The 144179-nt window shown below is 42.2% G+C and overlaps 2 protein-coding genes across 2 annotated transcripts; both read right to left on the bottom strand.

Annotated features, from left to right (window-relative positions):
* Nucleotides 1-39547: 39547 nt before the first annotated feature.
* LOC127184422 (cytochrome b5 reductase 4) lies at nt 39548-92489 on the bottom strand. Its single transcript, XM_051140813.1, has 16 exons — nt 92310-92489; nt 87154-87307; nt 81170-81270; nt 79705-79786; nt 74178-74210; nt 70485-70545; nt 68910-68967; nt 66747-66840; nt 63775-63807; nt 62468-62590; nt 51453-51593; nt 50073-50225; nt 48269-48419; nt 47877-47963; nt 43463-43627; nt 39548-39797 (listed from the first exon to the last, which is right to left on the bottom strand). The coding sequence occupies exons 1-16, from the start codon at nt 92382-92384 to the stop codon at nt 39743-39745; spliced, it is 1566 nt and encodes a 521-aa protein (XP_050996770.1). The 5' UTR covers nt 92385-92489; the 3' UTR covers nt 39548-39742.
* Nucleotides 92490-94672: 2183 nt separating this feature from the next.
* Ripply2 (ripply transcriptional repressor 2) lies at nt 94673-99588 on the bottom strand. Its single transcript, XM_051140811.1, is given in 4 exon segments — nt 94673-94940; nt 98554-98618; nt 98900-99201; nt 99204-99588. Coding segments are annotated over 4 exon segments (780 nt in total). The 5' UTR covers nt 99460-99588; the 3' UTR covers nt 94673-94783.
* Between the last annotated feature and the right edge of the window lie 44591 nt (nt 99589-144179).

The raw sequence follows: 144179 nt of genomic DNA, 5'->3' as shown, positions 1-144179 counted from the left end.
GCGATGTGAAGCGATCTTTATTATTTGGACTGCTTATACTCATCCATAGTCCATACAGGATGTTTTGCAACTGGCAAAGACTATTCCGCGACACGAGGCAGTTCCTGTTCTAGTGGACAAACATCATGTGTCCTCTCACAAGTCTGTTTCACATCCCATCATGGACCAGCATGATCTTGTTGGGGAGAAGAGACTATCATTTCTTTCTGTCATGTCATGCTCTTCTGTATACACAGCTAAGGAAGAGCATCCCTTCCTAACCAGAATTAGCCAAACTAATAGGCAGAGCTGCTACGAGATGTTTACACCTGTTTGGTTAGACCTGTGTTCTGTGTGCTTAGCTTCATGCAGCAGCAAGTTAGTGCTTTGGGGAGAACAGATCTCAATAAGAACATATCTTTCTTTTTATGTTCAGCACTGTGATTTTCCTTCAGGAGAACACCTTGGCTCCATGAAAAATGGCTGTTATGATAGCCCTGAGAATTTCTTAAATTTGTCATTTTATTTTCATGTTCTCTAGATAAAACCATAATGCCTTTTATAAGACAATGTGTTCAAGTATGTATGATAAATGTGCCAGCTGGTATGCTGGGCACCTTAACTAAAGATCCATGCTTGTGGAGGATCCGGGTATGCCACATAGTATGGAAAGACCATCTGGATACAGCTACAAACTTGGGGCCACAAAGGTCTGTTTAAGACAGAGCTTGAGGAGAGGCCCTGGCAGGTGTTCCAGGGTCAATTAAACAAGCCTCTGGAGCAGTGTGGGATGTTAGGTTTGCTGCTCTGGGGTCAGAGCAGCCAGTGGAGAGGGGCAATCTGAACCGTGTTCTGAAGTAATCACTGAGAAATTGCCAGAGTTATGCCAATTCTAAGATGCTCTTGTGAGGAGAACCGAGAAAAACTGTTGAGGTCCAGCCTGATGCACAAGAAACACTAAAGAAAGTTAGCCTTTAACTAAGCACTTGTGATTTAGAAGACCTGCTACTAATAGCTCATGTAGATTATGGATGAAGTGTCCACAATTCTCTGATGTGTCATCAGAGTCCTCTTGGGCTGTAACATTTTTCTACCCTGGAAGAGATGGTAGTGTGTGTGTGTGTGTGTGTTTTATATGTATGTGTGTGTGTCTGTTTGTTCTGTATGTGTGTATGTGTGTGTGTGTTAGTTACTGTTTTTATGCCTCAGGCCTGCATATGTCCCTTTAGAATAGAATGTGAATTCCCCCCCCCCCAAAGAAACAAAAAAGCAAAAATGTCTTCAGGAGTTTTGATGCTGTGATTCAAAGAACTTGTATATCTTTTGAGAGAACCACAAAAATACAAAGTCAAAGATACCTCTCCTGGGCAACAGAGAAAAACATTTTAAAGCAATTATTGAAACTTGAAAATAAGGACTATTGCAGTGATCTCGGTGGCAGCAATTTCTGTCTCTGCTATTGATCAGAGTGACCCTGCTTGTCCTGAGCCATACAGCTTTATAATGTCAGGTTATACCAATTATTTCCTTCTAACTGGCTGGTAATTTGATTTGATGTGGTGAACATCAGGTGACCCTAAAAATCTCATAAAGGTCAAAGACCATTCTCTCATTTTCTGATGTTCTGAAACACAAGTTTCTTGTTCTGTGCACTTCAGAAGAGAAAAATGAAACTGGCAGATCACTTATGGGGGATTTTTATTCTTTCACTTTCCTCCTTTGCCAGGTCAGATTCTAAAGACCCCACCACAGAAATCACAACAAATGGAAGAAAATTCTGTTCCTGGTTCCCCATGATTTCAAAACAGCCTCACGCTTTGTTTCTGTAATGACATGAACTTATGCTTGCTTGATGCTCCCACTCTAAGCTCAAGACCAGGATAATGGGATCTGGGTGAGGAAAAAAAAATGAAAAAGGAAAGAAGCTCATTAAAAAAAAAAATCCAGAAGCAGATGTAATTGTTTGCTCTCTTACAGCGAGGTTCCCCTCTAGCCTTTGCACTCCTCGGAAGAAGCTCTCATGCATGGAGAGGACAAGAATTTCTCAACAAAAGCAGACTTCCTACCCAGAATGCCTTGCTAAGTTTACATTAGTTCCTGTACCTGCCAGTGAATCCTCACCTGTGCTTTTATATTAGTCTTCTAAGGAAAAGTGTGGGTAAAATGGAACTTAATGTATTAAACGTAGAGAATTAACAATGTAATGTTAACTTACCAATGTAATACAAAACATTACCAATGTAATGTAAAACTTAACCAAGTAATTCATGGACTCTATTAGTCAGACTTTGCTTCCCTTTGACAAAATGCCTGCGGGCGGTGTGTATGTGTGTGTGTGTGTGTGTGTGTGTGTGTGTGTGTGTGTGTGTGTGCATGTGTGTGTGTGGAAACCTTGAAGAGAAAAGAGCCTATTTGGATTCATGTTCTCAGAACCCTTCACCCCGGCTCCACCCCTGCATCCCGATTCTGTGTTGAGAAGAAACACAGTGGTGGGGACATGTCCCCGGTGCTATTCACCACGGCAGACAGATCACGAGAAAGGGACCAGGGGCCAGAGAATAAGTGTAACTTTAACAAGCACCCCGACCCCAGGGACCTATTGTTCTATAGGTCAGCCCCCATCTTCTAAAGTTTCTACCATTTCCCAAAAGTGGACACCCAAACCTCAAAACGACAGCGTGGACTCAGCTCAGAGTGGACTCTGACAGAGCGAGCTGAAGGATTGCTGGCAAAGAAGCAAGAGCCTAAAATCAGCATTCCTCTGAAACCTGCCTCACGGGTTTCTGTTTGCCACTTCCCTTACTTCCCACTTCAACTGACTGCCTCCTGTGGAAAAACAGCCTTGAGCAGACTGAGAGGATATGTATACACACACACACACACACACACACACACAAACAAAACAAACAAACAAACAAACAAAAAAAAAAACAGGAGAGGAGACTTTTTTTTTTTGGTTGGGAGGCTTCTAAAGAGAACTGCTCCGGGGAAAGTTTCAAGGCTTTGGACTCCAGCTGAGGCTTGAGGTTCCAGCTGCTGCTCCCTGGTTCCAGCAGCAACTTTGGTAGAATTGCTCGTCTGCTGAAGTCCTGCTGACTACGCCAGGGACTGACATCCTTAAGGTTTCATTGTAGTGTTCTTTAATGTCCTTTTCGGATAGTTTGGGTTAGTTGGGTTGTTAGCAAAGTAGGCTTGTTTAATAAGCTCATAATAAAATATAATTGATAAGAAAATTGAATCTCCTGTAAATGGGGCATCTCATCTCATATTTAGTGTACGCTCCCCAGCTCTTGCTTCCAGGCTGTTCCTGCTTGCAGACTCCCTCCCTGGCAGCAACCAAACTGGCACGGATTTCCATGCTTTCTGTGTTATCTGCGCCGCTGGACAGTTACTCACAGCAGTCCAATTTGTTCTCCTCTCTCTCTCTGCCTCCCAAGAGATAGCCATAGCAGTTGTGTATTATCCAAAGGTAAACCCTTCTTTCTACCCACAGAGTGGTCTAGTTCAGTGGTTTCACTGCGCCCTCACCTAGAGAGACCAAGCACTCCTCCTCTATGTAAGTCTGTAGGACACATTTCATATTCAGGGTGTAATATGTTTTAAAAGAAAATTCATAAATAAAAACCTAGAGGAATTTAAGCAAGCAATGGCAAAGTGACTGAAAGAAATCAGCGACTAGTAGGTACTAGCCAAGAATCCAAAGGAAGAGAAGGCAAAGCTAACATTATGGTGCTACGTGCTTGGAGTCCCAGCACTCAGGAGGCTAGCACGGAAGGACTACCAAAGGTTCAAGGCCATCCTCAGCAGGACAGTGAACTTGAGTCCAATCCGGTGTGTGAGACTCCATTTCAATTCTTCTACAAAACAAACAAAAGCCAAAAAAACAAAAACAAAAAAACCAAAAAAACAAAAACAAACATACTAAATTAAACAATAAAAATAATTAAAAACAACGGAAGGTTTTCCTTCTTTTAGAAGTTGGAAGGAGTTAGAAGGAAGCCATAAAGAGATGAATCCAGCACACAGCTGCCATTACTGAGTGAGGCAAGAGAGAAAAACAAGTTACCACACACATCAGAAACAAAATAGTGGTGATTACACGCCTTAGGCAGTGGAGAGATGAAGGATGCTGTGTGGCTGGCAGTAGCAATTGATTTAACTATCAGAGATTTGAAGAAGGAAGCTGGGGAAATAGAAAAAGAGCAAGGACAATAAACCATACTGTTTCCACATCAAGGATATCGTTAAAGACTGGAACATACATATAAATGGTACAAAGAAAAATACAAAATTCACTGTCTGCCAACACTGAGAGTGTGGGAGAGGGTGAGGGAAGTAGCCTGTTCGTCATTATTCATGGCAGGAAACAGTAGGTTGGAGTCTGATGAAGTGAAGGAGTTAGGGCATTGTGGGTATATTAAACAAATAACCAAGAAACCCAGAAACTTACTAAATATCTGATGAATCGTCCATAATGTAAAACAAAGTAAAGAAAATAGACGGGTCCCACAAGATGGCTCTGTGGGTAATGGTACTTGCTGCCAATCCTGATGACCTGAGTACAATTCCCAGAACCCCCCAGGGTGGAAAGCATGTGGTGGCTTCAAGAAGCTGCCCTGTGATCTCCAGAGAAGTGCCATGGCACATGCATGCTCAAATGCATACGCACATATGTCATACATACATACATACATACATACATACAAATTTTAAAGTAAAAAACCAAAACCAAACAAAACCAAAAATTCCAGAAGATGGCTTTCTGCTTGTCTTCCCTTGTACAGGCCTTATCTTCACTCAGGTTTTGCACAGTTGTTTATTGTTTGGTATTTTATCTTGTAAATAGGCCCCTTAATTCCATCATTTTGTTATGCTGATATTACAGGGGAGAACTTTACATACATGTGTATGCTTCCTAAATATTAATCTTATATTACCTTACAGGAACTCTAGACACATTTCAGTGATGTTTGTCATTTTTGTCTACCAGGAGATTGCGATGACTGCCACAGCATCCCTCGGTCCTGAGGGATATGGTTGTCAGGGGAACCTGGGGAATCCTGCAGATTGGAATCCCTTCATCTACTTCAGGATGCTGGAAGAGAGTGGGTGGGGCTTCTGTTGGTGTGTTTGTTGTCCTCTGTTTTTGCCTCATCTGCACTCATTTAACTCACATTATGTAAACTGCATCCAGGGGAAAGGGAAGCTAGGAAACAATTCTTTCCAGCTTCCAACTCCCATGACAGATGAGAGGCCACAGTCAAGGGTAGGAATGAGTGCTGATTGCCAAAAAACAAAAAACAAAAAACAAAAAAACAAAAACAAAAAACCACACGTACAGCATGAATATAAGATGTATAGGAAGCTCATAAGATGCCAGAAAGACACAGGAGTTTGGACAAAAGTTATACATATTTCATAGAAAAGTAGGTGAATACACAAATACAAAAGTATTAAGCCTTTTTATGGTCTCTTAAATATATAAAAAAATAAGTTCACATTCACACACAGTAAAAAAAAATGCAGATTGAAAGTTTGCCTACATGCCGGACTCATCTTGTGACTGGAAGCAAGTTGTTAGCCCACTCTGCTGGTGAGTGTGTGAGGGGGCTGGAAGTCTGAAAGCATTGCAGAGTAGAATGCATTTGGCATTATCTATCAAAACTACAATTGCACAGATCACTCGAAGCAGAAACTCCTCCTCAAACAATTTAGCTTCCAGATGCATGCACGTGTGTGTGTGTGTGTGTGTGTGTGTGTGTGTGTGTGTGTGTGTGTGTGAGAGAGCTGTAATTGAAAACACCTGTGCACACCCTTAAGCACTCATCAGTGGAGTTCAGAGGTGCGGAGAGTAATTAAACAAATTATTGTTTAATTATTGACAGTGGAATACCGTGCTTCTTAGAAAAGGAGGAGAGGATCCACAGAGAAAGTTCAGTGGTTAAGGGTACTGGCTGCCTTTCTGAAGGCCCCAGGTTACAGTCTTCGCACGATGAGCCACAGCACTGGTGACTACGGTTCTGTGGGATCCAACGCCCTCTTCTGACCTCTGTGGACAGCAGGCATGTGCATGTGTGCAGACATACATGAGGCAAAACACTCACACGTGTTGAGGAAGGAGGAGTAGGAGAAACAACTGCACACGCTTCTTTGAGATACTTTTAGATATTAAGTGGGGAATAAGACAGTATGAAATTTAACATTTGATAGAGAAAACAAAAGTCAGGTGTGTTGGCACATGCCTTTAATCCCAGCACTCAGGAGATAGATGCAGGCTTGATATCAGCCTGATCTACATAGCATATTCCAGGCTAGTCAAGGTTATGTAGTGAGACCACCCATCTCAAGAAAAAAAAAAAAAGTAAAAGAAAAGAAAGAAAGGAAAGGAAAAAAGAGAAAGGAACATAAGTTTAAAGTGCCTTGTGTGTGTAGTGTAGGGGTTACTGCCTGTATGTCCACCCAGGTATATGAAGATGTTTATGTGCATCATGCTCTTGTAGAGACCAAATGTCGACCATGTTTGTATTTCTCTATTGCTATCCATCTCAAGTTTGTGACAGAGTGTCCCTCGCTCAACCTGAAACTTACCATTTTGGCTAGGCTGATTGACCAGTGAGCCTCTGGGAACTGCCTGTCTCTGTCTTCCTAATACTGGGATTCTAAGCTTGTGTGTTGCCTCATTCAGCTTTTGCATGGTGCTGGAGATCCACACTCAGGTCTCACCCACCGAACAATCTCCCCAGGCTCTGGATTGTCTTTTATATGCATAAAATTCTGGAGTAGCAAACAGGAAACCCACAAAAGTTTTCTCTTTGGAAAGGTACGATATGAAAGGGCCAATGGAAGGCTGGGTAGGGTTGATACTACTAGGTTTTATGGTTGAATTATACATGTGTTGCTTAATAAAGAACAAGTGATTTTATTTACAAAAGAACATTTGGGTTGGGGAGTAAACAAAGTTATCAGAACCTCAGTGGTATGCTACAAAGCCGGTATCAAAAGGCTTGAGGCTAAGCTCTGAGAAGAGTGAGAAGAGTCCTTTATGTACCTCAGAAGGAGAGGTGGCAGGTGATTGAAATGTAAATTGTTTTCTGTTTACTCATATATATTAAATTGTTTTGCATTAAACAATACACACTTTCTGCCACTTCCACACAAGGCACTCAAGGCTTGGCCTGGTGTAACTTCCTGTTTTTCAAACCCACTATAAATTTGTTTTGTGCCTCTGAGCCTTTGCCAATGCTGGTCTCACTTCCTGGAACATCCTTTGGTTTGTGTTTCTCGAGAGCTTCTCTTCCCTATTGAAACCCAGCAGGTCATAACCTCTTCAAGACACTGAGATCTGCCTGAAATACGGCTTAATTTCTGTGCCCATCTGAGATTTCTTCTGCCATCTGGCTGTGTCTCTCTCCTATTGGAATAAAGGTTTGGTACATCATTAAATTCTGACAGATGCCAATGTTGTCTTTTTATCTGTTGAAGCCTGTGTGGCGAGGTGACCCATAACCAGCACAGTGCCTGGTCTCCAGCTATGCTTCCTTCTTGTAGAGTGAGGGCCACATACAGAGTTGGGAGTGAGAAAAATCCAGGTGTGTCGAATGCAAGGCTTTTTCTATACCAGCCCTTGCTCTAAATATTGACAGTGAGACTTTTATATTTATTAAAAGCTTTAGGCACTATAGCTAGGCAGATACTTAGCTATTTTAACCTATCAATAGTGGCCTGGCCTACTTCCCAGCCATGTGGCCCTTTTCCTGAGTCTCACCCTGGCACTTCCTTCTTCCTTCACATCCTGATAGAGAATCTTCCCCTTTCTGGTCCCCACCTGCAACCCCTTCACTAGGATCAGAAATCCTACCTTAACTCTCCAACCCAGCTATTAACCGTTCAGCTCTTTATCTGGCCAATCAGAAGGTGATGGAGAACAATATTTGCAAAGCATTGAGGAAGGAGATGCTTCCTCTCTACTTCATGACCCAGCTCTACCACTCCTGGGCATATACCCAAAAGATGCTCTATCACACAGGGACATTTGCTTAACTGTGTTCATAGCAGCTTTATTCATCATAACCAGAATCTGGAAACAACCTAGATGTCCATCAACTGAAAGATAGATAAAGAAACTCTGGTATATTTACACAATGGAATACTACGTAACCATTAAAAACAAAGAAATCATGAAATTTGCAGGCAAATGGATGGAACTAGAAAAGATAATCCTGAGTGAGGTAACCCAGACCCAGAAAGACTCACGTGGTATGTACTCACTTATAAGTGGATTTTAGCCATTTAGTATAGGATAAACATACTACAATGCACAGATAAATAACAAGGAGGACCCAAGGGAGGATGTTTAACTCTCACTTAGAAGGGGAAATAGAATAGACAGAAGCAGTGGCTAACAAGAGGGGGAGGAGCAAAGAGAGAAATAAGGGTGAAGATCAGACCTGGGGAGAGAGGGACAAGAGTACAGAAGGCCTGCAGAGAAAAGAGAAACTGTGGATGGGGATATCTCTGTGACAAGCTGGAGACTTAAGTCAGAATAGGCCTCTGGGAGGATATGAGGGAGACTATAGCTGAGACTCCTAAGTAGCAGGGCCATGGAGACTGAAGATGACACCCTCTAGCTAGACAAGACTCCTAGTGGAGTGGGGAGAACACTAACTGAACAACAAAAACTTTGATCAAAACTCACCCTGCCTTTAAGGCATGCAGTGATAAAGACAGAACAGATGGAACAGAGATTGAGAGAATATCCAACCAATGCCTGGCCCAACCTAAGACCCACCCCATGGGAGAGAGCTAACCCCTGACCTATTAATGATACTCTGCTATGTTTGCAGATGGGAGCCTATCACAGTTGTCCTCTGAGAGGCTCCACCCAGCAGCAGTTCGAAACAGATGCTGTGACTCAAGGCTAAATATTAGGCATAGAGAGTCTAGTGGAAAAGTGTGTGTGTGTGGGGGGGGAGAATAAAAGGACCTAGAAGTGAAAAGAGCTCTACAAGAAGACCAACAAAGCCAACCAAGCAGGGCCCAGAGGGGCCTGCAGAGTCTGAAATACCAACCAAGGACCATACATGGACTGGGCCTAGGTCCTCTACATAAGTGTAGTCAATGAGCAGCCCAGGCTTCATGTGGGTCCCCTAGTAAGGGGAGTGGGGGCTGTTTCTGACACGGACTCTGTTGCCTGCTATCCAATCATTTCCCCCTGATGGGACTGCCTTGCCAGGCCACATGGGGAAAAGGACAAACTCAATCCTGATGTGACTTGATGAATTGGGGTGGGTGGGTAGGGAGCCTCCCCTTTTTCAGAGGAATAGGGGAGAGAAAAGGGGAGGAGGGACTGGAAGGAGAGGAGGGAGGGGGCTATGACTGGGATATAAAGTGAATAAAGAAATAATATAATTAGCAAACCTAAAAAAAAAAAAAAGAAGTGGCAATTGTAGATTGTAATCAAATCTATACCAGCACAGAAATCAGCATTTGAATATACAAGGATAATCTTTACACAGTGCATAAAGACTATTATCCCAATACAGATGCTTTTTCTGTTCTTCTATGTTCCAAACATAGTAAGGAAGCTGAACAATTAGGAGTCTGCTCAACGCAGGGCTGGAGAGATGGCTCAGCCACTCATTGCTCTTGCAGAAGATGCAGGCTCAATTCCCAGCACCCACATGGTGGTTCTCAACCATCTGTACCTCCAGTTCTAGGCGACCCAACAGACATGCACGTGTGACAGTCATACACATAAAATAAATAGATCTAAAGAAAAAAAATGTCTGCTCTACTGTGTTTATGTCTTCAGGAACAGAATCCACTACAAACCCTGGAGTGGACTGACTAGGTTCTGAACACAGAGAACATATGCATTTTAGAGGATGCAGGGGCCTTGCTTTGACAGTACTGCTCCCTCAGCTGTCTGTCATGCTTGCTTGAAGGTGATGGTGGGGGTGTGTTTTCTGATTACACTTATATGCAAAACCTCCAGACTTGCTTCATGGCTCATTTATCATGGCATTTTGGCTCATGTCATTACAAAGTAAAGGGGAAAAGGAAAAGCTTGCAAATGTTCCTACCTCCTCCTCAGCAACACCAACCTATGCATCTACAATCACAAAATAAGTGTAAACAGCATCTCTGTATGAAGCCTTGGTTTAGGACACTGAGTTCCTCACATATCAGAGAAAGATATTTTAATGTATGCTTTGCTTAGAGTTCTCCCCTATCAAACTCAGTCTTGGGTTCCTATTTTATCTCAAACATCTGTCTTGAGACACTGAGTCACCTAGAAACACCTGTGCCACCTTCCCGTCCAGTTGTTTTTGCACCTGCATGAGGGTGGCAGCATGGCACGCCGCCAGAGCCAGGCTGAGCTAGGCTGCACTTGCTATTCAGCCATAACTGTGGCAACACAGGAAAGAACCCCATCCATTAAAGCCTCGCCCCTCAGTCACAGAAGAGGGGAGTTTTAAGCTGTGTAAGAAATTTGCTAACACGTTGTATCTGGAGAATCCCAGAGTACCAAAAGCTGCTTTCATGGATGTTCTGTCTGCTACTCGGTACTCTGCTTCCCTTCCTTGCTGTTTGCTTCCTCCGTTTGGGTTGCCCTGACCCATCACTACTCTCCTCTGTCCTAACTGGGCACTTATCCTGGTCCTTCCTGCTTCCTTCTGACTTCCCCAGCACCGCCCCCCCCCCACACACCTTACACACAAAGTCATGTACACACACACACCACATCATGCCACACCCACATACACACGACACACACACTCCACACATACATATCACACACCACCCACGTACACACACACACACACCACAGCACACATACAAAGACACCTGCATACACACATCACACACCACATACACACACACTCCACACATACATATCACACACCACCCACGTACACACACACACACACCACAGCACACATACAAAGACACCTGCATACACACATCACACACCACATACACACACACTCCACACACCACACGCATACACCACCACTCCTCTCCCCAACTTTCCCCTTAGCATTCCGAGCTCTGATCACCTCAGCGTTCGCCCTTATGCGACATCATGTCACATGCGACATGCGACACCATGTCACTTTACTCTTCCTTTACCAGGACATAAGCTCCCCATGTCAGACAGTTTAAATGAACCAAAATTCTACCTGTCAATGGCATTTGACTACAAATACCGAGAGAATCTTGTTCTGGGCACACAGCCAAGGAAACTGAACTAGGTTCCCAATTTTACAATTGTGCCAACTATTTTAATGATGTGGGGTTCTACTGGGCGTGGTGGTGCATACTTGTAATCCCAGCACTCAGGGAGGCAGAGACAATCAGAACTCTGTGAGTTTGAGACCAGCTTGGTCTACAAAGCAAGTCCAGGACAGCCAAAGCTACACAAAGAAACCCTGTCTCCTGTCTTGAAAAACAAAACAAAACAAAACAAACAAACAAACAAAAAAAAAAAAGAGAGAGAGAGAGAGAGAGAAAGAATGAGAAAAAGAAAGAAAAGAATGAAAGAAAGAAAAAGAAAAGATGTAGAGTCCTAATTGGTGGGTGGGTGTCTCTGTTTATGAAGCCCTGAGCACAAAAGCTATGAGTGTTGTAATCCAGTGTGCAGGTCTCCTCTAAAATTCAGATGTTGAACATCAGTCAAGAGATGGTATTAAGAGACAATCTTTAAGAGTTCGTTAAGCCATGATGGTGGAGCTCCCACAAGCACCATCAGTGACCTCATAAAGGCAGGCAGGAGCGCTGCCTTCCTTTTCTTTCATCTTCTGCCTCTCCAACCACATGAAGACCATGTATTCAGCCACCTGCCTCTGCTTCTCCCGTAGAAGATAGAGCCGTAAGGCAAATCTCGGAAGCAAAGAGCAGTCCTCAGCGGACATCAGAGTTGCTCACATGTCTTTCTTAGCCACTTTACCATCAGAGCTGTGAGAAATGAGTTTCTATTGTTTATAAATACCCAGCCTGTGACCTTTTGTTACTGCAGCTCAAACAGACTAGGACACAGAAACAAACAACCTAAATGGCCACCGACAGATGACAAGTAGAGAAAAGACTGTATGCCCTTCTAGTGAAGTACAACTTCAGCCTGAAAAAGAAGGAAGTCAAGCCCACCACTTGTTCACAGTGTAAGTGAAACTGGAAAACGTTATGCAGAATAAAATAAGACTCAGAAAGCAAGTGCTTTATGATGGGGTGCATAGGACAAATCTACATGACTCATGGAAGTGGAGTAAAATGGTGGCTGCTAACAGGTTCATTAAGGGAAGGAGAAACGGGGAGCTGGCACGTACAGGGCACAAGAGGAGTGGGTCCCAGGGCTCTTCTGTGCACTGAAGCGCCTACAGTGAACACTGCCCTTTTCTATACTTAAAATTGTAGTAAGGGGGTCAGATCTTAATAATTCATGTCCCATGCACAAAAATAATAACAGCATATTAAGTGATGGGAGATAGCAGGTTTATGGGAGACATATAACTATCTCTAAACTAATCAAGTTGTAAACATCACATATGTATACCTTTTTGAAAGCCAATCACAGCTCAATATAAACAAGTTGGGAGGAAAATTCATACTATACCAGAGTATGTTAAAATGTAGCTTCCAGTCTAGCCACTGTCCTTCTTTTAAACACAGTAAAAGGGTGGATCTGTTCTGTTAACCTGAACAGTCTCAGATTCTGAGTCTAATGTTTTTTTTCAATATTTATGGAAATGACCAAAATTCCAACCTGCCAGAGGCATATTCAAACACAGTATGAATAGCAGGGTCTGTCACTTGGATAGTCGGCACCCATAAAGGCCGTGTGTTGAAGCACTGGTTCTCAATCTGTGATGCTACTGGAAGGTGGTATAACTTTCAGGACAAAAGGTCTACTGCAGTGGTTCTCAACCTTCCTAATGCTGTGACCTTTAATACAGTGTCTCATGTTGTGGTGACCCCCAACCATAAAATCATTTTCATTGCTACCTCATAGCCATGGTTTTGCTACTGTCACGAATTGTAATGTAAATGTTTTTGTTGTTATTGTTGTTTTGTTTTTTTTTTGTTTTTGTTTTTTTTTTGGCTTTTTTTTTTTTTTTTTTTTTTTTAAATAGAGGGTTAAAAAATCACTGGCTAGTGGAAGAAAATGAGATTGAAGATGTGCTCTTGAGGAAGATACCGTGACTTCAGCCTTTCCTGTCTCTGTTTTGTGGCCCAAAGGTGAACCTTCCACAGCAACAGAACAACCAACAATGGACTGGGAGCTCCAAGACTGTGAGCCAGAATAGACCTTTCCTCATTATAACTTGTTCATCTCAGAATTTTTGTCACAGTGACGGGAAGCTGACTGATACAATGCCCATAATGAGTACCCATTGCATGTAAAGCCCATAAGAACACATCAATAAGTCTACAGGTGAAAGTAGAACTAAGGAGAGGCTGGATGTTTTAGTGAAAACATCAAGGAGGTTTAATGAGGAGAGTTTACAAGCAGATCCTGTGACAGTGTTTAACTCTCCAACAAACTGTGTTTAAGACAGAGTAGCACTGAGCACAGAAAGCAGGCTGGAAGTATGCAAAAGTCCTCACCATTTCCTCTTCTAAAATATCTCCTTATGCAATGATTTCTCCAGTAATGATTAATTTAATTAGGAAAACAATCTTCCAGTTATACCACTGTGGGATGGAGGAAGGAGTAAGCAATCGCCCTAACGACATGTAATAGAGCTGTACCTAGCAGAGCCCAGAGTCAACCTTGCACAAGATGAGAATGAAGCTTAAGTCTGGAGGAAATCTCACCCTCACCACTTAGGGAACTGGTGTAGAAACTGCGCTCAGGTTTTTTTTCATGGCAGGAATCTGGAGAGGTGCTCCATATTAAAGATCCAGAAAACCTGACTTTAAACCAGGGACGTGCAGAGGCCTGAAATAACTAACTTAAACACACACACACACACACACACACACACACACACACACACACACACACACACACATCCTCCATCATGTAAGAAGGGGGTATCCTGGTAAACGTTTTGTTCATACAACACAAATGGAGCCAGTACCATCTGTAACATGATGAGCTCTGACTGGTCTTTATAGGGACTTCTAAAAGATGGATGCTGTAGAGAGCCCCGGCTGGAGGAGTCTGCATGCCTGCATCTCTGTCTTTCTAAGATGGAGACTTGGGGGGAGTAAGAGCAGAGGGAAGGAGGTTGGAGGGGAGGAGAAGGAAGACTCAGTTGCAGCTATATTTGAGGCCATGGTGTCTATGAGGGATGAGGGTGAGAGGGGGTGAGCTCTGAGCTCTGAACCACCTCACCCACTAAGCATCAGGGAAATGTCCACTTTTCATCAGTGCTTGCTGGGGAGATTTCCTATTGGAAGAATATGTAGACCCTAGAGCTGTGAATGGAGTGAAATGAAAGCTGGCCACAGGACACTGTTAAACCCCAAAGGGAAGCCATTAGTCTTTACCATATACAGAACTCAAGGGAAAAGACGAACTAACCACAACCACCATAGGATGAACACCCTGCAGAGCTTTGCTGTGGATAATGGGTCAGTAACAGCATGGGTACTTGAAGTCAATAATGGACAGACCCTTTAGAAACCTGAAGCTAGAAGGTAACCAGCCGCACTGTTACTATCACAACCACGGTAGCTCCGCTGACAGGGCTGAAAAGATTTCCCTTTGAAATCACAACAGTCCCATGTAGATTGTCTGCACAGTCAAATCCTCCCTCCTGGCTGTAGAAATCGGTTGTTATGGTAACAGAGTTCCCAGCAGCAAGCAGCAGAAAAATCATTTTTCATCCAAGCAAGATGCCTTCCCCCTTTGGGGAAAAAAAAAAAAAGGAATGCTACATTTAGTCAGGCAAAATAACAAAAGATACCTAAGCAAGGACACTCTTGAATCCACAATTTTTTTTCTTTACAAATTGGTCTCTCTCCATCTCAGCACTCAGCCCCATCCACCACCCTTTCTCTTCGAACTGATTCGGACAATGACATCATCAGCTCCTTTTCTTCACAGATGTTCACAGGTAGCCAAATGCCAGGTCAGCCTCAATAATCATCCTTATGATTTGCTCATACACTCGCCAGCTCCAGACGCAAACAATCTCAGTGGGATTCTTACCCCCTAGAAACCAAACATAGTAGCACCTTCCCCTTTGAGCCCACTCTCAAATCCCACACTGTCGATTTCATTTCACAGCAAGGTCATTTTTCCTAAAAAGCTCTGCATTCATAATTTTGGGGGCCTCCCCTTTTTAAAAAGATTTATATTGGTGTATACTTATACACAGTGATTTAAATGGAGACATGGGGTGGGGGGTTGGAGTAGAAGAGAGAGAAAACTCAGCCATGGCTACTATGTAAGACAGGAGGTAAGAGCACCCATGTGGTAGAGACGAGGCTCAGAGCTCTGAGGTATGAATCTTCTCCCTGCCAAGTCTCAGCAAAATGTTCATTTCCCGTCAATAGTGTTGGGTTCATGTAATGTTTGGACACATCCACCCCCTACTATCCTTCCTTTCTCCCCAACTTGTATTTTTCTCATTCATTCCCACAGTCTGGCTTAGACTTTGATGTACATGATTTTATGTATCTACATAAAATATAAGATCAACAACGAGGAGAAAAAAGATGCAATATTTATTTTTCTGAGGCTGAGCTAGTTTTTTTTTTTTTTTTTTTTTTTTATAGAATGGTCTCCTCTTGTATCTGCTTTCCTACAAACAGCAGCGTCTTGTCCTGCTTTGTGGCTGAATGTACCTCCATCTGAGTGTATCACACTGTCACTAGAATCTATTGACAGACAGACTAATTGCACAGCATGTTTATTTTAAACAGTGGCACAGTGAACACCGATGTGCAATTATTTCTGACATATCTCCATAGAGTCGCCCAGGTAAATACACAGGAGTGTTAGAGCTGGGTTATATGGTAATCTTATGTTTAATTTTTGGGGCACACTGATTTTCACAGTGGCTGGACTAAGGTACATTTTTACCAGCAGTGTCTAAGGGTTCCCCTTAACACACAGCTTCACCAAAGTGTGTAGCCGTTATATTTGGGGAGAGATGGACTCTCAATGTTGTTTTATGCTCCATTTTCCTAATAGCTAAGAATGTTGACTTTTTAAATATGCTTATTGGCAATTTGTATCATCTTTTGAGAACTGTTTATCTTACTAGCCCATTTATTGATTGACTGGCTGGCTTCTTGGTAGTTGTTCTTTTAGGTTTTATTTATATATATGACATATATGTCATATATATGATATATATGTATACGTGATACACATATATATCTTAGATAATAGTACTTTTTCAGACATGTAGATTCTATCCAATCTGTAGGCAGTCACTTCACTGAGTCTGTTATTTCTTTTGGCAAATAGGAACTTTTCTGTTCCATGCAATCTCTAAGGGACCCATTTTTCCATTCTGTTCTGCTGTCCCAACAAGTCCTGAATTATTAAGATACAATGATTGATGTTCTCAGACTCAGAAGGAATAAGACATGCTTTATTCTGGAGCCAAATATGACCATCTCTGGATGCTCCAAATGCTATGTGCTTACACAGTAACAGATCCATGAAGTTTTTATGGTTACAGAACAAAAGAACGTTATAAATGTAGGAACTTGCAAATACATTGGTGGACACATCAGATAGATGGGCTACAGCAAAGTTCTGACATCTCGGCTATAGGCTCAGATATATTTGATGACATTCTCAGGTGTTTTGAGGTGGTAGAAGCCAGTCATCTGTTGAAACATTCCAAAAAGTTCCCTGTGATGATCACAAAGATGTTAGGTCAGACCAGAAGTGGACTATAGCTGGGTATTACACAGGAGTCAGAGAAGATACCCCAAGATAATTTGGCTGTAGCTCTATAACATCCAAACTTATAAACTCCTAACAAATCAATTGGTCCTGTAGAATCTTCAGCCTAGGGGTGACATTTGTGCTGGGAACTGCAGCTCACATTCTTTGTGATGTTGTGGCTCTCACCTCCTCTGCCCTCCATAGCAATGTTTAAAGTACAGAAACGTCATGACACACACTTCTGTGCTGGCCTCCTTCCTAGCACCATACCCCATGCTCCAGCTAGTCTCTACACCCTCTTATTTCAATGTCATAATCAAAACATTTTTCTTCTCTAAAACATTGAAAACAGAGAGGCCCGTATAGAATGTAACTTGTTCTTGTTCAGAAAATATTCATATATAATATTATATTCATATATGGATAATGTAACATGAAAATATATATATATATAAGTAGAGATTCACCCAGAGGCCTGAACATGGGTGGAACTGCTATTATCTGCTGGGAGGGGAAGAATTTGTATGTTACTCACAGGAGCTGGGAGGCTGAAAGATAGGTTCTCCAAAACACTGCTGAAGGGAGCAGGGTCATTAAGTACTGGACTTAAGTGTTTTTTTTTTTTTTCATGTATTTTGTGGGTTTTATGTGTGCAAGCAGAGGAAGCATTGTGCCTTTTTTATAAATTGACACAAAGCAGCAGGGGTGAAAAGACTGAGTAAGTTGCAGGTAGAGACACTCCCAATCATAGCCAGCTCTGGAGCCTCATTGCCCATGTGATGAAATGTTTGACCCATGCCTATGTAAATCAGGAAGGAACGGGAGGGCCCAGCTGTTGTCTATCTTACATTTTATTGAATTTATATAATTTAATAGTACCTCTTTGATCCTCTCTGGCCCAGCTGAGAACATAAAAGTAAGTAATTTTAAAGCAATGTGGAAAATGATAGCCTTCAAGCACTGTGATTATAATCATAAAACTATTCAGTAGGGAAAAAAATGACTGGAAGACAATACAACCCCCCCCCCCCCCCGCCCACCACCACCAAATCAACTCTTTGGTAGAGGATTATAGTTAAATTTCTATTTTATATTTTTGGAAAACATTGTATAATGTGGTTACATTAGTTTAATTTCAAACTTATTTATTTTATAATATTGTGATCTGAACATAGGACTCTGCACATGCAAAGCTATAGTCTATCACCCTAGTTAAATTTTTTTTTAAAGGTGATTTTAAAAAAGCTATTTAGCAATGAGAAGAACAGGTCATGAAGGAATGTATCACTCAAGAATTAGAATAAAACTGGCACCTTAATATGTCTGCAATAATGTAAAAATAGAAATATTGCCAGATATGATGGTGTGTGTCCTTAATTCCAGAACATAAGAGGCAGAGGCAAAAGTATCTCTCTGAGTTACAGGCCAGCCTGGTCCATATAGTAAGCTTGAGGCCAGCCAGGGCTACATGGTGAAACAAAATGGCCACAGTCTGATTCAACTGGGATGCAAACTCCAAAAGACTGGAGTCAGGATATCAGGGAGCATCCCTGATGAGGGCCTGTTGGGAGGGTCAGAAATCAATTTGGACCACACAGAGTTATCTCCTATGGGGCTGGAACACCTGGCCATTAACTCTGAGCCCTGGGTGTAGTCACACTGGGAGAGGAGAGGAGGTAGCTGCCCTTCTGTGGAGACTGCCCTCTAGTGGTAAACCTAACAAGACTAGAGGCAGCCAGACCTTTCTTGAAGACAGATCTAAGTCACACATGTCCATATCTGGGATAAATATGCAAATTGCACATATAGAACAACAAGAGAAAATGCCATCCAAAAGATATTTGAAATACTTTTAATTTTTCTACATCTTTTTAGTACTACAAAACGGGAGTTTATAATCTCACAGCGCTGTTGTGAGAAAGAAGACAACAGAAAGAAAGAGTTCTTGTCACAAAGTACTCAATAATAGTACGTATAATAAATTACTCAACAATAGTGTCTTCTCACAAAGTACTCAGTGGTATTGCTGTTGTTTGTTTTCACCCAGTCTTCTAACTTGCACCCCACTAAAGAGCTGAACTGGTCTCTCCATTCCCTGTGCCTAGTTACCTTCCCCCACGCAGACCTTGTATCCCTGCTTGGGGGCATTTGAAGTCAAGTAAGGATGGGATACTGGGATCTGCAGTTTTGTGACAACTAAGAAGTTAACAGACCAGCCCTGCGAGGGAGGGGAAGCACAGAGATGCCAGCGCACCAGGAGCCTTGTTGGTAAGTAAGCAGTAGTGTCTTCCTGATACAGCCTCTTACCTGGGCCCTGCTACTGGCAGCCACAAATGCTGCTGGCTGGCTTAAGGGAGGTCAAGAGAGAGATGGAAGGATGAGAGGGAAGTACCACAGGAAGCAGATACATTAGCTTGCGTCCTCTAGGGTCCAGGGGCAGTGTAATATGAGAACACAGTATCACCTAATGATGAATACAGTCTGATCGTATCTTTCATCAGACTGATTCACAGTTTAATCTTCAGTTTATCTCCCTTCCTGCGAAACAAAGGAAATGAAGCCCTTCTTTGCTCCCATGCCATTTGGAGCAGGACTGCAGGGAAAAGAAGAGGATTCTAATGAGATTTCTTGCTTACTGTGGTCTACCAAGGTGACTGAGGAAAAATGAGCGACAACTAAATAGTTTAGTGACCTATGGCTCCTACAACTGCTACGAGACAACACATGATCTGAAAAAAATCTGCAGTATGCAACTCAAAACGCAAGCTACTTTTCCTCTTCGAGTATTTAGTACGTAGGTTCCTCATGGGGCCATGGAAAGACAAATCCATCTCTGTTTCCAATAAGAGCCTTGTGAATGGGACATACCCACTGACTGGCTCCGGATCGTGGGGACAGAACTGTGGGGACCAGTGTGAACATCGCTCTCCGGGATTCTCCCAGCGAGAACTGGAGGTAGAAGAAAACTTGTAGTGCATCTCAGCTTTTTGTCCTTGATCTTAGTTCTCAGTGACGACACTTGCAGGAGGTAAATCCCAGCTGTCTATTGTCTACCTCATATATAAAAAGCAGTGGTTGCGGGAATGAAAGTTGGCTGAGTTCTCATTGTAGGAGCATTTGGAGAACTACAGGGTTGCTGACATTGGAGCTTTACAAATGCCGATGCCTGGTGTGGCCTCTCAGGATGGGCAGACGCGCGCGTCTGGAAAGCTGGGGCTCCCCCTGCTTGTCCAAACCCAATAACGGACACAGGGTTGGATCTCCAAGGTGTGACAATCCCAGTAGGCATCAAAATTTAGGCAATAGCAGCAAAAATGCTGCCTCCCCTCTCATCTCCTCAGCCATGAGCTTTCACAGGCAGGGCTAAAGGAAGCTTGCCCTAGAGCTCAGCCGCATCCTTTTTCTCAGGTACTCAGCCACATTTTCTGAGACTTGTGATCTCTCTCTCTCTCTCTCTCTCTCTCTCTCTCTCTCTCTCTCTCTCTCTCTCTCTGTGTAGTTTGGATACTTTTTGAGATGCTGAATCAACTTAGCATAAACTGGTATCAACACACATGGCAGGGGAGAGGGTTGTTTATGTTTTCTTCTGATTTTGGCAGGCCTTTGGTTATTGTGAAAATCATGTCTGAATTCAAGGTTCCTTGAAATATCTATCTCTATCAGAGTCTTTGTAAATAACTATTTCAAGGTTCAGCACATCTAAACCCCTATGTGATTTCAAGTACATGTGCATCATCTAAACTTTATGTATTATGCAAAAGTTGTAGAGTTAGAGGCATGTAAGCTCCACACACACGGAGTAACCCGAAGTGCTCTCTTTGATCCAATACGCACTGTATCTGGACTCTTGACATAAAAAATGGCCAAGGAAGTTGTCTTGACATTTCTGCTATCTGTAATCAGCGTCATTCATCACTCAGATGAGAAGCCTGGCGTGTGGGCAGTCCCGCTGTGTGAAACACTGGGTTGCATCTATTGGTTATGATTGAAGAAGCATTTTGCTATGGAGCACATGAGATGTGCTTGTGTCACATCTCTATACGGTAACTGGCACCATATCATAGCTTTGCAGGAGGGCGACCCTTTCTGCTGCTGCTGTTGTTTTCAGAGCTATTGATTCATTACTATATTGAGCTAAAGATACAAATTTCTGAATCAGAAGTAGAAGCTAAGATGCCATGTGAAGGATTTGGGTGCATCTCTTTTGCAGAGTGCTGCTCATAGCTACTGGCTTCTTTATATGTTCAATGCACGTGTGTCCCCCATGTATCGCACAAGCATTCTCCTTAGAGTACCAAGTTGGAGTCATACAAAGTGGAACTGTCAGTGCTGCCAACCTTCCTAAGAGTCAAATCCATGTGATCCTCATTGTCTCATGATGACTCCCTTAAGAAAAGATCATAAGACTTGCCCTAGCGCTGTGCACTCCAAGCCATGCCTGCTAATAATTAAAATGACATTGGACACCAGCTGAGCCTGGCTTGCTAGAGCTGAAGCTCTGACTCCAATAGCTCTACTAATCCAGCTACCATACACCTGTCGGTAAATTCGTTGTTCCTTTGTCTCTCCATAGGGAGAGAATAGGTATGTGTTTACATCTCTCCAGAAGACGGAACGGCACCCTAGAAACCCCTTCTGTCTGCCTCTCAGCAGCACACCCCTCTGTACACAAATTGCCGGACGCCTTCTGTGTAGTTACTGCACCAGGAAGAGGGGTGGTGTCAGTTGCTTAGGTCTGTGGACTGCACCGTACACCATCCATGGCAAATTCAGCAATCCTTTCTCAGTCTTGCTAATATTCACCCATTCTTAGTGACTTTGAGTTAGCAGTACACAAAATACGGTGGGGGAAGAAAAGCATATGAGATTTATTGATCCCCCCCCCACAGTAGCTGGGCCTTATCTCTAGGGCATAATAATTCTGGAGATTTCCTAGGCCTGTGATGCTTATATAAGATGATTGCTCCTTTATCCTTGCTGTGAAGAAGAACATTATCCTCATTATCAGCCCATAAGAAATCAAGCACATCTGCACTCCAGGTTCTGTAGCTTCTAGGGGAAAAGACAAAGGCTTGCAACTAACCCAATTAGAGATGATTCGACGCGTCTGCTGAGATAATGCGACTATTTCAAATGTGCAATAATTACCTGCATCTCTCACACAGACTTCAGCCAAAGATTATAGACTGATAACAGACAGCACAGTCACATGGCCGCCACAGTGTCTGAAGAGCGTGGGCATGAGGCTGCAAGGAGGAATCACTGGCCCCTTTGGGCACAGGAACTCACCCAGCTGGGAGTGATTTAGGCTGTAACTCAGAAATGTTTATTATTCCTGGTATAAACTTATTTTTCTTACCTTTCTCAGTTTTGTTGTTGTAATCACCACCCTTGAGAGGGTGCTTTTTAAGTCTTCCCATTGCCAAGTAGCTGTTTGCAAGGTAGTGGCTTGTTCGTACCGGTGCGGAAGACTCTGCTTTCTAGGTAGGCTGGCTGCATCAGGGAGCAGCCAGATGAGACTTGGTCACGAAGGATGAAACTGAAGTTGGCTTCTCTTAGTTCCAGGGGCTGCTCATTGGCACCATCAGTTCCTGGCAGAGCAGCTACAGCCTTGAGCCTCCCACTTACCCTGCATCTGAAAGGTTTCTAAAGGTCAGCCAGCCATCTGCGCTAATTTATCTTAAATGCAATAGACGTTCATAGGACAATATCACGTGCAGCAGCCATTCCAATCACTCTGCAAAGACTCCTGGCATAGTACAGCCCGTTTGCACCTTCCCTACATCCCCTTGTAGGAGGCAGTAGCCAGGAGCCTCTACCCACTTTCCTCCTGCCCTATGGTGTTTCTGGGAAAAGCCCTCAAGGCATGATGGGCCAGGCTGTGGACCATAGCAGAGTCTGGGATAGTTTTTTGGGTTTTTTTTTGTTTGTTTGTTTGTTTTGTTTTTTTTTTAATATAATACAGTTTCACCATGTTTTCATGTTTTCCTTCTCCACTCCTGACCTCCCTACCCATCAGACTTAATATTATCTCTCCCTCTCTCCCTCCCTTCCCTCTCTCCCCCTTCCCTTCCTAAACAAGAGCTCCCTCTTCTTTCCTCTCTCTACTAAACAAAACAAAACAAGAGCTACCAAAAAAAAAAAAAAAAAAAAAAAAAAAAAAAAAAAAGAAAGAAAGAAAGAAAGAAAGGAAGGAAGGAAGAAACAAGAACAAAATAAAAACAGGCCAATGACCAATAAGAAAGAAAGAAAAAAAAAAGCCAGAAAAAAGCAAAGCAAAATAAAAATATGGTTGAATGTGTTTTGTGTTGGCCAATTACTCCTGGGCATCGGGGTCTTCCCTGGACTAGTTGATATACCCAGTGATACTCCACTGCAGAAAACGGATTTTTCCTTTGCTGATAGGTATCAATTGCAGATAGCATCCAGGGGTGGGAAACTGTGTCCACTTCCCCTCTTTCAGTGCTGCAGCCCTGCTAACAAACTCAAACTGGAGTGATATCCCTAATGAAAGCAGTTCCTTCTCAGTAATCCAGTGAATAATTTTTAATTAGGCTTTGGGATGGTTAGTGTGACTTGTCACCTTCACGGAATCTTGAATCAACTGAGAGAGGCCTCTGGGCACGCTTGAAGGAGATTATGAAGGATATTAATTTTGCTAAGGTAGAAGATGTACCTATTTGTGGGTGGCTTCCTTGACTTCCACCCAGGACTGCATTTGTGAAGAACTTTGCTGCGCAGCAGCATGCACCTATCACTTCCTGCTTCCTGATCGCAGGTGTCATTTGACCAGCTGACTGATTCACTGTTTCTTGCTTCTACCAGCTGGCAAGGCAAGCTGCTTTTCCCTGTGTGGCTTTTGCTCTGTGCAGCAGAAGAGGCGCTGTGATCCTGGAAAGTGCTCTCCAATCCCTCAGGCTTCCTTTCCCCCAGTATGCATTCAACAGCAGCCAACCTTAAAACTGAAATAGGTCTCTCACCGTTTCTGTCTCCACAGTGAAGGCAACACAATGCTACACTGGAGGGTGACTCAGGGCAGGTTCATTTCTAGTTCAAAAAGTTTGTAGCAAGCAATCTTGGACAGTTAGAGATCTCATCAGGTTTTCACTAAAAACATTAAATATTTTCAATTCTTGTTCTTGCAACTCTGACTCATTGCTTTTTAAATTGACCACAGAGCTGGAAAAATGTCTCAATAGGTAAAGATACTTGCTGCAGAAGCCCGGTGATTTGAGTTGGATCTGCAGAACCAATAAAGGTAGGCGTGATGGCTACTCTTGATTGTCAACTTGACTACATCTGGAATCAACTAAAACCCACGTAGCTGGCACACCTGTGTGGGATTTTATTGATGGGATTTTTTGAGTGGGAAAGACGAGCCCTAAATCTAGATCCTTGAGAATGGAAGGCCCACTCTATATCCGAGCCACACCTTCTGGTGGCAGTCCACATAAAAGATCAATAAGGAAGGGCTTCAGTTTTTTGCCAGCTTGCCTTACCTCTTGCAGATAAATGCATCTATCTTGCTACTGAGGTGTTCCTTTACTAGTATTAGAGTCCACTCTTCAGGATTCCAACATAGACCAAAGACCAGCTAAGACATCCATCCATGTGGACTGAACAATGATGGATTCTTGCCTTTCTGTTGGGAGACCAGTCATTTTTGGACTAGACTACAGCCTCTGAGCCACTCTAACAATTCACCTTTTATATTCGTTTTATTAGTTCTGTTCCTCTAGAGAACCTGACTAATACTGATTCCATGAAGTTGTCTTATCATTTCCACACTTGTACCATGGCGTGTGTGCCCCACCCACATGGCCAAAAAAGGCATGAGGAAAATGAATGGTGGTGCCATCACACTCTCTAACCTCAAAGTGTACTATACAACTACTGTACTTAAAACCACACACACACACACACACACACACACACACACACACACATGCTCATACAGTCAAAAATAACACCAGAAATCAGAAATGAACCAACACACATACACATATATAGTCTACTGATTATTGACAAGGGTGCCAAGAACACGCTACAATGAAAGGGCAGCTCCTTCAGTAAATAGTGCTGAAAACTCAATAGTCACACATTGGGACTGAAACTGTAACTTTCTTATCATCGCTATAATAAAAACCATCAACTAGAAGTGGATCAAAGGCTTTACAGGTCAGAAACTGTCATCTCCTATAGGAAATCATAAAGAAAAAGTATTTGACATTGGTCTGGGCAATTCATTTTTGTTGTTGTTGTTGTTGTTGTTTTTTATTTTTAATTGATTGCTAAAGCATAAGAAGGGAAAACTAGGTAAATGGAATTGCATCAGAATACAAAAGCTTCTACTTAGCAAAGGAAGAACAGAGTGGAGACTGAGAGGGGCATTTCTAAGCCATGCATTGTTAACAACCAAAACATCCAAGACACCAGAACAAGCCAATGGCAAGCGTGCTGTCAGTATGCTGGCGTTATAGCAAAGACAATCAGATGACTGCCCCTGTCTTCACAGGTCTCCATCCCTGATTTATTGGCCCCTTTGCTTGGACCTAGGGTCAACAGCACACCATAGTTCTAGTGTTTGGCAGAGCAAAATCTCTCATCTCAGTGGTAGGATCTAAAATAGGAAGGAAAGGGTGTGCCCCACAAGTCCTAGAGAGCAAGACTTCCATGGCATGCACACCTCCCATCAGGTGCCTCCTACAGGTTTTGCTGCCTGTCAGTAGTGCTAGCCTAGAGACCACGCCTCTCACTCCATGCCTTCAGGGGACATTCAAGATCTCAGTGTAAAGAACGGGCAGGACTCTCAGTAGAACATTTTCAGAAGAAGATATACAAATGACCAAGACATAAAAAAATTAAAAAATTGAAAAAGTGGACAACAGAGAAGCACACTGGAAATGCAGGTTCAACTCCGAGGAGTTATTCTCCCATACTTGCCAGAGAGTGAGGGTCTAGAAAGCCCATGTCCTATTAGCTGGGTTGCAGAGTATTTCGGCCACCATGGAAAGTCCTCAAGAAACTAAGACCACATGCTGGCGAGGATGTGGGGAGAGAGGAACACTCCTTCATTGCTGGTGGGAATGCAAACTAGTACAGCCACTTTGGAAAGCTATCTGGTGCTATCTCAGAAAAATGGGAATAGGGCTTCCTCAAGACCCAGCTATTCCACTCCTTGGAATATACCCAGAAGATGCTCCAGCACACAACAAGAAAATTTGCTCAACCATGTTCATAGCAGGCTTATTCATAATAGCCAGAACATGGAAACAGCCTAAGTGTCCCTCAGTAGAAGAGTGGATAAAGAAACTGTGGTACATATACACTATGAAATACTACTCAGCTAAAAAAAAAAACAAGGAATTCCCGAAATTTGTGGATAAATGGATTGAGCTAGAAATGATCATAATGAGTGAGTTAACCCAGAAGCAGAAAGACTCAAATGGTATATACTCACTTATATCTGCATACTAGCCCAAGGGGCATGTCCCACGAAAGCCTTCACTTACCAGGAAACTGGGACAGAGGGGAGGGCATCCTACTGGGACTCTAAATGAGAGACGCATGGGAGAACAGCAAAATAAAAGGATCCAGAGGGTCCTAGAAATCTACAAGTAGAACAATATGATAGGCAGATTTGGGCCCAGAAGTCCCGCTCAAACTAAGGCACCAGCCAAGGACAATACAGGAGGTAAACTTTAAACCCCTTCCTAGATCTAGCCAATGGTCAGAATATTCTCCACAGTTGAGTGGAGAGTGTGATATGACTTTCTCACGTACTATGGTGCCTCACATTTGACCATGTGCCCTGGAGGGAGAGACCTGGTGGCACTCAGAGGAAGGACAGCAGGTTACCAAGAAGAGACTTGATACCCTATGAGCCTATACAGGGGGAGGTAATCCCCTTCAGGAACAGTCATAGGGGAGGGGAATAATGGGAAAATGGGGGGGAGGGAGGAATGGGAGGATACAAGGGATGGGATAAACATTGAGATGTAACAAGAATAAATTAATAAAAAAAATAATAATAATTAAAAAAAAAAGAATAAATCTCCCATAGGGTCCAGTAATCTCACACCTTAGCATTTACCTAAAAGGTCTGACATCTGTTTACTGAAGAGATTTCTTGACTTTCATGTTCATTCATGATGAATGGATAAAATCAATATGGTAGCTATACACATAAGATGAAATCCTGTCATTTGTGACAATATGGAGAGATGCGGAGAACATTATCTTAATAGAAATAAGCCAGGAACACATACATATGCACACACACACACACACACACACACACACGTGCGCGCGCGCGCGCGCGCGACAGAGAGAGAGAGAGAGAGAGAGAGAGAGAGAGAGAGAGAGAGAGAGAGAGACAGAATCTCAAACAAATACATAGGGCAGAGAGTTGAACAGAAAGGAGTGGATGATAGAGCACACATGGCGGGTGGAATGTGTTTGCTTTTAAACCATTGGCCATACAAAGTGGTGGATAAAATTAATGATAGCATTATGCACATTTTGACCCCCAAAATACAACTTTAGAAACAGAACGTGAACCTTCTAGTCTACCTTTTTATGACAGTAATTCCTAAATGTAAGAAGAATAGACCAATGACTCATTGCAGTGAACATTTGCAAGTAAAGATGTGTGGATGAAAGGGCATAATGTGGGACACACTGTGACACACTGCAGCTTCCAAGACATTTTTTTTTCCTTAGAGAGTGGTTTGCCAGGGCAGAGGGAGTATACAAAGGGATGGGGAGATGAGTGGGGTTGGGGCGCATGATATAAAATTCACAAACAATCAGTAAAAAGTTAAGTTAAAAAATATTATTTCCCATTAAAACACTCTAAAATAAATTTAAACAAAAACTTAAAATGACATCCTGTAAATTATAAAAGTATTACATTGTCCATGTTGAAATGCCACATGCAGCAAATCCCGTAACGTTATCCCACAAATTAAATATATATCTAAATATAGAAAACATGTTAGAATTATCACTGGCATCTTAAGCATGATTATCTCTGAATGAAATATTTTTTTATTGATTTCTACTTTTGTGTATTGTGTGGCTTTTATCATCTATTATTGAGAGGATTTAAAGCTATCTTGTTTGCTTATGGCAGGAAGAGAGTCCATTCCTGAGGGTCAGCATGCCACCAGGCAAGCCCCCAATGGCTTGTTGCACTGCAGAGTGCTGTTGTGAGGGTGAGCAGGGCCAGCCAGGCAGCTGCAAGTGCTTAGGAAGGGAGAACTCAGCCATACTAATCAGAACTTGCAAAGGCAGATGTGCATGCCCAAGCACGACTATTTCAATTTAACCTTCTGAAAGAACTATAATAGTCCCCTGGAATATCATCTGATTCTCTTGCAAATCACAAAGACAATTTGAGCGAAGCAATTACAGATGCATAAAAGGCCAGAGCCGAGGCAAGTGTGGCGATAGATTGGATCAGCCCCATCATATCACAGACAGGGAAACCGGGCCCGGCAGTGGGAAGGCCTGCCTCCTAGGGCATGTGGCAATTAAAAAACCGCGAATGTGTTTGTGTGGGGGATGTGTGTCTCTGTGTGAGTATGTGTCTGTATGTCTGTGTGTGGGCATGTGAGTATGTGTGTGTGAGGAGGTGTTGAGGGCCACCTGGAAAACATAGGATGAGGTTGAACTTTTCAGAGTCTTGGTCTGTCACTCCCAGAGAAATGATGACCATCCCTTGCTCTCCAGCTGTCCCTATCACTTCCCCAAACCCTGCAGTGAGCATCTCAGCTCAGGAGCCAGCCCACAGTTACCCTGGCACAAGTTACACCCCTGCTTCCTTCTGAAATGCCACCTCAGTCATATTATAAGGGTCATTCTTTTGGCCATGCCCCCCCACACACACACAGCTCCAAACTGCTCCGCAGACACCCCTCACCCCCCGCCATGCTCCATTGCTTGCCCCCAACTCTTACCATCAACATCCCACATTCTGACAAAGCTCAGCTCGAATATTAAACACATTAGATGTATTTTTCAATGCTCATAACCTAAAGCAACTTCTCTCCCGCTCGTGCTCCCAGTTCCCTTACGACCTTTAAAAGCCCCTGCCTGACAGGAGAGAACGGCTCCCACAGGTGCTCTCTGCCTTCTGGGTGGGAACCCAGGGAGGACACCCTCAGAGCAGGCCACATATGCTCCTTAATGTCACAGTCCAGGATCAGGGAAGCAGGACAGGTACCCAAAGCCATCCAACAGACTGAGAATAAGCTTGACTTTGAAAAACATTTGTCCCTGACAGAGCCCTTTTGGGTAAGTGGGGCAGGCCTTCGAGAGCCTTCCTGCATCTCCCGCCCTCCTAACATTGCAAAGCGAAGTGGGTAGGTTCCCTCAGTTACTCCGAGGTGTGGGAAGCAATGTGGTGCGGGGAGTCCAAACATCTGCTGAGTTCTTTTCTTTTCCTTCACCTGCAAACCACAGCACTGCAGGAAAACAGAAAATCCTTTTTCCTCTTGCTCCTGATAGTGCACAGAAGTTTGTTGTGCAATGAAAAATTAATGTTCCCTTAGGACATTCCTTTAGAACACAGTTTGCAGGGCTTTGCAAACAGCACAAAATAAAGCTGACACACCTTTCCTTGCGGGGTAGGAGAGACGCGAGATGCTCCTGCAGGGGACCTGGGGTTCATCTCCAGCACCCATCTGGCAGCTTGCAACCACCTGCCACTCCAGTCCCAGGGGACCTGACACCCTCTTCTGGCCTCTGTTGACACCATGTGGACACAGTACAGCAAAATACACACAGGCGAGAGACTCATACACAGAAAATAAACTAAAAAGAAAAAAAATTTTTTTTGAAAAATAACGAAACAGTAACAACCGGAAATGAGCTTGAGTCTGGCACTTCTCCAAGGCAACGGCAGCCTCTGTTTTTCTTAGTTTAATCTCAATTCAAAGGTTCTACACGCTCCCTCCCCCTCCCACCTCTCAGGGAGAACAGGCATCCAGCGAGCAGACACAGCTGGTAGATAACAGAAACAGACAGAAACAAAAATGGGAGCGAAACCGAGAAGCACTGACGAAGCCAGAGATTCAGTCTTCATAGAGGAGACGTGTCTCTGATGGCCTCAGCTGCAGGGAAGCAAGACCACAACCAAACACCAACAAACAGGCACGACAGCAGCAACAGCACAGCTGTTTGTTTGTTCCTCTGCCTCTGTGTGTATATGCACATGCGTTTCTGTCGCTCTGGGGGCTGAAACCAGGGCCTTTTGCTTGCTTTGTAGGCAAGAACTCTACCACTGAGTTACACTCTCGGCCCTTAAAAATAAGAAAATACTTTGAATAATTTCCATTAGAAAGGTTAGATGGAGCAAGTTGTTTTCAAAATAAATAATACATTAGTGAAACAAAGTGGAAAACACAAAACCAGAGAGACTTTAAAATTAATCAAGGTTTTAAAAAGTATGCCCACAACATCAGAAAAATATCAACACAATAGCTACTTAAGTGATAAGCACTAGCTACTTAAGTGATATGCACTAGCTACTGAAGGAACACATAGATAGATGTCTTTTGGGTGAACTATAACAGAAATAAACAATTACACACCCGAACACATGCTATGTGGCTGATATGACTTTGGTATCAAAATCAGGTTAGGACGATAAAAGATTGAAAATAACATGCAAACTACTACGTATAGTAAGTAACTCAAATACTTTTTTTAAAAAGTTAATGGTAATATTTGCACCTACCTCAGTTTACCAAAAACAAAATTAACAAACAAACAAAAAACTAGGTATGGGGCAAATTCAGAACTATCCATTTTATCTTTATGTGTTTTACTCATTAGCACATTAGCCTCTTAAAAGAGGAAGATCTCAAGATCTCAGCACACACACACACACACACACACACACACACACACACACACACACAAGTCTCCACATTAAATCCTCCATGGTGGACTGGGGGTGTCATTGAGTTAATAGCACACTTCACCTATCTGTGCCGTTAGACAACTGCTTCCCCAGCCTGCCTGTCTGTCTGCCTGCTGAAGGGTTGTTGAAAACTTTTCCTAATCAAAAAGTATTACATAAATATCAGCCATTCGTATTAAATCTTCCACAGACAAGAGGAAGGGAACAGGGGAGGGGGGGGTTGCCCCAGAGTGGGACAAAGGACTGCCTCTGGGTAGAGAGGAGGCAGACGTGAACCACAGGCAACCGTTTATAAAGGCGAAAGGGGAAATGCAGTGTTAGGATGAGGTGTTTAATTTTAATTGGGCTTGTTAATTAGGAGAACCAAAGGTGGCTTTTAATTGCTCGCTTTCAATATTTTGATAGCTGGACCTCAGTAGTCAGCCTCAGATGGAGGAAGTGGCCAAATGAACAAACAGACCTTGGTGGCTAGCTTTAGGAATGTAATCTTATGGTTTTTGGCAATGCAGACAGAATCGGGGAGAAGGGTAAAGCCTGCCAGAGCCACACGCTCAAGTGGGCCAGTGTCCCTTCAGTGTGCTCCCCCAAACACCCATGAACGCTCTGCCTGGGATGCTTCCTTATCTCTGGCCTAGGCAGGAGCCACTGCGTCTCCTTTTAATGACTTTTATGCAGAGGTCCCACCTCACACACAGCCTGGAATAATAAATCCTAGGTTTTAAATGTAAGTGTATATATTAATAAAACATGAACTATAATGGTGCAAACAAGCCCAGATGCTCTGCTGGGATTTTCTCATTTGTTTCTCAGGACTAGCTTCAAATTGCCTGTTGAAGGTTTGTCCAATAAAATATTAATTTGATCAGAAAGTGGGAAGTCTTTATCATAACAAACACCTGAAAGTGCTTCACTAAAAACTCAGAAAGCTTTTCCTGCAGATCAGAAGGCTTTTCCTGCAGACTCATTTCAACAGCCTTTGTGAATCGCAGATACCTGCTCTCCACAGCATGTTCTAAACGGGAGGAAACAGACGTGGGCAGGGGTCCACACAGGCTGCCTCTGAAGCCATGACACCGAACACGCAATCTTGCTGTCTAATCCCCATGGACTGACACAGCCAATGACAGCATCTGAAATCAGTGTGTAACTCTCTGATTGGGACAAAATTGCCAGCTCTTTCTCAGCCTTACCTTCAAGGCCTAGGTGTTTCAAAATAAAGGACAACTTGATGTAGTTTGTTGCCCTGCACAGCCAAGCACACACAAAGCCGCAGGGTTTTATTTGCCTTAACACTGAGAGTTGTACCTTCTATGATGGTGCCTGAATTTCACTTAACCCCAACTGAAAGTGTCTACCCTTTCATGTCCCTGTTTGTGTCATTAGCCACCTGCCTCTCTTAAGTGTAACCCCTCTAAAATGTCCTTATTAAATGTATAAGGAATATTTGGAATATAAGCTCACAAAACTGAATTATCTGAATGCGTGAAGTTCAATAGTTTGGTTCTTATAATATTAAAATGGTGGGTAGCAATGCCACTCAAGACTCAGTGGTTAAAATTTATGGCTTGGGAAAGCTTCCAATACCAATTGGCCCAGCATTTCAGACTGTCCCACATAGGACTCTAATTAAGCCTGGAATTTCTCAACATTTAGAGAGTGGACCACAAATACTATTCCTAGCTTGTTTAACCATTTCCCCAATTTTATTTGGGCCCCTAAAAAGCTATTATTTGTCCCAAATCAGCTAGAATAACCTTAAGAAAATGATGCCCCATTTCCTTTAAGGGGGTTGGGTAAGTTTTTTGCTTTCTTGGGCTATAGAGGGTTATTATCAATGGGAGTTGGTTACAAGTTATTATTGGTCTTATTTAGAAAGAAAATTAGGTTAGACTCAGTGATGTGTCTCTTTTCCTTTATCTTACATTCTTAGGTTTGGAGATAGGTTGGAGATAGGGGTTGAAAAGAAAGAAGCGGGGAATACAGAAATATAGAGGGAAGATAGAACAAAAAATAGATTAGTGAATCTACTCCTCAACTTATGCCTCCAAAGGTTATTTTTAATTCACTGGTATAGAATTTTTTATCTAGATGCAAAATAAGTTTAATTCTAGATACGATGGTATAGAATTCAAATGTAAGATTATTCTTAACACATTGTATTGTTGTGGTATGAGGCATTGTACCCATATAACTCAATTATAATACAAGGCTTACTTCCAACACTTGGAAAGTGCTATTGCAGGTTGTTTAGGATAAATAAGTTATACAAATTAATTTTTAGTTGATCAACTCATGGTCATGTCAATTACTAGTCTACTTTTATCACATGAATATGTATCTTAGGTGCGGCAGATAGATATGATTCTACAGAAAGATAAGGTAGGACAGTTAGACAAAATCCTCAAAAACTTCAGAGACATATATAATATGGCATTTAAAATGTTTTTATTGTTTTAAAGATTCACTGACAATGAGACAGGTTAACTCCTGGCAACACCCAGCCCACCTCAAAGAGGATGATGAGTATCAAAGAACCTCCTTATGGAGATGGTTTCAAATGTGGCAAACAAGACACTGGGTAAAATGTCCGCGTTTCGACCAGAGACAGAATTCTGCCTAATACCGAGCAAGCTTGGATGCAGGCAGAATTGACAGCCAAACTTTGCCAAGACAAGGTAAGCAAGCCCTCAATAGTTCCTGCTTCACAAATATGTCTGTCAGATATACTAGGCCAGAAGGCTGAAGATGATGTTCCAACATTATAGAGAATTTGGGGGGACTATTTAGGTAGCAACTGTCTATGTCATCTTCTCATTTGGGAAGCTACTAACCTGCACCCCCTGTATACTCAGGTAATCAAGTTTATTCCTTCTCAAGTCTCTGATGGGGTTGAAGAACAGGTAGCTTAGTTTTACAATTAAGTTTAGTTGTGTAGGGGTTAAGATGTTTTTAGGTCTAGATAGATGTTTTAAGTTGATAATGACAAGATGTGATGGAGATTGATTTACATTCAGAATTTTAGACTCACCAAGATAGGAAAGATGTTTTCTTCAGGCTGTCAAATACAAATAGCCAAAACACTAAGAATGTAACATTTATATAATTTCTGATTGTGTCATCGTTCTTCTTGCTATAGGTAGTTTATTGTATATATGTGTAATAATATAAATGTATATGTAAAAATGAAAACTTTAATTAAAAAAGAATTTATGACTTGCCATTTTCTGGGTTTGCTCATAACTACACAGGTATGGGCACGGGCGATGTGCAGGTACACTGTCAGCTGCAAGGAAATACAGAGACATACACAGGCAGCTAGCTCAAAGACTGAGACTGTGGATTTGAATTCTGACAAGCCATGTTTTGTTCTAATTGAATACTAGAAAATTGTATTAAAACCACAAGGCTACCAGGAGCCATGTTAACAAATTCAATTTAAGTCATAGATAGCAGAAATGAATTTGTTATGGAGCTTCTGGTTCATGAGAAACTACACTTTCCTAGTGGGGCACACACCTGTAATCTCAGCGCTCTGGAGACAAAGGTAGGAAGACAGAGCGTTTGAAGGCAGCCTGGGCTACAATGTAAGGGTGTGAAACATTCTGTGCTTGTGTGTACGCATGCATACTTTTTGCACCTCTATATTATTTTGTAGCTTAATTTGCAGAAGTTCTTGTTTTTAAGTCTCATCTCTCACCCTCCGAGGTGGGGACAGCTGTAGTGTTTGCTTCCATTTCTCTCTAAACAATTGTTTCTGCAAAGGTTCTCATGTGCTCTGCTGGGAAGTTTAAGAATGGGCTTGTAGCACCATCTTTAAGAGCTGGATAAACCCAGTATGATGAGCGGATGCAGTTTTCTGAGGCAAGAGTGTGGTTAAAAGGGTGGAGCATGCTACCTGCCATCAAAGTGAGGGCTCACTGTCAGTGCAGCTGTTTAAAGGGCCTGCTGCTCCTGGTTGCATAGTTTTTACTTTAAGACAGCTTAAGGCTTGATCAGTCTTCCTTTCTTTCTAGTCTATCTAAAGGCATTCCTTTTTGGGGTATAGTGCCTATGCCACACAATGCCTTCTTAAATTTGAGCACATGTGCACAAACATGCCAACTTTAAATAACTTAAGTCAAACCCCAAACCAGGCCCTTACCTTTCATCTTTTCTCTTGTACTCCATAAACAACCATAAGCTTTCCATCCTTATAGCTATCTCTTCCTAGGGTTTCATATAAAAGAACCATAAATGTGGCAATGTGTAAAAGCTGGTTTGTTTCCTGCACTCACATGTTTTAAGGCTCATCCAATACTTCATTCCTTTTTATGGCCAAATAGGTTTCATTATACATATATTATCATTTTTCTTACCAATACATCGATAGATGAATATTTAGGTTGTTTCCACCATTTGGTTTTATGAATAATACTGGACTCAAGCTAGAGGCTCCTTTCCATGATGGGGAATGGCCATCGAAAAATAATTTTAAGGGGTTTGGGGAGATGCCTCAGCCAATAAGGTTCTTGCAGTGCAAGTAAGAGGGTCTGAGTTCAGACTGTGGGCATGCGTGTAAAATCTGGGTGTTGGGGGCATTTGTGACCTCAGCGCGGGTGGGAGAGCAGAGGCAGGAGTATCCGCAGGCTTGCTACCCAGTCAGTGAAGTCAACATACTGAGCTCCAGGTTCACTTGGCTCAACAACAACATAAGGTGGTGAGTGCTGGAGGAAGGCACCCAAAGTCAGCTTCCGGCCACCACGTGCACTTGTAAGTGTACCCACCTGTCAGATGTGCTGACACACACATACACAACACAGGAGCCGTCCCAACTCAAAAACTTTAAAGGAATTTTAACCAAGAAACAAAGACATTTTTGCATTTTAGATTATCACTCACATTTTGCTTTGGGGTCTAAAAGACAGCATGAGACTGAAAGATGACATGGTTGAGATACCTCTTTCTTTTATGAACTATCAGCACCAATTCTAACTGTGAAGCACACAGAATCTGGCCCATCTACTCAATGTGGTCTGTACCTACCGATGATCTGGGTGCCATTGGGACATGCTTTTATAGGCTTGTGAGGGCAGGCCACAGAGACAACGGTGGTGTGGTCGGCCTGTATACTAATAAGCAATTATAGTATGCATGTGCCTGTATACAAATAAGCAATTATAGTATATATGTGAGGACCTGTAGTGATAGCTACACAAAGTCTAACCCTCTAATCGTAGACAAATATGCTTCTTTTATAAACTGGTGGACAGGATGGCTCCAAAAGATTTCAACCTTTGGTTATAGCGGGTCACATGGCACAAGAACAGATTACAGATCTTCAAAGAAGAGAGGCCACTTTGTGCATCTAGGTGGGTCTGCTCTAAACACAAGAGCTCTTTCAAAGCAATGGGTCTTCTCTGCTGGGACAAGAAAGCTGTGGTTGAAAGGATTTCAAGCTTTAATATCTAAGGATGCAACCCAGCAGTGCTGGAAGCGGGCCATGTGGGAAACAGGAGGAATGTTTGCATCTTCTAGAAGCAGACCGGCCTCCAAGGGTGGCGGTGGTGGCAGCGGCTTCAAGGAGCAGGCACCCTTCAGAGCAGGGAACAGATGCTCGGATGCCATGCTGAAGCTTGAAGGAGCCGGGAGGACAGGTGTCCTTAGAGCCTCCTCAGAACCCAGTCTGGCTCACAATCCTTACTGTGCTTATGCAGAGGATGCAGATGAGTCATCCTGAACCAGGAACTAACACAAGCACGCCATTTAAAGCCATCGAGCTTGTGATTTTTTTTTTACTGGTGGCAAAAGAAAATTAAAACCAAAATGTATTTTTAAAAAAGAAATCAAGCATCCCAATGACGTTCTTCACAGAAAGAGACATGATAGAGGTTGGCCTAAGGCTAATTACTGCTCCCAAGATCTAGCTGTTGCCTCCCTGCTTGGCTAAATAAAGGCCTACACCTGGGAAAGGAGGAAGGAAGGGGTGGAGTGAAGGTTCCAGAGCTTGGAGGACAGAGAGAATCTAGGGAAGGGGGAAGCAAAGAAAGTATGGGAGGAGAAGAGGACACCACCCACACCACCACTCCCACCCCCACCTTTCTCACCCCACCCCAAGATGGGTTAGGTGGAGAGAGCACGTGGCCCGATCACCGTGGTTGGAGGAGATGGACAACATTAGCATGTATTTTGGGATTATGGATGGAAGGTAGCCCAGCAGAAATTATTAGAAGCAGATGGCATGGGATTTTGGCAGGGAGATATGGAAAGTTGCTTAGGGGATTAATATCTGCCCTGCCCCAGGTGACTCAAGACTATTCTAAATACAACAGATGTCTGTGTCTTTAACTGTGGGTTAGACAATACTGCCATAATAACTAAGCCTAATAATAAACAATTATTAGGCCATACTTATAAATTACCCACAGCAAGACAATACAACCCTAAAACCATAAGGTACCACAACAGGTACCCAATGTATTGGCTACTTTTCTGTTGCTGTGATAACAATATGTCTAGAAGTAATTTATGAAAGAAGGGTTCATTTTGGCTTATGGTTTCAGAGGGCTAGAGTCCATCATGGCAGGGTTGGCATGGCAGTGGGAGGAGGGAGTTCAGCTCACAAATCCTCAACCACAAGCATGAAGCAGAGAATGAACTGGAAGTAGAGTAAGGGTGTATATTCTCATAGCCAGCACCAGTGATGTACTTTGTCCATTAAGGCCACATCTGCTAGACCTCCCCAAGCAGTTCCACCAGCTGGAGCCACGCATCAAATGTTGGAGGCTCTGGAGACATTTCTCACTCAAACCATCACACCCAAATAGCCAAGGATATCTTAGCACCTGACTTAACACTATACTACAACATGTGAGTAACGAGCCCCGCCTGTTACTAGCATGAAAACAGACACGCAAATCAGTGGAAGAGAACAAAGCCCCAGACAGCTATAGGTATCTGATTTATAATAAAGGTGCCACACACACACTCTAGAAGAAAGGTAGCCTCTTGAACAAGTGGCGAAGGAGAAACTGATATCTACATGTAGAAAAAAATGTACAAAATCAATTCTAAAGGGATCACAGGCTTTAACATGCAAAACTACTAGAGGAAACCACTGATGGTACAGGCAATGACTTTCCAGAATAAGAAATCACTGCCAAACGGATTGCATGGAGTTAAAAAGATTCTGCATTGCAAACAAAACAATCAACAGTGATGAGGCAGCCTGCATAATGGAGGGAAATCTTTGCCAGCTACTTAACTGACAGGGGTCAACGTCTAGAATGTACAAGGAATATAAAAAAGAAAAGCACCTGGAGAACAAATTATTTCATCAACAAATGGGCAAAAAAACCCCAACATGGTCATAGAAATCTGACACTGGACTGATTCTGGGACAGGACTGGAGGAGAAAGAGAAAGGTTAGAAAAGATGAAAAATAAAAGAAAGTTAATATATAACCAAAGAATTACTGAATCAAATAAAAAAGATGGCACACACCTCCTTCCAGGGAAAAAAGATGGCAGGGTGACATGGAGCTGAAGTCCCTGTGGGCAGCAGGATTCCTGCCTTGGAAAGGGGAGACACAGGAATGAATAATGGGTGTTCAACCAGCCATTTGCCAGCAGAGGTTTCAGAAGCTGCATGCTGGTCCTTTGGGAAGTGTTAACGCTGTATTACTGTTAGTTGGCCACTCTTTCAGTGATGATAGCTATTCACAAAACCATTCATGGAAACCAGGACTCCTCCCACCATTTGTGTAAACATTGCTGGATTAGGATGGAGTAATCCTGGGATGCTACAGCCACCTATGCTTTTAGCACATCCTCCTGAAAAGCTCTTGATACTGTCTACTAAATTCTAGGCTTAAAGGGGTTTGAAGGCTGCCTACAGCAGAGGCAGGGAGGGCTCCCCACTGATGTGCCAGCTGCTGGGGAAGCAGCCAGCATAGGAAGAAGCCTCGGGACAGAATGTTCCTCTTTTCCCAACCTGTGTGGATGGGCTGCAGGAGGATTAGATTATCTCAGGCTATGGCTGGATGCCACACTTCAGTCTTTGCGGATACCTCTGGTCTGGGCTTAGAGATAGTACTTGGTGTTCTTGTAAGCTCTTTAAACACACACCCAATCCCAAACTGTAAGTGTGAAGCACTTCCATTATTTTTATTGGTATTTAAATTATATTTATTCACTACCCGTATATGTGTTGGTGCATTATCACTGTTTTCTTGTCCCACCATCTGGGTCTTGGAGCTTCAACTCTCCTGGTGTCTTTAAACTCCGCCCTGGTAGCACATACCTGCGATCCCAGCACCTGGAGGCAGAAGCAGGAGGATTGCTGCAAGTTTCAGACCAGGCTGGTACATACAGCATATTTCAGCCTAACCAAAGCTACAAAGTGAGACTCTGAAAAAATAAACAATACATAAATAAATGTCCCCGTAAGACAGCCACTCCATTTGTTACATTCAGCCACATGTCCACCACAGGGACTAAAAGTATAGAGGTATAATTTTATTCTACTGTGAATCAATGCTGTGGACACCCACAGAACCAGATCACCAACAGTTACACCATTCCATGTTTTAAGATTAATAAGGACATACACCATCAATTCCTGAGTAAACAGTGCAGTGTAACATTTAATCTGTATTGCTTGGAAGACATCTTGCAGCATAGAAAGTGATCAAAATGATTGCTTACTTTATCATGTCATAAATTACAAGTGTTTATTGCAGAACAGTGATACCATTTCAGTGGTAAAGAAACTTGCAGTTCATAACAAAGGCTCTTGTATACACCAGAATGACTGACATTCTGGGTCAGGCATCAGTAGTAAATAAGTCATGGTAAATATTAAACCTGTACCAAAGAGACATGATTTCATTCCAGAAACGGAAGCCTGGATTCTGGTTAACCTTTCATACATACAAAAATTCTTTTTTAAAAAACCCTAGGCAATCACAAATATAAACTAGGTGACTAAAAGACAATGGCAGCTCTTCATTATGCAGTAAAACCGTGGATTTCATCATCGGAAAAGCTAAGATCATGCAGCAACCTGAAAAACAAAAAGTGTAGGACTTTTAGGGAAAGTGTTTAGATATAAAGACATGAGATCAGAGCTGGCCAGCACAGCCTCCTCATTCTCTCAAGTCGCGTTAACTTTTTAAAAACACAATGATCACCCCGGAAACTTAACAATTCCTATACAGCACTGGCGATTTATTCAGGGTTCAATTTTAACAATTCTACAATGCCACTAATTTTAAATGATCTGAGTCAAGATTCGATTATAATTCACTCTTTGCAAATGGTAGACAAGCTTCTGGACACGTTAAATGTATCTAGGACGTAATGTAAGAATCTTCTTTCCCTTTGCTCCCACCTCTGCCATGTTCCCCACTTTCCCTGCTGAAAACCACATTTTTACTGTCCTCTCAGCTGCACTCCTACGGCGCTCTCCAGTAGCACGGGCCAGTGTCCTCTCATTCCTCACATGTAACAAGCGGATGGAGCCTAGGGCTTCATCACATACTGGCTCAGTTCTTTTTGTCTACTCCATGCGGAATGTTATTACTCTAAGAGGCATAATACACGGCTGCTTCTTAGTAGATGCTAGCGGCCAGTAGCGGCCTGGGAAACCTAAGATTCTACTTCATCTTTCTTTCTTTCCTGACTTCCCGAAGGTTTCTATAAAAAAAAACCAAAAAACAAAACAAAACAAAAAAAAACAAACAAAACGTGCTCCATGGCCACGTGGCTATCCAGCAACACATCATGCTCACACAGGAAAAGGCAGAATAAATGAATCCACTTCATTTGCAAAGGGCAGAATAAACGCTTTATTTTCCCATCTTTATTCACCAGTTTTCAAGATGAGGAATAGGAAAAAGTGCTGCTCAAATACACGTCAGCTTGGGAAATGGCATGAATAGAGGCTGAGGCCACAGAGCTGGCTGCTTAAAGTGATCGCTATTCAGCACTTTCTGTCCAGAGTGGGGACATGCACACGAAGGGCTCATGAGGCACAGGGCTACCACACAGCAGACAAGCCTCTCACTCCGGGAGACCACATTACTTTTCTAGACATGTATACTGTCTCCCCCAGGGAAGGTCTTCACTGCAACCACAGTCTCATTTGAATACCTTTAACAAATCCACTCTCTGCCCTTCTCCTACTCTTTCTGACTGGGGTGTGTGTGTGTGTGTGTGTGTGTGTGTGTGTGTGTGTGTGTGTGTGTGTGTGTGTGTACACGCATGCATTTGTGATGCTGTGAATGAATCCAGGGTTGTATATGATAGGCAGACGTTCTAAATACTGAGCTACATCTCTACCCCACTTCTGATTTGATTATTATTACAATTTCTTTTTTGAGACAGGGCGTGCTTACATAGCTCAGGCTATCCTGGACCTCCCCATCTTCCTGCCTCTACCACCAGAATACTAGGGTTATAGCTATGCACTCCACGTCACCTACATTCATAACAGGTCTTTATGACCACATGGTTCTGGTCTCCTCAAAATATACACCCGCCTAGGTGACAGAACCTGATATATCTATGGTGCTCCAAGCTGTATTTAAGTGACAGGACAATGTGAGCCTCTGAAGTTGAGTCCACCTATCTATGTCTTCAATACAAGGTAGTGAGTGGATCAAAGGGTTCTGGCAAAGAAACCCTAAGTTGTTTGTTTTTGAAGTACAGGCTCCTAAATATTCATTATACAAATTGGCAAGTGCTCATGAGACGCACAGGGTATACTTGAGAAACAGCTAGTTGTCCAGCTAGTGCCAGGGGCCCAGTTCTAGGCCAGAGTGACATTTACAAAGGGAATTGACATGGTACATGCTGAGACCTGGCCTCAAACAGAAGAAAGACACGTTCTAGTAAGATGCTAAGGACCAGAAGTCAGGAAATGAATCTGAATTGAGTCACAGGGGACACTGGTGGGGGGTTGGTCTGTTGCTGTGTAATGCTAAATCTTGGCCTCCAGGATCTGGTCCCTTCTCAGGTGAGCACAGTGTCACGTACACCTGTTCTTGTGTAAACCTTGCTTCACCTAATTTAAAGTGATTGGTTAATAAAAAGTATTGAAGCTTGGGATTAGGCAGAAGAAAAGGAGTTGGAGTTTGGGGTTCACAGGCTGGGGTTGAAGGACCATGAGGGAGAGGAGAAGGAGGGGATGCTAGACAGGATCAGAGAAAAAAGGGAGGTGGAGCGGCACCGTGGGTTAGTGTAGGGAAGGAGCACATGGCTGGGCCAGCGTGGATGGAGGAGACGGAGAACATTAGCAAGTATTTGGGGATCATGGATGGGAGGCAGCCTGAGATGGGGCTGGGAGGTAAAGTTAATTTAGAAGGTTCATATTTGCCATGCCCCAGGTAAATGCTTGTTCTAAAAAAAAAATACAGCAGCTGTCTGTGTCTTTATTTGATTGATAATGGGTTAGAGAATTCCGCCATAATAATTATAGCCTACGAATAAACATTTATTAGGCATACCATTTAAATTAACCACAACAGGAGACGCTATGACATGCAAATACTGATCTGGCTCAAGTCACCTTGACAGGCAACTCTGGTGTAGCTTGCTCAGTGTTGGCATATCAGCAGCCTGCCTCTGGGTTGCTTAGCAACCTCTGATGTCATCACTTGCCACAGCTGCCAGGGGCCCAGGATAACAAGACAAACCTGCCCCCTTAGTTCTCTCTTGCACTCTTGTATTCTTCCTAAGGGGGACAACATACTCTTTGAAGCACATATCTGGGGCTCTAGTCTGCAAGGGAGTAGCTGTGATGTGTAGAACCAAATGAGTGAAAATGAGGAAGACATGGCCCAAGCTCTAACACACCCCGAATCATGCGTGCGGGGATGGCGTTCTGCTAGGATGCACCGGTGTGCAGATGGCTCTGCAGCCAGGCTCGCCATGCTGAAGGTTTGAGGTTTACATCACCTAACTGCATCCCTGCAGCCTAGAGCGCTCTGCCGACACCAAGCCCACAGGGTGATGCACTTAGCCTCCATTTCCTACACAAGGAAATGCTTCTTTAAAAATCAGAGTCAGGGGCTTTGTAAATAAATTTTACAATACAATTAGACTCAAATTATCTAGAGAATGTTAGGTTCATGCAAAACAAATTTAAGGAGCCAGAACTTAAAACCTAGAAATCCAGTACTGACTGCATTTAACCAAATATTTTAAGGTGTCATTTTACAATTAGATCACATAGATGGTTTTCACTGTGTAGTCTAGCCATGGGTCTTGCTTCGTTATGTTGTACAATATAGTGTCTTCGCTTTGACTTGCTGCCTGGCTTGGGATCACTGTTTTTTTGCGTGTTTGTTTGTTTTACCAACTCCTATAAAGCTAGAGAATAAAGACAGGGCCACACTGAAATGAAATGGCTTGCTCATAACTATTTACGTCAAAGTTGGCAGAAGATGAGATCAAGAGCCCAATGTCCTAAAAAAGGTTGTAGCACTCCCTGGTCTTGTGACTGTTCATCATGACGGCCACAGGTAGATGACACAGCTGCTGTATCTAACACTAAGCATAATGTAGGCCCCCACCTCTACCCCTAGTATGAAGACCAGAACCTCCACTGTTTTCACGGCTGCCGCAGATTTTGAAGTGTATGGCAGCATGGCAGGAAGAGCCACATGGCTTGCCCGGGCTCTATGTGAGCTACTGTTTCAGCTTCCGCCTCACCACACACCCACTCACCGTATCCCCTCATCTGTAAATGGCGGTGGTCCACAGATACAAACGAAGACTCTAGAGTTTTCTAAACTTCTTTGCAAAAATGCAGAGAGAAGAGGTCGTGACACGTGTCCCTGTTTGCCATTCCATTCTGAAGAAGGTGCCGAGAGAACAAATTCAACATCAAATCTAGGACAAGAAAAGAGTTTTCAAAGTCTGCCATTTCAAACCCACTCCTGTCACATTTCAAGGCTGGTAGGGCTCCTTTCCCAAAGGACAGCTTAAGAAGAGTGGATAGGTTCTAAGTAAGCATTCAACAAAGACACATACGTGAGTGCAAACTCACTAAGGCCTGCCTTGCTATGGATAAGGGCAGAGATTTGGCTGTTTTATTTTCTTGAATTCATCAGCAAGACACCTCCATGGATCTCAGAGGCTGTTACACTGTTACTAATAATGCCTGTGTGAGTCACAGAGAAGTTTGATTACCAGAGACTAGTATTTTAATCCCCACTTAAATGTGCACCATGAACTCCAGACCCTGGGACAGTTTAGCTAGGAAGCCTGCTTGACTTCTTAGCCCTGGAGGTTCAAAGTCCACCAGGCAGACCTGTAGTTTCTCTAGTACTGACCCTGTGAGCGGCACTCGTTCACTTGCTTGTTCAAGCCCGAACCTTCGCATGGTCCTCTTTCTGAGCCAGAACCTACGCGTGGTCCTCTTGGAAGCCTCGCCTTCCACCCTTCATATACAGCCTATGAGCAGCTCTGGCTCCTGCCTTCCTCCCTCAGCCATCACAATGTGACAGTGGCTACTCAGTCATGCTTCTGTGATGCTCCTAGGAGGCCCTCTTCCGGTCCTAGCTCAAGCTTCATGTCCATCAGCAAATGCTATGGTCTCACTGGTCTTGGCTCTTTCACTCTCTGTGCTGTAGAAACAGCGGCCTTTGCCTCTTCTTCACAGCCCGTACTTCAGGATGCAAGCATGTAGTCCCCAAGGGAACTTACTCCACTGTCCGCCTTCACCTTCAGACCCCAAACTCCATGAAAGCAGGGATCATGTCAGCTTTGGCTACTGTATCCCTATTCGCCAAAATACAGATGCACCTAAACATTATGGAATCGGATACAGAGAAATGAAAGAAAGGGCATGGAATTTAATGAGACACCAAGTGAACTGTTTGTCAAAAGCTAGAAAACCCAAGTCCTGCCACACCTACTCTGTTTACCACCTGGACAGCACCAGCTCACTGTACTTCTACACAGCCTACTCCTTTCTGAGGAGCAACGGCCGCTGTTCACACATCAGCCTAAGCGTGGGAGGTGGGATGTGCTCTGAGAGGCTTCTTGGGTGAGAGGTCAAGAAACTGAATGTGGAAATAGACTGTGGCTGGCACTGCTGCCTTTAATGTTGCTGTGTTGGCTGGTTCAGACTCCTAAGAACTGACAGGCCAGGTGCAGCTGTAGACTAAGGAAGTGCACAAGCCAGAGGTCAGAGCCCAGTTCTGCACACAGGCCTCGCCTCAAAGGGCTTCCCAGGGCATTCACTAGACACACTGAAGAATCTCCCGATGAATCACAATTCTCAAAACACCTCAGAATCGGTTCTTCCCAGCAAGGTTCCCATTTAGTGTACACAGCAATTCTAACCCATGCTACTGAGAACTGCCTCCCTAAACACAGGGGTGCGCATAGGCACCTGAAAACCCCAATTCAGATGCTCAAACATCACTCTGGAACACTGGGGAGTTCAGATTAGAGACATCCAGTCTATGCAAACACTGGGGAACTCTCAAACTCCGAAACTGCAAGTACTTCTGGGTCCAGGCATTCTGGATAAGGACACTTAACCTGCACCTTGTTTCATTAAATCACTATATAACTACCTTTTATCCAAATGTCTTTCTGCCAGGATGAATTAAAAGCCAAAGATGGCTTTGGATGGCTTTATTTCCAGTGAACCTTTAACTGCTAAGATATCAATTTGAGGTAAATTGACTATAATCTGCAATGGATAGCCATTGATAACCTTCCTTTACTCATATGCTTTTTAAAGAAGGCTAACCAACCAGTGCCGTCATTTCTACAAGCATCTACTTAGACAATGATGAGATAGATACTTAGCTCTCTCTATGTAAACAGCATACATTTTTCATGCCTTTTGTACTTAGTCACATAATGCTTCCCTGCCTGCAGTCTGGTATTCAATGGATCAAATAAAAAGGCAACACAGATCATTTAAAGTCACCATGAAGGCGCTGCTGTCCTGGATGAGAAAAGTGCTTCAACCAGAGTGGGAGCAAGTCCCATGAATGATGTCATGCCTCAAATCACACCCGCATCACCGTGGTGTCTTCTTTGGGAATCTTCTGACACAATTATTGCACTAAGCCACTGGAGACCTGAGAGGTCCATCTTTAAATTCCTCCTTGTTCCATAGAGCCAGAAATGACTAGGATTCTTGAAAGGTTTACTTGAAAACAAATCAGACAACTCCAAACCCAAAGTGACAAGGATAGAAAAGGATGGGGTGGGCAGTTAGACTAGCTCCTTGTGAGTGGGTCTGTGCTATGAGACCAAAACAGGGAAAGTACGCCTTACAGGTCAAGAATTATCTGTGCAGTTAAGAACAAGTTCCTGTTTGACCCATCTGCACTGGCTGTGCTTAAGCGCATGGGGTTGGGAGGTTCATGGGCAGGAAATACATGAGGATGTATGCTTGTTCCTGACTGGACATTATGGGAAATGCAGTGGATTGTGGGTTTGTCTTCATAAGCCCCTGCAAAACATGACATATGGCCATTTTCTGGGACTGCAGAGCTGGACGTAGTCAGAGATCCATCCTCTTGGCCAGTATTTAATTAATGCTTGCTTCAAATGTGGCTTAAGATTGTGGTAGTGGTCTTATTCTTAACCAGGAGGATTAACAGTAGGCTAAAAAGTCACTGGGAATAAATAAGTCTATTGAAAAATTTAAAGTGGGCCAACAGTGTTCACTCTAACGTATATAATCTGTTGATCTAGCAACTTATTTCTCTCTTGCCCAATCAGCTTTCAAAACCTTCCCCTTCCTTCCTATTTCTCACACATGTCCACCGCGCTTTCCCAGGTGGGGCCCTCAGATCTTAGGTCTGTCTGATACACCATACACAGCCATATTAATTCTCCTGAAACCCAGGAGGGTCTCTATTGCTTACAGATTGGCAATTCAGAGTCCTTGCAGTCCCAGCCTTCTAGTTTTTCTAGGTACAGCAAAATAGGAGAGCAAAACTGTTTCTTCATGGAAGTACCAGAACATTCTGGCCTTGGAGAATCCAATTACTCGGGTTTCTTTTCCTGTTCAAAGAAATGCTAATTTGTTTCCTAAAATCCAGGTCAGAATCCCCTTTTTCCAGAAAGCCCTGCCATCCTCTTTTATAAGAATGGGACCACTGGGCTGTGTGCTGGTGCAATCTTCAGACAGCACAGCAATGCAAACCCCCAGTCATTTGTGACCACGCCCAAGCTGCCAGGTGCAGTCTTCAGACAGCCCAGCAATGCAAACCTAGTCATTTGTGACGCATGCCCGAGCTGCCAGGGTCTCTTTTCGTTCTTTCTCTATCCCAATGGAAAACTGAGGACACCAACAATATCGCATGCTGCTGCTGCTGGGTGGGGCAGCGCTCTGTGCTGAGGACTTTCGTCAAAAAGCATGCAGGGCCTGAGAACACTGTCACCTGTGCCTCTTCAGCACTTTAACCCTGAGTAGTTACAGGAGTACAGAAGACCTTCTCACCACATACAGCAGGGGCTGGTTAGATAAATTATGGGAGCAAAGAGCACAGAGCCCTGCAGTATTACCATACCACTGACAATCAAGGTCCTGTGTCCTGAGCCCTAGGGTGGCGGCATCTAAGGGTGGTCAGGCTTCTCAAGGACTGAAAAGTTTATTTTGATGAGACTATATGAACATTAATAATCACTGTAGATACTCTGTGCAACTTAGAACACCATGACAGTCTTAGAAATATTTGACCGCTGAAATGCTCCAGAAAGTATGGTGGCCCATCTAACTCAATGGTCTTGCATTTGTACTGCTTTCAGCTGACTGTTTGTTTGTTTGTTTGTTTGTTTTCCTTTCCTTAATGTCATATGCTCTTACTGTGCTGCTCTTTCTCCCTGAGCTCAGCTCGACAAGATCTAATTTCTATGGATACTATCAGTGGAAGAAGAAAATCAGCGATAGGGCTGTTGATATGCATTAACTCAATCAACTAACAATGAAGACAGTCTGTGTAACAATGTGAATAGTGCCTCTCCCGGTGGGCAGCACACAGATGGGGCTTACTAGAAGCCTGAGAAACCCTCGACATTCAACTGGGCTTCCGCTGGCCTCAATGTGTTTACCGGAACTGCCCCCGGTAAGTACAAACATGTCAATATGAGTTAATAGGTGCAATACCTTTTATCTTTAAGTGCCAATTTCTCTAGTTGGCTTCTCCAAATTATATCATCCTCTGTTTTATTGAAGAACATCAACTTCACCTTCCTTCAAAGGAGACAAAAAAAAAAGGAAACCTCATATTATTTAGGTGACTATTACATTTAAAATACGCACAAGTGGAAATGTCCGAAGTGAGCCTGGTGAATGCTTTTAGGTAACCTAAATTATCAAAACATGAAATGAGATAGAAGCATTAATAATATACTCAGTAGGGGAGGAGCAGGTAGAACAGGAAATGAGTGGGGCAATGAAAGCAAGGCTACTCACATTCAGTGAACTGCCCATGCACAATGAATGCCTTGCATTAAAAAGTGTCCCAACTAACAGTAGCCAGAGACAAGGGACCATACCTGAGACTGGACGTGTAAGTCAAAGCGTATTTCAGGACATTAACCATTGGTGTGAAGCCTGTTCCAGCTGCCAATAAAAAGAGATCTTCTACTTCCTGGAGTTTGGATACTTTAAAATTGCCCTCAGGATTGCTTACAGAAACAAAATCTCCTAAACAAAATAAGTAAATAAACAAAATCAGAAAAAAAAAAAAACCATAAAGCAAGAAACCTAGTAGGGAGCCAGGGACAGAGCACTGGTGAGTGACAGGATGGACCTGTGAATGCCACATCAGTCTCTACAGCATGACGAGTTTTGGAGGTAGTCATCAGATACCCCAACTGTGTTGGGATTCTCTCAGCACAGTCAGAGAACAGTAACTAACACAAGGTAGGTAGAGGTAGACACTATTTACACACAGTGAGTAACCACAGGGTCAAGCTCAGCAGGAGAGAAGCTGGAAACACTGTATTGTAAAGGCTTACATTGGGAAGCATCATTAGCTTCTCCCATATTATCTGAAAAGTCGGATCAACTGCATCAGGAAGAGCCACTGGGAGTTTAATCCTAGGAAAATAGCAAGATCAGAAACCAACTGCACTTGGGCAGTTGCAAAATGAGTGGCTCGTTCTTGTGGTGGCCGGCTGACAGGACAGTACACACCTCTCACATAAGAACACTGCCACCAGGGCCACATTCAGAAATCCAAAACGTAACTTGAAAAATAAAAACCAAAACTGTTCATTATTTTCAAGTTATTTTAAAATGTTTGAGTGCTTGTAATTTCCTGTGTTTTCCACCACAGGATAGTAATGAAGGTCTAAAGGAAAATCGTACTACAGACGAATTTCTAGGTCAACTTTCAGAAGTAACATAAAGACTTCAGTGACAGACTGCCTGTTGCCCAGTGAGCTGATGCTGACACAGAGAGTAAGGACCTTTCTGCCATTAAGGAAAAAAGGATCAAAATGAGATGGAGAAAAATGAGAAAACACAGAGAAAGGATCAGAAACAAGAAGAAAAGCGCTTGCATCTTCAGAGACTATAATTTGTTATCCAGTCTTTCAAGGTCCATTTCCTGGTAAACCAGCATGTGCCAACTGTCATGCTAGGTCCTGGAAATAAGACAAGTAAGGCAGTTTCTACCTGCAAATGCCAATCTTACAAAACAAGCTGTGTGCTTACGCTTGCAACAGGGCACACGCAACTGCTATTAAGTCATTCAGAGGAGAAGCAGGGCTTCATAATGGAAGTGCCATTTGCTGAGTCTTTAGAAGAAGGAATATGGCAAAGGAAGGGCTGATGGATGCTCTAGATAAGGTTCCCATAGGGACCTAAGAACAAGGATAACAAACTGGGCTTGCAAGGAACACAAGAGCCAGAGAGCCCACCAGGCCCTTGTAGTAAGCCTTGTCGGGGAAGTGGACAGTACAGGTAAGGCAGATCCACCAGACACTGCTGAGCTGGGGAGCAACAAGGAGCTTGGAGAAGTGCCTGGAAAATGCAGATGAAGAGAAAGACACCAGCTGAAGTCATGTGTGAGAGATCAGTTAGAGGGGAAAACAGAAAAGATGAAGGCTTGCTTTCAGAGCGCGGGCTGACTTTGTGGCTGACTGGACTGTGGGAATGAGCAAGTCCCCAGAGAAGGGCGGAAGTGAACAGACATGCTGCAAAATGATAAAGATGGAGTACAAGACAAGAGGAGATGACTTCCGCGGCAGACATGCTGAGTGTAAGATGCTCAATGGGCTCCCACATGGAGCTAATAAAGGGCCTCTGACCCAATCCACAGCACAGACACGGCTACCAACCAGCATTACTAACCAATCTGAAGACGATCAAGCTCTGGTGTGAAGAGTCCATCAGGATAGATTTTGATCAAAAAGTAGATGTATTTATTTGGGGGAAGAACTGGTTCTTTAAAATCTGAGAGTAAGGAATCAGACACGGGTGTATATGGCTTTACTATTTCTGCACCTGGAAAAAAATCAAAACAAAGAAAACTATAATATTTAAAAAGCTTTTAATAAAGACACAACAGACAAATCTTATGATGCTATCAGTGTGTACTTAGAATAATGTATATATAGCACTAATGAGATGGTCTACATGCATGTTTTACTTAATTTACATGTATCTTTTAACAAACCAATGCTTAATCATTATATAAAAACAGTCCTTCTATTTATTAAGTATGGTTTATAACAATGAATCTAGATAATCATAAAAGCTTTGTAATGGGCCACAATAAAATGGCACAAAAATTTCTCCATGGAAATGTAATAATAAAGGCAGAACAATTCCAATTATAATCCACACATTTAGCAACAGTAAGTGGTTACCAATGAGATCACTAGGGAAAGAAAGGGAAATATTTCATTTTTGATTTTATATATTTTGAATTATTTTAATGTTCTATTATTTTTGCAGTTGAATGAAGGGATACTCCTCTTATCTCATGGGATGTATTATTTTTGTATATATAGATTTTACCAGATTCCAAAGAGATGTCATCAAATATTTGAAAGACTAAAACTTTAAAAATGGCTAATTACTTTATATGTAACTTAAGGCTCATTGGTTAAAACTATGCTAAGGAAGACAGGGACTCACGAACAGCAATCTGGTATTAGTGATGAAAAAGAGAAAAATCTAACAGCACCATCTACCAAATCTCAGAAGGAAGTCTACAAGATGGACCACTGCAAACGCAGGCTGAAGTAAGGATTCTGCAGCTCCAAGAAACCAAGAAAACATTGGATATCAGTAAGAATAGGGGCAATTTAACAAGTAAATGAAGAGACTTGTGAGGAAATAATGCAAAAGAATTCACACAGCAAGAATACAATTTTGAACTTCTTGTACTAGCACCATACATAAGGAAACCATGTACAATTATTCACTTGTTTTCAATGTTATTGACTCAGTCTCATACGTGGTGGCAGCTCCTTGGAGATGCCGACAACGCATGTCTGTTTCTAGCAGCACTCCCTGTGGTACCACCTGTGGAGGACCACTGTGTGTTCACTTCTTTCCCACTGGAGGCTACTCCATGTGTTCAGTTGCACAGGCATGGTTCGACATACCTCCACGTCCGCAAACCCAGAAGCTTCCTGACATTAAGGCAGGTGCCCACAAAGAGCACCCAGATGGCTGCACAGGAGAGCATGTCCCCCGCCCCACCCCAGTCTCTATTTCCCTTACCTGTGACACTGAGCTTGAGGTAAACATGTTGCCCAACTGGCACCTGAAGGTGAGTACTTGGAGGCAGCATCACACAGAAACGCCTTGTATCATGGGTAACATCTTCCTTGGAAATTAACTGGCACTTTCTGTAGTACAAGCCTGGAAGGCAATACAACTAGGTCACTAAGGAAAAACCCACATTCCACTTCCGCTCTTTAGAATTTAAGCTTCACTAAAATGCCTATACAGTTCTAAAACTCATTAATTTTACAAGGCTATTTTTATTTCATTTTCTAAGTTATTTTATAAACATATCACCACATCTGTAATTTGAAAAAAGAATTAATATTATAATTTAATACGAGTATTATTTCTTCATACCTGCTAAAAACATGTCTCAAGACAATAAATCCCAATTTCTTCTTAAACTTACTTTGTAAGTAACTCTATATTTTAGTCTTTATATCTACAATGATATTAAATGTACATATGAAAAATATTTGATAAAGATGCCCACATTCTAAAGTTTCTTTTTTCCTAATGAAAAAAATTTGAAAGTTGAGTACCAGAATTTAACAATACTACCACTGTTAAACAGACTAAGCAACACACTCTGATAAAAGAAAGGAAAATATGTTATGTCTACGCTTGTATATATGAATAATAAAACATCTTAGCTATCTAGGTGATTAAACAAAAAATAAGCTTTTATGAAGTGACAGGTGAAGGCAATAGGTTTATAACACAGACTGACTTCAGTAAAAGAAATCAAGTATATGGTGCTGGTGATGAGCCGTAAGAATAACATTAGCAACATACAGCAATCAACAACTGGATATGCAGAGACAACCTTCATACAGTGCACCCCAATAGTTGAGAACCAGTGCTCTAGACCTTTCTTGGACCCCAAATAGAGTATACAACCAAAGGCTCAGATGCTGTATGCCTAAATAGTTAAGAATCATACATCAGGAAAATAAAACCTGTCGCATGTAATATGTTGTGTTGCATTTTGAAAACACATGCCTTTGTGGTGTCCAAGAAGGCTGGGCTCCAGGTCAGCTTCTTCAGCTGCTCAGAGCATCACAGTGAGATAGCTGAGGCCTACTGCCCCAGTCTCCCCTCTTCTTTCTTCATCCTCACCTGTCACCAAGTGAGGTTTACACAGAGATGGGTGAACGAATCCATATGCTCAAGCTCATCCAAGTTCTTCCATCAACAGTCCTAGGTACTCCTTGGATACAACTGGATTTGGGGCCATTTACCAGGGCATTTTGAAGTTTCAGATCCTGGGAGAATGGTGTTGAAGAAAGCAAAGCCCAGGTACCCACATCTTAGTCTTAAACATTCCCCTTATGTTAGAAAGGTATGAGTAAATGGAAGACAGCCCTATGGGCTCCCCAAGGAAGGAACCCTGGGGCAGGTGCCTTCCTCTCTTGCTCAGGCCTAAGGGCCACAGTGCTTCCCTCTAATGACATACTGTACATGTCACTTGACTTTACTGCTTGGTGAAAACTCATCTTTGACTTGACAATTTCTACACTTGCCACAGTGGATTTGCCAGAGTAAGTTTACCTTTCTTCAATTCTACTAAACCCACTAGGGAATCTGGGATAGCGTGTCTTACAGACTTGCCATGTTAAGAGCATGGACACAGCATTCTTAGCATTCAACACGATTATGATAACTTCATCCTTTAACCTACAAACAGCAGGCACAATTTCACATGAATGTCCTCAATATAGGTCCTACAGCTTTAAAAAAATTAAGACTCCATCTTGCAGTAGTCCTGTGGGGCCAGACAGGATGAACATGCACTGTAGAGCAGATGGCACAAACTACTGCTGTGGGGACAAAAGCATTTCTCACCTGTCAAGCTCTTGGCTTCATAAGACTAGATGATGACTTAAGAAAATGAGCAGCTAAAATGAATATGAGATGGTAAAACAAAAACTTTGGTTCCAAGTGCCTAACGTCTTTTTATAAATACATATAATAATGGCATACTCAAGGTAACACTAAAATACCAAAGATAAGCTCATAACTGAACTTTTTGTCCCTGAACACTGAGAAGTGTATTCTTCATTCTTAAAAATGGGATTTTGCAAGGCTAAAATGGAAAACACCAGCAAGCCTCCAATATAAGATTATCATCCCAAATCAGCAGGAAGAAGTCTTAAAAAGAGAATGATGTCCCATTTCCCTTAAGAGGAGCTGAGTAGGGCTTTGGGTGTTTTCTTGGGATATGGATGTCTATTTTCATTAGGAGTTGGTTATAAGTTTTTATTGGTCTTATTCAGAGAGAAAAGGAGTTGGACTTAGGGATTTCTCTCTTTTCCTTTATCTTACATTCTTAAGTTTGGAGATAGGATTTGAAAAGAAAGAAGGGGAATATAGAAATATGGGGATGACAGGACAAAAAGTAGATTATTGAACCTACTCCTCAACTTAAGGCCTTAAATATTACTCACAGAACAAGGTTATTTTTAATTCCCTGGTATAGAATTTTGCATATTGATGCAAAATAAGTTTAATTTTGATATACTGGTACAGAATTCAAGTTTAAGATTATTTTTCACACACATTATATGTATTCCTACTCTAACATGAGGTAGTGTACCCATACAACTCAGCTATAATACAAGGTTTACTCCCAATACGTTGAAGGAGCTATTACAGGCTGTTTAGAATAATTAAGTAATACAAGTTAATTGTTAGTTGATCAACTCATGGTCATGCCAATTACTGGTCTATTTTCATCCCAAAAATATACACCCTAGGTGTAACAAATAGATATGATTCTATAGATAGATAAGGTAAAATATTTAGATAAGGTCTTCAAAAACTTCAGAGGCCTATAGAATATGGCATTTAAAGATGTTTTTATGATTTTTAAGGATCCTTTGACAATAAGACAAGTTAACTCCTTGTAACACCCAGACTACCTCAGAGAAGATGATGAGCATGAAAGAACCTCCTTATAGAGATGGCTTCAAATGCACCAAACCAGCTTCTGGGCAAAATGTCTTCATTTCGGCTACAGACAGAATTCTGCCTAAAAGTTGGCAAGCGTGGATACAGGCAGTGTCGACAGCTAACCTCTGCCAAGACAGTATAAGCAAATCCTCAATGGTTCCTGCTTCACACGTATATGTATGCCAGATAAAATGGGGCAGAAGGCTGAAGATGATGCTCCAACACTATAGAGAGTTTTGGGTGACTGTCTAGGCAGCAAACTGCCTCTGTCGTCTTCTCATTGTGGAAGCTGCTAACTTGTACTTCCTGTTTACTCAAATAATTAATTTTATTCCTTCTGGAGTCTCTGATGGGGTTGAACACCAGATAGTTTAGTTTTACAATGAAGCTTAGTTGTTTAAGGGTTAAGTTGTTTTTAGGTCTAGATAGATGTTTTTAGGTTGCTAGAGACGAGATATGATAGATATTGATTTACATTCAGAATTGTAGACTCACTAAGATAGAAAAGATGTTTTCTCCAAGGTTGTCAAATACAAATAGGCAAAACACTATGAATGTAACAATAATATAATTCCTGATTGTTTTATATTCCTTCTTGCTGTATGTAGTTCATTTTATATATGTGTAAGAACATAAATGTATATGTAAAAGTTAAAAAAAATTTAAAAAGAAGAAAAAGAACAGAAGCAACTTTGAACTAAAGGTCTGCACTACATTAGTCAAGGCCAGCCTCTCACCCTTAGCATACTTTTAAACAACAAGGTCTTCTTTTCCCTGGTGGAAATGAAACCCAATAGAAGTTTAAACGTTTGTGTAAGGTCACAGGGCAACTGGGAAGATGGGAAACATGAGACATGACATGAAATTATTAGTTACTTTTCTCCACTTGAAAGGCCTTTGCAAGATGCTTCAGGACCAGAGCAGACGGCTCTTCGTGTCTTGCCACTCAGTTTAACAAGGTACAGATTTCTAGATTGTCTCTTCAACCTTTGCAACTTCATCCTGTTCTGACGACATTGTCCCATAGCGTTCTTTTGTTCAGTTACCTAAATAAATATTTCCTCCTCTCCTAATTTATAATTTTTAATCATTCATTCCTAAAAAGAACTTCCTGAACCAATGTAGGACTTCTAATAGTTATGCATTTAAAAATGAAGTTTATAGAAAATAACTCAAAACATACTAACACAAACTATTTAAAAATATATAGATATAAGTACCCACACATGTCCATGCCCCAAACACCCATATCCTACAGCACTCAGCACAAGACTCTTCTGCTAGAATTTGTCCCATTCTACAGCAGTGGTCAGGCTACCCTCGCCTTGATATGTCTGTGTCTAAGGCAGGGACCATTGAGCTGTGAGCCTGACTGCAGGCAAAGCGTTCTGAGCATATGAGAGTCAACTCCTCACACATGTCACAACTGTTTATTAGAATTTGGAGACTGACAAAATAACTCATTCATGATGTCATTAGCTTATTACTGCATTGAAACCAAGTCTGAAGTCTTTGTATATACTTAAACAAGAATTAAATTACTGAATATATTCAGCCTCTCCACTAATTCTGAAAAGGCTTAATTTAACTTCTCATGGTACAGTGTCATTACTCTAAATCAAATCACTCACAAACACTAGGACTACAATGACAATGCATCTTTAAGCACTAAGAATGACAAATGCTAAAGGCACACAGCAATTAACACATGGGGGTAGACCATGATGAAAAAGAATGTTCAAGAGAGTGATAATTTTCATAAATTTTAAAATTAGTATTATTAAGTTGATTCCTCTTTCTTTTAACTAGTATTGTTAAAAAATATACTTGTGTGGTTTTCTAAATGGCAGTGACAAGCTAGTTCTTAAAAATTATTCCTAAAGCCTACTAAAATAAAATGTTTTAGTACTGCAAATGGATGGATGAGAACTGATTCTTTCAGTTATGGGTATATATTTAAAAACTGGCCTTAAACCATGAGGAAAAAAATCTTTCTCAAAGGCTAGATTCAACAGAATTTCTCTGTGGCAAGACTGGCACTAATCTGAGTCCTTCTATGCCCTCCCATGCCAACACTGCCGTACTTAAGTAAGCACTTAATTAAGTGCTTAATTCCTTCCAGTCCTAACTGTTGGAACTCCTGATTCACACTGAAACATAGCAGAATTTCTAACTTCTGCATTGCCTCATCAGTTTGTATTGTTCTGATTTCATATTTAGGCAATTCTTTTTTAAACATTTATTTATTTATTATTATGTATATAGTGCTCTGCCTGCATGCATACCTGCAGGCCAGAAATGGGCATCAAATCACATTATAGGTGGTTGTGAGCCACCATGTGGTTGCTGGGAATTGAACTCAGGACCTCTAGAAGAGCAGTCAGTGCTCTTAACCACTGGGAAACAGGATAGCAAGACAGAAAAACATATCTGTTATCTCACGAAAAACAGATTTTTGCCAGCTAAACTGAGCAAACACAACTTAGAGAGTAAAATGTGTAGAACATTTACTGCTAGTCACAGAAACACGGGTGTACAGGCAAAGGCTAGGGTAGGTGACAAGGGTTCTTTCTGCAGATGCAGGTACCAGGCTTGAGAGAAATGACTGCTCATTGTGTTCCAGTGAGCATCCTTAGAGATGTACACTCCACTATACACCTGTGTCAGCAACTAAGAAGCCCTGGTGAAACTAACACTAAATATCAGAAATTTCATACAGTTCAACCTGAATTTAAGGTATGTACACATGAGCATGCCTGTACATGCATCTGTTAACCCAAAGGCTCACACAAGGCTATTGACATATCAAAATTATGACATGATTCAAAAAATATTTTCTCTTGTTGCTTTTCTTCCTCAGCAGCCTGCACAACACTTCTGATACTAAGAAATCTAGAAAGCAGGGAAGAGGTTTCCAGCTCAATGACAGCTTAAGTACATATGTTGAACTGTGTATCTTTTATTGGAATTTTTGCTTTTTTATATATGTACAGGTGAGACACCTCTCCACCCCCCTAACATATGCCCACCTTCTCCAACCTCATCTGTCCTGTGGCATACAAAGTGCCTTGATGCCCATGGAATCCAGCCAGGTATATGTTTTCTCTGTGGGCATGAGGCCAACCAGAGGCTATGGATATAGTCTCACACTCTGAAAGACGCTGCTGGCCAATGGTCCAAAACATCTTAAGAAAGTAGCTATAGCCCTGAGCCAAGGTCCCTAAATCTTTATATAAGCTCCCCAATTTTACTTCTCCTCTACATCACTACAGTAACAATGAGGTATAAAACCCCTTCCTTTAACAGTCACCCCACGATGTGCTACAGCCCCCCTGAATTAAGTTGGTGTGAACACCTTTAATCCCAGCATTTGCAAGGCAGAGGCAGGTAGATCTTTGAGTTTGAGGCCAGCCTGGTCTACAGAGTGAGTTCCAGAACAGCCAAGGCTATACAGGGAAGCCCTGCTTCAAGAAACCAAAACCAAAAAAACCTTAAGACCAATTTTCTGAGTTGTTTATTGTCAGTTCTTTAAAATTTCCTTTATCTGGTAATCAAAGTCTCTATATCACAGGAAAAAGTAAATGAATAAAATGGCTCCTGATGTGTCCATGTCCAGACACGTACAGGCAGCCATTCATTTGTCATCTTCATTCTGGAGAAGAAAATGCAATCAGAAGTACCACACATTTGAAACTATTAACAACTGCATTCAGAGTCAAGGTAAACAACGGAATACATTCCCTTTTCTGATTCATGTATTTGACTGTATCCCAATCTTTGATGGCCATAAATAACTGCCACACTGTACTATAGGTTTTCAACTTACATTATTGTTTTCAAACTAAAATTCCTTTACCTAAGAAATATGTTGATCTTAAAAAGTCAGTAATTTTATTTATACATATCAAAACCTAGGAGCCAAATGGTGGTTGCCTTGTCAATGCAAGGTGGACTGACAGCAAGTCAGTAATACATTGGCAAGATAAAAATGCAGCCTCAGTACAGCTGGGTCATGGTGTAAGAAAGGGATGGTGACAGGAGAAACTGTCTTTTCTCATTTGTCAGAGAAAACAGTCACTTAAACAATGAGCTATTTCCAAAGCAGGAAGCTACCTTACACCAGGCCTGGCACCAATGTCATGCAGGAACTTTCCTGCTTAGTTTTTCTTTCTTCTCTCTCTCTCTCTCTCTCTCTCTCTCTCTCTCTCTCTCTCTCTCTCTCTCTCTCTCTCTCTCTCTCTCTCACTCTCTCTCTCTCTCTCCTCTCTCTCTCTTATTTTAATGGTGGCTTGGGACTCAAAGAAACATAGCAGGGATAAAAGAGCTAACAGAAAGCCTCAGGAAAACAGTTCATTGATGGTCATTCATCTCCAAACAGAGGCCAGGCATGTTTTCAGTATCACTGATTTTGACTTGCTTTTTATCTGGCTGGCTAGGCCTTTTCAATCACTAGGTAGTCAGATAATCCTGGGCAACAGGCTCCATCCTCTTAGGAGCTCATTTCACCTGCCCGTGTCTAATTCCTAGTCTCTGCTGGTTTGCTGGATCAGGCCCCGCCCTGGGTGTTCTCTTCCTACCTAACACCACAAGGCTCCCCTCGCACCTCCTGCTATGGCAAACTCAGTGGGGTCAAATGTCCCCATGTATGCCTACATTTTGTTTCCCCAACAACTTGTACAATGCCTGGAACAAAGAGCTAGTAATGATGTGCAGCTCTCCATCAAAAGCCCTCCGAAGACTGCTGCTTTTGTGGACACTACGGATCCCACTTTTAAACCACTTGAAGACCACCTTCACTCAAGGTCGAATTCGCCTGTCTGTTCACTTGAGGCTCCCTTAAAGTGTGCTATGTTTGGATTACATAACTCACCCTTGTTGGCTTGTCTCATCTTATTCTTGTGTATGTTCCCATTCCCTCCTGGGAATATAGTTTCTGCTACTGTTTCACAGCACAACGGCTAAATCAGCCTTCAATGTCAGACATCACTCAAAATCTGGATGTCTGATACAAACAAATTTCCTATGAATGCATATTTAAAATTGAGGAATAATAATAATAAAAAAAAAACATTGCCTCCAGTTTCTGACACAGAGCTCCTACAGTCATTAAGTTGGAGTCAACTCTTTGTAACTCCCTAGTGATGGGCATGCCTGAGACAGAACTCCAAATTGCTTGGAATGCCCTGGGCTATAGGACCTTTTGTTCTAAAGAGGCAACTCTTAGTAGATTCTGCACTGACTCTGGATGAGGGCCTGGGTGCTGAATTGACCAACAATGGCCAATCACACAGCCCATCAGACTTATGTAATGAAGTCTCTACAGGTGAACTCTAGGAGAGAGTTCTATCCTAAAAAGGGGAAGCCTAAAAAGATTGCTGGACACCAAGGAGTGGCTGGAGGAAGTGTGGCTATGCATAGGCTCCACGCTTCTTCTCACAAGCCTTTGTAGTCTTTAAAACAAGTGCTACAATATAAATGCTTGTTCTGTGAAATGTTTTAGAACTTTTTTTTTTAATCCAAGATGGGGAAAATGAAAACTCTGATGTCAGTTTGTTAAAGATACAGCTGGGACCTAAAATGGGCACATCAAGTTGGGGAGGTTTGTGGGACTAAGCCCTTAAACTGTGGGGTCTACACCAGTTTCATTTTAGTATAAGAATTGATCTAGGGGCAGATCTGGGACCAGGAGTCCTTCTCAAACTATGGCACCAGACAAGGACAATACGTGCAGTAAACTTCGAACCGCTACCCAGATCTAGCCAATGGACAGGACATTCTCCACAGTTGAGTGGAGAGTGGGGTCTGACTTTCACACGAACTCTGGTGCTCCATATTTGACCACATCCTCTGGATAGGGGGGCCTGGTGGCACTCAGAGGAAGGACAGCAGGCTACCAAGAAGAGACTTGATACCCTATGAGCATATACAGGGGAGGAGGTCCCCCTCAGTCACAGTCATAGGGGAGGGGAGTAAGGGGAAAGTGGGAGGGAGGGAGGAATGGGAGGATACAAGGGATGGGATAACAATTGAGATGTAATATGAATAAATTAATAAAATATATTTAAAAAAATAATAGATCTAGACCATGAGGTACCCAATTAGAATCACTAGGCAATGTTGGTAAGGAGAAATTCTCACATATTTTTAGTGACCAGAAGTGTTCTGTATTGAACCATGACAGCAGAAAAATTAATTTGGTTTTCTATAGTTTGCAATAATTTTAAATATTAAAATATGGTTAGATGAATACTAGGAGTTACTATCTGAACCCACTAAATGACTGTAATAGGCTGTGTGTGTGTGTGTGTGTGTGTGTGTGTGTGTGTGTGTGTGTGTGTGTGTGTGTGCTGGGTTGTTTATGGTATCATCCCAAAAGGACAAAAAGAACAGGAGAGATGAAAGTAACAACTTTTGGGAACCAACAAGGCAAGCAGGTGACTGCGTTAGCAGATCTGAGAAAGTGAAATCCTAGCCAGCAATCAAAGCAGCAATGGCAGTCTTTTAATAGAAAAATCCCTTTAATACCTTGAGGCTAGCAGGATCTACCACAGCTAACATCAGAATCAAGGAAGACTGGAAAGTTTCTGATTAAGCATGTTTAAGAGGCTCAGATGCTCTGCCACCCCACTTAAGCTCTCTCCTACTTAGCACAGCCATGCAATGGACTTCTCTAGTCTGAACAAGATAGTACAAACTGCTCTCTAGAGAAGCAGCACAGGGTCTGTGGGTCAGGCATGCTTTAGATTAGCCTGTGTGCTCTCCATTAGAGCAATGAAACCATAACACCCACAGCCTTGGAAGGGCTGGAGACAGGATCTTTTAAAAGGTACTTAAATGAAAGTGAGGGAAATAGGTGTTTAGAGTGCTTCCCTTTTAAGAAGAGAAAAGCTAGAGACACATACATACAAGAGAGGCCACACAAGCCAAGGAGAGAGGCCTCAGAAGTGTCTAATCCAGCCAATACTGTGAATGAACTTAAAATAAACTCCACAACCAAGAGAAAACATTTCTGTTCTCTTTTTATTTTTTAGCATTTTAAAAGATTTATTATTTTTTAATTTAATTTTATTAATTTATTCAGATTACATCTCAATTATTATCCCACCACTTGTATCCTCCTGTTCCTCCCTCCCTCCGGCTTTCACCCTATTCCCCTGCCCTATGTCTATGACTGAGGGGGACCTCCTCCCCCACTATATGGTCATAGGCTATCAAGTCTCATCTTGGTAGCCTGCTTATTCTTTCTTTGAGTGCCACCAGGCCTCCCCACCAAGAGGAGGTGGTCAAATATGGGGCACCACAGTTTATGTCAGAGTCAGTCCCCGCTCTCCACATAATTGTGGAGAATGTCCTGTCCATTGGGTAGAACAGAGTAGGGGTTCGATGTACATTGCTGTTCTTAAAGCCACATGGTCAGTAGTCATTATAGCACCTTAGCTAACTAAGATAGTATTCTAGGAAAACAAAACAAACAAACAAAAACAAAACGGGGGAGCAGAAGGATGAGACTAAATCACATTTACAAAACTGCAGCTTTCCTTGCATATAAAGCTTCCAAAAGATGGTGAGCAAGAGAGAATATCATTCCCTCCAGAGACTTGCAAATATTGGCATCAGACGTTCCTTAGAGAAAACACTCAGCTGTACAGGGAATAAATATACTGGCAACAAGCCAGCCCTTCACGCACAGCTGTTAATCAGCTGAAACATGAGCTGACACTTGAGAATCAGAAATATCAAGGACAGCATCTGGTATGAAACATCAAAACAAACAGCAAACAGTACTGTGAGTCAGAGGTCACAGAGGGAGGAAAAAACATCAGTTATTCTTTTAAAAATGGGGATGGCTCCGCGGGTAAAGGCACTTGCAGCCAAGCTTGACAACCTCAGTTTGATCCACAGGACCCGCGTGGCAGAAGAGAACCAACTCCTACAAACTGTCCCCTGACCTCCATATCAGGCCACTATGTGTGTAACACACACACACAAATAAAAAAAATAGATAAGATGCCATTTGAGCCTTTAAAGAAACTATAAGAAACAAGAGTTCTGCATACCTGCATCTTTCTTTGGAATAAAGGAATCATGTTTCTCCAGGGGAAGACCAAGACATTTCCAAGAAACGTTTTCTCTCTTTTGTAGAACAATCTCTATTTTTCCAACATTCTCAATGACCTGTACTGAAAAGAAGAGAAATTCCACTTGTTTCACTAACACTACATGTAAGATTTTTAGAACCAATTTTTTTTATAGTCACACTATGCCACTCATATAATACAATGACGCTGGCAATTAACAAAGATGTAAGATTTGTTCACTAGTAAAATTGGTCCTTGTTTTATATGATGTTAAATCCAGTTCATTTTAGATTCACATTGCCTTCTTTCAAACCAATTTATCAAGGCCAAATACCACATGTGTGGCTTTCAAAGGGGCCCAGATACAGATCTAGCCACAGCATGAAACACACTGTCACAGTGAATGGACCCACAAAACCAAGTTTGATGTATTCCCTTTTAATATTTTTAGTTAAATCCGAGAAGTCTATGTTAGTGAATTTAGAACAATACTGGGCCTCTCAGAAGAGTCAGCACCCAGGAAGAGTACACAAATGGCTCATCTCTGATGCTCCAGATGCTCTTTTTCCTCTCTCAGTGACTGGAACAGCTCCATACGCAGGCCCAATAATAAAACCTAGACTCTAGCCACTGATTTAAATGGGATGAGGTGAACATGCTTTTAAAGCCAAAATACACAAACTCTACTTTTGCTCAGCAGCTCAGTCTATCCTTCCACACAGTGAACCTGTGACCTCTAAAACAGACGAGCAGAGAGAATTCAATCAGATGAGCACTGATTTCAGACTCCACTAGAGTAGAATCAAGCTCCTTGACTGTCTAGAGCTTGTAGACCAATTTGAGAAGCCTGGATGCCAGAAACTGCCAAGGAACCCACACTGCACACGGGCAAGCGCAGTAAGCACCACTCAGTGCGCTCTGCCCCGGCACCCACCTGCGGGCATGATTCAGTGAGAAGAGTGTCTGCTCTGTGTGCCTACGAGCTGCACGTGAGCAGCAGGGCAGAGAGAAGTAACAGAAAGGAGACAGGAGTATTTTCAAGGGAGAGAAAAGGGAAAAAAGAAAGTACTAAGAAGAGCATGGAAAAAGAAAATAGGAAAAGATAGAAAGCAGAGTATACTTTAAAATTAATGTATTTTATGACATGAAAATAAATACATGCAAGAAAAATAAGACAAACGCCTGGCTTTCTTTCTTCTTCCTTCCTATGCGCGCGTGTGTGTGTGTGTGTATGTGTGTGTGTGTGTCTGTATAGGCATAATTTGTTTCTTCTTTTTGGTACTTACCAGAAAATTTTCCTTGAACTTCATGGCTTAGCCCTGAGATAAAAAAAAAAAAAAAAAAAAAGTTCTTCATTACCACCAAAATTTAATTCACAAAAATCAATCTTACACCTGTAAGTTCAACATGTGCCATTTCAAACTGCTTAAGACTAGAAAAATGAGACTAAAAGAAAATGAATGCTCCAAATTACTTAAAGTTCTTCCATTTTTCCTTATCACTCCCTGTTAGCTGAGGAGTAATAGTCAACCCACTTTCATTCCAGACTGACAATATTACGGAGTAAGAAGTATGCAGACAAGAGAGGGAGCCAGCAACACCTGGGACTTAGGCCCCATTGTCAGCCTGTGCCCTGTTCACACAGGTCACACAGAGTCAACTTAGCTACCCACCCCCACCCCACACACCCCATCCCCACGCTTTCATCGCTCTTAGTTGAATAACCACTCAGTGCCTCAAAGCCTTTTTTTGAGAATCTATACGCAACCAAGCACTTTCCAGGTATTATGACGCATGGTTAGCAGGAGACAGGTGTTTGTACTTAGTAACATCTATTCTAGAATAGGAAAATGCAAGATGCAGCTTTACCACTCTCTGCTCCAAATCTCATTGTAACGACATGATTATCCAGCATCTGAATCCACACTGTTTCAGTCTTTCCACTGTAGCACTGACATCCAGGAGTCATTTATTTTTTATTAGTTTTGTTCTTTGACATTTTCATATGTATATAAATGTACTCTGCTTACAACCCTACCGTCTCTCCCTTTCCTCCCTCCCTGTCCATCTGTCCTCTTCCCTGCGAATCTTTTCTCACGTGTCATGTCTTTTGCCTGTTGTTCTGGGTTAGACCATGGATATCTGGGTGATCTTTGCGTTGGCACTATGCATCGGTTCATCAGTGTGTACACAACTTGCTTACATTCCGTCAAAAGCCAATACTGCAGTAGCAAGGGGTAGGGTCTCAGGCCCCTACCATACCTTCAACTCCCTTCTAGGAATGACCGCTGAGAAGGCCTATGTTGTGTAGATCCAGACCAAGTAGCTGCAGGGGCTGTGAGTTTATAATTCCATTGGTTATGCCACCTCAAGAATACAATTTCACTCTGCTTCTTAAAATACTTCTGTTCCCTCTTCCACAGTGTTCCCTGAGCCCTAGGAGGAGTAATAAAAATGGCTTCTCTAGGGCTAAGGCCTCATCTGTCAGTTCTTCTGATCATCTGAGATAGCCATGAGTCTCTGTACTCACCACCACTAATTGTGACTAGAAGCTTCTCTGGTCAGAGTAGCCTGTCTGTAGAGTATGAACATAGATATTTAAAAAGCAGTTTGACTTTATATCTACTTCGCTAAAATTGGTAGTAATTTTCTTCATAGAGCCTACGGCATGTGTGGTTTTGAGCCAGATTTACAGCACCAATCATGGAGTCCCTCCTGTGGTGCATGCTAAAAGCTAAGCAGGGAGCGGCTGATTACCCCTCCAGCAGCCATGCCACTGTTCCCTGGCACGTTGAAGGTGTAGTTCATAGAGAGCACCTCCCTCAGTAGCCTGCACAGCACTACTGGTCCTATGAAATCCAGAGCAGGGAAAAGGTTTCCAGCTCAACTACAGCTTGAGTACATATATTGAATTGCATATCTTTTACTGGAATTTTTGCTTTTTTATATATGTACAAGTGAGACATCTGCCCCCCCCCCCCCAATGTATACCCACTTTCTCCAACCTCATCTGTCCTGTGGCATACAAAGTGCCTTGATGCTCATGGAATCCAGCCAGGTATATGTTTTCTCTGTGGGAATGAGGCCAACCAGAGGCTATGGATAGTCTCAGACTCCGAAAGACGCTGCTGTCCAATCGGCCAAAACATCTTAAGAAAGTAGCTATCACCCTGAGCCAAGATCCCCAAATCCTTATATAAGCTCCCCAATTTTACTTCTCCTCTGCATCACTATAGTAACAATGAGGTATAAAACCCCTTCCTTTAACAGTCACCCCGTGATGTGTTACAGCCCCCCTGATCTAAGTTTCCTAATGTGTGTCTATATGGAGACTATGATAGTTAGGGATTCCTTCTCTGAAAAATCACATGTCCTTTTGGGAACAACTCTAGTTACAACTCAGCTGGAAGGAAAATCAAGATATGCTGTTGACTACAGTGAGAACAGAGATAGTTATAACATACTGGGAAAGATGGAGTCACAGGTTGTGAATGCTGCTTTCGAGTTTTGACATGAGTCATCTATTGAATGAGGCTACAGTGGGTGGGAAGAAAGGAGGGGTGGAAGAAGGGAGCTCGTAAAGAAATGAAGAAGTAAATTTTGACCAAATTCAGAATTAAAGGTACTTCTCTTCATTAATAAAACAAAGTAGTGAGCAGACTTCTGAAGTGATGAGAATTTTAACCTGTATTTTGTTCAACCAACTGCATGTTCTTATGTTTAACACATTGCTGCTGGAGTTCGTAAGATGGCTCAGAGGGTAAAGGTGCTTGCCTTGCAAGCCTGACAGCCTGAGTTCCTTCCCTGGAACCCACAGAAGGGTAGAAGGGAGAGGACCAAAACCACAGAACTGCTCTCTGACCTCCACACGTGTTATGTCATGGCATGTGCATGTACACACCAAGCACAGATAGACAAGATGGGGAATGCTCAGACGGTGACCAAAAGCCTCCAGGGACTTATTTATAGATAGTGAGTAAGAGAGTCTTAAAAGGTGGCCCGACCTTTTATGATGGACTCTGACCACATCTGATTGGTTAGAGGAGGGGCTCTGTCATAAAATGGACACGACATTTGGCTCCTAATTGTTTAAACTTGGAAAGAGGATCATACTGCCATTTTTATTAGCATGCAGGAGAAACAGTAACTATAAAAGGATCAGAAATGACAACCCAAAGTGACAACAGCAGATAAATATTACAGCCTTCTAGACTGCAGAGCGTGCTATTGCTATAGTGAAAGAGAACAAGGTACTCACTAATATGTACAAGGTAGCAGTGGTCCTTGATAACGGCCTCTGCTCTCAAGGAGTCATCCTGAAGGTCAACGATTACTGAGTCCGAGCAGATATTCTTAAAAGGGAACGAAAATAGAAGGATAAAGAACTGGCCCCAAACACGCCCATTTGTGAGGTGATGAGTGAAGTTTTCATGTACTACTTCACAGCAACCTAAATATTATTTCCAGTTCTCAGTGCTTCCCTTCCTTCTAGGAACACCACTGTAACCCTAAGACACATCTTCTCTGTGTAATACATAGCATGGTCACTGTCTTGAAGTCAGAAACCCCACAAACTATCCATAGAGCATTCATTGGTCAGCTCCTATTAATTGCTGGAGAATATTTTTTTTTTTTTTTGAGAAACAATGTAGCAAAAATTAAGACTATGACCCAGAAATCAAAATCTTTAGTTGTTTTCATTTTAGTTTTTTCACTACTGTGTAATACTGGAAAAAGTACAGAACCTACTAATCTTGGCCCATGCAAAATTTACTAAATGAATTTCTTAGATGTCTCTTGTAAAAGTAAGTTTTATTCTCCTGGCTCAATTGTCTGGGAGGCTTACTAGCTCCTTCTGCTGGCCTGGGCCTAGTCCTGGAAGCTTCTAGCCTCCGTACAATCTAACCCAGGCCTAGAATGTTTTCTGAGACTTACTGCTTAATGAGCTCACTTTTCTTGTTCTTTCTGAGCTCTAGGCTGGCTGGTTTATTTAACTGTTCTGGCTCAAACTCCTCTCCCAGCTGACTTATTTGATCTAGCTCCTCTCAGCCCAGAATTGCTCTGCTTGGCCTCAAACTAACTCAGCAATCTGTTCTAATCTTCTTCTCATCCTCTGGTTCATTCCATCTTTACCTGACTTCTCTCTCTAACTCAACTCTCTATTACTGTCCTGGTAAAACTGCCTCCTCTCTCTGTAAAACTGCCTCTTAAGTAGCTTCCCTTTCCTTTCTTCTCATGAGAGTTGGGCATATCCCATTCTGCCAAATCTTCTCTGATTCATAGTCTTTTCTGCCACTCAACTAGACATCATTTTCAAACATGGGTGCTTCCTTCTACAAACTAACTCTACCTTTGTTTGGGATTAAAGGCATTAAAGGCATGTACCACCATGCCTAGATCTAAGCTTTTCTTTACTTGATACTTGCTCTATATCAGGCTGGTCTTGAACTCAAATCTGTTTGCCTCTGGCTCCTGGATTAAAGGCGTGTTTGTATTCCAGCAGGATCACACAGACCTTGAAGGTCTTTGGGTGTGATCTCTTGCCAGAACAGGGGGGTCCTGAGTTAACATTTCCCTACAGTCTTTAATTTCTATGCAGACTTAGTGAAAGATGTGTGGTGCTTAGCACTTTACCATGCACTGAATACATACACCATCCATTACTAGCCTCCCCTTTGCCCAGTTACTGCATTTCAAACCCCATTGAGATTCCTGCAGCTGCTCTGGGCCTATCTCTTGGTTTTGGACTGTGGGATAAGAAAACAATAGTTAGAGGGAGAAGGTAGGACTAGCGGTGTGCTGAGCTGTTATCAGGCAGAGGCTGGCCACTCTAGCACAGTGGTCAAATCACTGCCACAGGAGAGACAAGGCCCCAGTTCAGATGAGGCTCTGCACTTCTATAAAAGCACCTTGAACTCTCGGAAATCTCTAGCTGTCAGAACTCGCTTTTAAAACCACAAGGCTTCTCAAATGTGGAAGTTCAGCAAGAATTGGAGATGCAGATGGAAACATCTAATAGTGCCTCATATAGAAGAAGTGCCACTTGAAGACCCCATAAAAGAATGCACCCCCCCAACCTTTGTTACACAGGGCACCTGAAGGCCAGCAGCAGTTCAAGCATATTAAGCCTCAGCACCATAGTCTTTCTAATACCAGAAGATGTATTCTTATGGCGAAGTTAACTGGAAACCACACACAACACTTAATAGCGTTAAAGGCTACACAGCATATCTGCCAGGCAGGAGCCAGAATACCTAGGTTCCAAACACAAATTAACCCTTTTTTATAAAATAGGGAACAGTGCTTTCTACCTCAGAGTTCTTGTAGAGAACGAGTAAGTTAATACAGGAAAGGAAGAGAGGGACCCACATATAAATAAACTCGGCTAGTTCTTACTATTCGTTTTCGCCTGCATGTTTACCTTTTGTTTGGTGTATATAACAACGGTGACTGAAGACTCTGTCTGGAACCAGTCATAGCTGTTAAGACAATAAGACGAATGAAAAATATTCAGAACGATGTACAACAACACATGAAATCAATCAATGCTTAAAATCCAGTGAGAAATATATTTCCCCAGGTAAAACTCTGTTCTAAATGGTGGTCTTAACATACTACAGTTATCATGATATAGCTGACATCTATTTCCAAATTTAAAATATCTATACCTTCATGTATTTGATTAAAACCACCAAAATGGCCAAAATAAAGGTTATATATTTTTCTACCAAAATTTTCCCAGAGCAGTAACAGGTGTCTTAGGGAGCAGGAAGAACTCTGCATGCCCATTGCCTTTCTTCTCTACAATAAAAATATCATTAGCTAAGGAAAACCATTCTTAAGCTGGGGCCATAGCTCAGTGGTAATATGCTTGCTAAATAAATGTGAGGACATGAGTTCAAATCCACACAACCCACATAAAGCCTAATGTGGGAGTGTACATCTACAATACCAGTGTTCCTGTGCAAAGATGGAAGGCGGAGGCAGGACAGTCCCTGAAAGCTCACAGGCCAGCTACCTTTGGCATATGTGGCAGCAAACCACAGCAAAAAAGGTCCCGTTTCAAAGAGGTGGAAGGTGAGGGCCCATGCTCAAGGTTGTCAAAATCTTCACATGTACATAGTGGCGGGTGTGCACCCAGTTTTAAAAAAAAGAAAAAGAAAAAGAAATGCTTCAAGATGATTGGGTCGGTACAGAAGTTAAGGTAAAGTTGACCAAGTCAACACTGGTTAACTATGTAAAGACAACCAGATGGAGGCGTTCTCGGTCCCTTAACAAAACTGTCTACAAACTTATTTAAATGTATAGCAGGGTGCTACTGTTAGAGCAGCACACACTAGAAGAAGAGAGAAAGAACAAAAAAGAATCCTGAGTGCATTTAAGGTGCCAAGAACAAAAATGTGGCATTTACTGTTCAAAAAAAAAAATTAGTGTCTAAGAGATTTTAAATTATTTCCATTAAAACTTACTTTTTAAAACTCCACCAAAATAAGCATATAAAGATTGGATAATGAGATAAATGATGGCAAGGTTATGTGATGGAATAAAAAAATGTTTTCACAGAATTTTAACAACAAAAGATATTGCAAAGACAAGACTGTAATTCCAGTATTATAAAAGTAGTGTGGGCAGGCACTGTGTGAATCAGTGAGCTCCAGGGTTAAGCACCTATGTCTAAAGTTAATAGAGTTACAACTGTTTTTCCTTTTTCTATGTTTTCTAAACTTTCTACTGTGAATATACATTTTATCACCAGGGAAAAAACATTTTAAGATAGTTTAAAATAGTTTTAAAGTGTTTAAAATGGATCAGACTTCAGTTATTTAAAATTCACTTTTGGAACTAACATCTGATAAATGAGGTGCTGCTGTCTGTGTGCTAAGCCAGACTGCTCGGCAGAGAGCACAAACCAACCCCTGAGCCAGGCTCTTTGCTGTAATGTTCACCAGCTTGCTTAGAACTGCTCTCACTTTGAAATGTAAAAAAGTATGCATACCTTGGAAAACTAGGGCCTTCCCTAGGCAGTGCATCTTTGACTTGGCTCTTGGGAAGCATGCCTTCACAAAGAAAAACAGTATTTTATCTAATCATTACACACATTCATATAAAACATAAGTAATAAATGTGCTACTAAAGCAAGAGACCCTTGTCACCAGCATGTCCTTTATTGTGACCTATGACATCAGACTAGCTCTAAATTGATGGACAGGTATTAATGGCACTATATACTATATAGAAAGGATCATAAGGCATGGTTTCTTTTGGTTTGGTTTTTTTTGTCCACCCTTCTACACATTCCAGTTCTAGCAAGTCAAAGCTGGAACTTCCCGAGACTTTTAACCATTCTGTTAAGTGCATAAGCAGCTGTTGCTTTTTGTACTGAAAAGTATTATGTTTTATGACTCTGCCACAATCCATTCCCTCTTTTATTGACGGGCATTCTGGTCACTCCTGGTCTGAAGATATTATGGGAGTGCAGTTACAAATATTCTTGCACACCCCCATGTATACAAAAGGCTACATTTCTGATGGCCATATAGTATGCATGCATGTTTAGCTTTAGTTAAAATGGGTATTGTCTTAGTTAGGGGTTCTATACCTGTGATAAAACACTAAAACCAAAATCAACTTGGGAGTTTATTTCAGCTTTCAGTCCCATAGCACAGCGTATCATTGAGGAAAGTCAGGGCAGGAACCTGGAGGGAGGGGCTAGGGAGAAGTACTGTTACTGGCTCACTCAAACCAGCTTCTTTTTTTTTTTTTTTTTTTCCTTTTTTAAAAAATTAATTTATTCAGATTACAACTAAATTGTTCTCCCATCACTCGTATCCTTCCGTTCCTCCTACCCTCCCACCCCCACCCTATTACCCTCCCTTAGGTCCATGTCTGAGGGGGATCTCCTCCCCCACTTTATGGTCGCAGGCTAACAAGTCTTACAGCGCCCAAGACCATGAGCCCAGGCACAGCACACTCACAATCAGATGGGCCCTCTTAAATCAATCACTAATTAAGAAAACGCCCTACAGGCCTGCGTACAGGCAGATCTTATGGAAGCATTTTCTCTATTGAGATTTCTTCCTCTCAGATGGCTCTAGCTAGCTGTGTCATGCCGACTTAAAACTAGCCAGCACAGCTGTACAAACTGACGACACCTTTTGCCACAGTACTTGAGTACTGCAGTATCCGCTCACCAACACAGTATTCTTTTCCACTTTACTCACTCATGTGCGTCTACATCAACACAGCCTTTTTTTTTTCTGTATTTATTTTATTTTATTTATTTATTTTTATTTTTTTCCTTTTTTATTATTAATTTATTCAAATTACAGACTAGCCAATGGACAGGACATTCTCCACCGTTAAGTGTAGAAGGAGATCTGACTTTCACACAAACTCTGGTGCCCCATATTTGACCATGTCCCTTGGATGGGGACGCCTGGTGGCACTCAGAGGAAGGATAATAGGTCATCAAGAAGAGACTCAATACCCTATAAGCATATACAGGGGGAGGAGGTCCCCCTCAGTCACAGACATAGGGGAGGGGAATGGGGGGAAAGCGGGAGGGAGGGAGGAATGGGAGGATACAAGGGATGGGCTAACAACACAGCCTTTTAAAGGGCCACAGAAACTGGTTGTCAAGTCATTTCAGAACGCTCTGAGATAGGGAAGCATTCTGTAAAGTCTGCAAGCAGCAAGTGTTTCCTCCCTCAAAAGCAGTGCTTTGTTTGAACCTGGACTGCTGTCAGTAACTTCTGAAAATAAAAGGATCAACTGTGCTACCATTTCTCAAAATGGTAACTCAGGAAATATACTACAAAGTGGTGACTACAGGAAAACATAGTCAACAGTTAGCCTTAGAGCTGACAGACTAGGAGCAGTCATTACAGGAGACGGGTGTGGGAAGCACCTTCCAGGTAAGCTGGGCTAGGTTTCCAGAACTCCCCTGTATTCCCAGGCTTAAGACAAACCACAGATGCAAACCAGCTATACTTTTTAGACTTAGACTGCTGGTGAGGCCTGCCTTGCTTGTCTCTTCCACTGTAACTCTACAGAGCCCACTTTTCACACTAAGGAAGCCTCAGAGATGTGACCACAAGGCCTTGTGTCTAAAGCCAGAGCTACAAGAATTAATTTTTTCTAAAATGAAAACACCAAAAAGATTAATTAAATTATTATCATTATTAAATTATTTGAGAAGTACTGAAAGATATTTTATTAAAAGATTGTTCTTTTGGTGGTCTCTTTAAAAAATGCATCAAAATTTAAAATTCTCTGTGAGGAAAAGGCATCAACAGAATTCATAAATTTCCAGTCACTTTTGATCTTGTATGGTTTGAGTAAGATCAGAAAAAGGCTGGACATAAGGCAGGTGCCAGCACTGGGACCTGACACAAACCGCAGGAAAGCATAACGGAGACCCTTTCCAGCTAACGTTTTCAAAACCAAGAGAGCAGCACAGAGATCCAGCTTATGAGAGGAGAGTAATGCTGACTGTTACAGACTCTATCCTGATTTCAACATGTGTAAAAGAAAACACAAAACAAATCATACATGATATCCTTCTGGGGACATGATGTGGGGTGGGGTAAACCCAGTTAGAGCAGAGCAAATAAGCAAGGTGGTCCACAAGAGCATTCCCCCTCTCAAAGTGCTAGGGAGCAGAATGATGCTTAAGGGATCTGAGCCTTACTGCAAAACAGAACTCATCTATCCCACTCGGGATTCTAATCAGCTGTTGGAATAAGGGCACAGAAAGCAGGCAGATTACATTTGAACATATACAGACTTACCACATAGACTTAGTTGAGTCAAATGTGAGAAACACACACACACAACACACACACACACACAACACACACACACACACCCCAGATACACATACACCCCACTACTATACAGAATCCAAGTCAGAACACACAATGCTTTCACACTGGAGAGTGCTGTTTCCCAGTCAAGGCTATCTTTACTTAAAACGTTAAATACAGTGAGAAGTAAAGATGTGGTAGGGAAGGGGATGGTAGTCTCTGTAGCATCACAGAAAAGTAAAGCATCAGATGAAGACCAGGATCAGCCCTGCATTTACTGCAGTGATACACCATAACATCAAGCACCATAAATGGCAAATCACAGACACTTTCTCACAAAAAAAAAAAAAAAAAAAGGTAATTCTACTGAAAACCTAGCTTGTTATCTCTATTTCTGTATCTTTGTTTTGAAAACAGGGAGGGAAAAAATCTGAATCTACAGATATAATTCAGCCAGAGGAGCCCCATGCATTTCATGAACCAGTATTGATCACCACACCACACTTGGGTGTGAAAGGGGCAGTGTCAACCATGAGGACGTCCATGCTGCTCAGTCAAGAACAGTGCAGACTAAAAGCTACCTGAATCTGTGTCCTAACACCAGAAGTGAACTCACATGCCTAAGAGACCACCTTACTCTTGTTTTAGTCACTGTAAGCACTTATGCATTGGGCTCAGAGATTTTATGGAAACCATTATTTTAGGAGTAATAGTTGAAATAAGGAGCCTCCAAAAAAGCTCTAGTAAATCCCTTAACTATGGAAAAGCAAAGACAGCCTTTGCATTAAAAAAAAATAACCTAAATACCCAACAATTCTATGAAGCAACATAACATATAAGCATGTGAATGAGTCATTTTTATTGTTAATGTATATATGACTTACCATTTAAGACTCTCTTCCCTTCATGACAGTCTGCTGCATAATGATTTGGAAAGGAAGAAGTCAGATAAGAATAATATAACTTTAAAGAGAATATCAGATCATTTTTATTGATCAACTACACTATTGTTAAAATATGCCCAAGCACAGAGACAGCTACGACATAGAAGGCCTTTGTTTCAAGTAAGTCAGACTACTTCTTCTGGTGTGTGTGTGTGTGTGTGTGTTTTCCCTGCCTCAGTCTCTTGGTAAGTTAATTTCTTGACTCCTACTCTCAAGTGCTGGTAATCAGTCTGTGGATTCTGAAAATGCTAAGCATGGGTTCTACCTTTGAGCCGCAGTTTATTTCTCCTAAGAGCACACACACCCAAGTTTAGTCTAAGATGTCATATTCTAAATTAGTATAAAGAAAACTGAATTTATTAGGTCATATTCTATAAAATACAAATGTTAACACTCCAAAGAGATTATGAGTCGGTCTGTCTATAACTATGTCTATATTGTTATAAGCATAAAGTTGCCAAAATGAGGCAAATATTTTAAGACTTTCATATACACATATATTAGTTATTAGAGTTGCAACCCAGAACAATCTTGACAGGCAAGGCCTTCAGGGAAGGCAGCAACTCACCAAAGTCTAATATGTCTTAATAACTACACGTGCTACACAGGCATGGCCAAAATAATCCCCTCAGCAAATTGTTGGGAGCTTAAAAAGTTTTTTTTTTCAGTTTTATTTATTTATTTATTTTTATTTTATTTTATTACACATGTATAAGACAACTACATACAGCAGGGAGAACCATGTGACAATCATGAGACTAATGAGTTCTATACATGTTACATTCAGAGTGACTTGGCCATCTGCATATTGAAGACAAGATAGTAGAGTTTTACAACCAAGCTTAAAAAGTTTTAAAGGATGATAAACTAAAATAACATATCCACACGTCAAGCTGAAAGATGTCACAAGGTCAGGCCCCTTCCCCCTACCTCCAGGGTCTCTCAAATTTGTGTTCTTCTTTCTTAGTCTCCCAGGTGCTGGAGTTAAAGGTGTGCTGTGCTCTGCTTTCAAATTTTTTGTCTTCTAATTTCAAAAATCTAAAATCCCATAAGCACCTTTAACTCACTCGTCCAACACAAAGTGATCATGACTAAGAAAGCCAAATTATCATCTCTTCCCCCTTCTAAGCAAAATAATTCTATGACTGAAAGGACTCTTGCAATAGGCAACAAACTACTGCCATCTTCTTCCTCAAGAATGAAGGTAAGAGGCCAAAGACTTTGGAGCACTCAATCCTGAACGGGGTGCCTGCGTTAAGCTCCTCCCCTAAAGGCTCATGGATCTATGCAGAGAGGAGGTGGATAGATCATAGATCGTAAGAGCCAAAGGTGATGCATGACTCCAAACAGACAATAGCTTCCAAACGCAACAGCACAGGTACATGTGAACTCATGGAGACAGTGGCAGAACACAAAGGATCCGCACAAGTTCAGGCCCGACAAGGGTACCAGCACCGAGAGAGGGAAGTAGACATAGGAATCCTACCCTAACCAAGAAGCTATCTGCAAATGACCGACACAGACTAAGGGGGAAAATCAGTTTTCTCCAATGTAGCGTCACTAGGTACATCACACACACTCCAGGACAGACTCCATGCCCAGGAGTAGCTGTCCAACACAAAACAATCTCCACACTTTGTTTGTTTTGCTTTTATGAACTTTTTGTTATCTTATACATACTTAACCTTTGGTCTTTTTGTTTGTTGTTTTTTTTTTGTTTTGAGAGAGAGAAATGGAGGGACACACAAAGATTAGTGGGTAGGGAGGGAGGTGGGGAGAATATGAGGATCAAAGAATAAGCAAAATATATTGTATAAAATATTTTTTCGTAAGAAAAAATTCCTTCGGCTCACTACCATTGCTTTTTTTGCTCTGTAAATAATTTTTTGTTTTTGCTTCCTAATGCCTTGAGAGTGATTTCAAATCACTGGTACTTAACTACAAAATGCTCATGACCCGAACAGGTTGACTCCCCCACACCCTCACAGGTCCTGTCAATTACAAGAATGCTCTCTTTCACTGGAACAGAACCATCTTTTCATAGTGAAACATAGCAACACATGCTAGTTTATATCTAACAATTGTAGAAATAAACTGAAAAAATTAAGAATGGCCTCAGTATAATAAGTAGTGAAACAAAGCGGGTCAGAGAAACACCAATGGCATTTCTAGCCACACTACCACCAACCACAACACATGGACACACGCACGCACATGTGCGTGCACGCGCGCGCGCACACACACACACACACACACACACACACCTACACTGCTTACAAATTTTGCTTCAGTTAATTCTCACAATAATGTTAATGTGTTCATTCATGTGTGTAAATGTATGAAGCATGTAAAGTGTGTGCTTATTGGTATGTGCCCATGGCACAAAAGCAGAGGGCACAGGCCATGCTTTTGAGTATTGGTCTTCCTGTACGAGCAGTCTAGCTGTGTGCAGGCTAGGCAGCCCAGCTCCTGTCTCTGCCTCTCATCTCCCTGTAGGGGCACACCGGGACTACAGATGCGGCTCTCCCATGTGCTGCTTCTACCTGGGGTCTGGGAGTCTGTACTCAGGTTGTCAGGCTTGTGTGGCAAGCACACTTGCCCACAGAGTCACTTTCCCAGCTCCAGATGCTAAATCTTATTCTTCAACTGATTAATGAAAAAAAAAAAAAAAAAAAAAAACCACCACCAACAGCAACAACTCACAACATTAAGATACACAACTGGTATCTAAGAGAACAAGGTCTAAGAAGCAGAGATAAGACTTGGACCGAAATCTTGTCTTTGAAACCCTGCTCTTTGCAAAGGTTACGCAGCCCCAGTATCGGCAGCAGGGATAGAGATGGCGCAGAGACGGAGGCTTTTATCTTGTTTCAAAGTCCATGCCTTCTTTCCCTAAGAAACAGGCTGCCTTCCCCTAAACCAGTGAGAGAAAGAACAGTGCTCATAATTTAGTCCTTCACAATTAGGGCTTGGCCTGAACCCCTCGTTTCCTTATCCCCTGGCTTCCACCCTCATGGGGAGGAGTTTTGGGGGTTTTGATGGTCAAATGTAGCTGTGTTTTGACTGTTCCACAGAATGACTTAAGGACAGCTGCTTTCTTTAACACTTTCAAAGTGCTATTTATTCTAGTTTTTAGCCCCTTCTGTTGTTTGGGAGTTCAGCCGCTGTGTGCGAGTGGCTGTTGCTGCGTCCCCCTGGGGCTACCCTTGCTGTCTTCTCATCACCTTTGCTGTATACACTTCCAACACTGCTCACATGGTACGCTCTTGTTATCAATCTTGTCTGGGGTTTGCTAGCCTTGCTGGACTGCTTTTATTAATTCTGAAATTTTCTAGCCTTATCCCTTTCATGCATTGCGTCTCCCTCATTCTCAATATGACTTCCTCCTAAAAATCTGATTACAAGCTGAGGGCTTCGGAGACGCCACGTCTCCTGCATGTCTTCCCATCTTCTCATCTCCCAGCGCCGTGTTCTGTGTCAGTTCTGCTCTTCAATCTTGTGTTCACTCAGGTTTTCCATTAGGTCCAACCTATTGAGCTAATCACCTGATGAGCTTTTAATTTCACCTGCTTCATTGTTTCCTTTCCATAAATCAGTTCTAGCTAGTTCATTCTCAATTCTGCATGACTTCTTTTAATAGTGCCATCTTAAAAATTCAGTCTCATCTCCCTACACATTTAAGATACAACTGCCGTGACTCTGGACAAGCATACCGAAGCTCAACAGTACACCTGCTGTTTACTTCTGACTTATTTCCTTGAGTAAGTGTTCCAACAACTGGCCTGTGTCTGGGAGAAGAGTGTTTCAGGCTGAGTTCATGTTTTTCTATTACAGATTTGCACGGGCATTTGCTAGGCATGCTGGGAAATCAGTAGTGAGAGACTAGTTCTCGGTTTGAGGTTTCTGGGATCACACAAGTAATATGCTAAAGTTCTAATCTTGCTTTGAAGTGGTAAGCAGCCTATCTGAATTCGCAGGTGGGTCAGACTGAATGGTTAGAAAAGGCCTGGCAACACTAATACATAACTAAGTAATAGAGAACCTGAGCTGTCTCATGAAAAACCTCCAGCACCCACACAAGCATGGTCTGAGGCTGGCTTTCAGGCATGAACATGCACAGACATAGCTAGCCAGTCAATGTTCTTTTAATATGAGCTAAAATCCCCAATGGATAACATACTAACTACCCTCAAAAGTAAATGTTTCATAATGGTAGTAGAATGCTTGTCTAGCATACACAAGGCCCTGGGTTCAATCCTCAGTACTGCAATAAAATAAAATAAAGGCAGTCTGCATAAGCAGCCATGGTGGTGCACACATGTAATCCCAGCACTCAGGAGACAGACCCTGAAGAATAGCTACAAATTTGAGGTAAGCCTACTCTACATACCAGGCCCCCGTCTCTAAAATGAAACCAAAAGAAGAAAAAAGACATGTAATCTGTAAAGAGACACACTGCTCTCCTATGCTTACACTAAGAACCCTAAAACCCTCTTTTCTAGTCATCCAATCAACAACCTGCTTCTTCCCTCCATCTGCCTAAGAAACCTCTGCTACCACCTGAGTGGGAGAGAAATCTAAGCAGAAGAGCTCCTGGCCTCCTTGCTGAGCTGTAAGTAAGTACAGTAAAGATTTTCTTTTAATAAAAACCAAGTTTCACAATATTGGCACACCAGAAGGCATGCCCTCGCTGCTATAAGGGCTGTGGCCAGACTCAGAGGAAAATTCTTTCTTCTCCTTCGTCACCTTATTTAAAAGGTCAAAAAGGCAGGTGCATGCCTGTAATCCCAGCACTCTGGGAGACAGAGGCAAGCAGATTTCTGTGAGTTCAAGGCCAGCCTGGTCTAAAAAGGAAGTCCAGGACAGCCAAGACTACACAGAGAAAGCCTATCTCAAAACAACAAAAAACAAACCCAATTAAGGAATAGGGTTCAGATCTAAACAGAGAATTCTCAACAGAGGAATATCGAATGGCTGAGAAACACTTGGACATGTAATGAAAAAAATCAAACACATAATCTGTACCACGAGGATAATCATTAGTCTGCCTTTGTTCTGTGAAACCTGAATAAATAAAGAAGCACCTGGTTGCTGGTCAGTCAGCACCACCAAAGCCTGATTGCTAGTTAGTCAGAGCTTCGAGATTCCCCTGACCATGCGTGGCTCCCTCCCTCCCCTTGCTGACTTCTTACCACCTCTAGGACCGCCTTGTCAGCAGGGACCCTCGGACCCTGGGCCTAGAAGGTCCCCCAGGAAGGCCCTCAGCAGTCAATGTCAAATATTTTATTTTTCTTTTCTACATTTTAGTGTGTATGTGTATGCACATTCTTGCATGAATGGGTATGGGGGGACACTATGTGTGCAAGCATGTGGAGGCCAGTAAAACTGGGAGAAATACAGTGATTTATTAATTCCTATTCATTAAGATCCAATTTTATTTTTAAAAAGCACCCTGTGTTGTACATACCTTTTGAAACAGTAGGTTTCACAGCCATCCTGCCAACTAGGCATTCTTTCAGCATGGATTCATAATTGACCCAACGATGAACCTAGCATGGGAGATGAATGGCCGACAGACAACATGACTCTACCTCCACAGAGCAGTCTTATTTTACCATGAGCAGAGCTAAAACTTCATGCCCTGCTCTGAAGCAGATTCAATTAGCCAGAAACAGGCAGAGACTGTTTCAAACAGTATTCTCCATGTGTTATCCACAGACCTCTAGGTGTTTCTGACACTGTCAGGTGGCCATGAGATGCCAACAATTCCAACAGAACACTCAGATACAATTCACCATTTTTATTCCTTTGCATTTGCACTGCAATTAAAATCCTCACAGCCTGGAGGAGAGGGATTAGTATTTAAGAATATCCTTCACAATGTATGAGAATTACTGTCATATTCTTCCTGTGTGATAAAACAGAAAATTCTAACTCAGGCTGGTCTGAAACTCAAACTGCACTTTAACTCACAGCCATCCTCCTGCCTCAACTTCCTGAGTGATGGCATTACAGGTGTGTACCACTATGCCAGAAGCATAACACTGTTTAAATTGGCAAAGTCCTAAAACAATTTAAATGTTCAACTGTAAAAAGATCAGTAAAGAAAACCACAACATTAAAAGCATCAGTAAAAGAAAACCATTTATATTACTCATTATCAGTCATAGTACATTACCCAAACATTAAAATAATTAGGTCAGATCTTAATAATCCTGAGGAACTAAATAACACTAAATAGCAAATACATTACAAAATGGACATGTACTAATATTAGTAGAAACTGAAATTTTATTTGTAATTACTTACAGTGCACCCACTACTGTGTAAATCCCTGCCTTTGGGAGTGTGAAAATGGGGGTAATTTAAGCAAACAGGTAAAAAAAAAAAAAAAAAAAGACAGAAATTCAAGGAGGCAAGGGTATAGGGTTTGTCAACCACAGTACTCTAAAACAGCAGGCACTTAAGAATGCCTTATCTAACTGCCTCCAAGGGGTATGGTCCCACATAGTAACAAAGACTGGATGTACAACTACCTCCTCAAGAAGAAAAAGCAAGAGCACTATATGCTAACTAAAAAAAATATTAATTTAATTTAAAATCTAAGTAATTTGTAACAGCAGATCTACTTGGTCCTTCTCCCACTGACAGCGTTTTCCGCAAGTCAATTACCATCATTACTAAAATAAATCAAGATGAATGCAAGTCTTGTTAGCCGAGGAGACAAAGTGCATACCATGTACTTGAAGCCATCTCTAGAATTTTAATAAAGTGATTTAAGAAATCACAGGAACAGCTGCTATCTGTGAACACCTGCCTACATTTCATAGTCCAAGCCCACCCATCTCAAGTGAATGCAAGCATTTTCTTCCTTCAAAGGTTTCACTGCTAATTCCAGGCATGCAATGCTCTGACAACTTACAGCAACTTACCTCATTAAAAAGGTCCGTTCCATCCGCTCCTGCTGCTCTCATGAGTTCGTCCTCCCCACCAGGATGATACTCCATATATGGGCTGACATTGTAAACAAGCCCTGTCCCAAAGCAAAGAGAAACAATAAAATGAACTTCCTAAGAATTAGGAGACCTATAAATATAAGTTCCAATAAATCGCTCCCAACATTTCATTTAGGAGTTCTTTACCCGGCCCCCATCCCTGCCCCCCACCCCCGCCCCCCACCCCTGCCCCCAAATATCAAGACCTGTAAAGACTGAAATTGTACTGCTCTTGCAAGCAAGCTAATTACCCTGTCAGTTTCCTGGTCGCTTATAAATAATATGGGACTATTTGGTTAAGACAAGAAAGTTTCAGTACTTACATCAGTACCTGTAACTAGAAAAGCAGCATTTGCATCAGCTCCTTGGTCCCCGATCCCGGCAGAGCTATGTGAAGAGGGCCCACTGAGACCTGCACACTTCTATTTCTCCAGGAGAGGAACCATAGCCTTAGGAAACTCGGGTCCCCCCTAAAAGCCAGGGAGAGTGCCTGCTCTCTGCTCTGGAGGGAGACGTGGCCTTCATTAAGCTGACCTGAGAGTACACTTGGTTTTGTTTTAGGGGGAGATACTATATTACCCAAGGTTTTTTCAGCATTCAAACATCCATGAAAACACTGTCCAGAACAGTGTCTCTGCTCATAAAACAGAAAATGCAAAAGACCACAGAGAATTGCTTCCCAACAGGAAGAAACTCTATATAACTTTTAGTTGATATATACATATGTGCTCACACAGAGAGAAATAAAATTTCATCCCATTGCTGTCTCCTGCCCTGATTAGAAGGACAGATCTCTTCTTGCTGAGTTAGATCTCCAGTAAGGCCGAGCAACGAGGAGCACCCAGGCCTGCTCTGTAGAGAAGGCCTGGCTCATCTCTGCAGTTGCCCAAGGAATAGAGGCTTTCAGACCTTTGTCTTTTGATCTTCCTCAAACATTTGTTTAATCTATTCATTCATTCAAGCACATTTTTATCTTTTAAAAAAAAGAGGAAAAGGGAACAAAGCAGAAAATGCTGGCTGGAGGCTTCCTCAAGGAAGCAAGCTTTCTGCATCTGTAAAAATAACTCAAAGGCACAACAAGCAACAAGAACTGATTTTTTTTTTTTTTTTAATCTCAAACTGATTCCTCATTTAGGAAGACTTCCTGACATTTAAATAACTCCATAGGACGAAAAATGTTCAATCGATATACTAATCTTGGAGGGAAGAGGAGGCTGTTACTAATTAGGAAGGAAACCAATCAGTCTCCTTTGATACAGAGACTTACGCCCAACCTGTCTTGATTGAGAAAATAGCAGATTGAGAAAATATGTACCCCATTGCCCATTACATAGAAATAAATGCTGTTTGTGGACAGCCTGAATCTCCTTTTCTGTTGCTGTGATAAAATACCCTGACAAAAGCAACTCAAGAGAGAAAGTTAAATCTGGCTCAGAATTCCAAGTTACAGCCCATCGCTGCAGGGAAGGCAAGACAGCAAGGCCCCGAAGCAAACAGTCAGGTCACGTCAGGAGCAGAGAGCAGCGGGCTGACACATGGAGGCCTGTGCTCAGCTTGCTCTCTCCTGTAAATTCAATTCAGGGCTTAGCCAACAAAACGGTGCTTCCCACTTTCAGGGTGGTTCTTCTCAACTCAATTAACCTATTAAGACAGACAGACAGACAGACACAGACACAGACACACACACACACACACACACACACACGAGGCCAACCTAATCTAGACAACTCATCATTGAGACTCCCTTCCCAGGGAATTCTATATTGTGCCAAGTCAACAATCAAAACTACCAAGAGCCTGGAGAGATGAGTTATCAGTTAAGAGCACATGTTGCTCTTGCAGGGGACCCAGGTTCAGAGACGGAAACCACCCTCAACACTGCCCAGGTAGCCAAGGACCTATCGGAAAACCAGCACTGTCATTCTGGTGAAGGGATGTAGCAATAAAATGACTCCTGATGGCGTTCTGTTACACTCATAGATCAGCGTCTTGCTCAGCCGTCACTAGAGAGCCTTCCTGCTGCAGCAGATGGAAACAAGCGGAGACCCACAGCTGGACGATGGGCAGAGAGTAAGACATCTTAGAACATTCAGCATCACGTGGGATGTCTCCATCAAATCCTCTCCTCGGGGCTTAGGGAACCCAGCAGAAGAGGATGCAGAATGATAGAAAAGCCAGTGAGGTAGCAGACACCACAGAATCAAGGCCTTCTAGACACCAGAGGACTGATCCACATATGAACTCACAGAGATGGTGGCAGCATGCACAGGGCCTGCATAAGTCTAAGCCGGATGCGGTCCCAGTGCTGAGAGGGGAAGTTACCACAAACCCCCATCTCTAACCCAGAGACTATCTCTAACTGATAACGACCTACAAAGGAAAAATGTTATCTCTAATGGAGTCTCACTGGGTACACAAACCGCATTGACAGGCAGGCCCCATGCCCAGCAGTAGATGCCAACACAAAATGAACTCAATGGTATTTTTGGAAGTTTTTGTCTCACATTGCTTTGTCTGGGAATTTTTTTTTTTAACTTTAAAGATCTTTTGCTTATATATTATGGTTTATAAGTTTGTTTATGTGGAAATATGGGAATGTGTGTGTCGCAAGGTCTATATGTATTTAATGCTTTTCCTTTGGTTCTTTGTTTGTTTGTTTTGTCCTATTCTGTTTTTACTTTATCTTGTTCTTATTGTTGTTGTTTATGTTTATTATTATTATGTTTATTATTATGTTAGATGTCTGTTTATATTCTAATAAGAGAAAGAGCATGAATTTGGGGAGGTGGGGAAATAGAGAGGATCTGGAAGGAGTTACGGCAGAATTAATATATTATATGGAAAATAATACTTTCAATTAAAAAAGATAAACTAAAACCAGGAGACATTATTCTATAAAAGGAAGATGCTCTCCTCGTTCTGTCAAGAATGAGGAATCCTTGTAAGAAGACACTGCCTACATAATGGGTATCATAATTTAGCAATATACAGAAACATTCTTTCAGTAGCAGTCCCATTTCTCCTCTGCAGACAACAAAAACCATTCTGTCTGATAGGTTTGCTTATTCTGGACATTTCACTCCAGTGCAATCATATGAAACAGAGTTTCTTATGACTTCCTTCTTCCACTTAGCATGTCTTCAAGGTTCATCCACACTACTGCAACCATAGGAATGTTTTGGTATTATGACTATGGAATACACCATGTGGATAATTCACCTTTGGTTTACCCACTCATCACTAGATAGATGCGCATGCAGATTGTATTCTATGTATGAGTCATGTGGACACACATGATTTCACTAACCATAGACATACACATCTAGAAGAAAATGCAATAGGTCATATGGTGTTATACTTTGGATTGTGAATGTCCCTTAAAGATCTGTGTGGAATGCCTGGCACTAGCCCATGGTGCTCCTGGCATGTAGTGTATGTTCTTTCAGTCAGCTGGGCCTAGTGGAAGGAACTAGCTCTTTAAGGAAGACCCAGCCCCTCCTGTCTGTCTGTCTGTCTGTCTGTCTGTCTGTCTACCTCTTGGCTATGAGGTGAGCAGTTTCCCCTACCATGTACTGTCACCATCACATAACGCCTTCCCACAGGCACCAAAGCCTCAGAGCCTGAAACCTTTGAAAGCACTGGCCAAATGAAATCTTTCTTAAAAGTTGTTTATCTTGGATAGTTTGCTAGTGAGAGTAGTTATTCATACACACAGTTTTCTATGCTTGGTGATTTGAATATTGGAGGGATTTTTAAGACCAAAAAGTCTGACACTACTCACATAAGTAAAAGGAAACATATTAAAGACTGAATTCTGGTTTAAATATTCAAACAAGTACTAAAGTTCCAGATTATACTCATGCAATAAATGTATTTACTGTCTATCACGTATATACCAAGTATTATGGCATTTCCCCCCTCTCAATGGCAATTTTGAATGTCCTAGTTTTCAAAGTTTGGTCTGTAGTCATATCTCAAACTCTCTAGAGACAGGAAGTGCCTTTAGCCACCTGCAGAACCTGAATCAGGCCACCCTATCTCAGATGACTAGATTCCAGACTGCAGCACACTCCTCCACAATCTCACACCCAGATCTATGTGACAGTGTCTTCCGACAGTCCCATGTCACACCCAAGTGACACCTATGTCTATTCGCCCATCTCCCAGTTGAAGCTGCTGCAGTGTCTCGGGTTGATAACTAACTACGCATGTGAGGCCCAGTGGCTCAGCACATACAATTAAGAGCATCACCACGCTCTGGGGCACATGGTCATGACTGGAGATTTTTGTGTCTTCTGCATTCTCTCCTTAAGTCACAGAGTCTCTTGGTGGAGCTGAGGGTTCCAGAGCAAGCTCAAGTCAGACACATCTGGTGGCCCAAGGGAAAACTTTTCCGAGTAAAACTGTAATACTATGCTTGTTTAAAATTCTTGTTCTTTCATAAATGTGGAGTTTTCTGGAAGCTATGTGGACATGTGAGATGAGACTGGAACACAACAATATACATGAGCTGTCATCTATTAAGCTATACATTAGAGATATTTACCAAAGTAGAAGCTTATGTACTTTATATATTTTTTTATTTAGAAGTTCTTTTCATAAACACAGGTACTACTTATAACATATACCAGTTTTATTACCTTTATTTTGTTAATTGTAAATATTCTTTATGTTTCCTAATTTTAATTCATGGTAATGTTAAGAGATCATGCAAACAAAGCCTTTTAATATTCTCAGTAGTTGTTAAAAGATCAAGGGGATTTCAAAACCCCAAAAAAGTCTCAAAGCACTCAGGTAAATAAAATTAAACATATTAAAAACTAATTTTTTGTTTTAATATTCAAACAAATTATTATTATTATTATATTAATTCAATAAGTGTATTTAATATCTTTTAACATCTGTCATATATGTAGCAAGTATTATATGCTATTATAGATAACATTTTCACTTACTTAAAATTTTTACCATTGTTAATTATGTTGGTCCTAAAACCTATAACGGGAAAAGATGTCCATAAGGTAGAGACACGGCATAATTCACCATTTTTCAACTACACAGATTAGAGTTTCTCTAAGCTTTACAGTCTAAGGCCTGTGACGACTTTGCCACCTTGTGTTCACTAAAGAAACTGCACTATACTTTCCTTTCCTTGCCTACAACTGCTTATCTAGCTCTCCTAATGTCTGCTATGTGCTTTGAAGCTTTGTTACCACACATCAGCATGGTGTTCCTAATGAGCTGATTCTTTATGTATGTGTGTGATGTACGCAGTTGTTAGCAAGAGTGCATACATGGACGCATGTGCGTGTGCATGCATGTACATGTGTGCACATGTGTGTAGCAGCCAGGTTGACTTCAGCTGTCTCCTCCTTATGCTTTGAGTCAGTGTCTCTCACTGAATCTAAAGGTCACCAACCGCTAGACATGGGACAGTGTTCTCACACGTGTGCGCACATGTATATACACACACAAATATGCACACATGCATACAACACACACACACACACACACACACACACACACACACACACACGGTTTCCTTTAGAGTCTCAGAGGCCTTTTTTCTAACAGCATTCAATCACAAGGCTCTGGGATGGGCAATTATTGCATATACTGGGTGCCCCTGAAAATTTAAACTGTATCACCTTGGTGTTAAATTTCTTGGCAAACATGTGCTTCCTTTCCAAAGGAATGCAACATAGGGATGCTACAAAAAGATTTCCATTCCAGAAACTCCCTGTCTTCTGCATCAAAATGTAAGAGGTTATAGAAGGAAGAATACTCTCCAAAGCAAAAACAATATTACTTATGATCCAGTTAAGGCAATTTTTGTTACCTAAGTCTGAAATGCAACCTGACTCAGGGGCTGCATGCACTTCCCCAGGCGAGGAAATATTTCTGAAATATTTAACATATACCTCTTATGCATATCCAACAGTCATCTTTCTTGTTGTGTTTCTTAAGTTCTTCTTCAGTTACTTCAATTATCGCGCCTTTCAATCCTGTTAAGTCCTTTCCACTTTTGGTCAGTCGGATCCAATCCATAAGACTTCTGCCCTGTTTTAAAGGTACCTAAAGAATGGAAAACAGGAATTACATCTGATTCCAAGTTGGCCTCCTCCTTCAATTTGATGTTGGACAAGTTTAGTCTTTTTATTCTCCCTTTAAAAGAAATCCTGGGAGGCTGAGATAGAAGCATGGCAAGTTTGAGGCCATCCTGGACCGCACAGTAAGATCCCATCTCAAAGAAAAATAAATGAATAAAAAGATAACTCTGAAACCTAACAACTCTACAAATTCTCTCATCTTTGTGTGTCGGGGGTGGAGGGGGGATAACAAAATGGTTCTAATGTATTAGATGTTTGCTTTATATACCATTTTCAACAAGGAAGGCCCTGCCGTGCAGCAGCTCAGGCTGGTCACAGAACTGGCAGCCATCAATCCTCCCTGATACAAGAATTATAAAAGTAAGCTGGCACACCTGGCTTTTTCTTTCTTTAATTTGTTTTTAAAATTTTTATTTTCTTTGACTTTTTTTAATTTTTAGTTAATTTAGTTAATTTTTGTTTGTTTGTTTGTTTGTTTTTTATTACAGGGAAGGGAACTCTTCACCTAGTTCAAGGTGTCCAGGAAATTCAGATGCCTAGAATTTTAAACAAAATATTTAAGATCCCTGGCTATGAGATAGGACTCAGAAACTTTGTCTCACAAATTTTCCTCATGAGGGTATTATGGTATAGCGGCACAATGTTGAATCTAAAATCCGAAAGCTAGAACGTCCAGGTCCTAGCTCTGTTGCTAATTATGTTATTGTTGCCAATTTGAACCAAATTAAGCCTTTTCTGAATTATCAATACAGACAAGAAGTCAGAAATTACCGTGCAATAATGTTTCTACAAACCCACTGATAAAGTACATCAAGCACAGGAAAATACTAGCCCTGCTTGCAAGGGTGTGCAGGCAGAGGAAGCCCTCAGATGACATGAGCACAGTGTAGCCATGCCAAGGATTTGGCAAAGCCTTCTTCTAGTTTTGAGTGTGAACACTGACAGTGCATGTAGAAACTGTTAACCACAGCTTCCTCCTCTGGACGACTGCTCCCTACAGAGACCTTCTACTAAGGTAAGCTAAACCCGCCTCAGTGGTTGCCTGAAACCAAGCACAGCACCAACACCCAACGGACACCGTTGTTGTTCTTGTTCTCGTTTAATGCATGTATTTTTTTTTCCTTCACAATTCACGGGAAGTTGGGCTTACCAGGGTATTAGTGTCTGCAGCATGATTTTTTTTCTTACTAAGAACTCTCTCATTTCCACTTACAGGAAGTAGTATTTCATAGCTTCTCTTTGGCATTAGAAAATTTCCAGTATTGTTACTCCAGCACCTGGGCCATTACTAAGTAAATTAATGGTGGCTTAAAGACAAGCACTTGCATTTTCAACTACCTATTTGGTGATGAAAAAGGTGGCTACTGGGTAATTAAGGGACGGGGCAGTACGTGTACCTCAGACACAGGATAAGACAACTCACACTGTTGATTATGGGTAACAGAAAACATGGGACATGAAACCATTAACTGGGGGAAGACTACTGTGTCCAAAATTGTGCCCTTTGCATAAAATAATCTACAACCTCCTACAGGATTTAATAAAAGCATGCTGTGAGTTCTGTTTTCTTTTACAAATACATTTTCAAGGTTTTAATGTGAAAGACTGGATGGTCAAAATGTGCTCCCCCCCCCCCCCAAGAATACATGTAATAAACTCACTCTCCAAAGTGGGGCCCACTGGGAGGTGTTTCAGGCATGAGAGCTAATGTTAATTATAAATGGGTGGTGGCAGTTGGTCTGGTGCACTGCGCATTCAGATGCTGATTTCTGTGACCCAGATCTGGTTGCAATCTGGCCCTGGGCATTGTCATTTCAATTATCAATGCTGTGCAAACCTGCTCTCCAATGATCTCTGATTGATTGATAAAGTTGAGGAAAGCATACAGCTGGGTCAGAGAGGACAGGAGGCAGGGCTTCTATTCCCAGTCTGGGTGTCTCAGGTAGGGACCATGAGAGAGAGGAGAAGAAAGAAGTAGAAAAAGGATGTGGCCAAGAGGATTGACCTGCTGGAGCAGAAGCAGGCCAGGCAGGACCAATATGGCAAGTAACTGGGGGCACATGGATGGGAAATAGCAAGACCAGCATATAAGGGTTAGAATACATCATTATCAGCCCAGTTGTAGAGCCTGAAGCTTGTTAATAAATCTAGTAGATCTCTGTGTCATTTATTTGGGAGCTAGAATGAGTGAATAGAAAGGCCGCTCCTCCCCCCCCCCCCCAATTATTCCATATGTTTTCAAATGAGTTTAAAGCTATAAGTTCTGTTGTATTCTCTAGTGCCCTATTATGCCTTACACCACGTTCTACCAAATAAGGCCCTGGCCAGATATGAGCTTCTTTACACTCCCCTTATAATAAATAAATCTGTCCTTTATTCAGTATCCACTCTCCAGTATTCTCTTACAGTGGCTCAAAGTGTACTAACACAAAGGTGCACTAGTATTTTAATTAGTTAAGATAATCTAGTGGAAAATTTCAAGATAACTTGTATTGAACAGGGCCACTCCTTACGTCTGTCCATCTAGCTCATTATAAAGTACCAGGAGACTAGCACTGCACATGCGTGCACACTCGAGGAAGTTTGTTTAACTCACTTCCTCGAGTCACATCTGTTTTAGGCATTCATTTACCCCCAAAATAAACAGGTCAGTATCGCTGGGGCACACTCTATCATCTATCTCCCTCCACACTGTTCTGACCATTCTGTAATCCCCCAGGGCAGTTAATCTTTCAGAAAGGTCACTCAAATCATAGGTTTCCCTTCTACAATGGCTCCTTATACTAATGTCTATTAGCCAGACCCTTCATACTCAGGTCACAGTTTGCATTACTATCCATGTTTTAGCCTCAACTTTCTATCAAATGCTTTGGCCTAATGGGAATAGATTCCCCATTGGTATCAAGCACTTGCTCACAGTATTTTCTCCAGTCTAACTCCAGCCCTTTTTTTGGTGATAACGCCCAACGGAAGTACTGATTATAATTGTTTACTTACCTGTGCTGCCTGTGAGACTAAGTTCCTGGAAATCACAGACCACATCTCCCATACATCATACTGTGTTAGTTACATTTTTTTGCCACTGTGAAAAAAACACCATGACTAAAATCAACTTCTGGAAGGGTTCGTTTTGGCTTATGGTTCAAGACGTGGAGTCCGTATGGCAAGGGCGGCATGGCAACAGGCAGCCAGGGCGGGAAGCTGACTAATCAATCACATGTCAACTGCACACAGAAATGAATCAGGGAGAACAGACTGGAAGTCAGGCATGGCTATATACCCTCAAAGCCTGCCCAAAGTGATATACTGCTTCCAACGAAGCCAAACCCCTTAGAGGTCCTATGACATCTGCAAACAGCACTACATGCTCAAATGCCCATGGAAGCCATTGCTCAACTCAAACCTTACACAGCTTCTCAGTAAATACTGACTTAGGAAAGTTCTAGTAGAAATAAGGACAGCTATCACATAATGAATCTGACTTCTGATAAGTAGTATCTGGCGAGTGGTTAACAATGCTGTGCTATGAAAAATATCATCTCACTCAATCCTATGAATAAGACAACACCAACAAATAACAATAAAAACTGGTCATCCCTATAAACACCTGAGCAAATGTGGATGAGACTAAGTGGTGGACTTGGAAAGACATTCCTTTCTTACCTCAAAGTCCAGGCTTTTAACAACTTAATAGTCTACCTCTCTGGCTGTGGTCCATGTTTTTCAAACTTATCTGATTGTTTCATCCAGTCCCAACTCGGCTTCTCGCTCAAGTCTGTCTCACTTCATAACAAAGAAGTTAATCCAATCTGAGGTTCCTATTAAACTACACAAAAGTCGAATTTTGTCCTCTTTCGGAACAACAAAACTCACTTCTGCTACCACATCTAATTGACTTCTTGCCTTTGCCTAGAAGATTTCCCCTTTAAATGAGTGCTGAGAACACAGTTAGCCGTTTTAATGGAGAAAGGCAGTAACCGGCTTGCTCATTCTGTAAAGGGTGGCCTTGGACTGTGGAGCCAAGCATTTAGCTTACAGAGAGCAACAGGAAGAGAAAAACAGATGCACACCGAGCAATGAAGGAAGTGTCATAAGCATAGCACAGACCTCTGTGACTGATGCCAGACCTTTGTTAACCGACTTCTTTTTACCAGGCACGGAGATAGTAAATGCCCTATCTCACAGTGTAACTGTGGAGATTCAATGGACACCGGAAAAGCGCTCAGGACACACGTGGCCATCAGTGACCACACAAAATATCTCAGTACTATGTATGATTAAAGCTGGGGACAGAGCCTTCTGAAAAACAAATTAAAAAAAAAAACCTCAACTCACTTTCTGATCTAAGGTCAGACGCCAGGTCTAAGTGGAGGGAAATAGAAACGTTCAGTGAAAGTCCCAAAGTCATATAAAGATAAAACTCGGGGGTGGGGGGGAATCAAGTGGCCCAGAAAAGGTAGAAATCTCAGAAGAACATACCAAGGTGTGGTTACAGAATAAGAAACGACCAAAATAACATAAGCAACAGCATACGCCTTGCAGTAAACACGGGGCACAGTTTTTATTGAATTGTGTAAATAGATATCTGTATTCCACCGGCAGCTAACAGTAACCAGGTTCAACAAATAGGGTCCTGGGTTCAAAATCAACCAGGGGTGTCCATAGATGAGGCGCAGGCTTGGGACAATAGGCTATCATGTACAGAGAGGCGTATGAGTTGTACAGGTGGCGGTAAATCTGACGGGTAGTTTGCAGACTCCGGTTTTCCCCAGCCACCAACCCTGCAGTGAAATCTCTCTGTCCGCTCAGCCCTGTCCTTCTGACCGTAAAGAACAAAAGACTGGAGAGGGCAGCTTGAGGGAGCAAAGCGACCGTGCCGGAAGAGGGTGTCAAACAAGCCTAAGGAGGCCAACTTCAGAACAGACTAGGGCCACTTAAGTCAGTGGACGAACGGCGTCCCCACTTACCTTACTGCGCCCCTGGGAGGCGACGCGCTGCTGGGAGCCGGGGGCCGGGAAAGCCTGGGAAGGGACGTTCAGCATCCTGGGCCCCCGGCTTGGGCCGTGTCCCGGCTCCGCCACCGGACAGGCTCGCCGGGCGGGATCGCCGCAGCCACCGCCTGCTCCCGCCTCCGGCTCAGCGGCCGGGCAGAGACCAAGCCCCCGACCCACTTCCGGGGTCGCAAGCGCGCCATGACGTAAGCACGCCCACGGTAGGCGGGGTGGGGGCGGAGTCAGAGGGAAGGAGCTCGTGGAGCGGGTAGGCTATTGGTGACTATGCGGGAGTAGCGCATGCTCAGTTACTCTCTGGTCCCAAACTTCAGCACCACAGGGAAATGACAGCTTTCTGCTGAACGATTAGAGAGTGAAGCTGTTCCTCAGCCCTGGTGCTGACCGAGTCAGAAGGTAATTTCTTGTAGAGCACCGTTCATCCAGAACGCCAGCGCCTGTCCCTTCATATACAACGCCATCGGACTGCTTGAAATATGGAAGAAAGTATCACTATCAAATATTTCTCTCCTGTAAAATATTAAGCTCTAGGAAAGAGGATTTTACAACTTCATGAGCTAAGAAGCCAAACGCAAGCAGCCTCTCTGTGGGTAAGGAAGAAAACTTCACTTTTCAGCAACCTCTATCTAAAACAGAGTAAAAGAAGTTTCTGGCTTCCTGCTCTACACACACACACACACACACACACACACACACACACACACACACACATTCGTCCTCCTCCTTTCGTACTTTTCACCTTCCCTGAAATCTTCAAGGAACTCACCCCTAAATGGAGTGATTTGCTTTTGGTGTCCTCCTTGTACTTAATTGTCTGTGCAAGTTACTTTTAGTTTCTCAAAGCAACATTTTATCTATTTGCATGGGCTTTGGTTTCTGTAAGAAATAAATGGCCATTTCTAAACTATACACTGCATACATAGTTACCAATAGGTATGTAACAAAAGACAGAGCCTCTTACACTATCCTAATTTGTTAACAAGAGATGCATCTAATATCGTGGACCCATATTTTTGCACTGGGCTTTGTTTTGCATGTCTCTGGGAGAATATACAGATCCACAGAGTACAATCTAATAGAAAGAGGATATTTTCCAAAAGAGCAGTTGTGAATAACCCCATCCATTCTCTGCTGGGTACTAATTTTTCCTGACTCTGAACATAAAATTATTTTAACTGTGTACTCTCCAGAGTTCCTGGGAGTCAAAGTTGTGATAATATGGTTCAATGTTGTAAGGGAAAGTCGGTGGCTATGCTTAGTCATCCAATCACGAGGCATTTCTTGGCTGGCTAATTACCTCTCATCCCCACCTCTACCCATTTTTGTTCTGGAATATTGCAGGAAATATTTTTTGAGATATTGCCAGGAGGCAAGCATCGAACTTGCAGCTTTCCTGCCTCATCCTCACAAGTAGTTCAGGTTATCAGTTATTAAAAATATATTTATTTGCAGTTGAGCTGTTGATCAGATGAGCATATATGAACTAAAAGAACTTCATGGTTATAGTTTACTATGTCACCCTAACCATGCAGATTTCCCGGTTTCTGTCTCATTAAATGATGGAGTAAGTTTTCTTCTGTGATGGGTATATAAAAAAAATCAATGAAAATTTATTTTACTTCCCATAAGAAACTGTTTATGTGAGAATATCATGAGCAGGAAACTATAGCAAAAGAAAATTGATAATGATGAATTTCATGTCTTCCAAATCTTAGCTTTATCCAGGACAAGAAAAAAAACGTTTTCATGGTCTGAACTTTTTTAGACTCCATACAAGGAATTCAAATTTAAACATTCCTTAAATTATAAGAATTCCTCAACAAGTACAGTAAGTATTCAACACCAGATCAAGGACAACAGGACAATATTAGAATGAGAGTCTTGCTACTAGACACTTAATTACACTCCTTAAGATTTAAGATACCTTAAAAAAAGATTTAAGAGACCTAAGATTGTTTTTTCTCTCTCAACTATACATAATTCTTGAAGCATTTTCACCATGAGCTAGCAAGCGTATGTTAATATATGTGAGATTAGTAGCATCACACAGTTTCCTTTACTAACACTAACAAGATTATATAATCTGTAACTAAACATCCAAACTGAGATCAATATCAAATAGCAGACATTACAAGAGCCAATCTTTAAAAATAAAATACTATTGTTTCTTGAAAAACTTATAACTAAAGATAAACTTGCCATTTAATAAAGAGGCTAAAGGTATCCTTTGTGAACCTGGACATTTGTATCTGGTGCTTATCTTAAATCCCAGCATTTAATTCAGGTGTAGGGACAAAGAGATGCCAAAATACTACAGCAAATACAAAATATTTTATTAATAATTTATACACAAATAAATTAGTTTTAAAAGTTTATGATACATTTATATACAAAATTAAACTCCTACACAGCTCAACTATCAACAGAAGCAACTAGTTAGATTGATTTTCACAGGCCAGACCCTCTATTTCGTCTTCACTATCAGAATCTTCATAAAATGAAATTGTAGCTTGAATTGGGAAATTTTTCAGAAGAGTTTCTGCTTCTTGGTATAAGTAGTCGTAACACTTGGACTTGGGCCAGAACAGTCTGAAAGAAGCAGATGACATACTTTCCATGGGTTTTCACATTCAGAATCCTAACAGTCACCAAATGATTGATTCCCATAAGCTCTCTATGCTTAATAGTTTAGCTTACTTGCTTTAGAAACAGCCTTAAGATGGAGGGTTTGAAGAGGGTACGGTCTCAGCCATCACAGAGTCTGCTGGCCAATGTACAAATAAATGGTTGACCCTTTGACACCTTTATCCAAGCTGTACATTAGATTTTAAAGTGGACTACACATTCTATAAGCAGAAGATGAATGCTTATCTTCATGCCCTACAGATGTACTTATTCTTACATGATGCAGGTTAGACTTCCACTCTCTAAATTTCTTTAGAAGGCAAGTAAATCCCACTACTCCATCAGTCACATGGATGATAGCCAACTTTACAAAGAGGGCAGAATGTTTGGTCCCTGACCAGGCATCAAATCACCCATTGACCAGCATAAAAGCTCTAGATGTAGCTCTCAGTTATAGATATAGCCAATATGCTTGATCAGGAATGTACAAGAATGGTAGTATTAAAGTCTACGTCTTCACGACTTGTTAGATGAAAAAGCTGCTCCAACACCAATCTGTATTGCAATCCCTCTTCTCTCCCATCCAACCAAGTCTGGGACACTATACCAATGTGTTGGAAATGATATAGGTCTTATACAAACAATTTACATGTAAGCACCAACGTCTTAGAATTAAAAAAAAAATGACCATTATCAATCTGGCCTGGTGACCCTCTTTTATTTTCATCCAAAGAAAATAAATAGGTAACGATGAACTGTCAACTCTTATGAAGTCACTTTTGTGTAGGGCAAAGAACTAACAGATAAAGTTGGGCTGTCAACTCTTGTGAAGTCACTTTCGTGGAGGACAAAGAACTTTGTCTACACATAACTGAGTGAGTCTAACCAAGGAAAAGATTATATTACATTCAGTGTGCTCAATTTTAAAAGGCAGAAAGTTACACAACAGAGTCTGCATGCCTTTCCAGCAGAGCACATTAAAAGCTTATACTTCCGATGCTTAAACAAGTAGCTATCAACTATGTATCCACTAAATGTAGCAGTGAGCCCCTGGACCAACATAAGCCACCAATCAAAAGGGAATACGTCATGAATCCTATCCTCAAAGAATCGACCAGTGAACTAGAAGCATGACACACAATATTAGTCATGATAGAAATGAGCAGAAAATAACTAAGAAAACTACAACTAAATTGTTCAGCAAAGCGAGGAATTGTTTTCTAATATGTAACTGGAATTGCCAACCCCCCCCCCCCAAAAAAAAAACATAGTTTGCTTGGTACCATCATGCTCTGGTCAGAATTTCTCGCTGTGGACAGTTTCCCCTGTTCTGTTGCTTCTGTCTCCTCTTCCCTTACTCCACGGCTGCCTTCCAGGATGTGCACACCTTCTTTGAGAACAATCACCTCTTCCCTCTGCACTCCTTTAGGATGACCTCACCCACCGTCACGTGTTCCCCAGCCTTTCATACTCACAGACCTCACACTTGTGCGGGCAGTGAAGGTTCTCAGCCTGGCCCTGACGTTTATGCAACTCTCTCCCTAATTGCTCTGCTTGGGTGCCCTAAGGCGCACCGCAACAAACACAAGGAACAAACAGTTCAGACCCATTTCCTCATTCCCCACATCGGCATTGTCACGGGACAGACACTCACCTGGACAGCAGCCACAAATCTGGGAAGTGGTCTGGCTTTTTAACTGTCTGTCACTTGCCTTCCCAGTACGTTATAAAGCCCAGCTTAGTCCCCTAAGTACTTCCTACATCCACTGAGTCCACCCCATTTCTGATGTCTTAGAAAGGCTCTCCCTCATTTCTTGCTTGTAACTACTTACAGTTGTGCTCTGGGTGCTTTGAGTCTTTATTCCAGTATCTTAGTGACTTTCCTGAAACATCGGTCTTCCGGCTAAAATCCATAACCATCGCCGCCTCCTACAGAGTGAAGCCCATGGGTTCTGGACAAAGTTCTGTGTGGAAGCCCTGCTGCCCCCAGTGTAGCTGTACAAACCCAAGTTTCTGGTCCTTGGAGCTCCAACAGGAGCCATGCTGGCCCGAGACCTCTTTTCCGATGTCATTTCTTTTGCCAAAAATGTCCATTCATCTGACTCTTGAGAATCATCATAGTAACTATGACTAATTTATAACACAGCCTTTGTGAGCTTTCTCCAACCCCTCAGAAGCTACATATGTCATGCCCTGAGCTCACTTCACAACTGACCAAAGTAAGGCTGGAGACAAGGCTTAGCAGTTAAGAGCTCTGGCTGTTCTTCCAGGGAACCCAGGTTCAGGTCCCAGCACCCACACAACAGCTTATAACCATTAGCAACTCCAGTGCCAGGGGAATCCTACTCTCCCTTCTGACCTCTGTGGGCACATGGTTCACATACATACATGCAGGCAGCATACTCAGACACAGAAAAATAAAAACTTAAAAAAAAGTAATTCTGACCACAGTAAACTCCACTTATCATTTGCTCTCCCTGTGTCCTTCAACTATTTTCAGCATACGTGGATAACAACACATATCAACTACTGGACACCACTCATAAACACACAGACATGGGCAAGGCTTTCTTTAACACAGGCGCAGGGGCCTTCTCTTAACAGTCTTGAGAACACTGTACAATAATACATATTTCATCTGAAATAAAAACTATGGCTCTGAGGTTAAGAGCACTGGCTGCTCTTCCAAAGGTCCTGAGTTCAATTCCCATCAACCACATGGTGGCTCACAACCATCTGTAATGAGATCCTGTGTCCTCTTTTGGGGTGTGCAGGCGCACATGCAAGCAAAATACTGTATACATAATAAATAAATAAATATTTTAAAAAACCAAAAAGAATCTTATAGAACAACCGACTTCCCGTGGCAAAAAAAAAAAAAAAAATAATAATAATAATAATAATAATAATAATAATAATAATAATAATAATTAAAACAAACAAAAACAGCTGGAGCCGCCTTGGGCTACCTGCGACCCCCTTAGCTAGTCCTTGGTAATCTGCCCAGTGTTCCTTTGTGTCAAGCTGGACCTGCTACAAGCCTGTAACTGTCCACCCCATTCTTCTTTTCGGCTTGCAAGAAAGTAATACATACTCTCTGCACGCTGGGAAGCCAGTTTCTCAGTGCCTTTTTAGGATTAAAAGCAATAAAATAAAATAAAAACTCAAAACAACTTTTCGGGCATAGGATGTCTTCCATCTTATAAAGCAGAGCCTCTTTCAAGGCAGGTAAGCGCCCTGCCACTGAGCTACAGCCCCAGCCTCACCCCTTTCTCTTTCCTAATCTAATTTGCTTGCTCTCTTCTTACTCAGCCCGTTTTGTTAGCATTTACTCACTATGCACCAATTGACAGGATTTTTTTTTCTCTTCTTCTTCTTCTTTTTAAAATGTGATTAAGTCCCGTATTTTCCCGTTCTGTGAGTAACAGAATCCTCGGGATGAGAACACGGAGTAACTAAAGGCAGATTTTCCGAGACAGACTGCAGCGCCAGCTACTTCACTAGGCTTCACGATGGTCTCTCTTCTCCTCACTAGGGCTGGAGTTGAAGGAGACCTTCAGGAAGGCCTGGCACTCACCTGACAGGGTGTCGGTACTGAGAGAGCTTCTGGGAAGCTTCAGTCGTTCCTGGGCCACTTGGCAACTAGGAAGGAAAGGAGTAATTGCAGTCACCACGCATCTCATTGTAGAAACTGGGAAGGTGCGTGACCCAGTGCCTCTCTGAAACCCAGCTCTTCAGCTGCAAGTCGTGTTGCATCTCTGCAGCGATTGTCGATTGTCCCAGCCTGCGTTCGTGCCCACTGGGCCTGGGACCAGCACTGAACAGACTCGGAGTACAAGCCACCCGGGCACTTACTCCCCAGGCTCGGATTGGGGGTAGGGATGCTCTGCAGCGGAACCGCAGTGGGCTACACTGTCACTCACCGCCTCTGCTGCATGGGGCTCCGCCCGCTCCTCTCTCGCGCCAGGAGTTCGAAGCCAAGGTCTCCAGAAGCCCTCGGACCTGCAGGATGGCAAGTGCAAGCCGCGCACAAAGAACGTGAGCTTGGCCACGGAAAACAACTCCGACCAAGAAAGGGCAGCGGACACGGGCAAGGGCAAGGGCGGCGGGCACAGGGCGAGGGCTGAGGTGGAGGGAGCCTGAGAATGAGCCGGGGCCGGGCGGTCCCCGGGCTCCGTGGGCAGCGGGCACGGGGCGAGGGTGGAGAGTGCGCGGGGATGGATAGGGCTGCTAGGTACCGGGGCTGCGCGGGCGGCGAGCGGCGGCTGCGCGAGGGTGAGTGCGCTGGGCTGTGCGCGCGCTCTGCGCCCTCGGTGGTGTCCATGGCTGGGCGACCGCTTCGGTGTCGCAGCCTGGCTTTATCTAGCCCTCCAGGCGGGCTGAGCTTGCAGACCTTCGCACCCGGCCGCCCTCGCTCCGCATAAACAAAACGGCAGCGCGTGAAGGCGCCGCGGGCCGTGCGCGGGTGTGAACGCGTGCACATCCCAAATGGCCCGAGAACGGGCTGCAGGAGCGAGTGTTAACAGCCCCCTGACACACGGCCTGGGAGAAAAACAGCAGGCGCCCAAGCAGCCAATTTCCATGTGAAAAGGTTAGGAGGGGATGGAATTAAGCGATTCTACACGTTTTGTGTATTTCTGCAAAAAATGCCAAGGGCTGGTAATTGTCTGACTCTTGGCTTGGCTTTTTGGCCTTCAGCAGACACAGCTGGCTCTGCAGCAGCCTGTGTTCCAAAACCTGGATATGGAGTAGGAAGAAAAAAACGAATAGCCTTAATTACCCCCCTCTGGAACAACAAACAAACAAAGACACAAATAAACGAAGTGTCTCTGTATGTGGAAATATGCATCAATAATAAATGTACATTTAAAAAAAACCTGTGTTGATAAGTTCTGTCCACAATCTGCCTGCTATTTGAAGGGGATAGAAAATCTTCGGCAACAGGAGAGGAACAGTGAAAATCTGACTGTTAGAGCCAAGAGGGGCAGAGACAGTTGTCATGAGGTTTCAGAGCCTCATGCTTTCAAAGGCTCATCAGTATCGCTCTCCGGTAAGGCCTGAGCATACTACCTTTACACCTCTGCCATCGCTTGGTATTCTATCAGTTGATGGTGGTTAGACTATCCTTTTGTGGCTTGGGGAAGACGTGGATGACAATGGATCTTGGAAGGTTATGATATGAGACAAATTATTTGTTCTTCCTGTACTCTCTCTCATGGGAGTTACTCCCCGTTTATCTGAAGAAGTTCATTAAGCCTGGCCAAGAAAAAAATGTTCTGTTTCAAGCTAAATATGATCCGTAAATGTTCTCATTTCTTTCCAAAACATTTTAAATAATGGAAATGAATTTCCTCAAACACTGCAGATTGAAAGCCTCGAGTGTCCGCTAGAGTAGCACTCCCATTTACTCTGTTACTTCATAGGAAAAGAACCCACTTAATTATTACCTAGGGGGCTGCAATGATGTAACTGCCAGAAGGATGAGATAGGATTTTGTTCAGATAATGGAATCAGTGGCCTATTGCTTCTCTCAACGGCTTAGAGTAGGATGCTTATTAAATGTGTGTTGCATGTCTGGCACACAGTAAGCCTTTTCTTGACAGAAGATAAAAGTGATTTTAAAACATTACGGCCAGCTGTCAAGAAGGCTCAGCAGGTTAAGATGCTTGCTGCCAGGCCTGACAGCCTGAGTTTGATCCTCAGAGCCTGCACAATGGAAGGATGAAACTGAGGCCCACAAGTTGGCCTTTGACCACACACAGCAGTTGCATGAGAATCTACCACACACACTCCAAAGCACATGCGCACATTGCACACACGTACACACACACACACACACACACACACACACACACACTACTGCTGCTGCTGCTACATAAATAAACATAATAAAAATATTACAGTCTTACAGACTATTTGATGAAGGAAACTTTTCCAGCTGCATAAATTTCTTTGATGTGGCCAAAATATACTAAATAGTGCATTTTTACAAATGATGAATTAAATGCTCCCTTCTTACTCAGGAAGATTGCAATCTATGGTCATTGCAATGGCCAAGATTATTTTTTTTTTAAGAACATTTAATTACTAAAGAACATTTTACATTTAGACATGACAGTAGGAGGACTTAGTGTGTCTTTTAGGTACAGCAAGGAAAACCTACGTTGAGTAAGTGAAACCTATGTTGTGGATTTTTAGAAGGATCAGTTAAAGAACGTCACTGTCTCTGTGTGGTGACTGGGTAGAGAAGAAGGGATGGTGTATTGCTGACACAGAGATCTGGCTAACGAGACAGTACAGGCTTGGGATGCTCAGAATCTAATATGCTGTGCCCGGACATTGTGACTTTGTCTAGTAAGTACTGGTGGTGGAAGACTGACTGTAAGCAGGAGAGTGGGATGGCTTAAGTTTGCATTTTTTTTAAAAGTCTTTTAACACAACCGTGGATGGTTAAAGTTACTGAAAGCTGGTGGTAAAAACAAGGAATTCACTGAAAGGCTCACTAATTGTCTAGGCAGGCCATAGCAAGATGCATATTCACAAAGAGTAGATTTGAAGGATAGTTAGGAAATAGCTAATAGAACTGCCCCAGTCTTAAAGATGAAGTGTTCATGGAATGGAGCTGAGATATGTTCCAAGGTGCCGAGCCCAGTTAGCAGAGGTGGGTGATGCTGGCTCAGGCAAAGCTAAGATCACAGCAAACCTAGACCACAAGAGATACTTCCATGTTTCAGTTTTTAAAACCACCCAGAGAAGGGGAACATAATGAACTGTATATTGGTTCTTTAATCAATCAGGATAGACTGGGCAACATTGGCAGTAAGAAATAATCCTTAAAACTTACAGGCTTAATGTGGCTTAACGTAGCTTCACGTGGCAGAAGCAAGTTTCTCAGTCGCTCTGTGTGCACCCTGTTTCATCTAGTGGAAGGATGGCTTTGAAGCTTGCCTCTTGGAGGCAAGCTGATGACACTTCATATCTCTAGACTGTTGCCAGCTATGGAGACGCAAGTAAACTCGTGTGCCTAAAGTGACACACGTCACCTCCCAAACATTTCTTGGGCCAAAACTAGTGAAATGGCACATTTGTCTCAAAGGAGAAGGGAAACACATTTTCATCCTATTCCCCCAAAGAAGAGAAAATAGCCAGAACAAGGAAGCACCATCTCTCATTGTTGCTGCTGCTAAATGGTTACTCTGTTCACTGTCCTTCCTGTGTGCAAACAAACCAAAACCAGTCACACTCAGTACAGTACAGAACTCAGTACAGAACTCAGACGGGGCTTCTGAGAAGTCTTGATGGACAAAGATGAAGACACCCGGGGGGGGGGGGGACAAGCAGAGATACGAGTGCTGGGGTGCAGTAGAGAACTTCAGGCAAAAGACTTAAATGTGGGGGTACCAGCCAAAGGAGGGCTGGTAGGAACTGATTTGTTTCCTAAGGAAATGTTGTGGCTCATGAGAGTAAAGCAAGGCCAGAGCTCTGGAGGGTGACACGTCTTAAATAAGCCAGCATGCAAAAAAGACAATACAAAACAACAAAACCAAAACCACAGAAGAGGAACAGAGGAACGGCGGCAGGCAACAGTGAATCTGGGTTCACGTGTTATGGGACAATGAGGTGAAAGACTTCCAACAAGGAAGAAGAGAGCCAAACAAAATAATGACAGATATCCACTGATTTTGGCAACTAAAAGGTTCTGTATGCCTTTAGAGAATTTCATCTGAAGCCATAAGAATGGATGCTTTCCCCCCTGAAAGTCGGTTTATAGACTCAAGCTGAAGAAAAGGAAAATGTTGAGGACACCCTCTGAGGAGAAAAGGCTGAAGGGGGGAATGCAGATCAGGAAAGGAGGGTCCTCTGGAGAGAAGGATCTAAGCGATGGCGACAGTCTCCAAAGGAGGAAGGTAGAAATGAGGCCAGTGACTCCGGGAAAAGACCCTCCCAAGGTTGGAAATAAGTGTTGATAGCCATCAAACACCCAAGAAGTTGACAAAGCAAATAGAACTGGCAGGGAGAAGGAAGGGGCAGTGTGGCACTGACATACAGAAGCCAGTGAGAACACCGCATACCCAGAAGGAAAGGAGGAAGCCAGTTAATAAGAATATAGCAAGAATAACGCTTGGTCAAATTCCTTTGAAACTGAGAAGTAAAAATGTAAACTACAAAAATCCCAAACCTTCTGTTTCTACACTGATTTCATTTAAACCATCTATTTGCATGGTACCGGGGACAAAATACTATTTTTCTTTTTGTTTATGAAGTGGCTTTTGTTTTCCTGCACAGCTCATCATTTTCATCAAAGATAGGTTCACACAGACAAGTCAGATAAATCACAAAGGGGGAGCCTTGATTTTAAGCTGTCCCAGGAGACAAAACCATGTGTCTGCTTTTCAGGAACAGCACATTCAGTATTTTAGAATGGATGCACATGCTTTTTAAGCTTGACTCAGCATGGGGATGTGAAGTGTCATAACGCCACTAGACAGAGAGCTGCTGAGAGGGCACAGGCAAAGGCTGAGTTCAGTGACTTCAATCCCTGAGACTCACAGGGTGGAAGCCAGAACACCCACTTCTGCAAGCAAGTTATCCTGTGACCTCCAAAATGTGCACTGTGGCACAAACATGCAAGCAGGTATGCATATGCATGCCCACACACAATTAATTAAAATGTAATAAGATTTGAAGTACATTATAAAGAAATACAGATTTATAATATAATCTGTGGCCTAACGTACACCAGGGTACAGGTTAAGTATTAGGATTTCATGTTGAGTCCCACCAGTGTGCTTGCAGTTCATGCTTTCCATAACATATTAAATATGCTCTTCAAAACACACCCATGAGCTACAGACCAGCATCCATAATCTGTTAGGATCAAAGTGTTAAAAACCTCACCTATTCAGCATTTATTGAGCACCTACTGTGTATCAGATGCAATTCCTGCAACTTAGGCTCCATTTGCAAACAAAAATGCCATGACCACCACACTTCAGGGAGCAACATTTTTTGCAGACCTTCAAGCCACCGAGCTCTATGCTCTACTAGAGAAAAATTATAAATTTACCTTACAGGTGTGTGCTTAATACATTTTCTTGTCTCTTTCAAGATTAATATGAGAGAGAAAGGGAGTAGATCCCAGAGACGAAGTGCTAGGTAATGGTCCCCAAGTTATGTCTCCCCTGAAAACTGACGAGAAATTGAATACAAACCCCTAAACCTAAGGTGTCTGAGGGGTCTCTGGGATATGATTGGCATGTTGTAAAACTGAACTGTGGTGAGGGGTGCACAGTTCTGTGAATTAGTTCAATGTTGTTAACTTGTATCATATAATTTAGTTAGTTGCAAAATGGTAAACCTTAAAGGATGGATTCTCTCTTGGCTGTTCTCAGGTTGGGCCTGCTGAACTAAACAATCAAGTCTGTACTAAATGCTGCTGATTTGCAAGATTTTTAACAGCATGCAGCTTGGGAGCTAGAGAGATATCTCAGTGGTTAGAGCACTTGCTGCTCTTCCAGAGGACCTGAGTTCTACAGCCTATGATTGGTGGCTGACAAGCACCTGTAACTCCATCTCCAGGGAATCCTATGCCCATTCCTGGCCTCTTCAGGCACCTGGGCATACCCACAGATATGCACATGAATAAATGCTGAAGTGACCCGGTGCATCTTTGGTAACAAGCATAGCTATAGTATTTATATATTAGTTTTTGTTTCAAAGCACAGGCTGTGTTTGTGCTGGTCTCCAGGCAGGTCTAGGTGCCTTCAATGCCACAGCTGTCTGGAGGCTCCACACGGATCGCCTGATTAGTCATGGTGATCAGAGCAAGTCCTTCAGTTCTGAGGATCTTGGGTCTGCAGCAAAAACCTTGGTCTCTGAACTGAGCAGCTCATTCACTGCCAAGTCTTGTCAGTCACGTCTCCACTATTGCTGACTCGGCAGCCCAGGACCTCACCCCAAGGCTACCCTCATGAAAGAAGCATTTATATCAGCCTGGAGGTTGAGGATAAAGAGCAGGTGAACTTTCTTGTTAGATTGCTAGGGGGGTTAATAACACATGGAAATGTTTGAAACCCACTTGTCCAACCAAAATGCTCCCTTTTTCTCCCCATTTACAATTTGTGTGTGTGTGTGTGTGTGTGTGTGTGTGAGAGAGAGAGAGAGAGAGAGAGAGAGAGAGAGAGAGAGAGAGAGAGAGAGAGAGATCAGCTTTTTACGGCGGTAACATTTCATTTGAGATAACTGATTTAATGAAGATCTCTATTCAGTCAGAGGGTCATATTCTTCACTGAAGGTGGCATTTCCAAGCTTGAGACACTGGAAAATGTTCCCAGGTTTAAGATGAAGACAACAGTTGTGACAGAAACTGACTCAGAGCTGAGCAGGGCTGGCGTGTGTTGTTTTAAAGCAAGAAGGTGCTCGCAGATGGCTCAGAGAGAGATTTAGCAAGTCTGTGCTAGTCACACTAAAGCATGGGAATGCTTCTACCAAAGCCAGCCACGCTTCCCTGGGCTCCTTTGGGGGGGGGAGGGTGGCTGGGGGGAGGGTGGGAGGGGGTGGGGGGTTTTTTGTAAGTTAATAACTACAAGAATGAGTAATATTTGAAGGCCTGGAATATCTGTGCATTTACAACTGAGTGTATATTATTCAAACCTCTAAGACAAAGAGACAGTTTATGAGAGGTGGTTACAACCCAAAGTTAATGAAGATAAAAACAACTTGCAGACGTTCAGTTTTGAACAAATAACGGAGGGCTCTTGAAGGCTTTACGTCCAGATAGTTTTCAACCTCTCTGTTAGTCTGTCTCAAGCAGATTAATTTTCTCTACTAATAAATTATTTAGAATAAAACACATCTTTTAAAAAATCTCCCCAAAGACCTACAGAGAAACTTTCCTAAAATAATATTTTATTGTTTTTTCTACATCTGATATTTTCTGTTAAATGTCTACTGATGGTAGACATTTAAAACCCAATGCCATTAAGTATCCTTAACCAATAATACCATGATGTTTTTATTTTAAAGTTTGCTTTCAGCACACAACATAAGATGTTTCAATGAGAGATGACTCAGAAAAGGAGATTCAACTCCCAAGCACTTATTGGTCAGCCGTGATGAGCGTGGCACTGAGGAAGTGCAGAATGCACAGCAGAGAAGAAGGCCAACGGGTCGCCCAGTCCTTACATCCCTCTAGAGCACTGGTTCTCAACCTTCTCTGTGCTGTGACACTTTAATACAGTTCCTCATGTTGTGGTGATCCCCAACCACAAAATTATTTTCGCTGCTACTTCAAAACTGTAATTTTGATATTGTTATGAATTGTAGTGCATATATCTGATATGCAGGATATCAGATATGTGATCCCCAAAGGGGTTGAGAACCGCTGATCTAGGGAAAGGATGGAAAGTTCACAAATGCACACTGGCCATTACAGACCTGCAAGAGTTCTATAGGCAGATTAGGTGAGATTTGGTAGGAATTCACCAGAGGAGCCTTCTTCTACATAGAGTAGTCAGAGAAGGTTCCCAAAGGGATTTAAGGGGAGGCCTAAAGGAAACTGACCAAGGACCATTTCCTAAATGATCTATACATTATTGCAACTATAGCGAAAATCATCCTAGAAAATATGTTCCTTTTCTGTTGGCTCATATTAGTAGATGAGACAGACGTTATGGGGGCTGTTTCAGAAAAAAACAAAAAACAAACAAACAAACAAAAAAAACAAGGCTGTATAGGATAATATTTCTGTATTTGCCTCTGACTTTTATTAGTGACCCAAACTAGAGAATTATTTGGGTTCTAGAATAAAATCTATATTCCTTAAATGAGTAAATGAATCCCAGTTTGTAGCTGAAAGCATTAACTTTAAAAGACGGGATGTGTCAGCAGCAAGACCATGACAATGTAAGGAAGTAAACAAAAGTGTGGTGGTGTGAGGCTAAAGGGAACCACGCCTTCTTGCTGAACAGTGTGTGTTAGCAGCGAGCTGTCGATAAGCAGTGAGTAATGTGCTGAGGCATGCTTTGGGTTCCCAGTGCCTTCCGAGCCATGGGCAGCTTTCATCTTTCAGCTACAGAAAGGGAAGTGGAGTTGGGCTACTTTTGATAGCAGGAGTGGGGCTCAGGAGAAAAGCCAGCTTCCTGAGCAGACTTGCTACAACTAATAGATGGGGAGGAAGCGAAAGTCAGGAGACTGTGCTGATGCTACTGAGCCCGTGGAATTGCCGTCTGTGGAGCTGTCTGGCACCCGTGCTTCTGAGTAGATGAGAATATGAATTTGCTTGTTTTAATTTTGCATCTTCAGTGGATTTGCTATTTGCTGCTTTATATATCCCAATCCGCAGCTAGTTTTAGCTAAGTATTATTCAGAAGATTAACTGAGCATACCTCTTACAGTCGGGAAATGCAATTGGTTTGGTGTTTTGACACAGATGGTCAAACCATCTTCCCACCAATAGGGTGTGTCCTCACAATGATCCTGTGTTCATAAATACAAGGCTTTCCCCCCTCACTTATCTCTGTAATCTCAACAGAGACAATGTTATCTAATACTTTCTCTTTTGAAAGATTAAGCTGGAATTGACCAAAGAAGTTACCATCTGAGATTATGGTTCCCAAACCTTTTAAATTCTTTTTAAAAAATGGAGATAATTATTTCAAACCTAAACAAACAAACAAACAAACAAAAAACCTAATGAGGGTATCCAAACTCCAAAGATTAATGTGGGTTACTTAATCAAAAGGGATAAACATTTAAAGTATAGTTACTTTCTACTTCCCGTAAAATAATAACTATTTGTTGTAGATTGGCATAAAAATGTTTAATATATAACAAAGATATTTTTTCAGAACTAATTTCTTTTGCAGATCCCTTTAACTTCTGGATGATGAAGAAGATGCCTGGTTTGCCATGTCTTCTTTGTATGTGGCCTGTTACAGGGAGAGAACAAATGAATATGGCTGAAAAAGAAGTTTTTGTGGACTCCTTAATTGTGTTCTGGAGAACCCCCAAGAGTCCTGCCTACTTCTCCCACAGACCTAAGATAACACATCAGACTACACCAGTGAGACTCCGAACATGGAGGCAACTCCGCCTTTTCATCAGATAATTCACAAGCAAATGTAGCCGAACAGGAGCCTTCTGTCCAGTCTGCTATCACCTCAAGTAACATACCCTTCCAGGAACCATAACAAAACACAGCTGGCTAACTATTAACCAAGAAATCATTTAGCTTTTAAAAAAAATGGCTACCTAGTCCTTATTGCAACTTGAGATGCCAAAGCTGGTTGATATCCATGGGGTGCCTCTCCTTTCCTGAGGAGAAGGGGAGGAGGAGGTGGATGGCTGGGAAGGGGAGGTGAGAGGGAGGGGGACTGGAAGGAGAGGAGGGAGAGGAAGCTGCAATCAGGATGTAAAGTAAATAAATAACCTAATCAATAAAGTGAAAAAAGGCAGAAACAGACAACTAAAAAACAAACAAAAACAAAAACAAAAGCAAAACAAAAAAACTGATGACAATTTCAGAGAAAGACGAAGGTGGAAAACCGTGAGCTCAACATTATTATGAAGAGCTGCCTGTGGAGAGGAGAGGCATTCTCCATGCTCTGCCATCTTCACCCTGTGTATGAACTGCAGATTTACTTCCTGGCCTCTCAGGTTAGGCACGCGGCTGTCTAATTTTAGCTAACAAAATATAAGCAGAAGTGATATGTCTCACTCCCAGCTTGAAGTGCTAAAAGCCAATGGGCATGAGGCCAGAGAGCTAGTAACTGGGGGAGAGTGCTTGCTGGGCTAGCATGAGGAGCGTTCTTCTGGACGCCATAAAAGGTTGGACCTAATGTTTCAGCGAGCACTGAGAGCCTCTGTCTCAAAAATATAAGGTGAAGAGTGATTGAAGACACCTGACCCGAATCATCAGCACCCATGTAAAAATGTAGGCGTGGCTATGCATACCTACAATCTCAGGATTAGGAAGTGAAGACAGGTGGATTCCAGAAACCCACTGTTCAGTCAGCCTAGCCAAAGTAGTGAGCTTCTGGTTCAGTGAGAGACCATTCACATGTGTGCACACGGACATGTGTACCTATCAACTCATATTCGTTCAACACATACACACACACACACACACACACACACACACACACACACACACATACACAGGGAGGGCAGGAGAGACACAAAGAGAGAAAGACACACACATACAGAGAGAGAGAGAGAGAGAGAGAGGAAGACACACAAACAGAGAGACAGACAGACAGACAGACACAGAGACACAGAGACAGGGAGAGGGAGAGAACAAGAGTGGGCAATATGCCATGTTCCCTTCCCTGTCTAGATGGAGGAGACAGCAACTTCAATAAAGATGATGTGGAACAGATGCCCTTGCTAAATTGAAATAAATCTTGTGGGGTGTGTGTGTATGTGTGTGTGTGTGTGTGCGTGCGTGTGTGTGCGTGTGCGTGTGTGTGTGTGCAGGCTGTCAGCCAATGCCAGGTCAAGTGTCTCGTCACTATTCACCTCATTTTCTGAGACAGGATCTCTCAGTGACTCTGGAGCTTACCCACAGTCTAGGCATCTATGCAGAGAGCTCCAGGGATTGTCCTATCTCGACCTTTTCACATGGGGCGGGGGTGCTAGGGTGCTTGCACAGCCATCTATCTCTCTTGCCACAAATCTTTTTCTTCATGAGCCAATAGGACTTGGGGATTTACCTCTGGGCCCAACTTAGCCTCTCCTACTGAGTCATGTTACTTTATCGTCCTCGTTAAGAAATTATGGAAGTAAAAATATAATAGGAAAGTTTATAATTTCAGCAAGCTGGAAGACCAGAAGAAGAATGTAATGGTTTTGCTGTTATCGTTGTAGTTTGTTTGTTTTTTGTCTTTTTAAGTCAAATATCTATTGGAACTGAAAAACATTTACTGTGATTTTTTTTTTTTTTTAAAGCAAAGAACAATGAATAAAAGTTTAGGTTGAGTTTCCATAGCTGTTACAGGGAACATCCTGAAGTTGTTTTTATAAAAAGAATCCTCATTAATTCCAAAAATGCTCCTCGGTTGAAACTCTGTGAAGACAATGAACTCAGAAGGACACACTGATGGCAACTACCCTCAAGGAGTGAGCCGGCTTCTGAGCGTCACAGAGATTATAAGGCTAAGTAAGGCCTGGTTTCTTTAAGTGTTACTTGTCCGGTGATAAATTGTGTAACTGAAACTTAGAGTGACTTAAGAAACATTGTTTCTTTTTCTCTCATATAAAGTAATCACACACTTGCAGGAAACTGACCTCAGGAAGACCTAGATGTAAAATTACATAAATATGTATGCACATGTGTGTGTACGTATGTATGTTGTGCACCCATGTGTGTGTTTGTGCACACGCGTGTGCATGTGAGTGCACACATTTCCTTCATCTATATTCTTTTGTCTGGGCTGCCACCAGAGGTGCCAGTTGCATTTATGGTGGGTCTTCCTACTTTGAACTATGTGATCAAGAAAATCCCTCACAGAAGCGCCAGCAGTGTGAGTTTTAGTTGATTCCAGATGCAGTCAAGTTGACAAACATGATGAGCTGTCATAAAGATGAAGGAGTAGTTAGGAGTAAGGAAATGTGGACTCTGTAACTTACTATCAAGTGGTTGAGAGGGAAAATAAACATTAAGATAGAATTCATCGAGGCATGAGGACTGTTTAAGAATGAATGAAACCTAAGCAAACGGTATACTTCATTGTGGCATTTTCATACATACATGTCTTTTTTTTTTTTTTTTTTTAAAGACAGAGTTTCTCCGTGTAGCCATGGCTGTCTTGGAACTCACTCTGTAGACCAGGCTGGCCTCGAACTCACAGAGATCTGCTTGCCTCTGCCTCCCGAGTGCTGGGACTAAAGGTGTGCACCACCACTGCCCAGCTACATGTCTACATGTCACATTTTGTTCTGATTCACCTCCCCACTCCTTCTGTTTCCTCCTTGCCCTGGCTTGTCCCTGTCCTTCCCCCATACCGGCCCTTCTTCTAACTCCAGTGTCGTCTCTTTTTTTCCTCCTCTTAAAACCTCTCCCTCCCCTCTCTTGTGTCCCTTTCTGATTGTATCACTCACTCACTCACACATACAGACACGTACACACACACACAGACACACACAGACAGACACACACACACAGATGCACAGACAGACACACACACACACACACACACACACACACACACACACATTCATTCTCTGAGTTCTGTTCTTTTAGAGAACTCTGGCTAATACAATCTGTATTCTAAAATCAAGGATAATCACTTTCATACAATAATAACTTAGTAACAACTTATCTAATTGCCAGCCAATAACCAAATATTCACCAGTGGTCCCAATGCTGTCTTTTTATACTTCTTCTCTTTCTGCTCTGGGATCAACCTGGAACCACGAACTGGATTTAGTTTATGTATAATCTTATTCCCTTTTGATCTTTGACAGTTCCTCAGCCTTTCATGACCTCAGCATCTTTAAGAGTACCAGTGAATTATTTTGTACGTTTTAAATATTTAAATTCATGACACATAGCCTCATGATTAATCCAGGTTATGCAAATTTTGGAGGAACTCACTCAGCAGTGACATATTACCCTTGAAGTCTCCTCAGAGGTGGCACATGAGGGGATTTGCCCCATTGTTGTTATAGTAAACTCCCCTCACTTGCTTCACCTGATGCCTCTACAGTGGTTTTCCACTAGTGGCTCATAGCAAAGTATATGGAGATGCCCAAGACTATGTAGACACCCTATTTCCCAAGGGGCTCCTACCTCTGGTTTTGGAATTCCCACATTCACTCCTCTTAATATGGTTTCAAGATGGCGCTCTGTAGCCCCACCACTCCTCCTAGGACATTAGAAAACACTGTGGGCCTTTAGTATCTAGGTTCACAAACAACCTCGTGACCCTACTCTGAATCAGTTCTCTGAGTCACAGGATTCTCTTTGAGAGTGTTACCGCTCGGAGGTGAAATGTCCCCCCGCAGGCGTGTGCTTGAACCCTTAGCACCCTTTCCATGTTCTGTTGGAAAGCTAGGACCACAGCCTAGCTAGCCAGAGCGAGTTGTTGGGAGTGGGCCTTGAAGATGGACAGTGGGGAGTTCTCCTATTTTGTGGGGAAAGGTATCTAACTGTGGCACATACACTTTCATCTCATCTCATTTGACCGCCCCCCCAAATTACCATTTTCCCAGGAAACCCACAGCTCCCTTCTTTAGTCTTCCCAGAGCTCCGCAGCAGCATGAGTCAGCTTGTTTCTGTCTCCCACTGCTGGTTCAGGTGTCAGCTTTCCTCACACTGATGAGTCAGTCATGGCCCGCCATCTCCTCCTCTTCCCATTGTGTCTGTGCACATGGCCTATTTTCGTTTCCTTGCCGTCCTTTGAGCAGCATTTCTCAGGGAACTAAGAAAGGTATGTCTGTTCAATTCGCATTTCTAGACTCTTATTATATCATTAACTTAAGTCATATTAAAGTAGAATCAAGAAAGGCACTAGATCAGTACAAAATCAGAACTGCATGTTCTAATCCGAGTACACTGACAGACTGCCAAAGAAGAAATTAGAGTCCCCCCCCCACCCAATAGTGTTAATTATAACAAGATTGCAGAAGAGCTGGTTCCTATATACACAAGTCTACTTACAAACATGTCACAGCAAGCTTACTATATGCAGGCACACAGCACACACACTGCCTACTGGGGGTTGACTACAGGAGGTTCTTATACAAATAGGTAAGAATCACAGGTGGAGCCAAAAACCGATTTCTTTTCTCTACTCTCATATATTACATCCTGACTGCAGTCCCCCCTCCACCGCCAGTCTCTCCCCCTGACCTCCTTTTTCCCCCTGGGTCCACTCACACTTTACCTCCCTTCAGGAAAGAGCAGGCCTTCCAGGGACAACAGCCAAATTGTGCATAACAAGCTGCATACAATAAGACCAGGAGCATACTGTCACATCAAGGCTGGATGGGGAAACACAGGAGGAGGAAAAGGGGTCCCAGAGGCAGACAAAAGAGTCAGAGACAGAAATACCATGCTACACAACCATAACATATGTAGAGGGCCTGGGTCAAACCGATACAGGCTCTTTGTGAGCCCACTTTAGTCAGTTGATTTTGTGGGTCGTGTCCTTGTGGTGTCCTTGATCCCTCAGACTCTTCCCACCCTTCCAGGGGGCTCCCCAGGCTCTACCTGATGTTTGGCTGTGGGACTCAGCTCTCATCAGTTGCTGGATGAAGTCTCTCTGGTCTTTTTGATGATGGCTATGCTAGGCTCCAGTCCCAGCGCATCCTGCAGGCAGGACAAACTGTAGGTCGGAGGTCTTGTGGCTGGGTTGGTGTCCCAGTCCTTACACTTGAGGCCTTGCCTGGTTACAGAAGATGGCTGGGTCAGGCTCCACCTCATTCCTAGGAATATTTGTTACTGTCGCCATCATAGACTCCATGGAATTTTCATTGCACTAAGTTTCTACTTGGCTCCCCAAGTGCCCCCCAATTCCAGTTGTCTCTCCCAATATTCTCTCCCTACAACTGCCACCTGAAAAGAGATTCTTTTTTTCGGAGGGTGAGTCCATTACTTCTTCCTGCCCCACTTCTGGCCCTCTTTCTGTATTGTCACCAAGCCCTCGAACAAAGTTTAGCTATCACTTACCAGAAGGGGAATCTGCTAGATGGATAAACTGAAGGTGACTGAGAAGAATTAGTTAGAGAATGGTAAGACTAAAGAGACTTGAAAGGCTGACGCAAGGATAACCATCCACCCAAAGGTCAGAGCACTGCTGCTGAGGGCACTGCTATGCGTGACGCATTGTCGGATGGCCGCTTCTCAACACAGCCTCAAGATTTACAACCGATAGTCATCCTACACATCAACTCAGGCACTACAAGGGGCTATTACCAAGTTGTACTCTAGGATAGTATGATGGTTAGTACCAATTATCATCTTGGCAGGATCTGGGATCTCCTGGGAGACAGGCCTCTGGACACATCTCTTGGGATTATCTGGAAGTTAAGTTGTGTTGGGAGACATCTTAACTGTGGGCAGGAATATGACTTGAGTTGGCATACTGGACTGTATAAAACAGAGAAAGCCCTTTAGCAGTATTATTCGTGGTTCTTGCTTCCTAGCCGTGGATGTTGCCAGGCTCCTCCTTCTGCCTCTGTGACATCTTCACTATGATGGACTGCATTCTTAAACTGTAAGCCAAAACCAACCAACAACCAACCAAACAAACAAACCCAACAACAAACAAACAAACAAACAACAACAAAACAACCAAAAAACCTTTCCTTTCTTAGGTTGCATTTGTCAGAGCATCTTTTCACAGCAACTGGAAAGATGAACAATACACAATGAAACTGGACTTCATCCCATCATGTGTATACCTTCTGAGAAGTGCACAGCTTGTCTCTCAGGGTTATCCACTCACCAATAGGATGGGCCGAGGTCAAACAGATCTGCATCCTCCGGTTTCAGCTTCTAGGAAATGGGAGAGCAGAACAAGGAATTCTGACCTCTAAGAATTCTCCAGGAAGAGATCAGGTTGCTGTCAGGAGGGAGACTGTGTATTTGACACCTGCAGGGCCCTGACTTACTCATGCCAGCCTCAGCTCTGCCTTCAGCTTTGGCTTCGGCGTCTGGGTATTAGTCATAACAAGTTAAGCTATGCCACATGCACAAATAAATCTCCAAGCTCAGTAGCTTGATATATTCCAAGTCGATTTGACTTGGGCAAAGTGAACCGCAGAGCCAGAGAGAACGGAAGAACAAATAGTATGTCATGCTTCAGGCCTGGAAATGGCCCTCATTAATTCAACCTGTGGCTGTTTGGTAATGTCAGTCAGAGTGTCACATAGAGATCTGCTGGGCTGGAAGCTCCTGAGTGCACAGAAGGAAAACAACATGGCTTGGCGAGCCCGAGGATATATGTGTTGTGTAGTGGGAGGATTTTGCTAGGTGGTCACGGGGGGGGCATCACAGACTAGGACTCCACTCCCCAGACCCACTCTCTTGGAACTCCCTCAGCTCAGTTTCTCAGCCTTTAGGGTCCTCGCTGATATTGGTTGGCTTAGCTCCTTCTTTCCTCTGTCTTCCTTCACCCCACAACCTCGTTATCCCTCTCCATGCACCCTCCCAACTGGCTCCAGCAGCTCGTTAAATCTGGGGCGTAGATCAAAGCTGCAGGAATAGTCAGCCCCTTTCTTCAAGGACACAGAGGGCTCGGTCTCTGAAAACTCCCAGAGAGTAAGAAAATGATTACACTCCGGCCCTCTTGGTCAGAAAAAAAAGAAGAAAATATGTTTCATAGTAAAAAAAAAAATGACCAAACACCCACATTCTGCTGAGAATTTAACATCAGTCTCCCTCCTCCTCATTGTCTTCTATCTCTCATCTGGACTGCCCCAAGTCTTCTCTTTCATTCTGCAGGGGTAATCTGCTAACAGAGAAAACTGTTCCAAGTTCTGCATCACTTAGAAGCCTATGATCCAGGAGTCCCCACCAGCATGGTACCCATGGTTAGCACAAACGATCTCCAAATACAAACCCTCCAAACCCACATGGTCACACGGGCTGTGCAGATGTGGTGAAGGGTGTCCTCCTGGAAGACTACCCTGGGTTATCTGGATAGGTTCATAATGACAGATTCTTGGAAGAGGTCAGCAGGTTCATAAGAGGAGATATAATACTAGAAATAAGTGCTGTAGTAAAGTGAGGAAGAGGCCATGAAGTTAAGGAAAAGCTACTCTTTTACAAAAATACATTTAGACAATGAAATGGCAATATATATTAATTTTGTTCTCTTTATCTTCTCAGAAATTATCTATTACTAAAACCAGAAGGTGAGGGGATAGGGAGATGCCTTAGCAGTTAGGAGCACTGGATGCTCTTCCAGAGGACCCAGGCTCAATTCCCAGCACCCACATGGACTCTCACAGCTGTCGGTAACTCTTGTTCTATGTGATCTGACACCCTCAGATATACATGCAGGCAAAACACCAATGCACGTGAAATTTAAAAAAAAAAAAAAAAACGATAAGTAAAATCAGGAGGGGGATTTTTGTCATACAGATATAAATTCTAATGAAAGTCTTTAAAAAGTCAACTATAATATTTTTATGTTAAAGATTGCTCAAATTATTGTTGCCATAGTTTGGATCTTAAATGCCATCTGTTGTATAACACTAGAACAAATGTCTACTGAGCCCAGACAGGAAAGTGACAACAGACCAAAGTATGGATACCACCAAAGTCCAAGTTGGTGAACCAATGATTAATGGGGTTACTTATAGGAACAGGTGTGGGGTTACTTACAGGAATAGGTGTAGGGTTACTTACAGGAGCAGAAATGACTCAAAGACCACTTGCATCTCCAAAACCCACCTCAGTACGGGTGATAGCTCATAAAACCTGGAAGCCCTGAACTACTGCACAATCTACAGGACAGCATAACAGGTTCAAGGTAGCTCAGTTGGTCTGAGCCTCTTCCAGGGAGTTCAACTGGTGTCTGCTTCTTCCAAGCAGTGTGGCTGGTCTCGGTTTCTTTCAGATAGCTTAGCTGATCAGAGCCTCTTCTAGGCAGCTTGACTCCTTACTGCTTACATACACGTGGAGTGGGAGCTAGTAAATCTGGTCAGTTTCAGGGATTTCCGGAACCCTTTGAGTTGTTCACTTCCTGTTTTAATGAGCTTCCCAGCAGGATGGTATATTTGGCTCCTCTTGGCACACCCTTTTGTTTGGTCCCCCTATTAACATTCTATGCCTTAATGCGCGTCCCTTCAAAATGGAGGGTTTTAACTATGAAGAAACTTCTATACAACCCTCCCACCCACAGGCCTATGCATTAAAGGCTATCAGGAAAAGGTGGAAATTTAAAGGGTGGAGCATAGGTGGAGGCTGGCTTTTGAGAGAGATAGTGGTTTGGATGGCAACCTCCTCCCAGTCCCACCACACGCAGCTTCACAAACACCACAAAATTGCCCCACCACACCTTCCTAGCTTTCATCTTCATCAATTGTCTACATCAGGAATTTGAGACAGTGTCAGAAAGCTAGTTGACAGTCCTGTGTGTGCATATGTAGCTATCCATGTGTGTATGGGTGCCCATACATCTGAATACACACGTGTGTAGAGGCCAGAGGTCAACCTTGGTTGTTGTCCCTTGTGTGTACTCCAACTTTTCTTTTAAGATAAGGACACTCACTAGCTTGGGGTTCACTGATTAAGCTATGCTGGCCAGCTAGGAAGTCCCTGAGACACTTTTGTCTCCTCATATCCAGCACTGGGGGTACAGGCATGTGTCCATATGCTTAGCTTTTTATTTGTGGGTCAGGAGATCAAACTGGGGTCCTCATGCTTGCAAGGCAAGCAATTTACTGTCTACACTATCTCTGCATCCCCCCTCTCTCTTTTAAACATCTTAAAAATACTTCTAAGCCCATTATATCATGCTTATAAGCCATACACAGATATAGAAATGGTAAATTTTAATGATAAGATAATAATTTTTCAGCATCATACCCATCTCCTTGGTAACATGGGAAGTTTGGCCGTTTCAGAATCAAAATCTGCTGGCATTTGGCTATGAATCTCTGGCCTCCTCTAGCTCAAGAACTGATAGAGAACTTTTCAGGAATTTCTACAGCTGACACTGATAGCTTCAAAATCAGCATGGGGGAATGTTTATACTATGAAAATTAGTGAGTTCTAAAATTCAAGGGATGTAGAGATTGCTCAGTGATTAACAGCACTTCTTGCTCTTTCAGAGGACCTAGGTTCAATTCTCAGCTCCCTCATGGTGACTCGCAACCATCTGTAACTGCGCTTCCAGGAAATCCAATGCTCTCCTCAGACTTCCTCAGGCACTGTTTATATATGGTGAACATAGATATGTTCAGGCAAAGCACTTATATACGTAAAGAATAAAATAAATAGATATTTTTAAAAACCCAATTAAAGATCTTCTCGCATTCTTTCTCTCCCTTCTTTTCTCCCTCCCATCATCTGCATTTTCTCCCATTTCCTCTCCTTTTTTTTCCATAAAGGGTCAAAAGTTCACACTGTAGGAACTCTATCCTACTGTGTTCACAGTCCCAGCTTCAGACCTTCAGCTTGTTCATATGGAGTGGGCATGCCATAGAGTATAGAGACAGCTGCTTCCTCCTCTTCCTCCTCCTCCTCCTCCTCCTCCTCTCTCCTTGTCCTTCTTCTTCCTTCTCCTTTTCTTCCTCTTCTTCCTCTCCTCTTCTTCTTCATTTTAAATGTTCTATACAAAATATTTTAATCATATTCTTTCCTCTCCCCAACTCCTCCCAGAGCCTCCACACATGTTTATTCCCTCCCCCCACTCCCCTCTCTCTAAGTAACTGCTAGAAAGAGAGATTTTAGACTATTCTAAGTTACTTGAGATTTGATAGAAAGTCATTATGTCTATTCACAGGACTAAAATAATCTCACACACATCTGGGCACTGTCTGGTGGTTGAATATATAGTGCATATTGAATAATCTCACACACATCTGGGCACTGTCTGGTGGTTGAATATATAGTGCATATTGAATAATCTCACACACATCTGGGCACTGTCTGGTGGTTGAATATATAGTGCATATTGAATAATCTCACACACATCTGGGCACTGTCTGGTGGTTGAATATATAGTGCATATTGAATAATCTCACACACATCTGGGCACTGTCTGGTGGTTGAATATATGGTGCATATTGAATAATCTCACACACATCTGGGCACTGTCTGGTGGTTGAATATATAGTGCATATTGTCAGACTCACATTTCAAATTAGAGTTTCTGTGAATTTTCTTAAATCTTTCATTTGTTTTCAAAGTAGCAGTATAAAGAACTGACCAACAAAATGTCTAAGGACTTTTGGTCCTCTGCCTCTACCACCGACTTCACACCTAGAGGTGCCAGTCTCTAGGTAAGTAAGTATTATATTGTAATGCTCATTTGTAAGAAATTAGTGAGTGAGCGGATGTACTCATGAATGTGTCCATGTATCTGTCTCCCCAGAGATAGACCAAACTGGTGTATGTACAGTAGGAGAGGGCATAGGTCTAGCTTGGCAGCTTCTGTATCCTTTGGTGTCTTGAGGACTTTTGGCATGGAGCTATTTCCTGGAAGGAGAAACCAAGAGCCTACTAGCTATGCTGAGTTTTGAGTTTCTTACATCAGTAGCAGGGGCATCCTTGCCCTATGTGTGGCCAGCACAGTCTGCCTGATAGTTAGTTCTATGAACTCAGCAGAGGACAGGCTGCAGTTGAACCTCAGCTCTCTCTCTCCAGCTCTGTGACCACACTGATTATGTTTCTTGGCTCAGGTGAGAAGGGACTAAAGAAGTCACTCCTCTCCTCTCCCCCCGCCCCCGCCTCAGTCTCTCTCTCTCCCTCTACCCCCCCCCCCCATTCTCTCCCTTCCTTGTTCCCCTCTCTCCATTCCCTCCCAACACATACAGTTATGCACACATAGCTTTTTCAGGAACCCTGATGCCATGGTAAAGTGGAGAGATAGAGAGAGGGAGACATATTACAGCAGCCCTTACCTTGAGCTCTTCTAACGGGTTGGTGAGAGAGTTGGTGCAATATGGAAGGCTGAAATACAGAAGCTCTTTCCACAGAAAAGGAGTAAATTAAAATTTTATGTCCACATTTTATGTTGACTTAGATTCACAGAAATACATCAAAACCTTATGTGCGACAAGCGTAAGATATATGGACAAGGATATGCACGAATTGTGAAACAAACCACATCACATGGAAGTTTCAGAACTGAGAGCTTTTTAAATGAACGAGGATTCCCAGTGAGATGACAAGTGAACACAGAATGTATTCTTTTGGAGTGTTCCTTTGTTGTTAACACTTTCAGGAAGCCCAAGTTGGCATTTAAAATTTTCACATAAGCCAACATGAGCATCTCAAATCCCTGCCTCCACTCTCCAAGTCCTGGGATTACAGGCATACGCCAAGATATCCAGTGAGTCTGTGATATATTTACAGGTGAAAAACCAATTCCATGGTGTACTTAGCTAGAAGTGAAAAGAGCAAGTGAAAGGAATATTGAGTTGCTTTTCTAGTTTTGTACATATCATTAGAAACCATTTTTAATACTACAAGTCAGGCTGAGCATGCATGGAATGCAGGAGAATGTGATGTGAGAATCTACACAAATGTCAATAGTGTGTTCCCTCAGCAAGAGCAGGATTCAGTGCAAACCCTTATACACTGTACTTTTATATTTTATTCATCATTTTTCATCCAAGGAATTATGGGGAGGCAATAATCAAAGACCTATGTCAAAGTTTATGCATTAAAATTCTCAGTACTCATAAAAACAAAAACCATACTCATCGAATGATCCTGAATCATGTAAAGCCCTGTGTCTCGGGGGTTGGGGACATGGATCAGTAAAGAAAGTGCCTGACATGCAAGCATGACTGCCTAAGTTCAGATCCCAAACATCTGTGTAAAATGCAGGCATGGCGGTGCACATATGTAACCACAGAACTGGTGGGTGGGCGCAGGGATATGGCCATCTCTGGAGCCTCCTGGCTGCCAAGTCCAGCCAAATTGGTTTAAGGAGGTGACCCTATCTCAAAAAGTAAGATGAAGTGTGATAGAGGAAGATCCTAAACATTGACCTCTAGTCCCCATGTGCACACACTGCATGTGTACACACTCAGGCAAACAGACCCCCCCCCTCAAGTGCTCACATATTCATATGACTTAAGTGCAACCAAAACACAATGCCCCAAACAGAAAATAACAAAACAGTCAAGTCATATGCTCAAAGAAGACTGAGTGAAAGACTAAAAATTTAGTTTTATAACTTCCTTTTTTTTGTTTGTTTGTTTGTTTTGTTTTTCAAGACAGGGTTTCTCTGTGTAGCCTTGGCTGTCCTGGACTCGCTGAAAATATAACCAAGAAATACAAATGGTATGAGTTCAGTCCTGTAAGTAAATCCATATCCAGATATTAACACATATGCATTCATACAACCATAGACGGGAGACTAGAAAAATATTTAAAAATTCGCTGTAACTAGGGTTGTAGTTGTCAGTGTTTTTTTTTTTCTTTTTTTAATTTAAAAAAAATTCATTTTTTTTAACCATGTTCTTCTCTTCTCTGAAGAGCAAAAATAGTAATGAAGTTAAAGAAAAGTATAAAAAGCTACAGAAGATCCTGAAGATGTGAGTCTGTGGGAAATCCTGCGTTGTGTGGGTAAAAACTCGGGGCCAACCCCCACAACCAAAAGCCTAGAAAATGAAAAACCTCTCCACCTGCCATCGCACAGGTAAGCGCTTGACACATTGGCTCAGTGTGATGCTCTTCGTGAACTATACTTTAGGGGCAAGACGATGTAAAAAGCCAGTAATGTCCACTTTTTCTAACTTCCTCTATGCATTTCTGTGGGATACTCTGTGTATTCTTTTGAACGTGGATTCACACACGCGCTTGCACACACACCCCACCACCACCACCATCGTCACCACTATCCACACAGTAGGGTCACCTGAGGGCACCTTCTACGTCCCAGCCAGTCTTTAGTAGAAAGCCCATGCTCTGAAATGCTTGTGCCCTTGGAAGTCAGATCCATGTCAGACAAAGCCCTGCACAGGCTTTCACGGTGTCCCTGGAAGATCTCACTTTGTCTCACCCTGCTCTCCAGGCAACAAATGCTGCAGATACAGGCAGGATATCAGCAAATGCTGCCCAGTTGTCTCCACTAGTGCCTGCCATTGTGCAAATGTGGCTTTTGCTGCGGGAATTTTTTTTTTCAAATAAGAGGAGAGAAGATTCTTGGAGCAAATGTTTTTTAAAAACACAGTTGCCTGAAAGAAGAAATCTCATTTTCTTTGAAATATATTTCTTGAAAGCATCATGCTCTGTACTAAAGGTCATGTCACAGTCATCAGGTCTTGTGGGAAAATTCCCACTGATTTCTGCATTCCTTGGGACATGGAGATCATGGGAGAAAAGTGGTAGAACTGAGGCTCGGAGGTTTCTGCTCCAAATTGATATACTCATGGGGAAACACACTTAAGTTCGTAACAGATCACAGAGACAAGCTAAGGTCGGTAAACATCTGTATTTTGCACTTCCTTTAATGTAAACAGAAAGTCCTAGTGTTGCTGAGGGCTTGCCTCTGTGTGCTAATGAAAACACCCACCAGGTCCAGGGCAATGTGACAGGCCAGTGTTAATCACACAGTCCCCAAGAAAATGCAGGGCTGCTGCAGAGCAAGGGCAGCAAGTTAGCATCCCAGTAAACTGGCTTCTCCAGGCACTTTAAAGTGACCTGGGTCTTAATCTTTGCTTTCCCTACCTAATCCCTGTGAGTATCTGTTCTCTTTACTCCTGCCTTACAAAGGCCTCCCATCCACCATTTTAATTTTATCTCATAAAGCAAAACAGAGGATGCAGTATTGGGGACAAGAGAGTCTTGAGACTGAAAACAGCCTCACATTTTACCCCGTGCCATATACCTTCAGGCATCTTTTTATGGCATTCCTGCTGAATTCCCCAGCAATGATCAATGGGAAAATCATCTCAAGATATGTGTGCTGTCTTAGCAGCTACTGAGAACTACGGCCACTGTGTGCCGCCATATGCTATCCACATACATAATGCAGGTGACACGGGGGTGTGCTCAGACACAGGCTGGGCCAGCCTATGGATAGAGGAACACTGGCTCTCAGACCTGTGTTCTCTTACCTCCATGGTCTCTGAACCTGAGTAGAAGCTCTTTGAAACTGCCTGGATTCCGTTCCTGTTGGGTTACTTGTGTCTAACTTCATCTTTCCTATTCTGATCACAGTGTGCTAGCTAACCAAATAAAACAACATCTTCTGAAAGCTGTTCGATCTTGGTGTAATTAGGACAAAATACTTCTTTTTTAAAAATAAAGACAAATGCTACCAAGATGAGACTTGATAGCCTGTGACCATATAGTGGGGGAGGAGGTCCCCCTCAGTCATAGACCTAGGGGAGGGGAATCGGGTGAAAGCGGGAGGGAGGGAAGAACGGGAGGATACAAGTGATGGGATAACAATTGAGTTGTAATCAGAATAAATTAATGAAATTAAAATAAAAAAATTAAAAAATAATAAAGACAAAAGTTCCTGATGGCCCACAGAAGCCTCCCCATGAAAGATGAATGTCTCAGGGCAGCCTATTTAAGCACAGGTGCAGAGGGGGCGCTGCCCTTGACCTCTGCAGGAAGTACCTGCCTGATAGGGAAGACGCTTCCCACAGCCAATCACCATTACAGCTACATGACTGTCCCTGTCTTCATCTGACAAGTTCAAACCTTCTTCAGTCCCCAACTCCCTCACTTTCCAGGCTAAGCTCCCATATTTCCAGAGTGTGAACCCGAATCTGCCATGGCCCTTGAAACTTGATCTTACTTACAAAGCCTCTGTTCATTTACCGATAGAAGACATGCCCAGTCTATGATAACCATTAAACCATAAGGATCTTTAAAATTATACCACAAGACTAAACATGTATAAAAAGACGTTTCATGTCCCGTGTCATCAAAGAAATAAAAATTAAAATTATAATTAGGCATCACTCCATTCCACCTACAGTGGCTAGAATCTTGAAAAAATTAAGAACAGCAAGTTTGGAGAGGATGTGGATATATTAAAGCTTTCATACAGTGGTAATAATAAAGTAAATGGAAACTTTTAAGCTTGGTGGTTCAGTTAAGGTAAATAATTATAACTGATCCAGCAAGTCTAGTTCTGAATGTATAGCCCAAAGAAGTGAAAACAGGTTATTCATATGAAAAGTGTTGCATGAATGTTCGGAGAAACACTATCCCCAACAAGAAACAAACGAAACAAAACAAAAAACAGAACCAATCCTAATGTCCACCACTGATGACCAGATAAAGAAATTGGAATATGTCTATAAAGTGGAATACTATACATCCATAAAAATAAATGAGGTTTTGACATATGCTACAACAGTATGGGCCTTACAAATACTTTCTAAGCAAAAGAAGCCAAGGCTAAAGAACGTATTGTGTCATTCAGCCTCTGTCTAGGTAGAAAGTAGTTCCCAGGTACTAAAGGGAAGAGTGGGGACTGTAATGGGGTTTCCTTAGGGTTTGATGAAATAACTCTGACTAGTGGTAATTGTTACATGACAAGTACACGCAATGATATTAAGGGTCGGTTTTACAGCATTTATATTTTACCACAGTAAGATACTCTGTCACTTCTTAAATGTTCAGCAAATATCAGTTATTACTAATAAATGACTTATGGCCTTTTTATGTGTTCTCAGAATGCCATTAAGCATTTATCTTTGTACTGTCATTATCTAATTGATGGATGTTCAGTCACACCATTAGATCCCTCCACAGACCTTACTTCTTGCCAGGCCATCCCCACATGTAGACAGAGCTGCCTACCGGAAGTTACTAGACAGGTGCAATATACCTGGTCTGTCCCAGGCCTTTCTTCACTCTGTGAGCCTACTTTTTGTCTGACAATCTCTCCTTTCAGAGATTTCTTTATACCAGGCACAGTGTCTCCATGGGAGCTCTTTGAACTGCAGGCTATGAGTGTGCCAACACAGCAATTTGAGTTAAGTCAGTAACACCACAGACACGGTCTCTGTCTCTGTGTCTCTCTCTAAGTCTGTGTCTGTCTCTCTGTCTCTCTCCATGCGTGTGGGTGTGCGCGCGTATGCGCATGCGTGCGTCACTCATCGCTCATTCCTTCTCAATCTGGCTTTGCACAGCAGAGTTTTGAAGCGAGGTCGTTGAAGTGACAGTTGGGCTGATTCTGAGGACCTGAGTGGATGGGCCTGATCCACTGGAGCAGCAGGAGAGAAATAAACTAATCAAGGATAGCCGAAGGGGAAGTGAGAAAACACCAGAGGGCAGTTTCATGTCTGAGACTTTTACAGTTGTCCATAGCAGTTATGTACAACTAAGGGACAGGCACTCAGTGTGTGACAATCAGTGAAGAAATGGATGGAGTGATAATGTCCTGAGTAGGCTCAGCAGCTTTGCCCCCATCTCCCATCTACTGCCATCTCAAGAACTAAAATAAAGCCAATACCTTCGCAAACGTAATATTTCCTATGATTATTGTATTCAGTGTGCTCACAAGCCTATCAGATATTTTCCATTATTGTCTACAATTTGCAAATCAAAGAGAAAGAAAGAAAAAGAGACTAAGCAATATGGCCAAGCTGCCCAGTCTAGTAGAGCAGACTCCAGTCTTGCAGAGCCAACATGTCCCCACTGGAACTTGTTGTAATGCCCTTCATCCTCCTCAGTGGACAGAGGTCTGGTTAGATGGAACCAAATGAGACAGAGCCAATAGCAGGCTGAGCTACATGTTGTACGTGTGGAGCACCATTCTCCTTTCTGCCTGTCACTGGACATCCCATCCTAACTCAGCAGCCGCAATTAGCACCACACAAGGTCACTGGAGTCCCTGTGAGGAGACAATATCAAATGCTCACTTTAGTTTGGGTTCTTATTTTTCCTTAATGAAAATTAATGTAAGTGGTACATTGAAACAAGAACAAGTAAAATGGGTAGCTATACTGATATGCATCAAAAGTGTTATAATTAGCACGTGTCAGAGTAGCTGTCTCTTTTATTTCTCTTCCTTCTTCTTCTTTTCTTTCTTTCAGTACATAACACTGTCCTTGAATGGTGGAGCATCTGTCAGGTATATGGCCAGGAGTGGTATAGCTGGGTCTTGAGGTAGAACTATTCCCAGTTTTCTGAGAAAGAGTCAGATGGATTTCCAACGTGGTTGTACAAATCTGCACTCCCAGCAGCAATGGAGGAGTGTTCCCTTTTCTCCACATCCTTGCCAGCATGTGCTGTCACTTGAGATTTTGATCTTAGCCATTCTGACAGGTGTAAGATGGAATCTCAGAGTCATTTTTATTTGCATTCCCCTGATGACCAAGGACGTTGAGCATTCCTTTAAGTGTTTCTCAGCCATTTGATAGTCTTCTGTTGAGAATTCTCTGTTTAGCTCTGAACCCCATTTCTTAATTGGATTATTTGGTTTGGTGGTGTTTAATTTCTTGTTCTTTATATATTTTGGATATTAGCCCTTTGCCAGATGTAGGGTTGGTGAAGATCTTTTCCCAGTCTGTAGGCTGTTGCTTTGTTCTATTGACAGTGTCCTTTGCCTTACAGTTTCATGAGGTCTCATTTATTAATTGTTGATCTTAGAGCCTGGGCTGTTGGTGTTCTGTTCAGGAAGGTGTCTCCTGTGCCAATAAGCTCAAGGCTCTTCCTGACTTTTTCTTCTAACAGATTTAGTGTGTCAGGTTTTATGTTGAGGTCTTTAATCCACTTGGGCTTGAGTTTTGTGCAGGGTGATAAACATGGATCTACTTGCACTTTTCTACATGTAGACCTCCAGTTAGACCAGCACCATTTTGTTGAAGATGCTATCTTTTTTCCATTGTATATATTTGGCTTCTTTGTCAAAAAATCAAGTGTCCATAGGTGTGCAGGTTTATTTATGGGTCTTTGATTCAATTCCATTGATCAACCAGCATAATAATGGCTGTTCACAAATCACAGTGACTGTCTGGCATGGTCCAGTGGTGTCTATGGATATCAGTTTGATAAATAGTAACTGTAGACAATCAAGACTCTAGGATTAATATTTTCTGGATACAGCACCAGATGTGTAAATTCAACCCTTTCTCCTTACAGCTTTACTTTTTAAAGTCACATTTATGCACTTTCATAGTAATTTAAAGAAAAATGAAAAGTTGGAAGGAAATACCTATATGTAGAATGCCATAGAACCAAATCACCTGAGAGGTTTAAACTTTGATGTAAGTGCTTGAATAATATGTGCAAATTAACCTGCATACACATAATTTTGGAATACACACATAGGTTGAGACTATTTCACATTTGTCTTTATATATATATATATATTTTTTTTTTTTTTGCTTCAATGGCTCAAAAACTTCTGCCATTCATTCAGAACCACCGTTGTTTCCTTGATATCTAGAATTTACTTTTGCAGCTGAGACACTTGCAGGCCCTCACTTTCCACCTAATTAACAACAGACATTTATTTCTTCCATACTGGGATGTCCTCCAGAGACACCGAGCAGGACTTGGCTCATAGTTCAGATCCCAGAGTGCTGTGACCAGGGCCAGCTGCTTTGTCCTTCTTCATTGGAAGAACAGAGGGAATGGCTACAAGTTAAAACCTGACCGTGCCCATGTGGTAACGTGTTATTCCAAACACCCTGCTGCCTCTGTTGCCCCTTGCCACTCATCCACACACAGACCCACATGCTGGCAAATGGCAGAAATAATGAACCAGATGGGTGAGTGGCCTGAGAGTAGCTTGGACCATATGATACAACTGGAGATTTAACTTGATGGAGATGTTAATTACTGTGTGTTGAGAAAAGTACTGTGTGTGGGGAGGAGAATGGTGGTTTGCTGTTAGCTCGTGTTTAGAAGAGCCATGCCTGGCAGGGGGCTGCGGTGGTTGGTAACTTTAGAATCTACACATTCATCAAGGATTCCTGAAAAGATAATTAAAGGGCTGTCCCTTTAGCCGAGTATAGAATGTGTGTTTCGGGCAGATAGTCATAAAAAACAAATCCACTTCTCAAAACTCGTATCCAAGCTTCTGTGGGAATCTATACAAAGCTTGTTAAATTCGCATCTTTCTACTTCACAGTATGCTGGTAAACTTTCTTACCTACAAAACAGCAGTTTGTTCTGACTCTGAAATGGACCAGCAATTAAGATGCAGATGAAGTTATGGGGGATGCTCAGCCAGGGGCTAAGGATACAAGCATCAAATGAGTTCTCACTGAGGGTCCTTCAGACTACTGTGTGCTCAAGATGTAGTGTTTTTTTTTCCTTCAAGGAAGCTACAGTTGAGAGAAAGGACGGAGAAAATGGACAGACACTTTCTGAGATGCCCACTCAAGAATCTTTGCTCAGTGCCAAAGAGAATCTTTGGTGGGGAAAGCACTTGTGGTGTAAGCCTTAGGGTCTGAGTTTGAATCACCTGAGCCCAAGTAAAAGCCAGAAGCCAAGAAACTCTAAAAGAAGAGAGGGAAGGTTTGACAGAGCTTATGGGAGAGACAAAAGGGTCAGAAAATGTTTACTTTCCTAAAAACAGAAGCTCCAAAACCCCTCATATTCTCCCAACAATAGAGTCTCTGAACTTTTGACATTAGATCCTGCTTTAAAATTTAATATATATTTCCAGACTATACTCATTGGTTCTCAACTCTCTGATCTTGTATCTCCTCTACCACTCCCTCGCAACTTTCTTTAGGGGGTTAAAAGTGTGTTTCTTTCCACTCTAGAACTCTAGTGTCCGATATGGTAGCCATGGTAACCACGTGTGGATGTGTTAAGCTTCCTAGGATGAGTCAAAATGTAAAGATCTGGTTTGTTGTTGTTGGTGGTGGTGGTGGTCTACAGCCTACATTCCAAGGGCCACATGAGGCCGGAGGTGACTGTGTGTAGCAGTCAAAGCAGATGGAAGGCTATAGGTAGCCTTAAGCTCGGCAGATTTGAGGGTATGTTTTCATAGAAAAAGAACTGTGGGCCTCGGTCTTCTGCCTGCACACTATAGTGACTCTCTGTAATGCCTGAATAATCTCACACCTTTATTCTTTTGTTCTTGTTCAAAATTTCACCTTGGTGAATTATCACTAGAAATAGCTATTCCCAGATGTTTCTGACAATTATAAATGTCTATAAATTTGCTATTATCTTTTCATAATATTTTATTCATATCTAAGATGTAGATCCCTCAGTTTCCAAGCTCCTGCTTATGACATGAAAGGAAGCCATGAATATTTGCTAGGAGAACAAGACTTGGCATTTGTTTTGTTTGTCTGACTTGAGCATTTACTTCTATCATGCAGACAGCAGGTTGCATAGATATGAATAAAGTCTCTGTCCTAAATACATGCCTCCAAGGCAGTGTTTGCACTAGGGAATAATCAGAGACATGAGTTAGAGAACACATTTCAAAGAACATTAGATAGATAAAGGAAACACTTTCCAAGCAAGCAAGCATAAATAAGCCCAAGATTAGTGGGATGCTCTTGGCAATCCTAAATCAGTGCTCACTGCCATCAGTGCTCTGCTCATGTAAAACACAGTGGTACACACGTGCTGCGCTCCAGGAACATTTGTACAGGAAAGCATGCTCTCTGGAAAAGGTATTTAATAAGACCCTGGGGTGCTGTGCTAGGCTTTTCTGTTCACACCACCTCTGCACATATACTTCATACCTTAGTGGTTTTTCTCTCTAAAGATATAAAAGAGAACTAAACAAGGATCTAGTCACAACTCTTTACACACCGTTTTGGCGGTCCTCTCCTCTCACATACACCCAAACATCCACACAGGCGCACAGGCGCACCCAACCTGAAGGCGAAGCCCATAGAAAACCTAGCAGCATCCTCTCAGCTTCAGGGTTTGGTCAGCATTTCTGCCCTCTGCCGGGCTTCATGAGGACCAGGGGGAAGACGTTTTCCATCCTCCCCTTAGCACCCTGCTATTAAGGATGCTCACAAGGAGGACGCTATGCTTATTGTTTATTTTTATTTTTTTAATATCCAGTGTCCCCTGTGAGTATTGTGAACCTTTCTTCTGACCGCATGGACACAAAGATCTATTTCAGGCTAGGGACAAATTCCAAAGTGCATGCATATAAATCAAATACTTAACCCACCCCTTCTTCCAAGAAATCTCACCAGTACCCAACAAGAGGGTTAAAAATCACATGTATTTGAGAAAATTATTTCCTACCTTTAATCTTTTTTTTTTTTTTTTTTTTTTTTTTTTAAAGGAGGAGAGCAACAGTACTTTCTTGAATGCTTTTGCTCCCAATATGGGGAAAATAATTCACTGTTAGAAACTGAAGGCCAACAGTGAGCTGGGAACATTTCTAGAAAAAGAGCAAATGTATTCTTTATGTGTACAGTGTGGTGTAGGTATCTGTGTTTGTGCATGTGTATGGGGAGGGTTGCATGTTTATGTGCATACAGTTGCATGCAGAGGCCAGGGGTTGACATCAGGTGTCTTCCTTTATTGTTCTCAACTTTCTTTTTTTAATTTAAAATTTTAATTTAGTATTATTATTATTGTGTGAATATAATGTGTGTGTTGGGGCCAGGGGTGTACAGGTGCCATAGCACAAGCGTGAATGCCATAAGACTGCATTTGGCAGTTTGTTCTCCCTTTCCACCATGCGTTCTGGAATCAAACTTAAGTAGCATATTAGTTACTTCTCTCAAAGCCAAGACAGCTCCACAAGAAAGAGTTTAATTTGGCTTACAGTTTGAGAGGGTCACAGTCCATATGGTGGAGCAAAGGCATCACAGCAATTTGCGGAAGGGTTTTAATCATTGCATACCTTGAGATCCCATAGTATTAGTTTTGTGTTGTTTCCAAGAGTGTGTGCTGTCTGGGTGAAAACATGTATGCAAACACTGATGCCCTTTAGCGTGAAAGATAACAGCATGGGTGGCAGGGGAGGCCTTCCTGGCTTGCTACTTGGTGTTGCAGCATCTACTCCTCTTGCTGTTGAGCTCTTCTGCGTTCAGTATGACAAGTATGGCAAGTGGCAGGCTTGTTATCCCTCACAGAGCAGTCACAGAAGGCATGAGCTAAGGGAGTGAATGGTAGATGTCCCAGTGGCCCCTCCCTTCCAGCCTGTCTAGTCTACTTGGCTCACACGGTCTGGGGCTGTGGCTTCATAGCATCCCTCTTGGGTGCCCTTTCCCCCTGTCGCTTTCTCCCTTTCTTTGATCCTGGTCCTCTCCCAAAGTAGCTACACTTGAATCATCATCTTAGGCTGTCTTCTGTGGGTGGTCCTACAGAGTAGGCTTTTATTACAAATTTGACTTAATGTGTGTTTCATTCGAGAAGCGACCTTTTGAATGTGGTTTGTGCCAGGTACTCTCAAACACTTTATACTTGGAAATCTCAAAAATCCTCTCCAAACCCTTTGAGGTAGGGGGCTAAAGAAAATTTGTCTGTTTTAATTCTCTTTAGGACCAAGAAACAAGTGCTTCTATAGGATTCTTTCGTCTTCAACAATGCATCAAAATTAAAACAAAAACAAAAAGAAAAACCTCTAAGTACCTGCTAATATTTTCAAATTAACTGTAAAACTCTATGAAACCTGAGATAATCTGGGAGATTAAAGTGATGACTATTTAAATCTGTTAATATTTTACACAGACCTTCAGCTGTAGTTAATATGTTGTGACCCCTGAAACTAAAACGGAAGTGGGGATTAGGAGGTGGCTCAGTGGTTAAGGTGTTTGCTATGGTAACATGGACACCTGAGTTCAGGTCCCAAGAACCTACATAAAAGCTGGGGGACAGAGAAGGTGGATCTTGGGGACTCATTGGCCAGCTAGTCTAGCCAAAGCCACCAGTTCTAGATTCAATGAGAGACCTTTCTCAAATATAGGATAAAGAAGAAACTGAAGAAGACATCTCGACCTCTACACTTTACAAGCACCTGCAGGGGTGAGCACCTTCAAACACAAACTTGTAACACACACACACACAGGAGGGAGGGAGGGAGGGAGGGAAGGAGGGAGGAAGGGAGGGAGGGAGGGCGGGCGGGAGGGAGAGAGAGAGAGAGAGAGAGAGAGAGAGAGAGAGAGAAGCAATTATGTGACAGCTGCACCCACTTTCTCTGAACCTTCAGATTCATGGATATTTATGGATATTTGACAATAAAACTAATTCACATTATGCTGCTAAGATAACTAAACGAGCTAAAACGTGCAACAACTCACTATAATATATTATGCAACAAGGCTGAAAATTTCTTTACTAAGGCAGGAAATCTGAAAGCAGGCTTCCTGGCGTCAGACCCTGGTTCTTATCTTTTCAATTTGTTTAAACCTTGGGCAAGTTATTTAACCTCTGTGTGCTGCCTAAGTGTCCTCACCTGTGAAGCTGGCACTCTGCAGAGCTGTTTCTAATTCATGGGGCTTCTGTGTGAAGAAACTCTGAACAATTACCCCGGTGCCCAGAGCTGGCTCAGCCATGGATGGGAGGCCCTGCTAGGACAGAGCTCATTCCTACAGAACAGAACATCGCAGCTTCTCAACACTTCATTCCTTTCTCCTGTCCTGGATCACCATGGATCACAGACTTCACCAAGAAAGAAAACCCCATCTCACTGAGCAGAGCACTGAAACAGGAAGACTCCTTGAAGTGTAAATACGCGGCACTAGGTTGCTGGTGGCGAGGCCTAGTTTAGTCATCTTCCCTTCATTTTCTTGGCTGTTAGCTCTGTAGGGACATTGCAATTCGGTAGTCACCAGCTGTTCTCCCTTCTCCTCCCCCCCCCCCCGTCTTCCCCTCCCCACTGTCTCTCCTCTTTCCTCCCCCTCTTCCCCCTCCCCACTGTCTCTGCTCCTCTTTCCTTCCCTCCTCTTCCCCTCCTCATTCTCTTTCCTCTCCTTCTTTCCCCATCTTCTTCCTCCCTCTCTCCCCATTTTTTCTTTTCCCCCTCCTCCCACGTTCTCTGCCTCTGCTCCCCTCCTCCTTTCTTCCTCCTGCCTCCTTGCCCTCCCCTCCTATCCCCAGCTATGCTGTAGTTTTATACTGCATTACTCATCATATAACGTGTTGTTGTCTTGTTGTGAGTCAGCAATTGAACGGCCTTAATGGGGTTTCAGATTTTACAGTTCATTGGAAGGCAGAGGGTAGCATTTGACAGATATCCTCGTACAATGAAGGACCACCCCACTGAGTATTGGGCCGATGCTATTGCTGTTCTTAGTGGTTACTTCCCCAGATGTCAAGATTTCCTGAAAGTTTAACAAACATTAAGCTTGCAAAGTCAATTAGGCAAACAAAGACGAATAAAGCTATCAGGAACAGACTATAGTACAACCCTAATATTCCAAAGAAAAGTCCTAATTTAATTTTTCAAACTGTGTTCTCTCTTTTTAAAAGTTTTGTCACCAATAAAATCATTTAAAGGCACCAGTTCATGTGATCAGCTCTGCTTCAGAATTTACAGGAAAATGAAGAGGAAGTGATAGAGAAAGAGGCATAAGCTTATAGTCTTTTAAGGAAAAAAAAAATACCACAATGTCATGTCAGTAGATAGTGAGGCATCTACAAATAGTTTGACACAAATGGGGGTAAATTTAAGACAAGCAACTGTGAGGTGTGTAATCACTGACTTGAAAGCTGTGAAAGATGGGGAAATGAAAGTAGACCACAGTGAAAGAATAAGATGGGGCCTCAGGCATAGAGAACACCCCAGCAGAGGCCTCAGCCAGGAGAGCTGAAAGAGCTCTTGGCATTCACAGGGCAAAGCAGGTAGAAGGTGAATAGAGCTGCAGGCATGACAGAAGCGTAACCATACTAACCTGGAATCGGATAAGAGAAAAATCAAGTCTGGAGAGGATGGAAAGAAAGTTGCTTGGCTTACATTCAAATCAGCGATTTCCATATTGTGGTAGAGTGGAAAGCTGGAAAGGAGGGAGCAAGCATAGTAACAAAACCCAAAGACGTGGTCAGAGTAGGGGAAGAAAGGGAAGAAGGGGGTGACTAGAAATCAGAAGGTAAGGTGAAGTTTAGCTGACACTCTACAGTTTAGGCTTTAGGGCCCCTGGCATCCATGGCCCAGCCCTGTGGTCACCTGGTTCTTAGCTTTGCCTTAGGAGAGCATCTTGCCCGTAGCTGGGTACAGGACCATCCTCTTTCCCCTTTAACCTCACCCCAGTGATAGGAGATGCAAGTACTGAGAAGGTGAGTTAGAGATACATTAAATTTGCATGTCCTGGAAATTATGCAGTACAAAATATGGGCATAATGCTTGCCAGCCAAATACAAACTAGTTTCTATCAATACCTGCCCATTCTGCTCAGCATTGTGACATGAGAATATCAACCAAAAATTGGTCAACTGTTGCCAATTTAACGAGTGTTTACAAATATTTAAGCTTCTTACTTAAAGTAAAATGTCCTTAAAATTTGTAATTATTTTTTAAAAACTTGATTTAAAATTTTTCTAAAATTGGAAACAATTCTCAAATTCAAGAGTAGTAATAATGGAATTATAACCCCGAAGAAAAAAAAAGCTTTTCTCAAACTAGATCTAACATGACCAATGTTTCATTAACTATGCGAGGAGGAAATATAAATTATTTTTCTTTTCTTGGTATAAAAACATATTATTACAATGTTGACAGGTTGTGTGATCCAAATATCTAATATTTCTTCTAGATTTTTTAATTAGTTAAAAAAATCTTTAACATGATTGATGCTTTCTTTTTAAATAAACAGTTCTTGTTTGTATTCTTGCTACAACAGAACACCACAGACCAGAGAATTTATAAACAACAAAGGTCTGTTTGGCTCACAATTTTGAAGGTAAGAATCCCAAGAGCATCCCTGTTTGCGTCCAGGGAGGAGCTTCCCGCTTCCACCGTGACATGGTGGAGGGCATGAGATATAAACATGAACTCCAAAGAAAGCTTTTGTTTATAATAAAGCCATTTTCTTGATTCTTGTTAGCTCATGAACTGATTAACCCATGAATAGGGCAGGAGCCTCAGGACTATCACCCCCTTGAAACACCTGCCTCTCCCCCCCCCACCCCCCACCATTTGCTGCATTAGGGACCATATTTCTAGCAAATAACATTCATGGATGCATTTAAACCTTAGTATTTTAAAAGATGACTTAGTATTGTTGAGCAGACCACCACCCAAAAGTAGGTTGCACCCTGACAAGCCCAGGCTTTATTGTTTTGTTTCATGAAGGCAGGAGGGGGATTTGAAGGGAAGTGGTGGCTGTAAGTGTGACAAGCTTATCTTGATTATGCCTGTTGTGTAATAATGGAAGTGATGGTCACTTCCCAAAGTCACCCAGATGGTAAATAAAGAGGTGAGTCTGAAGACATTTGTCAGATGTCAGAGCCTGGACCCTTTCTATCACACCATATGTGCAGCTGGAAATGTGCTGTTGATGAGAACAAGGTGGGAACTGTAAGCACACAGGGCTCCAATAAAATGGAACACTGTGAGAGATGGGGAATTTGCAAAAAAAAAATATATATATATATGCCTTTTCTTTTGCTAATTTTGCTTGCCCTTTATTCTCATGAGGACTTATAGGACTCTCAATGTACATTAAAGAGTAACAGTATATGCCTATAACCCAAAGATACTGTATTTTAGTCCACAAACCGTATTGCAGTTTATTTTTATATATAACAAATACAGCTTTGTGCTTATGAACGCAAATGTATGGATTACTACTAAGAAATATCAAAGATATGGAAAAATAAATGTGTTCATAAAGTCATAAGACCTATGACAAAACCTGGAAACCTAGTTGAATATCTTTTCTTAAATCAAATGTTTGGTCCATATTCAATATGAAGTGTGCCAGTTTAGACTGCTGGCCTCTCTCCAGTTTTATTCTGCAGACATCTGTCAATTCTTTGTATCAAGATGTCCATTGGCTGACTCCCATGTCCTTATGTAACAGGAAGAAAACAACTCGAGCAAATGCATGCTCCTTTGCAATGAGAACTTCTGTCATGTGTAAGTGCATTTCCCCCCAAGTCTTTCTTACTGTAAATGCTACCAACTCCATAAAGACACCATATATATCTGACAGCAGAGTATTTCATGAACATGGATGTGATTTTATCCTTCTTGTGATGTTTAGTGCTTATAGAAAAGTTAAATGTCTGTGATTAGATTTCATTGTTTGAGTAAGGTCAAATGCCAGTGGGGATGCTACATGTGACATTTCTAAGCATGATTTTATTCACAGCATTTGAATACACCCCAAGGAAAGGAAATAAGTTGTGGTAGAAAAGGACATTACTATTGGACTTGGAACAATTTTTTTTTCCTGAAATGGACTGCCTATGAATTCCTCAGTACCTAAACTCTCTTCCAGTATTTCATAATTTCTCTGTGAGCCTACGTATTATCATGCTATCCATTTTTAGAAGGCGTGTGCCAAGTTAGGCTATTTTTGAAAGATTATCAAAATTATTCATCTCCACCATTATTTTTAGTAGACATATAATAATAACTGAAGAACCCTGAGAAATGAGAACTAAATATAGTCTTTTGAAGTTAATTAAATATAGAAACTTGTTCTGGGTGTCTATATGGGAAATTCTTCAATTACACTTGGCTTGTTCTTTCATGCCGCATTGCAGCCCAGCTTATTAAAGCTCCTGTAGTGGGTTGACACTGCATATCACTACAGCTTGAACATTCTCCCCCAAACTCATGTTAAAATTTAACTACTATCATAACACTATTTTTTTTAAAAAAGACTTTGAACCAAGATGTCTGTATTCGTTCCTTTTCTATTGCAGTGATAAAACACCAGGACCAAGGCGATTTATAGAAGGGAGGACTTATGTGTGCGATGGTTCCAGAGGGACAAGAACCCTTCCTCATCCAGCAGGGAGGTGTGGCAGTAGGAAAGCATGGTGACAGGAACAGCTGTGACCCAAAGCACCAGGAAGACAGCAGACACAGAATGATGTGAGTCTTTGAATTCCCAAAGCCCCCACCCCTACCAGTGACATACTTCTTCCACAAAGGACAATGCCTTCTAACCCTTCCCAAACAACACTAACTTGGGGATGAACTATTCAAATGCTAGAGGCTATGGGGGGCATTTACCATTCAAGTATCCCCATTTGGCTGGCTAATGCCCCTCTCAGAAATCAGAGCTTTTAAAATGAAAGTCCCAGTGCCCAAGAGGACGTCAGAGGCCATCCAAACTGAACAGGAAATTGCTGTTGTTATGGTTCCCACTGGAAGTAGATGGTAAGACCTTGTTGCCGAAGACGTTACTCACTTTGGATGTAAGACACAGAAATTAAGCTGGGACTGAGCTAGAAGTATTCTCCCAGCTGCACACGTTTTCTCCGCTCATATATAATGCCTTCTACCATTTATGATGGCAAGAAGGCCCTCACCACATCAGCCCTCTGATCTTGACCTTATCAGTTTCCAGTATAATGAGATAACTTTTACTGTTTTACTTAATTTGTGGTTTCCCATTACCACAGCAGCAATGTTCTGATATGGTCTAAGTCACATATCTTTAATTTTTAAAAATTACACTTATGCATTTATTCAGGGCATGGCACATGCCATGCATATGTGTGGAGGTCAAAGGACAACTTGTAGGAGACTGTACTATCCTTCTACCATGTGGGTACCTGGCCTCAGAACCAGGTCATCAGACTTGACAACAGGAACCTTCACTCTCTGAGCCATCTCCCCAGCCCTAAGATACACCTCCTGGCTTCAGTAAGTCACTGGAAATACTTTATTAATTTTAGGTGAATAATATTTGAATACTATAGCAACTTAAAGTTTGATTATGTATATGTATATATATATACAGATACATAAATTTTATTTTTTTCTCATATATAATACAATACAAATTATATTGCACTGTAACAATATACTTGGTTTGATATGAGTCCAAATACAGTTTTATTTGTGTTTTATATATCGTTCATTAACTGGTTTTGTTCTCAAATTGAGATTTATTTAAATTTTGATCACATATTTTCAAACACTATATTGACTGGATCAGCTGTTTAATATCAAGATACTAATCAGAATTCATTTTATGAACTTAGGACATTAATTTTAAAAAAAGATAGGGTTGGGTCTGATATTAGAAGGAATATTTTTGGTGTTTTACAAAGAAACATATGACCAAAGTGAAAGTTACCCAGCAAGACAATCTTTTTGCTAAAAGAGTGTTCCACCCAGGAATAGCAGAAAGAAGCACACCTGGCCAAGATGTCCCTTTGTTTTATCACTAAGGCAAGAGTAAGCTTGGGAGGCTGGAGAGATGGCTCAGTGGTTAAGAGCGCCGCCTGCTCTTCCAAAGGTCCTGAGTTCAATTCCCAGCAACCACATGGTGGCTCATAACCATCTGTAATGTGATATGGCGCCCTCTTCTGGCCTGCAGGAGCACTGTATACATAATAATAAATAAATAAATCTTTACCAAAAAAAAAAAAAAGAATAAGCTTGGATTCTCCTTATTGGCAAAGGTTCATCAAAAAAGGAAGATGGGGAAGAATCCATAATTAGCTACATCCAGATGCTTGGGCATCTCAGGAAGTCCAAGTTGCTGCTTACACTTGGCCAAACAAGCATATCTCACAAAAGAGACTTTCTGGCAAGGGAGAACATGAGGAGAAGCAGGCACACCGCCAACCAAATCTGTTTGTAGGAAAAGAAATGAGCAAATTTCTCACACTTAAAACCTTACAAGTCACTAGATTCCCACCCTGGCATTTACACGCTAGCCAGTGCTCACCAGATGCTAATAACTATTATTAAACCCGGAGCTGACTCTTGAAGCTACACTTATTTGATGGCCAAGGCCAGCCAAAAGGAAAAGCGAGATCAAATGGTAACACAAACGTAGAATGTGATTTCCGTTATAGCATAAATTATGTATCATATGTCATTTAATTTTTCATCCTTCAATGATGCTTTTGAACACTGTACCCTAGAGATGAGACTGGAGCCTGCAGACGCAGTTAGACACAGGGATGCAGGACTACTCTGGAGGACCGAGGCACCTACAAGCATGGATACTTTTAAATCGGATCAGCATTCCCTGACTGATTCAGTACTGCAATACAGAGCCTAGTGGTGAGTAGAGAAGTGACTTCATCTTTCTCAAGGAAATGTCCATGTTGTCAACTCTTACCTGAACTTTGCCTCATTCAGCAGAAAATATTTCTTGCATGAGTCTTAAGAAGGGACTGGAAATTATTACTCAGAATCTGTGTACATTTTAGAATGGGTCTATACAAAACCTTGAGCACTTATAAAATGCCCAATTTTATAATGTGTGCATTGATCTAATCAATAGCCAATAATGATGAAAGGCTGTGAGCAATGATTTCTCATGCCCAATCCAAGTACATCGTAAGAAGTCTATCAGCCTTTCATGACCACTACATGTCCATGGTTCAAGACAATAGAAACAGAAATATTCAAAGAATATTATTTGGCTATCCTTAGCTTTCCTGAGTCACCTTAGTAAACATCTAGTGTTAGTAGGGTTAAAATGACAAGGTACAGATGGAGCTTTAATATGGAGGTTAGAATATGTTCAATTTTTTTTGGTAGATTTTCAGGGACTTTGATGAATACTTTTTACATTTGCAAACAATGCAGAATCACAAATAGTGTAGAGTAAGGGAACCAAACAAAGAAGAAAGGCTTGGCTGCCCTCTAATTTTACAAATGAGAAAGGGGAGGCCCAGACAGTTTGTTGGCTTGCTCATCCTATCTCCCAACAACAGAAGCTAAAAGTCAGATCCCTTAAATTATCTTCCTGGGCAGATGTGCAGCACTTTATATCCCCGTGCTGGGTGTCTCTAGTCCCTGAGCATTAGCAAAAGAATACGATTATGTCTTACAGTGTAGTGGTGTTGGCCTATCTGTAAGAGTTCTAATGCAGCCATACACACACACACACACACACACACACACACACACACACACCAAAAAAAAAAAAAAAAAAAACAGGGCTAGAAAGATGGCTCAGTGAGATGGCTCAGTAGGGAAAGCATTTACATTCAGAGCTACAGAGTCCATGTAAAAGCCAAACGTGGCAGTGAATTGCTGTAACACTGGCACTAGGCATGGAGACAGACCCATTCCTGATGCCCATTGGTCAGCCAATCTAGTGAATCAGTGAGCTTCAGGCTCAGGTGAGAGACCCTGCATGAAAAAAAAAATAATGTTATAGAAGTAACTCCAGTATCAACCTCTGCCCTCTACACACAAGTATGCAGACACATAAAGATAGTTCTATACAGTAGTCAGTAACTACAATACATGTAGTAACACAGAAAAATGGTAACATCAAGTACAATTTTGAATATACAAGCCACACTCCATAAATATTTGATGATAATGATGTTTGATAGCTATGTGAAACCCAAGCAAAACAAACAGGGTTGTGTTGCATAATTTATTTCTCTCCTTCACACACAGGTGTAGGGTGGAAATCTCTCCTCTGGACAAACACGGGTAAAGTGATTATTAGAGGCAACAGAGGGATCTGGCCCAGTCTCCTCTATAAATGCATGCTTCTTTTACTCACTGAAAGTTTTCCAGTTTTTACGGGACATTGTATTTTTAAACAATTTCTGTTTCTGTAAGTCATGACCAATCCTAAAAAATGGTGGGAAAGAGTTGGGGCCAAGACAATTTGTAATTCAAGTAGACCCCACTAGAGTGCACCATGTAACCCCAAAAGCCATATAACAAGTTAAAAAAAATCTCAAGAGGAAAACATTAATCATAAACCTGGTGGTCAGAGAGCAATTTCTGAATATTAACTAAACATTCACATTACAAAACAGTGACTTGAAATCTTCTTAAGAACACGATCACATGATTTATGTTTGCTAAATATATAACATTCTACACCACCAAGTTGGGCTAAGGATTACTATTTTTCAAAGGAAAAAAATTATTCAAACAGGTCTGTCACATAATAAAGAACCATAGATTGCTTAAGTGACTGTGGCATACTGCAGATTTTTTACTAAAGGCTTGTTGGACATCAAATGACTGAAAAGGTATGTGCGGGGTGAAGGAAAAAAGCAAAACCCAACATCAGAAACTGAATGGTGAGACAGGAGTCAACTGAAGAAACATGGAACTCAAGCGTGGTTCTAGTTGTAAGTTATCTTAAACAAGAAGATGAGTGCTCCCAGACCCCATGGGAAAGGGTGAGGAAAATGGGAAGCTCAGCTGATCCAACAAGATCAGAGTGGAAAGTATACTAGGACTCAGGAAGCACAAGGAAATGACAACACTGAAACAGGATGTCACCCTATGAACTCTTGGAAAGCTGGTGTTGTAAATCCTAACAAAATGAAGGGGGGATGAGGAGGGGAGAGAAAGACAGAGGAGGAGGGAAAAAAGCAAGAAGAAGAGGAGGAGGAAAAAGGGGGTTGATACTGAAGAACATGCCAGAGCAAGGAAAAGATGGTTGAGCTTTTAAAAGAAGAAAAGGAAGAGGAGTGGGCTTGATGAATCAGATCAGAGAGGCTTTGCTCCTACTCACCTTTGCCCCAGTTACCCAAACCTGGCCAGGAGACAGTTCAGGCTCCTGAGAACCCGCCCCGAGGAGGAGAGAGAGCACCACTCCTCAGGGGCGGAGAGAGCTTGGCTAAGGTTCAGGAGAAGACTAAGAGATGTCAGTACAGACTGTTTCCTGGTCACAAAACTCTGCAAAGTATTGTCAAGGACCATAAAAATAAAATGCTTCTGTAGCCGCATGGCTCTAACAGCTGAGTGGACCATATGTGTGAAAAATACCAAGGATTTGCAAAGAGAACCAAAGAGCCGAACAGCACAGACTATTCAAGAAGACAGATGTAGCTGCACACCTGCACATCCTCCTGCAAGTTTAAAATTAGCCCTTATCCTCAAGTGGCTGAGCCACATAACTCACAAGCCTAGAAGTAGTAGTGAATTATTAAATGTCTGTGCTTATTTTTACAAGGGACCTAGACTTAGACATGAAACTGTAAGAAATAAATAACCCTGTGTAAATTGTTGGCTGTGGTTCATCAGACTGAAGATTCTGAAGCCACTGATCCCAGACTTATATTTTGTAAGGAAAATGTTTACTATCTGGTAGTTCAAGGCTATCTCTCTAGGTAGGGACAGAGATAGGAGTCTACAGACTCTGAAAAAGTCTGGAGGTTGTCTATAAATTTGGCTGAGAGGCTATCCATACACCCACCTTAGCACTGTGGTCTACTGGGAAAAACAGTATTTCTTGGGGGAGGCATGAGGTCCCATGGTGGGATCGATGTCTCAGGTACATATAAGAAACAACTGAGGAGCCTCTTGTATAGGGACACATGCAAGAACCCCACAGTGATAATTCACAGAGTAGGACAGATCACACAGTATAGTCCATGCTGACTCACAGACTCATTTGCAGAAATCACATTGAATTGTTTGACTTGGACCAGTGTCATACACCCTAAGAATACAATTATAGTAGCCATCTACTTTCATGTGTATGCATGTTCACATATATCGGGGTACATGTGTGCGTGTGCATATGTGCTTGCAGAAGCCAAAGGCCAGCAAGTATCTCTCTTGATGACCCCTCACTTTACATATGAGGTAGAGTTTCTTGTTGAGCACAGAGCTTACAGATTGGGCTGGTCTAGCTAGCCAGCTTGCCCCTGAGATTCCCTCCTTTCTGAGTGCTGGGGTTCTCAGTGGATCACCATGTTTGTCCATATTTTACGTGGGGGTTGGGGATTCAAACTCCAATCCTCATGTTTGCATAGCAGGCACTTTATCGGCTGAGCCACCTCACCAGGCCAAACACTGGCAGTTCATAATAATTTAAGTGGGTGTCATGAAAGTTCTCAGACAACTTAGGAACTGTTGGTCTTATTTAAGAAATAGAGCAGGCGCTGAAGAATGGCTTGGTGGTTAAGAGTACCTGTTACTCTTTCAGAGAACCTGGGTTTGCTTCCTACCACCCACACGGTGCCTCCCAAGCATCTGTAACTACAGTTATGGATGCTATGAAGCCCTTTTTTAAAATTAATTTATTCATATTACATCTCGATTGTTAGCCCTTCCCCTGTTTCCTCTCATTCTTCCCTCCCTCCCATTTCTCCCCTTCTCCCCTCCCCTATGTCTGTGACTGAGGGAGACCTCCTCCCCCTATATATGGTCTCAGAATATCAAGTCTCTTCTTGGTAACTTGCTATCCTTCCTGAGTGCCACCAGGTCTCCCCATCTGGGGGACATGGTCAGAAAAGGGGCACCAGAGTTCGTGTGAGAGTCAGATCTCACTCTCCACTCAATGGTGGAGAGTGTCATGTTCATCGGCTGGGTCTTGGTAGGGGTTCGAAGCTTACTGCCTATATTCTCCTTCGCTGGTACCTTAGTTTGAGGAGGACCCCAGGATCCAGATCTGCCTGTCATAAAGTTCTTCTTGTAGGTTTCCAGGACCCTGTGGATCCTACTATTTCCCCTTTCTTCCATGCTACTCTTGCCTAAAGTCTCAATCAGATATCCTCTCCTCTGACCTACTTTCTTGGTAAGTAAAGATTTTCATGGTACATATCCCTTGGACTAGTGTTTTGATACAAGTGAGTATATACTGTTTGTCTCTTTTTGCTTCTGGGTGAACTCACTCATTATGATAATTTCTAGATCAATCCATTTGTCCACAAATTTCGGGAATTCCTTGTTTTTAATAGCTGAGTAGTATTCCATCGTGTAAATATACCACAGTTTCTTAGTCCATTCTTCTACTGAGGGACACTTAGGCTGTTTCCATGTTCTGGCTATTATGTATAGAGCAGCTATGAACATGGTTGAGCATATGTCCCTGTTATGTGGTAGGGCATTTTCTGGGTATATTCCAAGGAGTGGGATGGCTGGGTCTTGAGGAAGCCCTATTCCCATTTTTCTGAGAAAGCGCCAGATAGCTTTCCAAAGTAGCTGTACTAGTTTGCATTCCCACCAGCAATGAAGGAGTGTTCCTCTCTCTCCACATCCTCGCCAACATGTGGTGTCATTTGAGTTTTTGATCTTAGCCATTCTGATGGGTGTAAGATGGAATCTCAGTGTCGTTTTCATTTGCATTTCATTTCTCTGATGACTAACGAGGACGAGCATTTCTTTAAGTGTTTCTCAGCCATTTGATATTCCTCTGTTGAGAATTCTCTGTTAAGTTCCAATCCCCATTTCGCAATTGGGTTGTTTGGTTTTGTGGTGTTTAATTTCTTGAGTTCTTTATATATTTTGGATATTAAACCTTTGTCAGATGAAGGGTTGGTGAAGATCTTTTCCCATTCTGTAGGCTGTTGCTTAGTTCTACTGACAGTGTCTCCTGCCTTACAGAAGCTTCTCAGCCTCATGAGGTCCCATTTATTAATTGTTGACATTAAGGCCTGGGCTGTTGGTGTACTGTTCAGGAAGTTGTTTCCTGTGCCTATGTGTCCCAGGCTTTTATGAAGCCCTTTATGATTGATCTCCATGGACACCAGGTATCACATGATGCACATACATGCATACATGCAGAACACCTACACACATAAAATAGGTAATTGAATCTAAGTGT

Source organism: Acomys russatus, chromosome 32, assembly GCF_903995435.1.
Source record: "Acomys russatus chromosome 32, mAcoRus1.1, whole genome shotgun sequence".
NCBI lineage: Eukaryota > Metazoa > Chordata > Mammalia > Rodentia > Muridae > Acomys > Acomys russatus.
The sequence above is the reverse complement of the archived record's forward strand: the minus strand, read 5'-3'. Positions and strand labels throughout refer to the sequence as shown.

Coding starts and splice junctions, on each gene's coding strand:
- LOC127184422 (XM_051140813.1), bottom strand. CDS start 92,384: ATGCTGAACGTCCCTTCCCAGGCTTTCCCGGCCCCCGGCTCCCAGCAG. Junction 79,787..81,169: donor GAACGGACCTTTTTAATGAG/GTAAGTTGCTGT, acceptor CTCCCATGCTAG/GTTCATCGTTGGGTCAATTA. Junction 47,964..48,268: donor ACTTACACGTCCAGTCTCAG/GTATGGTCCCTT, acceptor TCTCCTTTGAAG/GAAGGTGAAGTTGATGTTCT.